The sequence below is a fragment of the Chenopodium album genome, chromosome 11 (genome assembly GCF_948465745.1).
Source record: "Chenopodium album chromosome 11, dcCheAlbu1.1, whole genome shotgun sequence".
Taxonomy (NCBI): Eukaryota; Viridiplantae; Streptophyta; class Magnoliopsida; order Caryophyllales; family Amaranthaceae; genus Chenopodium; species Chenopodium album.
Window position 1 is genome coordinate 47,160,408 of NC_137844.1, and position 127,131 is coordinate 47,287,538.

Sequence of the window (127,131 nt, forward strand, 5' to 3'; positions counted from 1 at the left end):
AAATTTTCTAAAAAGTATATCAATATTCAAAAGGAAAATTTGTCAAAAATAACACCACCTTAGGTCAGTCTTCCTATAATAGCACGACCTTTTGATTATTCCAAAATAACACCACCTTTCACATGCATTTGCCAAAAATAAAACAAAAAACTGATAACCTGTTTTTCAGGTAATCCTGGAACACGTGTCCCAATCTGACTGGTCGGTTTATATTTTTATATTTTTTATTTAAAAAAAAACCTAAAAAACCTAAACATTTAAAAAAAAAACTTAAATTAAAAAATAAACCACCCTCTTCCACATTCCCATCCTCCCTGCCCACCCCTTTCACCGGCATCCACCAGACCACCCACCTTGAAACCACCTTCTCCCCGGCCCTCTTCCCAATTTCCGGCACCCCTCCCCTTCTTGACCCCCTTTTTGGCACCCCCCTCCCTTTCCCGACCCCCTTTTTGGCACCCCCTTCCCTTCTTGACCCCTTTCCGGCACCCCCTTCATACCGGCGACAACCCTTACTCCCACCCCCACCCCTCTCCCTTTTCCCGATTTCCACAACCCCGACCACCACCCAACCACCCCTCTCACTTAACAGCAACCCCATCCCCACCCCGTCGAATTGGCCATACAATCCCTCCATTGCCGGCCAACCCATCCTTTACCTTTAATCATTACCTCGACCCTCTCCCTTCCCGCGTCGTGCCACCAACCAAAGCCAAACCCTAACCCACGAAATCTCCCTCCTTAGCTCCGATGAAACAACCCAATTTTTCTCTACTTCTCTCTCTTCCAACCCAGTTGATTCTTCTTGTGGGTTTGTTTTGGAGTGGCTGAAAAGGTTTCGAGGGCGGTAGGTGGATTTTCAGGAGTGGTGGTTGGTTTTTAGAGGTTGTGGGTGGTTTTTAATTAGTGTCGTGGTGGGGGTTGTGGATGGATTTTCGGAAGTGATAGTGGTTTTCTAGGGTCGTGGCGAGTGGCTAGGGTGAGGGGTGGTGCCGACGCAAGGGAAGGGGAGTCTGGTCGCCGGCGGCTGGGTGGAGGGCAAGCTGGGGGCGGGGAGGGTGGCTGGGATTGGGGTGGTGGGATTTTTTTTTTGTAGTTTTTTAAAATACTTTTAAAATTATTTTTTATGTTTTTCTTTTATTTTTTAAATCAAAATTAAAAATAAAAAGAATCAACCAATGAGATTGTGACACGTGTTATAGGTAACCTGTAAACCAGGTTACCAACCGGTTTTGTACCATTTTTGGCAAATGCATGTGAAAGGTGGTGTTATTCTGGAAAAATCAAAAGGTGGTGCTATTATTGGAAGACTGGCCAAAGGTGGTGTTATTTTTGACAAATTTCCCTATTCAAAACCTATACTCTTGTGTTTATTTCCGTGAAGCATTAAGAAATTTAAAAGTAATTGTGTGGTATTGTATGCATGTTCTTTTTAGCTTCTAAATTGATTCAAATATTATACACATTCTTCAATAATTGTCCTTCAATGTTCACATTTATTGTATTCTAGTTCATTTCTAATATATCTTTTTTTTCATGGATGTTCATTTCTAATATAGTACATGGTTAAAGGTTTTCTTTCACATTCAATTTCGTTCAAAATACTTATGTTCATAAATTAACTTTCATGTTCAGATATATTATACTCCTATTCATTTCCAATACAATATATGGCCAAAAGTTTATTTTCATGATCTCGCTTCTAAATTGATTGAAATATACCCATTGTTCATTAAAAGTCCTTTGATGCTCACATTCATTATCTACATGTTCAAATTTAATATACTATAGAGTACAAGGTCAAAGGTTTTGTTTCTTCTTGAATTTTTGTTCAAAATACTTACGTTCATAAATTATAGCCGGATGTTCAGATAAATTTGTACTCATGTTCATTTTCAATATAATAAATGGCCAAAAGTTTATTTTCATGATTTTTCTTGTTCATTTTTTTATACTTAATGTTCATTAAGTTAGTATTTTATGTTCATTTACCACTTGTTTATAAGCTAATTCCAACATTATTACTTTGTAATTTTAGTGTTAGTCGTCCAAAAAATGACGGGAATAAACCAAAGGATCGAAGTGTTCTAGGGGAGAGTGATTAGTCATCATTGTCCCTCCATTGTTACATTATTCATTCATTATCAACAAAAAGAGATCAAGATTGCACACATCACAAATCAATGGTCCATTATGAAGAAATATGATGGGATATATAGGTAAGGACTAAAGAAGATTTCGGGATATTTGTATCTACTATATTTGAAAAAAAGAATACGAGTTTATAACATGGTATATTTATGAAGATTAGTTCGTACTTTTTTTATTATTTTTTTTTTTTGTTATTGAAAATGGGTTAAATAATAGTTCTTTTTTAGATAAGTATATTTAGTTTGTTAGTGTTTCCTAATTCATTTATTGAATGCTCATGTTCATTTTTACTATTAATCATCACTATAAGAAAATTGTCTTTTCGTAGCGATTATTTTGTAGTAATTGTACACTCGCTACAATATGCAAGTATGTTTGTGAAATAGTTAAGGAAATCGTATCATTTTACAATCGCCATGGTTTTCCCATATAAAATCGATATGGAAAACATAATAATACATATCCACACTATTTTTGCACATTTATAAAATTATGTGAAACCATATCATTTACAATCACCACTAAATCGCTAAAATCGATACGAAAAACCTTTTCTACACTAGATATATACATATTGTTTGACAAAGATTACATAAAATATGTTATAGCTTATTGGTAAAACATGTAATATAAGAGTTTGAGATTGCATGTTCAAATCTTGTAAAGATCATATGTATGATTTTTTTTTTTTGAAGAAAATGAGTTCAACATTTGTAGCAATTATAATCGCTACAATATGTAGTTTTTCGTATCGATTATTGAGGGCAACCCCAGCGATATTGAAAACCACTACTAAAGACTAAGGCAATGGAAGATGTTGTATCGAATGACCATTTATTGGGAAAGGTTTTTGTAGCAATTACAATCAATTCTAAAGGTTAAAATAGTCGCTATGAAAAGGTAATTTTCTTGTAGTGCATGTTCATTTTTATTATTACTCATGTTAATATATATATATATATCCTATATAATGTATGGGTAAAGATTTATTTTCATTGTCTTTCATGTTTTAACATTATGTTCATTTCAAATAACAAAATGTTCATATTTAAATTATAATTATTACATAAATATAATATATGCTACATTATTCATCAGCCAAAGCATTATATACATCTTTTTAATAAATAATGTATTATGGTTCATAAAAGTAAACTATCATGTTCAATAACAAATATTCTAAGCAACCTAATATATATGACTATAGTGTTCAAGTGTCAAACTCAAATGTTCATAAGAAACATATAACATTCTTAGATATCTAATTTGGTATATATGTTAGAGTTAAAATATTTAAAATATTAATGGTATATAAATCAGAAACAAAATAAATGTTCAAAAGCAAAATATCAAATGTTTAGATATATAACAAAATTGTTCAGATATATAACACAACGACAACAACAATCGTAGGCAATGTATCACAATTGTTCAAAATTTAAATCAAAAATATGTGTCAATAATATATACTCAACTTATAAAAAATGCACAATATATAGTCATAAGGAATAATGTAACATATATATATGTTCATATTATTACCAATAATATACATAATTACTTATGTTTATAACTTAGGTTCATATGACTAACAACAATGTTCATAATAAATAGTATCTCCGATTTTTTTTAGTTGCAACTTAGGGTATTATTTGTGAGATATAAAATATTCCAAAATTGTAACTAAAAAAAATCGGAGGTAGTATAAAAGATGTTTAGATATTCAACTTAAAATAATCATAATACTTAAAAAATATTAAATTTGAATTACACAATAAGTAATCATCACAAACATATTCAAATATTACGGACAAAAGGAATCAAAATCATAATAAAACTAAATTATGATTCTATTTTTTTTTATGGGACAATATTTCATAATATTAAACTTACCTTCATTATATTGAATAATTATAGGTTCATTTAACATATACAAAGTTGAATAATTATGGATATTCAAAATCATAATAAAACGTGAAAATGACCATACAGACCCCCCCCCCCCCCCAAAAAAAAAAAAAAAAAAAAAAAAAAAAAAAAAAAAAAAAACGTACAAACTAAATTAAAAGATATTTCAACTATTAAATTATATAAAAAAAATGTGTAATTGAATTCTTTTCTTTTTTTTTTTTTTTTTTTTTTTTTTTTTTTTTTTTTTTTTGAAAGAGTGTAATTGATTTTTCTCAAACCAAGCTACGACAAATTAGAGATATGGAAGTATACTTTTTACTCTCTCTCTCTCCAGGTGAGACAACATGAAACAAGTCAGAGACATACTTTCCTTGCATTGTCTAAGTTTTTTTCTCTTGAACCAAGCTCATATATGCCACTCTATTAGTCTAATTCAACATCTCAAGTCCCACATATTCCATTTCCAATCATCACTATCTTCTTCAAACAAAACCAGTAAATAATTAAGCAATTGCAATTTTTAATTTGCCGCTCGATTCTATTCCATCCATCAAATTTTCTGTTACGACGGAGGTATATTCCGGTGGGATTCTGTTGAGTAATTAGGTTTTGATAATTATAAACTAATGATAATTATCTGTCTAATGTGTTTGTTAAGTTGTGCATAGAAAGAACAAGTTATGTTTGGAACAGGGTACAAGGAACTTGAGTAATGACAAGTATATATACAAGGAACCTGAGTAATGACAAGTATATATATAAGGAACCTGAACAACATATGATAAGCAATAGAAGGAACAAGAGCAATGATGAGTGTTATGGTTGATAAGCATGATGATGGCAAAGGAACCATAAAGGTAACTATGTAAATAGGTATACATATGTTAGCTTCATGAGGTAAGTATCCTATGCATACATGGATCATGTATGTGTAGGAGTCTTTTAATTTATTTTAGTTTTCTAGTTTGCTTTTATGTTAGCTCTAGCTTAGTTTGGTCTTGTTTTAGTTTTCTTTATTGTTTTTATAAATATAAATAACTTTCTATTTTATTTTGTTATCCTCAGAAGTTTGCTCAGTTTGTGTGATAAGTATGATGATGTTAATGATTGAGCAAACTTCTATCTAATAAGAGTCTTCTAATGTTTTGATGTTTGCAAGGATAAGTAAACTCCGGGAGTTGAAGTGAGGACTGAAACAGAGGAACCTTAGAAGACTAGGGATGGAAAGTAAAGCAGAAGAAGAGTTCGAGAAAGAAGTTCTACGAACAAGACTGGATGGAACTACAAAGTGTTCCCTGATAGGAACACATCAAGAGCTTCTTAACAGGAGCAAGCTTTGGTGTAATGCTGGAGACACCAGGTTGTAATGACTTGGTCTGCGAATTCTAGTGTAATGCTGGAACTTGGCCTGCGGTTCCAGAAGTGGAACATTGCCCCGAGATCTAGAATACGTTAAGACTACAAGATTCCAGAATAAGAGTTTCAAAGAAACAACATGAAGACGGAGAAGTAGAAGTATATTGCTCTAGGATTCATGTAAGTATGTTGGACATAAAAGTCGGTCTGGAACAAGTTTATATAGAACCAAGGCGAACTCCAGACAGTCAATGAAATTAGAGTTACTGACTTGTCAGGAACTCAGAGACTGTCAGAGTTCCGAACCTAATAGGAACTTAAGTATGCACATCTATCTTTAAAAGTCGATTTTAATAATATATATTTATCTAATACGTGCATATCTTTTAGGGATTTGGTTTTACTGAATAAAGATATTTATTTTCTAATAAATCCCTTTCGGAAAAAGATAAGTTTGTTTAAAAAGTAGTTTTAAACAAAAAGATAAGTTTTGAATAAAATATGATTTTATGTTAATTATATCTTATTATTAATGACAGATTTTATTCTTAACAAAAAGATTTATTTTCGGAAAACTTATTTTTAGAAAATATCTTTTAAACTTATCTTTTGATAAAACCTATCTTTTTCAAGATGAAATGAATAATTTGAGTGTACTATAAATATGCTCATATGTATTCATTCAAAGTTGAGGCTGACGAAGTGTAGTGGTCGTATTTAATGGTTTTATCCTTCACCAGGAAGCTAAGTTAGTCCTCCTGGTCAAAGTTCTTATCAGGTTTTGGTTATAATACGTCCAGTGAGTTCCAGACAGATCTCGAGTGTCCAACATATTAGTTTTATCTCTTTATTCATATATGTGTATTTAGAGTTATTCAATGAGATCTTGTAATGGGAAAAAGGGTTTGAGTATTTTGGGTATTGGGGTGTGATAAGTTTGAAAGTCTCTAAAATTCGTGTAGGAGTTTGAAAGTCTCTTGAAGGAGTTTGAAAGTCTCTAAAATTCGTGTGGTAGCGGTGAGTGCATAGTGAGTGAGCTTCTGCTGAGGAGCCGAGTGTAGGCACTCCGGGAGTGCTGAGTGAACCTAAGTGGGACTTAGGTTGGGTAGGATAGGGTCCTATCAGGTAGCAAGTGTCCGCGGAGGAAATTGTGAGAAAGGTCTGTGTGTAGTAGGTTGTAACTAGGAGTTGCCCTAATATAGTGAAATATTTGTGTTGAAAATCCTTTTGAGGGTCGAGGTTTTACTTCCTGTTGGGCCCTGGAAGGTTTCCTTGTAAAATCCGCTTTGCACTCTTTAATTTCCTAACTTTAACTGTTTTATATTCTGCGAAAATTAGGTACTAAGAACTTACTACAATTCACCCCCCTCTTGTAGTATACCATCCAAATAACAGATTCCGATCAAAAAACTAATTGAAGTCAAGAAGCAGTTGCAATCGGCAATGTAGAGGCGGTAAGTTTTGGTTGATGGTGGTCCTTCACTCCATGAGGTCTCAGTACGATTATCGTAAGTTCTGGAAGTGGAAAACTAAATTTAGAAATATGAAGTAGTGAAAAGGAGTAGTAAGACCCTGTTCTCATCAGATTATTTTCAGTTCAGTTCAAAGGCCCTATTCTCATAAGATTATTTTTAGTTCAGTTCAGTTTAGTTCAAAGGCCCTGTTCTCATCAGATTATTTCACTTCAGCTCTAATCAGTTCAGTTCAGTTCAGTTCAGTTCAGTTCTACTCTAATAAGTTCAGTTCAAGTCAGCTCAGTTCAACTCTAATAAGTTCAGTACACAGTTCAGCTCAGTTCAGTTAATAAGAACAGGCCCTAAAACGGTGTAGTTTAATGCTGGACCACACAGAATTAGATGCAGCAGGGTGCATCTAAAAAATTGCGAGTGCGGTTTGGTACAATTTGAAAAAAATACAAACCACACCGTGAACACCACTAATTATGAAAGGTCAAATGGGGTAAAAAAAAAAAAAGGACAAAGGGAGTCCATGCTAATGGGACTTTTTTTTTAAAAAAAAAAAAATAACTTAGGACCCCAAATTAAAGCAAGACCACTAGCAAAATAACAAATAATGTAAACATGGGGAGTAGGTTCATGCATTGATGTCTAAAGATTGAGGGAAAAATAAAAATATTACGTAGTGAAGTAAGATTCGAACTTTAGTTTCACAGAAGAAATCCCTTTCATCTTCACATGTAAAACCAATTTAGCTGTGAAAAATGGGTTGCTAACAATTGTAAAATTAATTCTTAAAGAGAATCATGGGGTGGCCATGGCCTATCCAAGCCCCCTTAATTCCGCCCCTGCAGAACAGTCTGATTCTCTGATAAAAAGGAGCATTAAAACTAAAACGAACATCCTGATAATGGCACAACCAGACAATGAAATAAATCAAGAAATACCACAAGTTGATTGAAGATATACAAGTTTCCGTAAACCAAAAAACTGAAATTCAGTTCAGCAATGACTAAACTGAGCTACATTAGTACCAACTACGCAATCAAGTTCATACTTGAATTTTTCCATATCCGTTAGTTTCACATCTGTTTTACAAAAAAAGGCGTCTGATTTGGCTCCCCACCTCAAAATATGAATTTAATTTGAGGAGTAAAAATGTCATGTTATGTTCCCATCTACACGACTACATCGTAATTGATCAATTACCCTCTTGACAAGTCTGCATTCTCAGAAATAGTGCCAGCAATCTGGACAAATATAAGACAAAAATAACACATTATTACAACAGAGCATCACAAAAATATAAACAGCAAATGATCTCCAAGTAATACAGGTCTAACAACAAATGTAATGATGGTCTAAATAGTCTAAAATTACAATTAAAAGAAAAGGTAAACAATATGTGAGTATAAAAGATGGTATAAATATCCTAACACTACAATTACATAAAAAGACAAACAATATTCGAGCTTTAGTAGAAAGCTTTTCCATTCTACATATAAGCTAGTAAATTCCAATTTATAGACCATTCGATAGAAAAACTAATCAGTAATCCCAAGGAACACTTATCTACCACAGAACTTGCACTGCAAGAGTGAAAGGCTGTTGATCAATGAGCAGCAATTTGAATATAAACATCGCCAAAAGCAAAGTAAGAAAAATTTAAATTAAGCTCTTATTATACACAAGTCGATGGCAGTACACAGAAAATCAAACAATCAATCTGGATATAGCAGAAAGGGAGCCAGATTAACAATTAACAGAGAATTTTCCAATAAAAAAGTTCGCTCAGAATACATCGTTCATGAAGACTTACACTAACATATACAAGTGTTCAGTTACTCACTATTTTGGGTAAAACAACTATCTTAGGTCGTATTGGCATTCAAGTGTTCAAAGTTCAATTATGGCTACAACTTATGTTCAATTGACTGGTATAAATAATAAAGGTCCAACACACAAGCTTAGTCTTCCATATAATTACAATATTCATAGCATAAATAAGAACGAGTATGATGAATGTGTCATTTGCACATTGTATAACAAAGTAAATCCAATGGTTTCCTACACTAACACCTAGCTGTACAGTATAATAAAAAGATTAACCTATAGCATCAGTATAATCCATGCACCTCTTGAATTACTTTCCCCGCCATAATCCATATAGTATGACAATCACTCAATCTCACAATAATATTTACATTGAATCTAGGATCATAGACAAAAGACAATCTTCGGTCATTGTGTTTTAGTTCTCTTTTTCTCCAATAACCTAGACAATAAAAAAGCATTATGAAAATGCAAATCAGAAATCTAACCAACATACACCATAATATATATTTATCCTTAAACTACAAACACAAAAGAAGAAGAATGGTCCTTTAAATTTAAATTTCACAATCTTCATTAGTTAGTGAATGGTCGTCTCTCCTTACCATAGAACTTGCCCTGCAAGAGTGAAAGGGTGATCGAATAACATCATACAATGTAAACGTTGCCACAACTAGAGAAAGAAAAAAAAAATGAAGAAGGCTCTTTACCAAGTTATAATAAAGGCATTATTTCACAACAAATCTAAGAATATGCATATTGTAAAAAGGGGACTAATTAAAAACACTAACGAAATAATTTCCTGTTTGCCATGACGAAAAAAAAGCTCATTTAATAAACTTGTTCAATGATGAAATGGAAATTGCAAAAAAACATGACTCACGTAGGTCAGGTTGTTAGAGATATGAGATATCGGAAATATATGTGTGATATATTTTCCAATAATATCATTAAAAGAATAGTAATAATTATCTTTATTTTCTAATATCTCATATCTCTAACAGAGGTTTACATTCATACAAGTGCTGCAGGACATTATCTTAGAATTAACTGATTAAGACATCATTAAATTCCTAAGTCGATTCAGATATACGGAGTATTTTGTGAAGAAATGACCAGTGAGGCATCAAGGAATTAGGTGAAAAATATTCTATCTTGTGCACTCAATATGAAAACTTATTAAATAGCCCATGAATTCTGAAAAGCACGTATCACAAGCACACATATACTCCATTAATAAGCACAAGTAAACTATTATCATTATCAAGTAAAATTAGAGAAGGTTTAAAAGAAAAGTAAATTAAAATTAAAGAACCCATATCCAAAAGACACGAATAATTATCAAGGCAAAAAGAGAATTCAAAACCTCAAAAAAAAAATGATAGATACTCAAATTGAAAAGCTAAACGTCGCCCTCGAATATCTAACTAACGCCTGCAAAATAAATTAAAATTACAAATTTACCCTTTTTTATTCAAAAAAAATTACCCCCTTAATTTACCCCCCTCTTCATACTACCCACCACTACCACCTCTTTATACTAACCATCACTACCACCACCACCACCTCCTCCTCCTCTTTTAACCACCAACTCCTTACCTCCGATTTCACGATACAGCCGCAATAATGACGAGTAAGGACAAAGGGAAGTCGGTCGCCGACGGAGAAAATGTTTGTTTGTTTTTTTTTTATTTTCTGAATTCGCGGCAAACGTCTAGATTTTTCGCACGTCCTAGGCTCAAACGCCTAGTTCGTGCGAACAACCGTATGGTTATATGAAAAAGCTGGGCGTTTGAGGTGAAACGCCTAGTTTTTTAGAATACCCTAGGCTGAAACGCCTAGTTTTTTCAAATAGCCTAGGATGTTTCGAAAAAATTAGGCGTTTCAGCCTAGGGTATTCGAAAAGTCTAGGCGTTTCTTGGGTTTCGAATTCTGTTAAAAAAAATTATCGCGATGTACCGATTCCGTACGGTTCGAGGAGCCTTTGGCGAGCGTCTAAGGTTGTTTTGGTATTTCGTCGTTGTCCATAAGATCTAACGAATTTGATTTTGCAAAATTTAAAAAATTTGTTTGATTTTAAAACTCACGGTGGTTGGGGTGGTTGTTCGATGAGCGTTAGTGGCCGTTGACCACTAGAGAGAACGGTAAAAAGTTTTGTGTACAGTAAAAGTGTGAAATTGAGGTAAAATTAATTATTTTTATAATCGTTATTATAAGGATAAATTCGTAATTTTATTTTATTTTGCGGGTGTTAGTTAGATATTCGAGGGCGATATTTAACAATCCCCTATTCAGAGAAAACAATTTCACAAATAAAAAAATAAATAAATAAAATAAATAAAACAAACGAAGACCTTCCAATTAGTTCCATCTGACCATAAATTATTAAACAATAATTTACAGTCTTGTGGACTTGAATTAAAAAAAAAACATAAAAAATGAAAAAATCAGTACAATAATTAATTCTTTAATCATTTAACCACTAATCTAACGTATCCAGGCTACGAGACAGTGACACTTGACATTTTAATTTTTCGCCAAGTGTCACGCCACGTAGAAGATAAATATGCATTATTGTAACACATATGAGGCTAACTAAGTGATTTTTGGATAGTTTTTTAAAATAAAATAGTTCTATAGAATTTTATTATCGATAGAATTCTAATATTTCAAATATACAAAATTAATCATAACTTTTAATAAATATCCTATAACTCAATTCTATTTTCATCATCAAATTCGTTTTAACATATTTTTTTTTAAAAAAGATCCATTTATAATATATTTAGTTACAAACTTTTATATGTAGTTGGCCAAGTTGTGTCACCAACTATTACAAGAGTTACTTCATTGGTGCTATAGGGGTTACTTGGTTTGTATTATATTATTTACTCAATCAGTGATATAGATAAGAGTTACTTAGGGCATGTTCACATTTACTGAACTGAGCTGAACTGAACTAAACTGATTAGGAGCTGAACTGAACTGAACTGAACTAAACTGAATTGAACTGAAATTAAGTAAATGTGAACAGGCCCTTAGTGAGTATTACAGGTTACTCAGTTATTATTACAGTGGTTACTCGGTCAGTCTCATAGGGATTACTTTGTGCTGCCAGATTGTGTGGCTAGCCGCATAAAAAATGCATGGATACTTAATTTATTTTTTAAAGAATACTAGAAAATCAGTAAAAATAAGTTTTAATCAGTAAAATTAATTTTATTTTGGTAAAAATATTTTCAGTTTAATAATAATTTAAGTTCAACAAAACAAAATTTCAAGTCAATAATAACATAGATATCTATTTACATACAAAACTACAAAAAATAAACTATTAAATAAATAAGGGACATGATATTGTATGTCTAAATATTTTACATTATCAAAAACGATTATATAATTGTATTTAATATTCAAGCTAAAACGTTTAGGACAATCCGGGCATCATGCGGGCTCAAAACTATATCATATCACATCATCAATAATCAATAAAGCCGGTCTCGCACCCAGGCAAAGAGACAGTGACACTTGGCATTCTAGTTTTTCACCAAGTGTCGCGCCATATAAGCTAGAAATAGATATTGTTGTGATTAGATTAATTAGATGCCACGTTAGATTAGATTGAACAGATTTGTGTAAAATAAAAAAAAGTATACATAGAATAATTTATTATTCTTTTGAAAAAAAAAAAATTTATATTGACAATAGAATTTTATTTATATCGACAAACCACATATTCTAATTAATATGAATATCCAATTAACAATAGAATCAATAACTATATACTAAAAACACACTAAAAATGATACGTTTCATTTTCTGGTGTGTCTTTCAATTATTATTATTTTTTTTTAAAATCTATTTGAGAAACAAATCATATACATAAATAAAAGTTACAAAAGATCTATAATATATATATTGATACCATAAATTTAAGTAAAATAAAAAAAAAATTCAAATTCTTAACACAATTTGTAACATACATATTAAAGTATTTTTTTTTTTTTTGAGTAGTATGTTGTGTCTCTACCTTTATTACAACAACAATTTTTCGTAAAGGTATTTGAATTTAATTATGAGCTTGCCAAGAAAGATATAAAAAATATTTTAAGTCGGTTGATTATTGAGGAAAAAAATACTATGTAAGAGAGATGAATAATAGTGTGTAAAACGAAATCTATATACAGTGTTTTTTTTTTTTTTTTGACACACTATGTACAAGTTGATTACATATTGTTAAGATATTCATTTGGTTAACAAAAATAAAATGCAATACATTTGTTGGTGAATAAATATAAATACACATACACATGCGTATTTTAAAATATATATTTTGCTAATAATAGACTCCTTCATAATAAATTCATTAATTTGACATTTTTTTTTTTTTTTTTTTTGCCAGAAAACCAAAATGGGTAGTGCTAGTCAAAATTTTTAAATTTAGTGGGTAGTTTTTTTTGATAAAAATTTTAAGCGTATAGTTGTTGACAAAATGACCTATTAAGTGGGTAGTTTCTAATAATTTTTCCTAATTTCTAAAACCTTATGTTTAAATTTATATTTGTAATTACATTATATTTATTAGGGATGTTTAACGATTATCTGTTTATGTATATTTATTATATAGATGGAGCAGCTTTGGTTATTATTGGAGTTGATGAAAAAATTCAAATGCATAGATTTGATTTTATATCGCAATAATTTTTCATTTATTGGTAATATATTGATTTATTTTAATATAAATGTAAGATTTAATTAATATCAATTTAAGTTTTGCTAACATTTCACGGTTCAATTTATCCATAGATGAATGTAGTAGGTTGGTTTTGAACGAAGTTGGTGATTCTAACGAAATAAAAGATATGGAAAAACAATGAATAATGATTTAGGGTTTAAATCATTTAAAATATTAAAAAAAAAATTATCTTTTCACATTAAAGTATTTATATAACAGATTAAATATCATATTTACAATTTATTTATATTTAATTAATTCATCATAAATTACAGTAAAAAAATAAAAATTAAACTTTTGTAATTTTGTCTGAAATTATTAAATACAATAAATCAAATAATTAAAAATGTTAGATAAAAAAACCGTGTATCGCACGGGCTTCCATTAAGTTATAAATCAAGTAGGCATTTTTTATTTTTCAAGAGCATTCGAAGTGCCACATAATCAAGATATTATTTCGACCAATTAAAAATTAGTTTTATTTTTATTTGAGAATTAGAAAATTCACTCACAACCTAGGCACAAGTGATGAATGAGATTTTTTTGCGGTAAAAATGACAAATAATAATTTATTAGAATTTTTATTAGGATTTTAATAAAATAAAAAGCTAAATTTTTATTTTTAGCAACTTAAAATTATCTTTAGATATACATTAAAATTTAAATATCAGAATTTACAAAACAAAATAAAATAAAAAAATTTACATGATATGATAATGTACCCAAAAAAAATAAATAAATTTATATCATAATTTACAATTAAAAACGTATATAATTATTTTTTTTTTAAAAAAAACGGATGATTATACGAGAAAGATTTTTATCGCCTTATTTGTTTACGTTCGCAGTGGCAAATCTAACAACTTTTATAAGTGGTTAAAATATCCTAAATTAGTTTTAATCAAATATAAATAAATTTATTCCTAATGCTTTACAAAACAAAAATAATATATCTTATATTTTTATATAATTTGTAGATAAATTAAGCTTGTGTAATGCATCATATTATAGTTGAAATTAATTAGTTATTAAGATATGAAAAATTTATGATATGAAATTATTTATAAATTAACAAATTTAGTAAATACATACACATTATTTTGCACATAGTTAATTCATAGAATTATATGTATTGATATATTACTTACAATTTTTTTTTATTATTATTCTCATGTTAAATATTACAATATTAATTAAATCATCATTTCTTCATATTATAAATATTATTAATAATTTTTTATTAAAAATAAATGGAGTCGTCAATTATCATTCGTCATTAGCACATCATTGGAGATGATTGCATCACTGAATTATCTCTAATTGAACGCCGCACCATTGAACGCCGGACGATTGAACACTGCAATAATCTTTGTGTAATATAGTTCTCTTATTTACATGATACCGCTCTTAATTTCCCCATGAATAAGTTGATTTAGTTGATTTGTTGAAATTCTACGTCAATTTCATAATCATTGATTACTCGTTATAATTGTATACAAGTATCAAATTGAGTTCCATTATTAATAAGAACTGAGAAGAAAAAATTTCGATAAATTTTAAAACTAGAACTAAAAACATAAATTAGGGTAATTTTTTTACATCCGGACATTTAGTCATTTAATATAATCATAAGATTTTTAGGTAGCGACTTACTCCATCTTAAGTTGTACTTCTCCTAACAGTCTTAATTATGGGTGAGCAAAAATTTCGGGTAAATGAAATTTGAACCGAAATAAGTTAGGAATCGGTGGGTTTGGAACAAAATTAGGCATGTGGTTCTAATTCCATGTAATAAATTAAAAAACCAGTTGAAACTAATTTTAATTCAAATTTTTAATTTTTTGGAATTGAAACTGATTGAGTACTCGATTGCCCAACATATGTTAAACTAAATAAATTTTTAAAAATTAAAATATGTTGAATGTATATAGTTAGTAAAGTAAAAAAAAAAAAAAAAAATAGAAGGTATTGGGTGCAAACTACCGCACACAAATTATGTGTGCGACATTGCGGCAGGCTTGGTTGATATGTTTCACTTGTTGGCTGGTATGTTTTTTGGGTTGGCCGACTCAAGTTGACTAATATGTTTCTTTAGCTGGTTGATATGTATATTTTAATTGTTGGCTTATATGTTTAACTTTATTAGCTGATGTGTTTACTTTATTAACTTACCTGTTACTTTTGTTTGATGATTTCATCTTTTTGTTGGCTGACATATTTCATTTATTGGCTGATATGTTTCTTCTGTTGGCTTATATGCATCTTTTGTTGGATGATATGTTTCATATGTTGGCTGATATGTTCCTTGTGTTGACTGATACGTTTTTATTAATGTCTGATATGTCCCTAATGTTGACTGATATCAGACATCAATAGGCTGATATGTTCTTTTAATCAGCTACTATCGGTATTTTGTTGGCTTATACACATAATTAACCATTTCATCCAACAAGAACCAATTTCATGCAAGTTTGTTAAAAGTTAATGAACTTACCACCATCATAAAACAAACACTAACATGGAACAACATCATTGCTTTCTCCACCATCACCAGCAGCCTCAATTCAACCACAACCACCACCATCACCACCAGTTTTTTTTTTTTTTTTTTTTTTTTTTTTTTTTTTGAAAAATTAGGGAAATCGTAGACTCACATCCAGCCACCACAACAGCCTGCCACTGTTATAGCCAGGCCAAAGCCCAGCCACTACAGCGTCGACTGGCTGGCACAGCTAGGACGCAAGCTCCGCCACGCAACCAACAAGGCATCAGCTAGGACGTGCAACGTTTGCACCATCCAACCACCACCCTCCCCTAAACACCAGACCTTCTACCTCTGTGCACCCTGCCCAGCCACACCGCATCTTTTACCATAGCCACACCGGAGCCTAGCCGTAGCCAGGCGAAGTGCCCAACCACGCACACCGTACCAGCAGCAAACCACGTAAACCAAGCATCAAATGCAATGAAGGAGATTGCAAATGCAATTTCAATTCAATAGCAATTTCGATTCAACAACAATTTCGATTCAATCATCAATTTCGATTCAATATATAGCAATTTCGAAACAATACCCCTTTGAATTAATTATGATTGGATTAATTCAGATCATCATCGTCATCGTCGTCATCCGCCATTGCTCTCTTCATCCACCATTGTTATCGTCATCGTCATCGTCGTCTTCATTGTCTCCACCGACACCATACGAAACATACTGGGTGCGGACTGCACCTTATAGTTAGTGAATAAAAAAATATATTATTAATGTCTAACATAAATAAAATAGCGTAATTAATAACATATTACTAAAATAGACACCAAGAATGACACGTATCACTTCTTGGTGCTATTTTTTCACTATAACTTTTTATCGACTAGTTCTTTGCTCAAGCAAGGCTGGAATATTCACAAGTAAAAAATTATTAGTATAAATTACTATAAGATTGTATATAAATTTTAATATCAATTATGCTATCAAATTATTATAGATGAGATACCTTAATATAGAGTATCTCTATTTTGGAGTTTGCTTACAAATTATGAATTTAAAATTGAGTTAAAAAAATTTTTTAGTAGGAAATGAACAATAAATTTTATAAATTCACGACTACCTCATCACACAAGAGGAAAGCAAATCCATCTTACCACAAGCCATTTCCAATATAGGATTTATGCCATTTAACATATTAATCAATCCAATGTCAATTAGCTTATGAAAAAAAACAAAGAAAAATATTTTCATTTAAAATCAATTATTTCAAAAATTAACCTGGAAATTCAAATAGGATAAGGACGGCTAGCTAACACACGAATAACCCCTGACCAGGTTACCCCTGACTAGGTTATACCTAATTGACCGAGTAACCGCTGATCAAGTATCCCCACACCCACCGAGTAACCCCTGACCAACCGAGTAATCCATGACAATCCGAGTAACCTTTAACCAAGTAACCCCTGATCGAGTGAGTAACCCCTGACTGACCGAGTAACCCCTAACCAAGTAACCTCGACCATTCTTTCAAAAATGTGACTGGCTATACGATGTGGCCACATATGAAAGTTTGTGTGAAAAGATTGATCAAAGAGAGAAAAAAGTCCTTTTTTTAACTTCTAAGGACAATCTGTGAACATTTACTTATCCGTAACTTTAAAAATTTGAGATAACTCTAATTAATAGTATTTAGACAATCATACCCTCTAAATTTTTTTTACTTACTCCCTTTGGTCCTTAAGATTTGACACGTGTGACCTTTTTTACTATTCATATACTTCGTACTAACATTGACCATCAATTTGTAGTAACGTATAATAATATTAAAAATTTTATTTTTGTTAATTAATATTTAATCATGTTTATCGAAGGTCAAACTTAGTGCGACAATTGGCATGTGTGTCAAGTTTGAATGTGTCAATTATTTAGGAATGGAGGGAGTATTTGTCTTCATTAATTGCCTTTTTTTTTTAAATCTTAATAATAATTTACGAACATTTATATTAATTTTTTTCCTTATTAATATTGTGAACAACTAAAGTAATGACATAAGGTCAAACCAAATAGTTCAACGAAAATGACTAGCTATAGCATGCGCACTTCAACCATCCTAGTTTCTTATTTCCTGCAACATTTGCCATTTTGGGGTGGTTCACATTTCTTAGCTTGCAACAAACTTATTTTTTTTCCTTATTTGGAAACTTTAGTGTGTCAAAATGACCAATACATGTAGGCGTCGTTTGAAGTGCGCCTACCTTAAGCATGTTGTGAATATGCTTGGCACTCATAGGAAGGGGGAATTGACGTATACGATTAAGGACAAATAAAGTAGGAAGCCGCCAAAAAGTTTTTAAGGAACTTGTAAACCGTTCACGAATCATAAAAGGCAACCACGAATAAATGGACAACGATAGGCAACAACGATTGACCCGTGAAGGTTACACCCCATTCATAATCCATGAGATTACTAACTCCATATGGTTCGGAACCACGAAAGGGGGATCGGGGATGATGGTACGAAGTGAGTCATGGAGTCACATTCGCCCGTATTGGCCTCTACTCGATTCCTATAGTGAAAAGTATTCCCTGCGATCTCAAAGGAATGCAAACAAAGATTCAATTCGCTCCAAACTATAACTATGCTAAATTGGTTGAATATTAATGCAACATATAATTCTAAAATATTTGTGATCACTTAATTAAACAACAAGATTAAAAAGGAACCTAAGCCGGTCGTCCAAATTATCTTATTAGGCGTGATTTTCAATTACATATTCCCTTTAAACATGCAATATGGTGATCAATAAATATATAATAGAATAAAAATTAATATTGGAAGCAATTTAACAATAAATTGTTAGTCAAATCAAATATAATTAACCTAATCATGATACTAGCAATATAAAAATAAAATAAGTAATTAAAATAATTAATTACTCATATTAAGCGCTTTCCTTAAAATTGCTACATCATGAATAAATTTTTAGTAACTTCAATAAAAATATAAATCAAAAGTAGAGTTGATTTGATCCAAACCCTCAGTTAATTATACCTTTCACGCCTTGGTTTAAGGACGGAACCTCAGGTTAAGTATGGACTCTTTGGAGTGCTTAAGGAAGAAATGATGTAGATAGGAATATAAGTTTAAGGCTTAGAGTATGAGAGAGAGAAAAGAGAATGATTTTTTTGGTATAGAAGAGAGGAAGAGAGAATGATTTGGTGCCCCGAACTGTAGAAAGGAGGGGGTATTTATAGAGGAAATGAGTAGGGGATCACACGGAACCCTAGAAAAGATAAAAACCATAATTTGGGACACCGTGACACGGTCAGTGTCTGCCGCGACACGACAATGGGTGCCGTGACACGGTATAGATTACCGTGTCGCGGTGCGCAGTTTTGCCCTAAATTGATAAAACCCGTGAAAATTTTACGCGAAGAGTACGCATAAAAATCCCGTGTCATGGTACGTACCGTAACACGGCAACGGACACCGCGACGCGACATTGTCCACCGTGGCGCGGCACGTGGCGCTGTGTCATGTGTACAACCTACACAAAATTACGTCTAGATTCATAAATGCGTGAGAAAGCTCGGAAAATACACAGAAAAAGCACCGTGACACGGTGAAGAACACCGTGACATGGCAATAGGCACCGTGCCATGTCAGCTTTTGCCGTGACGCGGCATTTTAGCTACTACACGGTAATTCCAGTTTTTTTACGCGTTTTTAAAACTATGATAACTTTTGATCCGTAACTCGAAATGAGGAATATAATATATCATTGGAAAGATTATCAAGTCTACTTTCCAACCCAATTAAAATCAAGTCAAAGTTATTTTTACATTTTAATATATGGCCGTTTTAGTGAAAGGGTGTCGGTTTTGGGCCAAGTTTAGTATTTTGCTCATATCTTCTTCGTTTTAAATCAGAATTGGGCTTATGATATATTATTGGAAAGCTTATTGAAAGTCCTATCCAAAAAAATAATAATTGGATCAAAATTATAGGGCCAAAAAATCAGTTTCTCTCGGTTTTGTGATGTGGATACGAAAAGTGGAAAATAAGTTATGGTTTAGGAAAATGAGCTAGGAATTGGATTGGTTTATAAAATGTATTGGGAATGAATATGGATTTAAGCACTGCAAAGGTTAAATACTCAACCTGACCAATAATGGCGGTGAAAGGCTGTTCATCACCGGGTTTGGTTTTGGGGAGACATTTTTAGGTGTCTACAATACCCTTACTTAAAATTTCTTAACACATAATACTACACATAATTACAACCCATTATGACCCTAATCTAACTTAATTATCTGTGAAATCACACCCAAATAATCATATCTATTATCTTTCTCTCTCCTCCTCCATCTCTCATTTCATCTTCTTCATCTCTCATAATCAAGTTAATGGTTCGTCGGATTTTCTTCAGATCTGGTTGTTAGTGGCTATAGTGGGTCATCAGGGGTGTCATGTTTGCATTGGTAGTTCATCGGATTTGGTGGTTCATTATTCTTAGTGGATTTGGTGGTTTGTTGGGATTGGTGGTTTTTTGCTTTTTGGTTGGTCGTTGGTGGTTTATGTTGGGTGGGTTCGGTGATTTCGTTGGTGGGTTTGGTGGTTTCTTTGGGGGGATTTGGTGGTTTTGGTACGGTGGTGTCGATGGTTTCATTGGGTGGGTTTGTGGGTCTAGATATGGTGGTTGTGGTGGTGTTGGTCATAGGGATGGTAGTAGATCTGGACCCAACCCAGATTCGTGGATCCATATCTGTTTTTCACGGATCCGGGTCTTCAAATTTTGGACTTATAGGATCCGGGCTAGATCTGGGTCGTGCTGAAAAAGCGAATCTAGATTCGGGTCTGGCCCCTAGACCCAAACCCAGATCCATTTACCCGTTTTTTAATTTTCCTATTAAAAAAACTAAAACTGTTTGTTTCTTTATTAAAAATGTTAATGATGTTAGTAGTGATAAAGATTAGGCCTTTCAAGAGATGAATTTTGGATACTCATATCGGATACATCGTCGTTGTTTTCTCACTTGCTCATTTGTAATATCGTACTTTTTTCGTTATTTATAATTTTTATTTCAAAGTATAAGTGTACAAGTTGGTTACTTTGTGTTTTTAGATTAGTTGTAAAAGTTTAATTTAGGTTGAACTTAATAATCCCCGACGGAAGATTGAAATGCTTTTTTTTTTTTACCTAAACATTAATTTATTACAAAAAATTAGGCAAACTATATTGGACCTGGATCCGTTAAACTCGTTGGATCTGAATCCGGGTCGGATTTGGATCCTAAATACAAAAACGGATCTGGATCCAGGTCCATCCGAACCCGGTCTAGATCCGACTTGTTGCCATCCCTATTCGTGTCAATGGTTTCGTAGGGATGGAGGAGGGTGTTGGTGGTTTCGTGGGTTTGGTGGCGTGGAGCTGGGTGGTTTTGGTGGTTTCGGGGGTATTAGATCTAGTGGTTTAGTTGGTGTTGGTGGTGTCTGTGGGTTTAGCTCTGGCGGTGTCAGTGGTTTCGCAAGGGTGGGGCGGTGGTTTTGATGGTTTCGTGGGTTTGGTGGCATGAGTCTGGGTGGTGGATTGGTGGTTTTGGGTGGCGTGCGTTCGTCGGTGGTGGTTCTGGACTTTGGTTGTTTAATTGCTTTTTTAGTTGGATTAATTATTCACCCTCTCGATCTCCTCCTTAATTACATCATTTACCTGTCACTATTTTTTTTCATTAAGTATGCTTAAAAAGTTTTGACTTGGGAATCGTGCTACCCCCTTTGTTGCAAGAAATAAGAAACTGATGAGTATGAATCTTTCCCATAAGCATACAATGAAGTTAGATATTTTAATAAAGTCGCATACTTAACACATTAAAGAACCATAAGGTTGATAAAAAGGGAAGGCCTTGCCAAGAAAAATTTTGGCCCTGTTCTTTAGATCTGCTCTGCTCTGTCTTGCTCTGCTGAAATCTGCCCTACTCTACTCTGCTCTGCCCTACTTTGCTCTGTTCTTTTCTGCAGTGTGTGAAAGTCTAGCCTTGCTCTGCTCTGCTGAAATCTACTCTGCTATGTCCAAAAGCTCAAAAGAACAGGGCCTTCTAATCTTGCCCAATATTTGGAAGTAAGCATAAAATTAGCTGATTAAAGAAATCAAGATTTTGGGCTGAAATAATCGAAATCCACTGGGCTTAAACTAACATATTAAAAAATCTAAGATTTTGTACTAAAAGAAGCCTACTGGGCTTGGCGTAGTTTGTTGTATTTTCTCAAGGATGGTTTCTCAAAACGTCCTACCAATTGATGCGAGAATCGGAGATAGGAAAACTCACCGTCACCATAGGCGCTATTCGTTAATAACGGTGTGTTTGGACCAAGTCAAAACATTAGCTAAAAAATATTAGGATGTTTGGTAAAGTAGTGGTATAAGTAGATATTAGTGGTGACCTAAAAAGCTACCGAGCTAACAATTACAACTAATTTTGCGAACATGGCTATAATATGACCTCATATTTATGATGGTTTGTATACAAAATCTATCCAAGAAGCCTGTGATGGTAACTGAGTTTAAATTGCCTGATGTTCGTAGGATGCATCACTAAAGTCACTCTTTGTGTTGAACACAAGGCTGTCTGGATCGGATTGAGATCCCACATTAGATCGGTAAGTAGTGTATGATCGAATTGGTAATATCAAATTGTAAAATCTTATCAAAATTGTAAAATAGAAGTAATAAAAATGTTACTAATAGATAATTAGATACTCATATTTCAAGCAGTATGTAAATGCAAAAATCATACTTTATGACTTTATGTAGTTGGGTTGTTAACTTTAAGTTTTGACGAAAATTGTTGTTGTTACAAAATATATTCAATGTGGATGTTCATTATCATTTGTAACTCCCTAATATTATGCCATCAATTGTAACCCCTATGTAATCCCCATATGTAATTACCTCTATTGTAACCCTTACTTAAATGGAATCTTAATTTTCCATGAAGGTTACATACTTACATTATATATAATATATATCTATAGTATGGGCTAATCAAAGGATAGACAACACAATTACCATCTATATCTCTCTCTCTCTCTTATATTCTCCCTTTCCCCTTATTTTATAACACATTATCAGCACCATACTCTAAGCAAAGCTATTGCATTAGTCAGACCGATCTTACTCCGTAAATATACTAGCCAAGTAAAAAAAAAGTCCAAAGGTACTCATTTTATAACAAATCTGTTACTTATAGTTACGACTTACGAGCCCCTTTTATATATACAAAACTATAGTGTAATGTTAATTTGATATTGTGGTTCGCTTCTGACATGTATCATATGATGCTAGGAATTGTTTATATCATGATGTCATTGTCTTTGATAAAGTTTATGATTATTAGCTTCATACTTCGTATATGTCAGTAGTATATAGTGTTTACTCTTGTTATACCGCATAGGAATTGACGACTATTTTTCATGACTTTAGGTGTTTAAGCATTTAATTTTCGTTTCATAATTACTTTTCTTTTCTAATAATTCGGATTATATGATTTTAGTTTGATGACTATTTTGCTTAGACTACTAAAATGTCTTGTAAATTTGTTAAGAATTGTATAACTCATGATAGCCCCATCATATGTGATTATATCATTAACAGTAGTATTATTGTTTTCATATAGTATATGTTTATTGAATGCTATTTAATCTTGTCTTGTTATTTTGTGTAGTGAAAATGTCGAACCTTGCCAAGCTTGAATTTGTGGCCTTTGATATTACCGAAAAGAATTATTTATCATGGGTGTTAGATGCTGAAATACACATAGATGCTAAAGGGCTTGGTGAAACAATTAAGAAGGGTAATAAAGCAACACCCCAAGATAAGGCAAAGGCCATGATGTTCCTTCGCCATCACCTCCATGAAAGACTTAAAAATGAATATTTAATTGTGAAAGACCCACAAATCCTTTGGAGTAATCTAAAGGAAAGGTTTGATCACCAAAAAACAGTAATACTCCCTAGAGCTCGTTATGATTGGTTGAATATGAGATTGCAAGATTTTAAATCTGTTAGTGAATATAACTCAGCTATGTTTAAAATAACTTTTCAATTGAAATTATGTGGAGAAAATATTACTGATGCAGAATGCTTGAAAAGACATACTCCACTTTCCATGCTAATAATATTGTCCTGCAGACACAATATAGAGAAAAAGGTTTTCAAAAATATTCTGAATTAATATCTTGTCTTCTTGTGGTTGAGCAAAATAACGAGTTGTTAATGAAAAATCATGAATCACATCCTACTGGCTCTACTCCATTCCCTGAAGCGAATGTGACAACCCATAATGGGAAAGAAACTAAAAACAGAGACCATTCAAGCAGTAGTGGTCGAGGTAGAGGTCGCGGTCGCGGTCGTGGCCAATGGCGCGATCGCGGTCGTGGGCGTGGATTTAGTGGATATGGTAGAGGTCGTGGAGGTCATTTCACAAATTCATATTTCCACCAAAAGTGGGAACGTAAGGATGATAAATAGAAAAGTGAGACCAATATATGTTACTGTTGTGGAGGAAAAGGCCATTGATCTCGGGTTTGTAGAACTCCAAAGCAACTTGTTGAACTTTACTAAGAATCATTGAAGAAAGGAAAGAAAGTTGAGGCAAACCTTGTTCTTGAAGATGGTGAAGGTGATTTTGACTTTGACAATGAAAATCATTTAGAAGTTGTTGATTTTCTTATTTCCCCGGAAGGGAATAATTTTGATTTTGGCAATACAACTCATTTAGAAGTTGCTGATTTCTTCAATGCCCCGAAAGGGAATAATTAAATTATATTATTTTGTGTCAACTTTAAGTATTAGACTTTATCTAGTTATTTACTTATGTTAATTTCTATGGTTGTAATAAGGACTTTTGCTTTATAAATTTATGAACTATTTGGGTGTTTTTTTATTGATTATTTATTTATCATCTTTATTTTTATGCTTAATATTTTGACATGTATTTTATTTCGTGAAGAATATGGATACCACTCAAGTTCAGTTTGCTATGAATGGTGAAGAATTATGTCTTGCTGACAGTGTAACTACTCATACAATACTTAAAAATAAAAAATATTTCTCTCATTTGATGATGAAAAGGATTAATGTGAGTACCATATCGGGTAGTACAAATATCATTGAAGGCTCCGAAAGAGCCAACATAAAATTGCCTTGGGGAACTGAAATTAAAATAATTGATGCTTTATAATCCCCATTGTCTCAAAGAAATTTATTAAGTTTTAAGGATATTCGCAACAATGGTTATCATATTGAGACAATCATTAAAGAAAATAACGAATTCCTTCAAGTCACGAATATAACTCAAGGCACAAAACATGTTTTGGAGAAACTCCCCACATTCTCCACTGGTTTGTACTACACAAAAATCAATACTATTGAAACTCATGCTATGGTAAATCAGAAGTTTACTGATAATTTTGTTGTTTAGCATGACCGGTTAGGCCATCCCGGTTCAATAATGATGTGAAAAATAATTACGATTTCATGTGGACATTCTTTAAAGAGCCAGCAGATTCTTCATAATAATTTTTCATGTGCTGCTTGCTTAGAAGGCAAGTTGATAATTCGCCCATCACCAGCTAAAATTAATTTTGAATCAATTAGTTTTCTGGGACGTATACAAGGAGATATTTGTGGGCCCATACATACCCCATGTGGACCATTTAGATATTTTATGGTTTTAATCGATGCATCGACTAGATGGTCATATGTGTCCTTGTTATCAACTCGTAACCTGGCGTTTGCGAGATTACTTGCCCAATTGATTAAGTTACGGGCACATTTTCCAGATACTTCTATTAAGACTATTCGTTTTGATAATGCTGGTGAATTTACATCTCAAGCTTTCAATGATTATTGCATGTCCATTGGGATAAATGTTGAACATTCTGTAGCACATGTTCATACACAAAACGGTCTGGCAGAGTCATTAATTAAACGTCTTTAATTAATTGCTAGACCGTTGCTTATGAAATCTAATCTCCCAATTTCTGCATGGGGACATGCTATATTACATGCAGCAGCACTAATTCGCGTCAAGCCAACAAGTTATCACAAGTTCTCCCCATTACAATTGGTTTATGGTCAAGAACCAAATATTTCCCATCTAAGAATTTTTGGATGTGCGGTTTATGTTCCAATAGCTCCACCACAACGCTCTAAGATGGGTCCTCAAAAGAGGTTGAGAATATATGTTGGGTTTGAATCCCCGCCAATAATTAAATATCTTGAGCCTACAACAGGGGATTTATTTATAGCTCGTTTTGGAGATTGTCATTTTAATGAGTCACTTTTCCCAACATTAGGGGGAGAAAAGAGAGAGCTGGAAAAGAAAATTAAATGAAATGAATTATCATTATCCTATCTTGATCCTCGAACTAAACAATGTGAACTGGAAGTTCAAAAGGTAATTCATTTACAAAGTTTAGCAAATCAATTGCTTGACTCGTTTGCTGACCCAAAAAGAGTGACCAAGTCACATATTCCAGCTGTAAATGCTCCATTTAAAATAAATGTTCCGAAAGGACAAAATAAATTTGCTAATGAGTCTAAACCACGTCAGAAATGTGGAAAACCAATAGGTTCCAAATATAAGAATCCTCGGAAAAGAAAATGAGCAATGATTGATGATGGTCAAGTTGAGGAAACAATTTTCGACGGAACTCCAGAAGAGACTCTAGACATGATACAAGAAGAAATTCAGGTACCTGATAATGAAGAAATTTCAACAAATTATATCATGTTTGGAATTACATGGAACCGAAATCAAATCGACGTCGATGATGTTTTTGCATGCAATGTAGCATTAGATGTTATGGATAATAATGAGGATCAAGAACCAAAATCCATTAAAGAATGTAGACAAAGAAATGATTGGCCAAAATGAAAAGAAGCAATTGCAGCAGAATTAAAATCTCTTGGAAAAAGAGAAGTATTCGAATCTGTAGTCCTACACCTGTAGGTGTAAAGCCAGGGGATATAAATGGGTCTTTGTGCGAAAGAGAAAGAAAAAGGTGAAGTTGTAAGATATAAGGCACGATTAGTTCCCCAAGGATTCTCACAAAGACCCAGTATTGATTATGAGGAGACATATTCTCCTTTGGTGGATGCAACTACTTTTATATTTTTTTATTAGTCTGGAAATAAGAGAAGCACTTGACTTACACTTGATGGATGTAGTCACAGCTTATTAATATGGTCCACTGGATAATGATATTTATATGAAACTCCCAAAAGGTTTTAAGCTGCTAGAAGCAACATTTCTGTATTAAATTGAACAAATCTCTATATGGATTGAAACAATCTGGGCGTATGTGGTATAACCGTCTAAGTGAGTATCTGTTAAAAGAAGGTTATAAGAATGATCCTATTAGCCCATGTATTTTTATATAGAAATTTGGATCAGGATTTGTTATAATTGCGGTGTATGTTGATGATTTAAATATCATTGGAACTCTTGAAGAGATTTCAGTGACTGTCAATTATTTAAAGAAAGAGTTCGAAATGAAAGATTTTGGAAAAACAAAATTTTGCTTGGGGTTACAAAATAGAGCACCTAAAGAATGGAATCCTTGTGCATCAATCAACATACATAGGAAAAGTTCTTATTAAAAGATTTTCTATGGAAACAACACATCCATTGAGCAACCTATGGTTGTAAGATCACTTGATGTAGAGAAAGATCCTTTCCGACCTCGGGAAAATGATGAAGAGATTCTTGGTCTTGAAGTGCCATACCTAAGTGCAATTGGAGCACTAATGTAACTTGCAAGTCATACGCGACCCGGCATATCATTTTCAGTTAATTTATTAGCAAGGTTTAGCTCATGTCCAACCCGAAGGCATTGGAATGGGATTAAACATATACTTCGTTATCTTCAAGGTACGAAGGATATGGGTTTATTTTTCCCAAAGTTGTCAAAAGAAAATTTGATTGGTTTTGCAGATGCAGGTTATTTATCTGATCCTCATAATGGTCGATCACAAACTGGATATGTGTTCACATATGGTGGTACTGCCATTTCTTGACGTTCCATGAAACAAACCATTGCAGCTACTTCTTCCAATCATTTTGAGATTTTAGCAATTCACGAGACTAGTCGTGAATGTGTATGGTTAAGGTCGGTAATTCAACATATAAAAGAAGTTTGTGGTTTATCATCTGGGAAAGAGGCACCGACAACTCTTTATGAGGATAATGCAGCTTGTATTGCTCAACTTAAGGAAGGATACATTAAAGGTGACAGAACAAAGCACATCTTAACCAAATTTTTCTTCACTCATGATCTTCAGAAGAATGGAGATATAAAAGTTTTGCAGATTCGTTCAAGTGAGAATTTAGCAGACCTATTCACAAAGGCTCTTCCAACCGCAACATTTAAAAAGTAAGTTTATCGTATAGGATTGCGTCGTCTCAAAGATCTTTAGTGATATAATAATGAGGGGGAGTAATTGCGCGCTGCACTCTTTTTCCCTTATCCATGTTTTTTTTCCCACAAGGGTTTTCCTGATAAGGTTTTTAATGAGGCAGCATATATGCGCATTAAATCTATTTTAGATAATGCCCATCCAAGGGGGAGTGTTACAATATATATTCAATGTGGATGTTCATTATCATTTGTAACTCCCTAGTATTATGCCACCAATTGTAACCCCCATATGTAATTACCTCTATTGTAACCCCCACTTAAATCGAATCTTAATTTTCCGTAAAGGTACATACTTACACTATATATATATATATATATATATATATATATATATATATATATATATATATATATATATATATATATATATATATATATATATATATATATATATATATATATATATATATATAGTATGGGCTAATCAAAGGATCGATAGACAACACAATTACCATCTACATCTCTCTCTTTTATATTCTCCCTTTTCCCTTATTTCATAACAGTTGTTTACTTTTGGGCTCATTTTAACAAGTAAATGTTGGATCATTGACCCCTACTAATCTTACAAAATCGTGTACGATAAGATTGATCTAGCTTCTTTTTTTTCTTTTTTTTTTTGGTGTTTTGAGAGTCAGAAAAGCGGGTGATGAGAATCAATCCCAAAATCTCTTGAAACCGGGAGAAAACTCTAACCACTTGACTACTTGAGCTATCTTTCACACTCTCATAAGATTGATCTAGCTTAGCAATGCTCCAAGTGAAAACAAGATCATTGATACGATCCTAATCGATCTGGTAAAATCTTACACAATCTTGCCTGATCTTTCAACAATTCTATCTCATCTACAATTTTGCTTTCCATACTGATCATTTGTCTAAATATAGATCGGTAAGATCCTGTTCCTTCTACGACGCATGTAAAACGGAACACTGAAAAATATGACAATAGTCTTAATATACTCGAATCAAGTTCGAAATATTGTCTATTAGAACAAAGATGATTAAGTTACATATTATTGTTTCAGAATGTACTAATTCTGACAATTTATCTTCACACATGTATGTTCAATTATTGATGTTACGTACATACACATATTAGACTAACATTATCCAAACATCCACATATAGCAATTAGCCTCATCTATAAGAGATCGACATGACACATAAGCATTTTGACCAATTAGAGTTACCTAAACTCTTAAAACTCTAACACGGAGTACTAAATAATCCATATATATATACTTTATGTTATATGCTTCCAAACATAGAATCACGTTACTCTCAAGCCCTAGAGTTTTACTGAAATCACAAACCTTTTGCTTAGATTATTAGCAAATTTCCTAAAAAAAAAAAATTAAAAAAATGGATTATTAGCTAGCAAATCAAATCATTTGTCTCTCTTATTTATAATAATATTCCAAAAACAACCGTATCACAAAATCGCATTAAATCTTTCACTAGAGTTAGATTTTCTTAAAAGTAACACCTTGATGTGTCCTTAGTTGATATCAATAAACTGTTCATTGTATTGAATATAATTCTCCATCGATCGAATTCGAGGTAATTGGTAAGTCAAGGGACATATTGTGGCTTGGAGTGGATCTAAAAAACAACCACAACTTAAAGGAAAGGACATGATTCAATCAAAGATAAATGTACAAAAACAAAAATAAAAATGGGATATCAACATCCACAAAGAATAATTGAAATAAAAAAGACAAAATCAACATTAAGAGCCTAATTTTGAGGTGTCGGATGCTGGAGTTCCATGCCCTATCGTTGGAACATGACCCCATTAGCTAATCCACTTAACCAATTAGATTGCATACATTTGGATTGAGGTGCAATCCATCAACCAATCAGATCAACAGGAGACTAACTAGTGGGTCCCAAAAAGCGTAAATCGTTGTCTTTTGAAAACTAACAAATTTAGTTTGGACATACATTTATCAAATTATCATGTAATACAGGTAATTGGGATAAAGTTTAAATTTATAAGTTGTTAGTTGCGTTTTATACATGCTAAATTATAAATTTATAAGTGTATATGGGATATTATTGGGACGTAATTAAATAGTTTATCCGTTGATCTTTAAATTGTACATAATTGGATTGTTTGAATGTTATGTTTATCCATATACAACATATTGTTCGGTGATAGGATTTGAGTAGTATTTAGGTAACTTTTAGTGGTTTGACTTATTCAAATCATTACTTAGTAAAAAATATAAGTGTTTGGCAAGATAGTGATAGAAATAGTGTTTAGTGATTGGAGTACTTAGCTTTTGTGAAATGTTGAATCTTAATTTTTACCAATAGTAGACCTTTTGATCCAATGTTGCAAAATTAAGAAGATAAGAGTAAATTTTCTTAAACTCCAAATTAAATACTAATTCCTCCTTGCTATTAAGAAAGGGTGTAATCTTAAACTCAATAACTTGATGAGCATATTATCATACGCTATGGAGAAGATGCGACTCATGTGAGAGTTCATTTTTTATTTATGTTTTGCTCAATTATAACATTTCAAAATAAAATTTGATTTTTAGATTTCGAGTCTAATCCAATTCGAATTTCCATCAACTTTATACCAATCTAATCTATTTTAAAATTTAGATAATTCCAATATGATCAAATCCATAATATTAAAATTGAAATGTTTCCTCTAAAAAAAAAAAAAAAAAAAAACAAAAACAAAATTTTTCAGCATATGTTACCTCTAAAAACAAAATTGAAATGTTTCCTCTAAAAAAAAAAAAAAAAAAACAAAAACAATATTAAAATTGAAATGTTTCCTCTAAGAACAGGATGTACATCATTCACCAATGCATATGTTACATAATCAGCAACTTTTTGGTGCAGCGGGCCACACCATGCAGTAGGAGTTACTCGAGTTTTTTTGTTAGAGGTAACCTGAGTTTTTCAGTCAGGGGTTACCTGAGTTTTTCAGTCAGGGGTTACCTGAGTTTTTCAGTCAGGGGTTACTTGAGTTTTTCAATCAGGGGTGGGGTTCGGACAGGGATTACTTGAGGGGTTCGGACATGGGTTACTCGAGGAGTTCACTCGGTTATGGGTTACTCATTCAGGGGTTACTCGAGTTTCTCGGTCAGGTCGCATACAAAAAATTGTGACTCGAGTAACCCATGACTGAGAAACTCGAGTAACCCCTGATCGAAAAAATCGAGTAACCCCTGATCGAGAAAGTCAAGTAACCCCAAAAACTCGAGTAACCCCTAACCAAGAAACTCAAATAACCCCTGATCGAGAAAGTCAAGTAACCCCAAAAACTCGAGTAACCCCTAACCGAGAAACTCAAATAACCCCGGAAACTCGAGTAACCCCTGACTGAGAAACTCAAGTAATCCAGGAAAACTTGAGTAACTCTTGACCGAAAAACTCAAGTAACCCCTGACGCACGGTACAACAAGCCGCATATAAAAATTTGTGCTACATAATAGCTTTTTTTTTTTTTTTTTTTTTTTGAAAGAACTCATTATAGTTCGAAAAACTTTTGTATACACCCGATTTACACTAATATTAGTGTACATCGAGTAGTATAAAGGTAACTTTTAGCTAATTTTAGGGTAAATTTTTGCCTTTTTTGGATAACTTTAAACATAATACAACTTTTTTATATAAATAGACAACAAGAAAAGTTCTATGAAAGGTAATTTAATTACATTCAATCACTAATAATTGATTTTTAGTCCTTTAAAATGTGATTCTTTATTAATAAAGCGTAAATAATTTTTATTTGTATTGGGTTATTTTTATGCATATTGGGGCAACTTTTATTCATTTTAGGATAACTTTTGATCATTTTAGGCCATCTTTATAATGGATGTACAATAATTATTGTATCCTCGATTTATTTAAAATTTTGTGTTATAGTTTTTACTAAGGGCTTGTTCACATTTACTAAACTAAGCTGAACTGAACTAAACTGATTAGAGCTGAGCTGAACTGAACTGAACTGAATTGAAATAAATATTTTATGAAAGAGGGAAATTATGAGCTGAACTGAACTGATTGGAGCTGAATTGAACTAAACTGATTGGAGCTGGATTGAAGTGAAATGGACTGAAATTAAGCTGAAGTGAACAGACCCTAAGATACTTAAAATACCCTAAATTCCAAAAAAAATTTCATTGATGTGCCATCGCAATTCACAAAGTTTTAAACCTTACCTTGTCCACAGAGTTAAAAGATTACGACTTTTCATTCCAAACAATTTATATTTGATATATAAACGACGACACTGATTTTTGTAAAAGAAAAAAAATCAATAATTTCTCCATCACTTGTCCTTCCTTCAATATATACCAATCATAGCACACTCATTTATCGGTTGCTCCAACTCTGCTAGAAGAGGTACTACTACTGTTAGTCTGTTGTTCCAACAGACTGACTGAGTACATTCCTCTCTGTAACACTACAAGAATCCGCGCTTCTTATTCAAAACTCGAAAGCCTACTAACCATGAGTACCCATTGTAAGAAAACAGCAAATGCTGTTGGAGGAAAGACGGCACGGGCGTGCGAAAGCTGCCTTAAGAGGCGCGCTAGATGGTTCTGCGCCGCCGATGATGCTTTCCTTTGTCAGGCCTGCGACTCATCAGTCCATTCGGCTAATGAGCTCGCAAGCCGACATAATCGAGTCCGCCTTGAGTCTAAGCTAAACGCACAACCATCCCCTTCATGGCACCAGGGTTTCACGAAGAAGGCGCGAACCCCTCGAGGTAACAACAATGCTAAAACCAACAAACCTTCTTATAATAACTACGAGATGCGTGTTGTGCCGGAGGTATGTAATGAAGATGATGATGAAGGGTCTATTGAAGAAGATCGAAACGAGGCGGTGTGTAGTGTTCCGAACTTGGAGGTTAATGATCCCTTTGAAATTAAGCAGTTCAAAAATAGTAACAACAACAACAAAAGTAATGTTGTAGAAGGTGGTTTCGAAGATGATTTCAACATCTCGTTGATTGGTTTCGAAGGAGATAATAACAATGAGTGGGAAAACTATATACCGGCGGGGTTTTTACCCTCCGATAACGAGTTAGCGGAGTTTGCTGCGGATGTTGAGAGTTTGCTGGAGTACGAGGCGGCCGAGGAGGGCGTAAAAGGCGGCGACGAGGAGGCGGATGATGAGCTACAACTTTTATTCCCGGGTGTTAAAATTGAAGAAGAAGGGGATATTAGTGCTACTACTGATCATTGTTACTTTGATTGGTCAATTGATGTTGAAAGTGAAATGTTTAATTTTGACTTAAATCAAACTTATGGAAATAATAGTAATCATGATCAGTCTCAAGTTAGTGGTGTTGAAGAAGATGAGGAAGAGGATGGTAAGAAAGTGGTGGTGCCAAAGCACGAGGCGGCCGAGGTGGAGGAGGAGCTAGAGGGAAGTAAAGATGTGGAAGCTAATAATAAAAGGAGGAAAATACTATTGAGATTAAATTATGACGAGATCATCAATGCATGGGCTAGCCAAGGTTGTTTATCACCGTGGACCACCGGGCGGCGGCCGGAGTTTGAATTTGACCATCATGGTTGGCCCTATTGCATGGTAAGAATGCTTTTAATCACTTCTTGCTCTTTAGCATCATTAGGTTTAACTATTTAAGATCTATTTTTGGAAGTTTACATATATTACCCTTTTGCCTATTTTTGGAAGTCTGTCTTTTGCCCTTTTGTTTGCCCTTTTATCTACATTTGTCAGGCTTATCAATTTTCTAGTTTATATGTCTAGTGCCAATACATTTGAATTTGATTATTACCTCATTTCCTTTTAAATGAAACCATTTCGAAAGCTATCTCTAAGAGGCATTATAATTCAATTTTGAATATGTATGAAAAAATAACAATCATTAGTCCTTTTTTTTTGTTTCGTTTTGTTTTTAACAAGTCTTCATTGGATTCAAATTTTTTAATCTACATATTACATTTTTTACAATGTAAAGATACAATAAGAGTGGTTTTTACAAGACTAATACTACATATTTTGGGACAATTGTCTTGCTTTGACATTAATTTCATGATCAGATTATATTGAATTAAAAATTTATAAATCTATCCGAAATATAAAGCTAGAAATTTTTTTCTAAAAAAATAAAAAATTCAACATCGGTTTAATTTAGTTGATAGTATTTTGCAAAATCAATGGTTGAATGTTGAGCTAAATTACTTAGACTATTCATTGAGTAATCCAAATATCAAAATTCCTAACCCATGAGGTGAAATTTCACCCCTAAACTTCTACTTAACGAAAATATATATTTTTTTAATAAGCAATTTGATTTAATCAATATTCTACAAACTTGAATCTGCAATTTGATTTTGTCCGATTTTGTCAATTTAAACTTTAATTAGCAATTTGATTTTGTCATTTTAATCAAACTTTTTCTTTCTCTTTTCATGTTGATTTTTATTAGACATATGTGAACTTCTTAAAAAGTTAAACACACTTATGATTCGGTTTTGAATTCATTAAAGCCTTTTGTTTGTAGATTTGATAGCCCTAATAAACTATTGGTATCTGTTTGAACTTTATTAAGGAACTAGTTCAATTATTTATACAGAACATATAATGTACTACTTATATAAGTATATTTTTAAATATTGTTATTTAACTGTATTAAGTAATTAATTATCTTTAGAGCTAACTATTTTTTCAGCCTATTTATTACAGGTATAATATACAATTGAAAGAGACTGTAGTAGTGTAGTGATAAGTACGAGTATTTAAATTTATTCTATGTGTATTTATGTTTTATGTTTTATGTTTTAAGTATGGAGTATATGTTTAATGTTTAGTAGTTTTTTTTTTTTTTTTTTTTTGCAATATAAACTTTTTTCATGCCATATTTTAGGGTGACTCAATTCCATTTTTTGCAATATAAACTTTATCATGCCACATTTTAGGGTGACTCAATTCCACATCATTGCATTGAATACCTTGTTGAAAATATACCAATAATACCATGACTCCATGAGCATGGACCATTCAATATCTTTAGTGATTTGTACATGTGGATATTGATGTGACCAAATAGCTTATGATAATCATACATAAGACCTTAGCTTTGTTCTAGGAAGTAAGATACCCCGTATAGCTTATGCAAAAATAATATAAGAACGTACAACCTTAATTATGTTCATCCAAATTTCGTTGTTACATTACTAATATTTTAATATTCACGGGATTACTTTTGGCAGGGAGGTATGTTCCCTACCGGAGTTCCACACCTTCAAGGAGAGGGATGGATGGGAATGAGAGGAAGCGCGAATGGTGGGGACGAAGGGAGAGAAGCAAGAGTATCAAGATACAGAGAAAAGAGAAGGACAAGATTGTTTTCAAAGAAGATAAGATATGAAGTTAGGAAATTGAACGCTGAAAAGAGGCCTCGATTGAAGGGACGGTTTGTCAAGAGAACATCTCTTTCACAATCACAAGTAGTAGGAGTTGGTGTTGAACCCACTTTCCCTAATTATCACAATAAATAAAAATAGCATGTAAATTAGTCTTTGTTTAATCACTACTCCTATATATTATTGTCAAATAATCCTAAATTAATACGAAGTACTTAACAAGTTTATGAAATCTCGTGGGCATGTATGCGGTGATGCTAATGTAACGGCTCAATACTTTGCTTAGTTGTAATATAACCAATTACCAGTATGGCATGAGTGTATAATTTTTTTGCTTTTAATGAACTTTATGGACATGAGTGTCCAACTACTGTCCAAGGTCTTGTTTCAAAATATGGATTATTAGCTATACTCCGTAATATACGAAGTATACCACGGGTATACTATGTACATACTCTTTCTATCCCTTATTCTTTGTCTCAATTTCCTTTTTAGTCCGTTCTTTTAATTTGTCTCATTTTATTTTTAGATATAGAACCACACATTTACTCTCACAACCACTCTATTAACCCTACCACTTTTTTTTTTTTTTTTTTTAAACCAACCCTACCACTTTTCTCTTCATCATTTTTTTCCAACCAAAAATTAATAAAGCAACTTATCTCTATGGAGCGAAAAATAAGGGACGAAGGGCATGAAGCGAGTAGTTTTTTAATGGATTGACAATGTTAGTTTTTGTATGCAGTGAACTTTAAGCATGGTGTTGATGTTAAAGATAGTCGAATTTATTATATGCTAGTTGTTGGCTTTTGATGCTAAAAGTATCTATAATGCATTTTTCTATTTTTTTTCCCCCTTGAATTTTGAACATCTTCAAGGTTAATTGGTTTTTATTTTGTTGGATAGTTAGTATTCAAGCTTCATTTGATTGTAATAGTTCAACCATAGTTGCCAAGAGGTTGGGAGATTGAGAATCATTCGAAGGCTACCTTATCTAATTTTGTTGTAACATTGTGTGCATGAGACATGTGACATCTTATGTGGAAGACGGGTCACTATAAGTGGAGGGAACCACATGGTGGGTACTTGAGAGTGACACAATTATCTTCTAATAATATGATAGTAAAATATCCTTATATTGTGACTATAAACTAGAAATTAAATACGGAGTATTTTTGGACTATGAAGATTGATCGTTTGACACTGGACACTAGACACTTGCACTAACAATTTGCCCACTAAAACAAACTCAAACATTTGCTAAAAAGAATTGATGATCAAAACTAGGACATTTCTTATTCCTAATTGTATTGATGATATATACTTGGTGAGTAAAACGTATCAACCCTTCTTGACCAAAAAGACTATGAATATGCTAACTAAAAAAAATATATATATTGTTTAGCTAGCAAATTAATAATGCTGAATGGCATTTTGTAGTGGTCCTAGTGTCATTGAAAATATAGAACCAATATCTCTAATACAGTTGTAAAAGACACATCCAACTAACCATTTGGTAGATTTAGAAATGCATCAATTGCAACGTAGAGGCCTTCAATAATGAGCATCGATTGTGGAAAGTCAAAACATGTCAACTTTATGAGAATGCTTGTAAAATTCAATAATGTTGAGTAACTTGAAATCATGGTATTCAGTGCTTATATGATGTGATATCTGGCTAAGGACAACTAGAGTTCCATGTAGAAAAAGTTCAATATTCATCGATCTTTTTGTGTGTCCTTCGATAAAAAAAGAATTGTGTGAAAGTCTTTTCAAAAACCACTCGCTCACATAATTATAAGTGTTAAATATGTTTCAATATAATATATATACTCAAATATTATATGTATATAAAAGACGCATCTCTTAATTATCTAATGGTTTCCAATCTTGTACTAATGTACTATGTAACTTATTCCCTTAAATTTATGGGATTTTTTATGCATCACAAAAGCATGTGATTTATTGTCTTTTAATCGTTTTTTTTATATTATCTTATGCCTTTTCATCAATAAGTGTCTGACCGTCCGAATGAGACTATATTTTTTGCATGTATTTTTTTAAATATATTTTCTCGCGTTTTTTAATTTTTAATTTGGATATTTGTATGTCCACTTCCATTGGGCAATTTAGATTACTTTTAACATAGTACTTATTTAAATTTGGAAAAATTTAGTTTAAATAATTTCAATTGTAAGCGATTTTCTTTTAATAATCTAAATTCTGAATATTCCTAAATAATCCAAACTTTCAACCGCATTTTCGTTTTTACTATTACTATTACTATTACTATTATTATTATTATTAAGCAAAATCTTTGTCTTTGTACAAGATTTGATCTCATAAGAGTCATAACCTCCAATTTATACTTAAAGATTTAACCTCTAAACCATTCAAACATTAATGTCATTTTCTTAATGTAAAATATACTAACAATACATTCATCACCCGAGTCTAAAAACTAATTACTTCATATAACTTAAAATTTGATAACATTAATCGGAGGTTATTCAGACAAACAGCTCCAAAGAACTGTCACATAATTATATCAATTCCAGGATAAACAATGGAAACTGTAGAGTTATTACAACAATTGACTAAATACTAGCACTTTTTGCCCTACGCTCTAAAATTTTAGTGAAAGCTCAGGAAGGTCTCTTCAAGCTCCATTACTCTGAAAGGTCATGTAGAACATTGTCAACTCCCTGACTCCTGAGTTAGCGAAGAAATGAATCAAAAGGCAAAAGCATGTTACAACATAAAACAGGAGATTGCCGTATTAATCTACTTATGAAGTTTCACTGAATAGAATATACACTGATATACATAACTTAATTGGCAATAAATCGACTTGGAAGTCTGTTGGAAGGTTTTCATATAAGGCCACAGAGGCGAGGTCTAGAGCAGAATTGCCTTCCATTAGCTTTGACCAATGCCATGACGCCAGCAGTCACACCAGCCCAGAGAACAGAGGACATAAACTGCAGAGCATTCCGGCCAACTACCAGGAAAAAAAATAAATAATAAAAAAAATAAAAATCAGAGCTTTAATTGAGGCAAACAGGCTGAACAAAGCTCATTTGATTTCAACTGAGTGCATGCATAACTTTATGGAAGAAACAAGAGTGCATTGTCAATTTGTCATACCTTGGTTTAGCGAAAATGACGTCATTGTCAAGCCCCCAATCAACAACGCTGAAGCCACTGGAAGATACTGTAGCAACATATAATGACATGAGTTATTAAAAAGACCTCTGCTGTACATAATGCATCATATATATAACTTAAGCAAATGACAGAAAACTTGAGAAGCTCTAGATGATAAGAATTGGTAGATAAGGTTAGATAACCTGCATAAATGCAGATGAATCATGGCTATGAAAATCTGTGAAGAAAAGAAGGGGGAGGCAAGAATAGACTTTGTAGAAACAAATGGATTCAAATGGCTCTTATCACTATAATAGTAAAATACACGTGCAAGAGTGATTAATTTCTTAAAGAAAGTTTGGTTTCCAGCATAGCATCTGATACTGCAGTCATAAATTACTTGGATCACGATACATTGTTAAGATTACTTGAAAGAAGTCATCTATATTCTCAAAAGCAAACTTTTAAACAGTAATTAACTCACTGAAAGTGATTCGAAAGCATTAAGTTGAAAGGGTGATGGATTATTCCGGCCAACTGAGTAGCGGCCACTGATAAGATCGATTGCATCCTGGAGAAAACACAAAACCAAACTAAGATAAATATCCTCCCTTTATCCATATATAAGAAAATTAAAATCATGTAAAACACCATGGTTGCTTGCCTGTCTAACACCGTCTTGAAAATTATTCAAATAATATCTTGAAAGTGCACTCATACCATCTGTAATAAGTCCTCCAAAAGTCTGCTTTCCGTATCTGCAGAACCATGCATCTTAGTTGTTACAAGGTAAGCATCTACAGATAACAGATCAATTTCATACAGATTCAGAAGATGATTTCAAAATTTCTATACCTTACAAGGTCTCTCTTAAGCGCATGGGTACCAGTATATTCTAAGCTTAACTCATCCCCTTGCTCAACCCACACTATCAGTATCAACAGCATAAGTAATACATATTGAAAAAGGTTAGCACTCAATACAATTCCATAATTAAGTAAGCTAAATATCATACATAAATAACTCACAGATTTTAAACTTGTCATATTCTTCATGACAGATTGAAATGGTATCTTCAAGAGTAAATATGCCAACCCTCTGCAACTGTAAATCCAATGATTTCCGAGCTAGGTAACTCTACATATAGAAAAACCATGAGGTATACATGTCAGAAAGACTCCAATTAAGTTACGAGTGACATTTAGCACACATTTACAGCAGATACATTAATACAAGTAATCCAAACCTGGGTAACATTTGTTCGATCGAGGCAATCTATGCAGTTAGATCTGATAACTCCCTTTTGTTCTTCCAGAACATGCCCTTCTGAGTCTACCAGGAAGTATCTGGTGAGGTGGAAAAAAAATGATTAAAATAACTATGCAAAAAGTCTAAATCACCCTTTTTTTTTTGGGGGGGGGGGGGGGGGTTGTGAGGAGATGATCCAAAAAGATTACATAAGCCATATGAAAATTAAATTACCCTTGCTTTCCAATTTCGTCAGAAATTTCATCATACAGCAAGTGCAGGTTATCAAAATTTGATTTGCCACAAATGCTGTGGAAGCGAAAGGGAATGTATCTGTAAATCCAACCATGTACAATAATTAGTTAGAGAGATGGTCTAAAGACAGAATATGTCAGGAAAATTTCATAACATTTAGAAAACTGATAACCAGACAAAGGTGCTTCTTTCATCTCTGTTTCCCTTAGGGCAAGAGGGAGGATTAGATGCGTTCACTAGCAATTTTACAAAATCACCTAAATCTCAAGAGCTAATAGAAACTACCCAGACTTGGAAATTGAACTTTGCAGATGATAATGTACAGAACTTAAACTAAAACCTGTATTAACTACATTGGACTCATGGGTAAAATTCCACTTGTGGTAATATGACAGAGCTAAGACATCACAAGACTCTGAAGTGGTTAGTAACTAACTTTATGCTCAATTATACTCAATTTTCCCTACCATTCAAATGTACACCACAAAAATCAAGGCCAACTCATTAATAAAACATTAAGACAATAAATTTGAAATCAATAAAATCTATATGCAGCTTCAAAATTCACCTCACACTAGGTAGCTTTTCCATCTCAGCAGCATATGCGTTGCTGAGTTTTCCTTCATCACCATACTGAAAATGCAAGAAAAAGTCAAAAGACAATCACATTCACCATCACCAATGATATTTGATGATATGATATAAGTACAGTGAAAAAGAAAGCTTAATGTTTGAACCCTAACAAGGTCTAGCGACCACAATTACAACTTTTTGAGTTTTGAACAATATTTATAGCCACAAGTCACACAACTCTTTATTTTCATTCAGTGCATTTAAGTAAGAAATTATTTGGGGAAAATAACAATAGATAGCTTTCTTCAACCATCATTCTAAAAACTTGCTGTTGACTTGGATATCTCATAAAGTGAAAAGGTATTACAGCAACAAAGACAAATTCTGAACTTTAATACTGGAAACCTTTATTCTGTGATGACTCAGCAACCATGGGCTGTGTACACTAGGAAGAGGCGTAAACCAGCAGCAGCAGACCAATGCAAGGCAAAGGAGACAGACAGTCAGCCAAGCAAACAGAAAGACACCAATTGGGAGATAGAAGACAAAGCTACTTAAGGAAGTCTCAGGGGTCAAGAGAAAGAGTCAACTTTGACATTTTGGAGAAAGAAAAGAAAAGCAGAAAAGCAAAAGAACTAGAAGACAAACATCATTAAGAGATTACTTCTAACTTGTTTTGTGTATATAGAGAATAGGAGAGGGAAGGAAGGGTATGTCTTTTGAATATTGAAATTGTGAAAGTGAGATTGACAGCCTCAAGTTGTTAGGGAGAGTGATAACCTCAAGTTATTTTGGCTACAGAGTGATAGGCTAAAGCTATCAGCTATTTGTGTTGTAATTTCCCTTGTTAATGAAAAGTAATCTCTTGCTTGCTGCTCTCTCGAGTGTGTGTTGTGAGCTTGAGTAAGTCAGTTCATAACATATTCGTAACAAGTGATATAAAGGAGCAGGACCAATGCATCATCCACACTTCAAGCCTAATGAGCATTACCATAAGGAATGTATATGTAATAAAACCAATGTTTTGGGCCTTTAGGCATCCACCTCAATGTATTAAAAAAAAAAAAAAAAAAAAATCAACACTAAGGTAAAAGGGGTCCTGCTGTGACTAGGTGTGCCTCATTGAAGCGAGACACACTTGAAAAATATATATAAAAAAAATATATAAAAAAATGCTGAAAAAACTTAAGCTATGTGCCTTAGGTGAGCCTTGGGCACACCTTGTGTGCTTTAGGTGTGTCTCTTTAGATCCAACTTAATTAACTGTAAAAAAAGCTTAATCCCATGCACTTAGCGCCTTGGTGCACCTTAAGCTCGCCTTCCCATACATAGCTCCAACTATCATTTTATTCCAATGGTGATAAAACCTCATGCAACCTTATACTGTACAATATAATAAATGCCTATTGCCATCACCAATGATATGCAAAATCAAAATAAAAAAGTTACAAGTCTTGTAACATTAATAAAGCACCAATAATAGTGTATTTAATAGCACCAATATTTAAAATATGGAGTTAATCTTACTTCATCAGTTAGGTCAAGTGCCAATATCTCCCCATATCTTTGTGATAGATCATGGAAATGATGCTCCACTACGTGTGACTGGAAAAAAAAAATTGAAGTTATGGAAAATATAGAAACCCCATCAAGCATATCAGAAAAGCTGAAAGCTTAAATATATACCGTATCTTGATGGTTGATGATGTTCAATCGAGGTTTATAGCTCAAATCAACAATTTGTTCCCATAAAAGCGGAATCGAACCCCGAACCTGAAATTCAACACAAGTACAAGTCTAGCCGAACAAATTTTAAGGAGTATCATGCTTTCCTAGAGAATATTCTAGCCAATAACAGATGATAAAGATATGATGCCTCAGTTTTGCAGCTTCTTTGGGCATGCTCATGATGGATGTGAATATCAGAGACTGCTAAATACTAACAACTCAACAGCCCGAAAGAAATCACCCAAATGTGAGGCACATTAAGTTATATCAACAGAGTATTTGCAATTTTAGCATTCATGATCTTGATATAAAAATAATACTACATCCGGCCTTGCCCCATTTTCCTTTGTGGACTGTTTTCTCTCTATTTCTTCTCTTGAGTTAGGTCTCACACTCGCCTACCTTTTTACTATACTTTTGCGTCCTCTTGAGCAAGTAAAAAGGGACAAATTATGTCAAAAAGGGACAAATTATGTCAGAGTATCTTTGTCATATTAGAGTTTATTTGTAGGATTGTACGATTTTGTGATCTCAACCTAAGTACCCTTACCTAGGCAAGGTAGGACCGCAATCCTAGTAATATTGCTCTACACAATACTCATCGCGTCATCAACATGAATCACAAAACTGGATGCCGCTATGCCAGAAATAAACAGCAAAATTGTGTTGAAGAGCAGAAAATGAGGTTGATATCGTGAAATTACATAAGAGAGACTCCCACACAGGTTGTTGAGCATGCTAAATATTTACACAAGCAGTGAAAGCCTAGATTTGTAAATCCAGTAAACCAAATAGCTCTTACAGCTACCGAATGTAATTTACAGACGTGAGTAATTATACTTGTCTCTGTGTAGCACCCAATGACAATAAAATATACTATTTGTACCTTCAAGGATCTTATTTTGCGTGTCACAAGTCTTAGTGGTTTAAATATTTTAGGATAGGTTTGTTGGGAGATACTTGCAGAAGTGAGTGGGCTATAGTTGAAAATAGGAGAGGATTAAATTTGATGATGAGCAATTTTTTTTTTTAATTGTTGACTTTTTATTAAGTGAATTGGTTTCTTACATGCTTCATCATACTTCCTCCGTTTTTTTTATTGCACCATTTTCTTTTTTAGGAAGTTGCATATTAATTGCATCATTTCCTTACTTAGTAACTTTTTTTTCACTTTTTGGTTGTGTTCACTCACAAAATCCCTTATTTACCCTGTTCACATGTGGTATCTACCCCTTTTACCTAACTTTTACTATCTTTCTTTTGTTTGTAGTCACATGGGCATTTTTGTGATTTAATTTCTTCCTTAATCTTTGTGTCCACCCCAAATGGTACAATAATAAAAAATAAAAAAAAACCTGGAAGAGTACATATTTAGTTATGGCATGTTGGTTATTTTGCTACAACGAACTTATGATTATTATAAGAGTTCAAATTAGGTTTATCAATCGAGTCTAAATATTCCTATGATATTTTGATTACACCATACAAGATTTTTCTAGATTAATATTTTTAATTGAAAAAATATTAATCTAGAAAAATTCTTGTATAGTGTTATCAAAATATTGTAGAAAAATCTAGGAAATAATTATTTAAGAAAATCTAATGTATTCTAGAATTACCTAAGGCCATGTTAAGATAGTTGTAAAGATAGATAATTGAGCGCTTGGTAAAGTAGTTGTTGCCTTTAAATGTAATTTTCTTTTTCTAAAATTATAGAATAAATATCAACGGTACTTTAATTTTCAAAAGCTGATAATTTTAGCTGTTGATAAAATCTACCTCCACCAATAAACACTACCCCCACCGCTTAATTGTCAAATGTTTTTTTTATTTTTTTATTATTATTTTTTATTTTTTTATTATAAAGGCATGTTTGGCACTAGTTTTTGAGTAATTTTTAGTGATTTGACTAAGTCAACACTCAAACCACTACTTAATTTTTTTTTAAAAAAAAAATGTTTGGCAATGTAATGGTTGGGGTAGCTTTTAGTGGTGAAGGTAACTTTTATCAAAAGCTAAAATTATTAACTTTTGAAGATTAATAGTAGCTTATAGTAATTTAATCGATGCTTTTAAGGGAAAAAAATATATCCAATTTTACATACAAACGGCTAATCAACAGCTACTTACCAAGCACTCATACTTTAATTATCCATCTTCACTGCACTACCACAGCTAAGAATTACCTCCATCTATATTGTGCCGAACATACTCTAAGTGGTGGTTTGATTTGGTCAAACCAGTAACGCTATTGCCAAACACGCCCTAAGACAATTCTTGGAGAAAATATCTTAGAAAAATCTAAACTTTAATGACCAAACCTAATCTACCTACATAACTACATTGTTCTAGAGCAATAATCCTAAATTAGTCGTAAAAAACTACCCAACATAAATATGCATTAAATGTTATATGATGAAGAATGTAAGAAACCAATCACTTAATAAAAAGTCTACCATTTTAAAAAAAGCAAAAAAAAAAAAAAAAAAAAAAAAAAAAAAAAAAAAAAAAAAAAAAAAAAAAAAAACACATTTCTTCTTTATTCAATTGATCATCAAATTTCATTCCTCTCCTAATTACAACAATAGCCCACTTACTTTAGCAACTCCAACAAGGTTTGGAAGGATGTAAGGCTTTGTTGTTGTTGTTGCTGTTTGGAAGGATATAAGGCTTAAGAGAGGACATCAAATCAATCAATCAAAACCTTAATCCCATAAGTGGGGTTGGCTACATGTACCAAAAGTGATTATTCCTTATAGTCGTCCACAACAATCTTCCTCCTCCAACCCTTACGATCCAATACGTCCATAAGAGAGGATATGAGTGAAACAAAATAGTTTAAGGCGAGAAAGAGATTATCAATTGATGAAGAGGTGAATAAGATATACATAGCATTTTAAGAAGGAAATAATACTAGGGAAATAATATTATGATTTAGATGCTACATTGGTCCTTCTCTCGTTTAGGGGTCAAACTTATGTTGTATCCCATAAACCTATGTGCATACATTAAACCATATTTATTAAACTAATAGCATGGCTAATAGAATTACAATGGAAAGCTACAAGATTTTTATAACCAATGATGTTAGCCCAAAAGAAAGCATAATTGAAATTATGATCATAATAGTAAAGTTGGTTAGATTAGGGCCCAACTTTAGAAAAAATGAATCATATCTCCTTCACATTAATTCAAATGTACACTTATAAGATATCGACAAAAAGGAAAGGGCATTCATCTATGCAAGGTCCGTTCATTTGTCTGATAATCTAAAGGCTTATGGCTTGCTTTTTTCTAAACTTAACTAACCTATGAATGACATCCTCTAAAAATGAATGATAAGAAACAAGCACGATCCACCTCATAAAAGGACCAGTGCTTGTTCCATACACCATTTAATTACAACTATTTAAAAATCTAAATTGTTTCATAGGAGATGGTGTAGACAACAAAAGATTAACTTCCGTAAAGTACGATTTACTTCAAAAGGTATACTGCATATATTTTAATTATTAAGAGATTAACTAAGTGAGCCTTAGGCATGACATATAAAAAAATCGTTTTAGCCAAATATTGATGCAACTAACGTCATTCAAAGGCCAAAGTGATAACTTTAGTAGACACATATATCTATCTCTCCCCTTACCCCTAAATTGCGGCCTATGGCAATAATAACTTACCAGATGTCACAAGGAAAAATCAAGCTCATAATGACCATAACGTTTAGATTAGCCAACGAACCATGTACGGGTGAATATCCCTTCAAGCAATCATTTCAATAATGTCTTATAAGCCCAATTACAATTTAAAATGAAGGATGTATGTTTCAATTATTAAAGTCAGACCCAAATCAGATCAACTTTGTTACTTTGTTCATAACTTTAGCCTTTGTAATCTTATTCGTAGGATTGAAACCTAAGTCATAACTTTCTGTTATTAACGTCGAACCCAAATAAATGATTGATCATATTTGCATTGAGTAGAACAAAGAAGGGAGAAAAATAACTATTAATCTTTGCTGCATAAAAAGAAAGGTATGGATCCTAATGAATGCATAATTGTATACTTCCATAGCTCAACTAAAACAGAAGTCAAATTCCAACACTCAACAGGGATTATACTATAATTTGTACTTCAAAACAATACAAGTACTCCCTCCGTTCTTATGTATTCTATTTAGTTACACAATTTAAGATAATACTTCCTCCGTTTTTTTTATTGCACCATTTGTGATTTCACGTTTTCCAATGCATTAATTTGACGATTAATATCTTTAATTACTTTTGTAAAAAATATAATAAGTTGATATTTGAAAAGTAGATATCGAGACAAATCTAACTAGATTACTTATGGATAAATCACAAACTATGGTCAAAGACTATTGTGTGAATAGTGTAAAAGTCCACATGATGTAATTTACAAAAAAAAAAAAAAAAAAAAAAAAAAACAAAGGGGGGTGGGGGGGGAATATTGAAAATGTGAATAGGTGTAAGATGAAGTAAGAGAGAAAATGTTTCAAAAAAAAAAAAAAAAAGTAAGAGAGAAAATGTAAAAGGTGGGTTTGTGGGATTGAAGGGGTAAGATAAAGTAAGAGAGAAATGGAAAGTAAGTAGAACAAAAAAGAAAGGAGTAATTTGCAAGCTAAAGCTCTAAAGCTAAAAACGAACAAGATTCCCAAAGCATTACTAAATATATTAGGCACAATTACCTGCAAAAAAGAGGACTTGAAATTCTTTGATTCCAGCAACTGCTCGGTTTCAATAAAGTTAGCAACATCTCCCTGCAGGTTAGCTCCCCTTCTCCACATTCTGGTTCCTTCAGTAAAGTTACATAATAAATTTAAGCAATTATGTAGCAATATTAACTTACTTCAGAATTCACAATACCTAGCCGTCTTGTGCATCTTCTTGATATCAACGTAATGGTAACAGGTGCATTTTTTAATGTAACCTCTGCAGTCTGAAAGCTTAACTTTATGTTAAGAAAAGTGATGATAGATTATTGTCAGAAGCTAGGTTGTTATACCATTTATGCACAAAAGATACAAAAAAATATGCAATCTTGCAAAATGCAAGGTGAGAAGAATAATATCTACTTTCGTAATCATAAAAAAACATCAAAGGATATTTCCTTGCACCAGTGGCATAATGAACTCATCAAGCTGCAACCCAAAAAGAAAAGGTAAAAAATAAAAATCAGCTACAGATGTAAATTTTCTCCCATGATCATAGGATCAAAGATCAAGTAATTTCAAAAAAGGATCATAAACTGTCACCTTACACTCAATAAGCTCATCCAAAAGAGCTCTGTTCCAAACAAATCGCGGGTCAGCCTAATGCAAGCAAGGAATAAGAGATATGAGACTTATGGCTTCTTAAACAGCGTCACGAACACATAATACCAAACAAACAAATTTACCAATATCCAAAATTACAAAGAGAAGTATATTGATTGTGTGGCCCAAAATCATAAAATTTAAATATCAATTATCCGTGTCAATAAGAGCACTAGCGTTATCCTACCATCCGTGTCAAAAAAAAATTAATTTAAAAAAAATAGATAGATGCAACTGTCACCAGCCCCTAAAACCCACTAAGAGAATAGTGTGTTTTCTTTTCTCTGTTTTATGCAGTCCTGGCACTTTATTCTGAACTAACATCTTGTATCATATTATCAGGTAAAAAGGCAAAGTCATTGTTTAATTGCTACTTTAAATCTTCAACTAAATATGCATCACTTTTTGCCAACCTATCTACAAAGAACCACAGAAAGGAACGTGGAAATAGTCTTCAAATTATAGAAGTTACTAATGGAAAATCTTCATTGAACCAATTAACCCTCTTAAGGCTATTTAGCAGAGAAATATGCTAACATAAACAATAAGAAAAGTTTCATATACTGCTCCTAGCATGGTCTTGGATAGTTGGATGTTCTACATAGATGGCCCTTAACTCTCAGCCGAACTATGACACAAGATCAATAAATAAACTTTTAAGAGACAAAGCAAATTAGAAAGTCTAATTATAGAAGCTATTTGCAAGAAGCATAATGTAGAAAATCATCATAATTTCTTCAAAACACAGTTGTTAAAGCAATATAGCAATACAAGTAACCTGCTTCCAAATTGGACTGCTCATCCACCCTTCTGACAGCTGTAGCCTTCTCTGCAAGCTGTTAGTCAGCCTAATGTGAGAATCGTAGAAGTATACTCATTGATATCCCCAAAAAAAAAAAAAAAAAAAAAAACCCTGTTCTATTACAGTAATTGAAAATTATGGAGGTATAAAAGAATGGCATACTTCACAGTTATATCTGTTTCATAGGAATAATATAATCCAGGAGTAGATTCCACAACTCTCAACAAATTCCTGAAGTATGCTTCATCTTTTTTCTGCTCACACAAAATTATTTGAATATTCTCATTAATCAAAATGAACACAATCCATGCAAAGAAGCATATATCGAGGGGATAGAGAAAGCAAGACCTTACTTCCTGAACACCTAATTTCTCTAAGGCTTGATTACAGGGCAAATATTTCATAGATTCTACTCGCAAAATAGGGAAACCATGATACTTCCCCACTTCCTTGGAGGATGTTATTACTAGTATGTACATCCCTGCCAAAAATATGAACAAGAAATTTACATATAATGAACAGAATATAACAAAAGTATTCTGAAAGTTGCTAAATATAAATTACTTACATATAGAGCCAAATGTGCATAAATGTTTATATCATTTGCTCTCAAATTAGTGCCTTGCTTAGATAATTCTCACTTATGATGACTATTAAGAAGCCACAAATATTACATTTATAAAAATTATAGTTCACACACAAGCTTTACTGCTTTAGCAATCCTTGTTATTAAGACATCAATGCAAAGATAACAAACACAAGTTTCCATTTCTCACATTGTCAAGCGCTAATTTAATAAAACAGTACGACTATTATGGCAGAAACACAAATACCTGAAACCAGTTGAATAGTCCCAACTACACCACATATTTTAGTGGTTTTGCCTGGACTTCCCAAAACATCATTACCTGCAACAACAGAACCCATAATCAATTTCCCTTCACCGTCACATAGAAAAGTACCAAATACTTACTATCTCAGGTTAATGTACATGACTCAATATAACATTATATATTATGTACATCCCAATTTAATAGGCTACATATTATTAGATGTCATATCTAAGAAAATTGCTCGAAATACCAAAACTATCCTTAGTTATTCATACAACTGACAAGGGCAAGCATCTTATTATGATATACTTCGTAATAAATGAAATCCTCAAAGAAAAGTAATAGTAATCTGGAAAAGCTCATAATTAAACTTGATATTAAACTTGGTAAAGAAAGTGATTCAAGCATAGAAATGAAACCTATAATAGTATGACGAAGGGAGTGTGATACTAAAACTTTCTGAGCACAAAAAAAAGCAATCCGGAAAAGAAGCTCCAACATTTTAAAAAAAAAAAGGTAGTAACATCGTATAAGGGTTCTCAAACAGAAGTACTAGCAATAAGAAAATTCAATTCTTATGTTTCAGAATACTAGAATAGTTTGTACACTCCTCATTTTCATCCATTCATAAACAGTGTAAAAAGTTTTTCTTAGTTCAACCATTGATTCATCATTTCTTATTTTTCATGGGTCTAGTATCTCTTTTTTCCAATTACTTTTTCATTAAATTACTCCCTCTTTTTTCCTTCTTTTTTTAAAAGTGCCACAATTTGACTAGGAACATATGTCAAACGCGGAACTTTGATCAACAATATCTTTAATTATCAATAGATGGAGCATATATTAAATAAATAAATAAATAATAAATAAAGTGATGTACATAAACTATACATTGAGACAATCCTAACAATTACCCGATTACCCGCTATCAATCAATCAAAGCCTTAATCCCATAAGTGGGGTCGGCTACATGAACCAAATTTGATTATTCCGTGTAATCATCGACAAAGATCCTCCTCCTCCATCCCTTACGATCCAATGCCTCCTCCTCATACAAATCCATATACTCCATATCCTCCCTAACTCCTTCCAACCAAGTCATTTTCGGTCTCCCTCTCCCAAGTTTAACCCCTCCACGATCCCACTCCTCCACTCTTCGTACCGGTGCACCCTCTGGTCTCCGTCTTACATGCCCAAACCAACGCAGATGATTCTCCCTTAGTTTGTTACCAGAGCTACTTTTTGTGAATAACCTCGTTTCTGATTCTATCTCTTATTGTGTTCCCGCACATCTACCTTAACATTCTCATTTACATAACCTCCATCTTTTTAATGTGCTCCTTCTTAGAAGCCCAGCATTCTGTACCATAGAGCAACATTGGTCTTATGCAGTCGTGAGAATTTTCCCTTTAACAATAAGGGAATGTTTCGGTCACATAACACTCCCGTGGCTGCTCTCCACTTAAGCCACCCCGACTTAATCCCGTGGGCCACATCTTGATCAATGTCAACATTTTTTTGGATGATCGACTCAAGGTATTTAAAACATTCGCTAACATTGTTCAAAGCAGAGTATATGAATAAGGTAAAAATGTGCACTTACAAAAACGGAAAATGCTGCACTAACTCTCGTTATGTCTACTTTTCTACTAAATTAACAATTCATAATTTATATGAAAAATGTTGGAACTAATGTTAGAAGGAGAGTGTAATAAAATGGCAATTTACAAATATAACAACATACTGCAGTGAGTGATTCAAATTAAGCAATACAAATACTTAAAACAATTAGAGATTAGATACAAAGTCAGAAAATCTTAATAATGTAAGATAATGATCTTAACTGGTAAGTGGTTGAATATCACCATCAAGTCGACTAGCAGAAAACCCTTGATTTGGAGAATTGACGGCTCTGATCACATACTTGTCTTTGAATTCCAGAAGCTCCATTTCATCAATTAGTCGGAAATTAGGACTTGCAGAAGAAGTGGGAGATTCCTCTTTGACTCCAATTTCTTTCTCTTCCATTATTTTGCGTAATCTGGAAAATGGGGGGAAGTTTTCTGGGATTAATTTGAAGAAACTAGGTGATTGAGAACATGAATTTGATCTGAAGAAACCCTAGAAACTACGATACTAATAATGGTGATGGCAATAATGAGCTCAGGATTGATGAAATTATTGGATGCGAAAATTAATAGAGTTTTAAAAGAGAAGGGTCGACAGGATGAATGACAGTTGAATTTACTGTTTTAACTGTTCTCTTTTGTTTTTATCAAAATAAAGTTTTTCCGTTATTCTTTAAAAGGAATAATAAAAAGCGCTGTTGTTTACTAAAGCCTACCGTCCTAGTGTCCTACCGACATAGGATTCAACTATCGTTCCCATTTTACACAAGAGTACAAGACAATCATAGACAGCATAATCAAATTATTGGTGGGAAACTCACCTTGTCACTTTAAGGTCATGAGTACGAACCTCACCAAGTACCTTTGCTTAGGAGTAGAAGTGTCGGTCAATAGAGTCCTTTATCTTACCTTAAAAAATATATATCTAATTATCTTAATACATGTTGGATATGGAGTATACAAATAGCAATGACCCTTGAACCTTCCCTCCTTTTTCTTTTGATGACAAGTGAGGATAGAAGTTAGGGGCCGATTTGAGGAAGATGATAGGTAAACAATGGAAGAAGAGGGATAAGGTTTAGGCCTCTAAAGTATCCATTCCAATATTTGGATCATCTCAAGTAATTCTCAACAGCGTTACCGGTGAGGAGCTCTAAGCTCGCTGGAAAGGTGAACAGTGATAAAGAGTGCAATGAGAAGGTTTGTATGATGGTTATTATTGTTCTCTTCTCTTTTAACCCTAATCCCAATTCCAGTATAGTAAACAAAATTGGAAAAACAATGAGTTACAGAATGCTAACTTCAGCATTATTCAACAAGCCAGTGCTAAAAAACAAAGCACGGGATTACAGCCTATACAGCATGGCAAGCTCACCTCATTCTTAACACTGTACAGCTACATACTCATTCAACAATTAATCAGCGACATAAGCTCTAAAATTGTTTAGCATATCAGTTTACACGAAAATTTTATGAATAATTTAGCATATCAGTTTACACGAAAAATTTATGAATAACTACTTGAGCAAATTGGCAAGTTCACCCTGTTCATACATGGAAGTCAAGATGTCACATCCTCCAACCAGTTCTCCGTTGACAAAGACCTGAGGGAATGTCGGCCAGTTGCTGTAGCTTTTAAGTTTCTCTCTTAATCCACTGTTATACTCCTCGTCAAGCACATCCACACTCTCATAATCCACCCCTTGACTTTCAAGGATCCCAACCACCCTTTGTGAGAACCCACATGCAGGAGCACTTCGAGATCCCTTGATAAAAGCGACTACTTTGTTTTCCTTAACCAGCCTATCAATGAGCTGTTCTAGCGGAACTGTTAACTGCACATGACGTCCTGGCGTTAGACGAAGATCAGGCTTCTTCTGAGGTGGTGGCCGAAACCATGTAGTGTTTCCAGTTTCATTCCCCGGTGGAACCTTTCCTGTGGCAGCTATGTGTTCTTCCATCCATGATTTCCAAGCTTGTGTCAAGGATTCTTTGCTAGGTTCATCAACAACTCCAACCTACATAGAGTTAGGGTTTTTAATTAGAAAATTCAGGAACAGACTATCTCCATCTATTATGAACAGAGAAACTACAAATGGCATGATTTTCAACATTAGTGCAATCCCACAATCATCTTCTTGCACAAGAACACACACAAACACACACACACGTCCATGGCATGTACACACCCACGAGTGATACAGACCAGGCAAAAATAGAGATTACACGTCTCCTTTGATTGGAGTTCTTACTCTGACAGTCTGACTAGTGACTACTCACTACTTTTGTGCTCAAGTTAGCCTATACTTAAATTAATCGTTCCAGTAAGATGGCTTTAGACTTTGCTTTCATTGGCGAAACAAAATTTAACAGTATGTCAAATGAAGGATAAGCATGCCAGATCCTATAAATCAAGGTTTTTTTTTTTTTTTTTTTTTGGACAAGGCTCTTATTCCTACTTCATACAGAGGATATGAACCTAATCATGTTGACTGAAAAATCGTCTGCCTTAGGCTCCAACACATGACAGAGATTAAGTAAAAGAGCTTCAGAAGACTGAAAAATCAAGATTTAAGCGTTGCTAAGGGTGAAGAACAAAACCAAGAGGAAAAGACCAAAAATCCTTGTAGCTTGTAGTTTCGCTAAAGCCTATGTATAAGCTGTCTTATTATCTCATATAACTTAAATCCAGCCATCAGCACAGATATATTCAGCCACGTGTTCAAGGTGGAATTCAGAATTTAAATTCTTTAAAAGGCTTACTTATCCAATTAACGAAGCCATATATGGTAGTTTTAACGTTGTAGGGCACTGATACCGATTCTGCCATTTCTCTACTTCTCTTTGTTTCTGTATCTTACAAATTACACATTCCCCCATGTCCAAAATTTCTCTTCTATGTTCAATGTCTCCTGCACACAAGCTAACCCTTCTAGGCAACCACCTTGGTTTTACTCACATAGCATGACATTTTTTCGTTAATAATATGATTAGTATCCATTATCCATAAATGGCCAGCTTTCATGTTATACAGTAACCAACATTAAAAATTATCATTTCCATCAATTGTATCCTTTTTGTCACCAGATGACTCCTCTTCCCTAATCATCACCCATGCTCCAAATCACAATAAAACCTCTCTCAATGCCTGTTTGGATAAAATAGATGCCTTCCCTATCAAAATTATCCTAATTTAATACTTCCTCCGTCTTTTTTTATTGCACCATAAGAGATTTCACGCTTGCTAATGCATTACTTTAGCTATCAATATCTTCAATTATACTTTTGTAAAAATTATAAAAATTTGATATTTGAAAAGTAGAGTTCGATACGAATCTAACTAGATCCCATATGACTATATTTTTCCTAATGTATAAATCACAAATGATGGTCAAAGAAGATTAAGTGAATAGTGTAAAAGTCCTAATGGTGCAATAAAATAAAAACGGAGGAAGTATACAAGTACAAATTCATTCTTAATGTCTCCCATATACCTTGTCGCAAAGGCTTTTCAACATGTACTAGTAGAAGTCAGTTAAACCTAGGTCTCAATTCACAGGGTACAACCAGTCTTACTACTTTACTAGGTTTATCCTAATTTAATTTACGGTACAGATCATTCTTAATGTCTCCCATAAAACTTGTCGCAAAGGCCTTTCAACAAGTACTAGTATAAGTCAGTTAAACTGAGATCCCAATTGACAGGGTGGAGGGTACAACTAGTCTTACTACTTTACTAGGTTTATCCTAAATTAATTTACAAGTACAGATTCATTCTTAATGTTTCCCATATAACTTGTCGCAAAGGCTTTTCAACATGTACGGGTAGAAGTCAGTTAAACTGAGATCTCAATTGACAGGCTAGAGGGTACAACCAATCTTACTACTATACTCGGTTGTCTATTTTCTTGTCGGTAAATATAACTGACATGTTTAACGCAAAAGCATTTTCAAAATGGCATTCATAATTTTGCATAAACTCAATGTTTCTTAAAATCGTCAAACCATGAAGGCAAGAGTTTGACATTAGAACTAGTAGCTTTAAGCTCCGTTTGTTTGAATGGAAAACATTTTCCAGCAAAATACGGGAAATGATTTATCCATATTCTGTTGCTTGATTTGTAAACATTGGAATACTATTTTTCCAACGGTGGAAACAATTTTCCTTTCGAAAGGAAGGACTGTTACATTTCCCTCCCAACTCTAACATCCCATTCCTATCCTCCCATCCTTCTCCACCTTTATGCACTCTTTTTCTTCTTCCTCCATAATATTTCTTCAAGCAAACAAACAAAGGAAAACTGTTCTTAAAATTATATTTCCAATTATCAAAGAGAAATGTTATCAGTTAAAACAAACTAAGCCTCAATCTCTCCACAATTTGTACTACGTCAAATCTCCTCATCACTATTCCTTCCAATTGTCTCAAAAACCATAGAGTACACAATTATAGCCATGAATTTCATTTTCTACATCAATCATATTACAACCTAACATCCATCACAAATATACAGCAGAAATGTAATTCATAAATTTCATAACACCTTCAAACAAATTAATCTCTTCAATTTTCCAATTATTCAACCAATTAGTCGAAGATAAGCTAGAATTGGAGAAATTTTCAACACATTTAACTCTAATTTTCCGGAAATAAAATCTGTTTCCAAATTAAAGATTCAACAAAACTGCAATTTCCTCACAAAATTTCTTCAAAATTCCAATTAAGCAATCCGATGAACTGAACTGAACTTCGCCATCAGAATCATAATTCCAAAGATAAAAATAAATACCTTAACAGAGGAACAAAGCTCCGGAACCTTCTTGCGGTGTAAATCAACGCTAGCACCAACATTCTTCGACAATCCGATGAACTGAACTTCGCCATTAGAATCATACACAGCGTAAACGCCACACTCTGACGTCAAACTTCCGTCATTTTCCGGCGACAAAGAGATAGAATCAGCCTCTGAGATTTTCTTGAGAGCAGAAACAATGGAGAGAGAACGAGGCTTAACGTTTGTGATGGGAGTAATACTACTGATGTTGCTGGGTTTTAGAGAGAGAAAGTTGTGGGTTGTGAAGGAGGAAGGGTTGGGAGGAAAGAGAGTTGGGTGATGTTGACGAGAGGTTGAAGGTGTTAATCGAAGAGATGGAGTGATTTTTGATGTGATGATGTTTATCGCCGCCATTTTTGGAGGATTGAAGGAGCTCGAGGAGTTGGAGATAAAAGGTTCGGTACGGGTAGGGACTTGGGTTTACTAAATTAGTAAATTAGGACCTCTACTTTAATACTTTCGGCATAGTGTCCGTGCAATGCATGGCGGGGGTTGTTAAATATCGCCCTCGAATATCAAACTAACATCTGTAAAATAAAATAAAATTACGTACTTATTCTTAAATCGCAATTATAAAAATAATTAAATTTACCTCAATTTCACACTTTTACCGTACACAAAAATTTTAACCGTTCTCTCTAGTGGTTAACGGCCACCAACGCTCATCGATCAACCATTCCAACCACCGTAATTTTCAAAATCAAACAAATTTTTTAAATTTGAAAACGTATGGACTCGGTACATTGCGATAATTTTTTTATAAAAAGTCGAAACCCAGGAAAACGCTTAGGATTTTCGAAAACCCCAGGCTGAAACGCCTAGTTTTTTCGAATATGCTAGGATGTTTCGAAAAAACTAGGCGTTTCAGCCTAGGATTTTCGAAAATCCTAGGCGTTTTCCTGGGTTTCGATTTTCAACCCAAAAAAAAAAAGTACAAATCTAAACTATAAACAAACTAACGAAGTTGTGATTTTTTTTTTAAAAAAAAAAACAATAATAATAAACAACAATAGCGAAAAATAAAAAAAACGAATTTTAAAAAAAAATTAAAACCCAGGCAAACGCCTAGTTTTTTCGAACGTCCTAGGCTCAAACGCCTAGTTCGTGCGAACAACCGTGCGATTATTCTAAAAAACTGGGCGTTTGAGCCTAGGACGTTCAAAAAAACCAGGCGTTTGCCTGCGATTTCAGATAATTAAAAAAAAACAAACAAACCTTTTCTCCGGCGACCGACTTTCCTTTGTCCTTCCTCATCATTATCGCGGTTGTGTAGATTGTGAAACTGGAGGTAAAAAGAGTTGGTGGTTAAAAGAGGAGGAGGTGGTGGTGATGGTGGTGGGTAGTATGAAGAGGTGGTGGTGATGGTGGTTGTTGTTTACGGAGAGAATTATGTTTAAGAGAGTGAACAAGGAGTGAGAGTACGGGGGGTAATTTTTTTGATAAATTAAGGGTAAATTTGTAATTTTATTTTATTTTGCGGGCGTTAATTAAATATTCGAGGGCGACGTTTAGCTTCCCAGTTTATAAATAATATTACTAATTTGAATAGTATTTTAAGTTATTTGTATTTTTTTTATAAATTCATTTTATTAATTGAAAATTAAATGAATATTGCTCTACATAACTATGTAAGAAAAGTTGAATCATTCATTTCCTATCTCTCGTAGAGAAAAACTAAAATTTTCTTCTTATATCTTTCGCTTCAGTAGCTACAATTTAATACGAAATATATGTTTTACCTGTCGTATTCACAAAAATCATTAATTATTATTATTATTATAATAAATTAAGCATAAATTTTCCTTGGAAAATATTTTTTAACTTTTAGATGTATATGTTTTGATCTAAGTTAATTTAATTTTACTAGTAAAAATTTGAAAACTCTATATTTATTTAATATTAACATTAGATATGTAGTCTAAAATTACATAGAATAAAAAATATTAATTATGGAAACAGAAAGTATATGAATCAATATAATTGCAAATGTATTATATGATTTGGTGAATATTTTGTGCATACTTATAGTAGGTAATTAATGTCGTTGGCTAAAAAAATAAAAAAAAAACAAGGGAGGGAATTTTGGAGGGAAAAAACAACACCAGGAAATGACACGTGTCATTCCTAGTGTCTGTTTTAGTATTATACTAGTATAGTACCCGTGCAATGCACGACTCACAAATCTTGATACTCATATTCATTTCACAAAATTTTAAAATAAAATGATTTAATGAGTAATAATGAATTTACTTATAAATATGTCTTAATCATATATTCTAAACCCTCAAAATAATGATATACGAAGTACTACTTAAAAACAACCTTTTTTATTCTTAAATTGTATGGCCTAAAAATAATTCAACTCAAATGAACTAACAATCAATACGCACATTAAGTCAGATTTTTTTTTCCTTCATTTCTACTTGCGCCACTGGCCACCTCATTTTTAAATGGGGGGATTTTCCTGTGTGGCTAGTCATACCATGTGGCCGGGGTTACTCGAATTACTCGGTCAAGGGTTACTCGAGTTACTCGATCAGGGGTTACTAGAGTTACTTCTAACCGAGTAACCCTTTAAATAACCCCTGACCGAGTAACTCGTAACCCTTGGCCGAGTAACTCGAGTAACCCCTGATCGAGTAACCCCTTGCCGAGTAACCTCTCAAGTAACCCATGACCGAGTAATTCCTAATCGAACCCCTCAAGTAACCTATGACCAAGTAACCCTTAACCGAACCCCTTAAGTAACCCCCAAATTAAATCCTAACAGAGTAACTCGAGTAACCCTAGACCGAGTAACCCCTCGAGTAAAACCTGACCGAGTAACCTATTAAGTAACCCATGACCGAGTAACTAACCCCTGATCGAACCCCTCAAGTAACCCCTGACCGAACCCCTCAAGTAAACCCTGACCGAGTAACTCGAGTAACTCATGACCGAGTAACCCCTCGAGTAACCCTGACCGAGTAACCTCTTAAGTAACCCATGATCGAGTATTTAACTAACCTATGACCGACCTCTCTAGTAACTTCTGACCGAACCCCTCAAGTAACCCTGGACCAAGTAACTCAAGTAACCCCTGTCACACGATGTGACCAGCCACATATAAAAATTTGCCTTTTATTTATGTTTATTATGCAAATTTATATACGATAGATAAGTAAAATCATTCTTATGCACACTTAGTACTAATATAATTTATAAAATTTTCTAGCTTCATAAAATAGTCAAGAATGCTTATAATTTGTAGTTATTCATAATCTATTATCAACTATCATGGTAGGAAAAAATATCACTTATCAATCTTTTACCAAACTGTAAGAGATTTTTAATACATAGATTTTATATATAGAGTGGTAAAATATAGGACAAATATATCTTTTCTATAAATTATATGTATCACTCCACATCTTTTAATAATATATTACTGTAGACACCAAAATGTGCCTCCCCAAAACCAAACCCAGTGATGAGTACCTTTCATGTCATTTGATTATCTATAATACCCTGTATTTTCATACGTATTTTCCTAATTAATTAATTAATTTTTTTTTTAAATTAATTAATTAATTAATTATTATTTTATAAAAAGGGTATTTTAGTAAATTAACTTACTATTTGAATTTTGGAGCCAAAATGATATTTGAATTTTGGCGCCAAAAATATTTTGAAATCTAATTATTATTTTTAGATTTTGGATAAGATTTATTATCCATTTATTTTATCCTAAAAACCGGATTATTTATATATTTCGGATATATTAATTAAAGCAAAAACTATATTTTATTAATTAATTAAAAAAAGTCCAAAAAATCCCAAATAGTAGCTAGGAATTTCGGATTTTCTATGTATAGAAAATCTTATTTTCTTAGTTATTTTATTGGTGATAATTGGTATTTATTTATTTAATTATTTAATTAATTATTTTATACAATAATTTTTACTATTTTTAATTCCTAAACACTAGCAAAATATTTCCCTAAATACAATTAGGTGGTCCGAAAATTTGAGCTATGGAAGCTCAAAATTTTCGGACATGATCCTAGTTGGATTTATGGGGATTTATTTTGGAAAATTATATTTTTATTATCTCCTTAAAATCTAGTATTTTCCTTAATTCTATTTTTCCATCTTTTAAATATTTTATCATCATATTTACCTACCTTTTATTTCCCTTGATTATTCCCCAAGTAAACTTCCTTGCCATATTATTTTTCATGACAACACACCTTCCATATTTCTATTATGCACAATCACCTTAATATCAAAACTTTCCATAATTACTTATTCACTTCTCCAAGTATTTCCATAACTCTTCTTGCCATAATTCTTCCTACATTTTCCTACCATACTTCATGCCCATACTAGCCTATAAATACCCCTCCATTTTATGACAAAACACTTACACCAATTCTCATAATTCTCTCTTATTCTCTTCTCTATTTTTCTCTCTCTTCCTTGCGTACCACCACCTCCACCGTACACCACCACCACCTCCGGCGCCCCAGCCACCTCCGGCACCCCCTGCCACCGCCCAACCGCAGCCGGTAGCCCTCTCTTGCCGCCACTCTCCTCTTCTTTCTCCTTGGTTTTCTATCTTTTCTTCTTCTATTTTCTTATTTAATTAATTATAATTATTATGGGGATTCATAAAAAATTATTATAACTAGTTTTAATTAAATAAAATCGGATTTTTAATGATGTTTATGAGAAAATAATTTAAAAAGTTCATGTACATATAGTTGGGGGTTTTTAATTTAATTATTGTGATTATTTATTAACCTTATATTAATTAAGGTTATATTTAATTGTAGAGTGTGTTCAACCAAGGTTCTTGAGTTCTTTTGTGTGGTTTTTCTAAGCAAGGATCGAGGTACATTTAGGTGGCTAGATACCTGTGAAAGTGTTTGAATTAAATAACATGTTTTATGTGATTTTATTTGTGATTGATTTTAATTAAATTATGGTTTATGAAATAAAGATTGTTTAATTAATTGGTTTTAATAAATAAATTGGAGTATCGATTTTTATATGATGTTTTGAAGGAATTGAATTATTTATCATCTTTTAAAGATTTGATTTTAAAAGTATGTTGAATTTCATTAAAAAGGAGTTTGAGCTATTTATTGGAATTTATGAGTTAAAGAGATTATTGATTATTTAAAAAGCTTTACAAGAATGCTTATTATATTAATCCCACTATGCGGATTCATTGAAGACTATGGTCTTTGTATGACCTAGTCTTTCTCCAAAAATAGCCTTGAAATAGTAGGAGACTAGCTTGGGGGGTGTGCACACTTAGAGAGGAGTTTGAGTTAAATTGATTTTTATAAATCATTTTTATTATTGAGTTTTGAATTAATGGATTTTTAATAATCATTCTTATTGAATTATTGAGTTATTGAAATTATATTTGAGTATTGAGAATTGGTTTTAAATCATGAGTATTGAAATTTATTGGAAATTGGTTTGGAAAGCATGTTTGCAAATAAATTGAGTTTACATTATCTTGCACTTATCGTACTTAGCATATTTTGTTAATTCGTATTTTCTATTTGTTTTGGTTCGCCCTGTTTAGCTTAATGGTAAGCAGTGTTGACTAATTTCAGGTGAAGTCAATATGTGAGCATTGGAATCCCGGGAATGTCATCATCTAGATTAGGAATGTCGGTTCTTGTCTTTAATTATGAGTACTCATGACAATGGTTATTATTATTATGGTTTTATTAATAAAAGAGTATTGAAGTTTCCGCTGCAAAGTATTGGTTTTATTTAGTAAGTTTGGTAGCCTTGCGTAATCACGTGGCGGTAATACGCCTAAGTCTATCTTTAAGGTATAATTATACGTATTTTTCTAGTATTTCTGTAGAGGGAAATTTGGGGGTGTTACATTATCGAACGAGGTGAAATGTGAAAGAGTCTCGTGATCACTCTATTTTTAATAAAAATATTCCTTTTTTATCTTATTTATGAAAATGTCCAATCCAATTTAATTTGGTCCGTAATCTGGGTCCAATAATAGTGTAGTTGGATGGGGCTCGAAAACAGCTTTCCAACGATATATTATAAGCCCAATTCCGATGAATAGTGAGGAAGTTATGCCCAAATATTAAATTGGATATTAAATAAGTTTTATGGGTGACCCAATGATCAAGTGGAGGGTCCATTTAATTATCATTCCTAAAGTCATTAGGAATTATTTTAATTTTCTAGAATAATCTAGAAGGTTATTTTAACTTCTAAAGAGATCAGGATTAATAATTATATTTTTAGAAAAAGTAAAGAATTTTAGTTGGAATAAAACAAGTGTTTTAAAGGATTTAATCTGATCTTGAAAGATAAAATACGGACTCTAGTTATCGAATTATATTCAAAAAAGGATTCCGTACGGGTAAAGATTATCCAGTAGCACTATCGCGTCGCGATGGTCCTGTCGCACCGCGATGATCTTGTCACGCCACGATGGGTGTAGTTTTACTCCGATTTGAATTCTAGCTCTTTTCTGTCGTTCCGGATGTTTATCTCTATAAATAGAGTCGTATTTCCCCGTTTCAATCAACAACAATCCTCTATTCTCTTCTCTCTCAAAGCTAGAAGCTTATTCTTTTTCTCTTGATTTCTAAGTCTCCCCTTTTTCAAACACCATTCGTCCATCACGAGACTTAGACGCACCTAACCAAACTCGAAGTTGCCTTCGCCCTAGGCATGAAAGGTTGATAATTTCTGAGGGTTTGGTCCCAAATCCCTATTTCAATTATTTAAATTAATCATTTGATTTAATACTTTTATTGAAGTTACTAATGTAATACCTCATATTTTTATACGTATTTTAATTAAAATAAGTATTTTGAGAAGTATTTAATTAAATTGAAATGTTTTATTTAAAGTTTTTTAATTATTTATTTTAATAAGTTTGGAAATATTTATAAAAGGAAAGTTTATTTAATTAATTAATTTAATTAAGTTGGGGTTTAATTTAAGGAAAGTTTTATTTTAGTAAAGTTTTATTAGGGATGGGATTAGGAAAATTAAAAGAGGAAAGTTTAGGGAGAAGGGTCTTAGAGAAGGGGTATAAATGTCCCACATATGAGGCAAATTAAACTTTGCCCAGAGTGGAGAAAACCCAAGGTAAACTTCTCTCTCCTTTCTCCTTATTTCTTTCTTTTTCTTTCTCTTTTTCCCTTCCCCTCTTTTCTTTTTCGGCCCCCCCTTCACCACCACCGGCCGACCATCAGCAGCGGTGGCCTCCAGCCGCCAACAGCCAGCAGCGCCAGCCGCCAGTCGCCGGCAGCAAGCAGCCACCGGCGCCGGCAGAAGCCAGGTGGCTGTTGGCTGCCATGGTTTTCGGAAGAAAAAAAAAATTAAATTAAAACTTTATTTTTTTAAAAAAAAAACCAATTTATTCCTAAATCTAATTGTTAATTATGAGTTTTGGGATTTGATTTTTGATGTTTGATTATAAGTATTATGTTAATTAATTTTCAGATTATGTTTTTAATTAAAAAGCCCCAATTTTTGAAACCCTAGGTTCTTGATTTATAAATTATTGAAGGATTATGATATATAATGGTGTAAACCTTTGATTAAAGTATTTTAAGGCTAAATTACAGCAAGTTTTCATAAAAAAATAGTGCTGGAATTTTTGGTAGAGCATTAAAAATCAAGTTTCTTTAAGGAATTTTAATTACCCATTAATTGGGATTAACGTATGATGTTTTAAATATAATTTCAGCTTATTTTAATTAAATTATGAGGGGTTTTATAACAGTATATATTGCTGGAAATTTGTGTAGAGAGGATTTTAATACTCTTCTATGATTTTAATTTGTAGGAGACTTTGAAGTGAGCAATTTCTTTTAGTTGTGGCGATATTAAGATCGTATTCAAGGTACGTTCGCGTACTTAGCATAATTTTTATTGATGTAGTAGCATGCTAAATGTGTTTAATTGATTACAAGTAGTATCATGCTAGATTTGGAATGGAAATTATGAATTGGATGTTATTGGTGATTAGATTATGAAGCATGATTTAATTGTGATGGATTATTGGATGGAAAATTATAGTTTGGAATATTGTTTATGAACCATACATTTATTTGTGGCATGTTAGAGAGCATGTTTAATTAAACTAAATGTTTAATTTAGTTTGGAATATTGAAAAGGAATTTTATTATGGTTCATATGATTTTTATTGATGCTATAAGCATGAGGAAAGAGTTATATATGTGTCTATGTACACGAGGAATAAATTGTATGTTGGTGCCTTAGTGCACTTAAGGTGTTTTTAACACCGAGGGATAGGATTTGTGGCGCTTTACGCGTTTAAGGTATCATTGGCACCGAGGTAGAATTAAAAAGGATTCAACATTAAATATTATGTGGTCACTAATAATTCAAGAATTAAATTGGTATATTTGGTTGATTGAATAATTATTGCTGATTGAATGATTATGGTTTGAGAGTCATCACCAAGTTTAATAATCCGTAAATAACGTAAAGTGGAAGATATTACGCACCAAAACTCTTGGAACGTATATACCTTGAGTATGAACATATGGGGGGAGTTATGGGGTTTTATATTTAACCATAACTTCTACTGGAGTACAAGACGCTGTACATTCCTTTTTTATTATTATGCGCAGGAATTCCGCCACTTACGAGTGGTTTTTGATGCTGGCACGGTTAGCTCCCGTGTCAGTAACCTCAATTTATTGGGGGAGGTTAGTGGGAAACCCGTTCGATGCGTAGTCAACGCTAAATAAATTATGTAGTGTCTAGTGAGAACTTTTATTGATTGTTGTATGCTTGAAAAACAGGTGCAACGAGATAAGTTGTGTATTGATAGGGAATGGTATGCTAGTGTGTTATTACGCTTATGTACTCAACTTTGCTGATTGTGTGTTTTGTGTGTTTGTTGCATAATTGGCCTTGTCTTTATCTTGGCCCTATGATGACCCATTTTTAATGGAGAGTACTGGAAACAAGTAGAGAGAAGCTTTTTAGGTGATGAAGCATATTCATGAATGGGCATGAGTGAAGAGCGAATCATGCTAGTTTCTATAAGTATATGATGTTTTATTGCTTTAATTATTTATGACATTATTATTATGCATGACTAACGCAAAGGTTTTAAGTTCGGTTTGGTTTTAATAAGGGCCTATGATGATTCCAAGTTGTAGGTTGATTTTATTTTATTTCGTTTGACTTGGTTTGACTTTACTTTCGTTGATTGACTTTTCAAGTTGACTTGTTTTGATTGGTTTTGAAATTAGTCTTCCGTTGTGTGTCTTTGATAGTTGCCTTAGCCGTTTTCACGGTGGCGGTAATGTCTTAGATATTCCTATTTAAAGTTTTAAATAGGGCAAAACAAGTACTTAAAAAGAAAGGAATTTCTAGGGTGTTACAAAGTGGTATCTGGGAGCTCTAGTTGAGATTTTATTACCACTAAAGCCAAAAACGTGTTTTAAAGTGTTTTAATTGTAAACTTGGCCAAGTACTTATTTATTAGTAAAACTTTTAGAGAACTAATTTTTATTCTATTTTATTTTATTCTAATTATTTTATTTTGGGAAGATTAAATATTTATTGATTAAATTTAAAACCGAATTTTTTTTTTTTTATTATTATTTGGTTTGATTTTTTTTTTTTTTTTTTTAAAAAAAAGGGGGCCGAATTTTTTTTTTATTTTATTTAAATGGTCCGAAATTTTTTTTAAGAGGGAAGGTCCGAAATTTTTTTTTTAAGGGAGATCCGAAATTTTGCCTTCTTTCTTATTTAATTTCGAAAATTTAATTTAAAAGGAGTCAAAAATATTTTTAGTTTGTTCATTTTGCAGGAAAGCAAGGATTAAAGTAAGTATTATGTGTTAACGGCTTTTAAAAAGCATGTTGGTGAGAATGGGTAGGTTAGAAATTGGGCATATAAGTTAGAAATAATCATGTTCTTGTATGCATTAAATATTTAGGTTGTGAATGTTTAATCATGTGAATAAATTGCTTGAGGATATGTATTTATGTGTTTAGAAATAAGAAAAATGTTTGATTGAACATTGAACCTATTTCATACAAGAACTGTATTATTTTGTTTTCTTTGGGAAAGGGAATTTTTTCTAAGCCTTTTCTTTACAGGATGCCGAATCTTCCTAGCAGATACACCGAAGTAGGCACTCTCACTAAGAAACCTAATGAACACCCCTATGATTATGTTCAAAAGATTCGCTTTTACTGTTCCTACATGAGCAATGTTTTAAGGGACAGAGTTTTTGATAGCCCTGATCGTATTTCAGCTATGATTGTCCGTTGCTTGCTTGATGAGCCCCCTTATTATGCTGTCAAATCCAAATTTTCTAATTTCTATTTACCAGGGGACATCCCAAACTACTAAAAATATAGGGACTATTATGGACAATGGTACCCGGATTACAGATTTTTAATTTCCTATCTTGTTAGGGTCAAGAAAGCCCATTGTCGACAACTTCACCTTCCATACCATGACTATTATTTCGAAAATCCAGTAGGGTAAAATCCCCCTTCTCCTAATTATCAGTCAGGGAGTTCCTCTTCTGCTTTTGCTTCTTCTTCTTCACAGCGTGGTCAACCATGGAATGGAGAGCAAGGGGAGGAAGATAGTTCACTCATAGATATTTCTAATCCAAATCCACCTCCAACTCCAGTTATTATAGAAATTTCTTTTAATGAGGAGAAAGAGGGAGAGTTCATGCAGGTAGAACCTAAACCAAATAAGAGGTTAATATGAAAAGTTTTTCAATTAAATTAAACACTACTTGTATTATATAGCATTAAAGTTAGACCAATGTAGAGTTTTTATTAAAGAGACTAAACATCTATACGTGGCACCATCCTCAATCAATCAAGTATTTCATTTTATGTGCTTAAAATATGGATTAGACAAGGTTTGAACTCAAGATCTCAAGTTTCAAAACTATATTACTAGCCACTAAGCTATACAATATTATATGTCATTTAATTAAACTTAAATATAATTAAGGATTTTAATCATGAAATTAATATGGTAATTCGGGGCATCGCCCAAGGCCTAAAAACTAGTTAATACAATTAAATATGGTGAGAGCAGAGGGATGACACATAAGATGACATGCAGTACACATGTGACATATAGGTGACACATAAGACGACATGTAGTGCACATGTGGCATATAAGTGACATATATCGTTACCATGTTGTCCCATGAGTTTTAATAATATTATAGATAGATTGACAAATGTCGTATTATTAATACAAATTCCATTTACCGGTTTGATAGAAATCAACGCCATACAAGTGGGCACTTGGAAAGTGGGGTAGCGACTTAGTGAGAAAAGACTATAAAACCAATCACACCAGTTCATCTACTCCTTAATTTAAGGTAACGTCCATCACACTTTGAAAAACTTTAGTTAAAATCTAGACAGTTTCGCTCTCAAGTAGTCATTCTATAATACCAGTGTCCAGTGGTAATAGTACTAATCCACAGTACTAGAGCAGAAATATGTGGTTTGCTAGCTAGCTCATTAGACATTAGTCATTATTGTTTTGGCTTTTATTGCCAATTCATATGCTTTGGTTCCAAGCAAAAACGACTCTACAACTGTGCTTTAGTATTATTTAACCTCCAACCCTGGACCATGCTGACGTACAAGAATTAAGTGTCATTTCATGAGAAATCTTTTACTGTATCATTTTGTGAACTTGAAAAAAAAAAAAAAAAAAATGAGTATGGGCTGCACCCATAAACCAAGAGAAAGTTCACTTCACAATATCAAATGAAGTTTCATCCCTAAACCATATGATAATAAGAGTAGTAGTCCCTAAGCCATATAAAGTGTTTAACTCTCTCTTTTTCAACTAATGTGAGACACTTATATGTGGTGATACTTGAGAGGTACTGTATATTTTTCAACAGATAAAATGAGCAAACTATATAGTACTCATTCTGTTTCTAAACATTCTTCATAATTTTACTCTTTTTATGAGATAATCACTGTCTAAACAACTTTAAGGGTGGAAAGAATACCAAATGATCTAATTCTTCAATACTTACATCATCTATTTCTTTCTCATAATAAATGGAAACATAAATAGTCATGTAAGATTGTTAAATACACCTTAATACTTATTTGTATTTTTTTCCAGCCTACTATATCTACAATATAACTTGTGCATCACTTGGTTACAATGGAGGTGGGTCAACGACTCAACGGTAGAATATAACTTATGCAGTAAGTAATATTAAGACTAGTGCCGAAATTGATGAATAGCAAAAAATACCAACATTGACATTTGATGTTTTTTTGTATGTTGATGATCTAATTATTGTTGGTTCGTCTCATGATGCAATAATTCGTTTTAAAAAATATTTGAGTACTTGCTTTCATATGAAAGACCTTGGTGTGTTGAAGTATTTTTTGGATATTGAAGTTGTCCGTGGTCTGGAAGGTATATTTTTATCTCAACGTAAATATGCTTTGAATGTGTTATTTGAAGCAGGAAAGTTAGGTTGTAAGCCTATTGATACTCTTATGGAGCAGAACCATCGTTTGGCATATGCTGAGGGGGAGCCATTCTCCCAACCTGATCAGTATCGTCGCTTAGTTGGGCGACTTGTTTATTTATCTGTAACTCGTCCAGAGTTGAGTTACTCTGTTCATATTCTTGCACAGTTTTTATTACTAGACAGATGATGTGGCACCATGTCATACGATTATTATTGTTCATTAAACAAAAATTAAAAATTGTTAGCATTAATGTTTGAATGTCACCTTAAATCTATTTCTATTGTTAGCATGAATATTTGCTCATACATAAAATCAGAGGGGGACCTTCCACCAGGGCCATTCGGGGCCAGGTCCCCGTAAATTATTGTAATTAATTAGTTAATGAACTTAAATAACCTATATTTACTTATAAAATATTGGGGTACAAAGATTAGTTTTGAGCAAGAAGTAAACTTTTTAAATCCTGGCCCCTCTAATATTTTTGGCCATGATCCGCCACTGCATAAAACCTATTTCTATTGCTATATTTAAAATGTGTAATCCAAAATATGTAATGAACTTTATATGATAATTTTTTTTCCAACACTTGAAGATTTGAAGAATGAAGTAAACTAAAGATTTTAAGATACTTGATAATAGATAATATATTTTGATTTTCAATAATTATATAATGATTGGAAAAATATATTTTAAATAGTATGAATAATATTGAAATAAATGTAATTAATTTAATACTCCGTATATATTTATATTCCATCGCATAATTTTATTATAAACACTCATTTTCAATATACATATAATATGACCAAAAACTAGTTACTTCATTTTATAATTTTAAAAAATGTTCCATTAACATTTGGTCACTACTTCAATCATATTTGTTTATTATGCAACTTAATGATCGAAATTAGCATTGATTAATATTATATTGTCTCACTCGTTAATTCGTTATATGACTCATATAACATGTATGTCAATGATATTTTGGATTCATTTTCGAGCTTTCAGATAAGACATATCTATTGAGAAGGAAATCGGGCAGCAGACTATGTAACTATGTTGTCTCTCTTGGTTATTCTACTCCGACTCATTAAGATATAGATCTGTTTTTAGATAGTAAATTTGCTTATTTTTTATTCCTTGATAGTTGAGTAACTTTTGTATACATCCAATGTACAGTAATTTACTGTACATCGGGGGGTCACTTTTATCAAATTTACGGTCACTTACAATTTATTAGGTAACTTTTATCAATAAAGCATAAATATTTCGTAATTTTTACTTTTGTCAGGGTAACTTTTATTCATATTAGGATTTGCTCATTTTAGAGTAACTTTATAACATATGTACAATATTTATTGTACATCTGATTTATTTAAAAGTTTGTCTTGATAGTATAGATCACAATCTTGTAAGAATACGTACCTAATCTCCTCCATGTATCTTACTTAAGGAAAATGTAAGAAGTTGACTAAGCATACTATTATCTACTTTGAACAATCATATATGAATGCACCTTAGCTTTGTTTTTGGATACCTTATGAGTTTATGGTCAATAGTTTAAGTATACAATAGTAATATGATAAATTGATAACAATATGATAAAAGGCATAACATTAAAATATAAATGGTGAAAAAGATATGAATACCTCATATTATTAACTTCATTCTAAGAGAGAGACCTCTTGGTGCAGTGGCCAGCCCAGAGGTCGCCTCATATTCTCGAGGTGCATGATTCTGATTCTAATAAGTGATAAATCCCCAACCTTTCGGCATAATCGTGTAAAAAAAATTAACTTCATCCTGAAAAAAAAAAAAAAAAAAGTAATGTTTCATTGCCACACTTATTAATAAATGGCATTCAAATAACATTAATAGAATGGTTATGAAATAAAAATCTATAGCTTGTGTACGGATTGTAGGGTATTTTTCAAATATAAATCCAGTCGTCTGTATTTAATAATATTGTATTGTACTCCGTAATTCGTATATAATAATAAATAGGGAAATTATCAATAGTACACCCGTAGTTTTGACTTTTATCAATGATACACTCGTGTTTTTAATAATTATCAGAGATGCACCTATGGTTTCGACTTTGTCTCACTCATACACCTCTTCCGTTAATTCCGTTAAAAAAGTGTTAAATTTTTTTTTTAAGGGAAAAGCTTTTATAATAATTTAAGATTAATAAAAAATTATTATAAAAACTTAAAAAAAAAAAAAAAAAAACCCAGCCACCCTCTCCCCACCCTACTGCCACCCGTCCCCCACCCCTGCTCCCCGTCGCCACCAGTCCCTCCTCCCCCACCCAGCCGGCGGCCAGCGCCCAGAGCCGACGACCCCACCCACACCCCCCTTTCCATCACCAAGGCAACCCACCACCCTCTTTTTCCCCCTTTTTGTTTCCCGAACCCCATCCCAAAACCACCCCTAAACGCCGTCCTCCCCTCGAAACCGCCCCCCTCCTCTTCACCTCCCCCCGGAAACCGCCCCTCCCCCGGAAACCCCCCCTTAATCGAACCCCTTAAGGACTCTAACGCCCTAACCCTCCCTTAATTCGCCGGCGGTTTTAGGGTTTCAATAAGGTGGTGGTTTAGGGTTAGGACCCATAGGGGGTCAATTAAGGGAGGGGGAAAGGTGAGGGGAGGTTTCCGGGGGAGGGGGGAGAGGAAGGGGGCGTTTTCGACGGGAGAACGGTGGTTAGGGGTGGTTTTGGGATTGGGGTCGGGAAACGAAAAGGGGGAAATGGAGGGTGGTAGGCTGCCTTAATGGGGGAAAGGGGGGCGTAGGTGGGGTGGCCGGCGCCGGGCGACCCTCTAGGCGTCGGCCGCTGGCGGGGGGGAGGGGGACCGATGGTGACGGGGAGGAGGGGGTGGCAATGGGGTGGGGAGGGAGGCTGGGTTATTTTTTTTTTTTAAAGATTTTAGAATAATTTAGATTTAAAAAAAAAATTAAAATTTTTAACGATTTTTTAACTTTTCAAACGGAATAGGTGTATTAGTGAGAAAAGTCCAAACGACAGGTGTACCGTTGATAAATAATAAAAACACAGGTGTATCATTGATAAAAGTCAATACCACGGGTGTACCATTGATAATATCCCTAATAAATATGTTTATTGCTTATAAGAAGCTAAAACTTCCACCAAATTCATTAGCATGTACCCCAAGATTCTTTCCAAATTATATATGGACGTGACAATGAAGCTGGGATTTCCACCAAATTCATTAATAAGTAATTCAAACATTATTTTCATATATTAAATACGTACATATATAAACACGTACGACAATAGTAGGAATTTTGGTAGGTTTTATCTTACATGTCCAACAAATTAAAATAACAACAAAAATAAAGAATATCTTATACATGCTTCTTCTACATGGAAAAAATGTGAGATACCCAACTTTTAATTATCAAATTAAAGGATTTTTTTTATAAGAAAAGGGGTCAATTAGCTCCCTCAACTATCAGTTCCTTTAGCTTTACATTTACTCAAACAACCTAAAAAATAATGCAACAAACAATTGTCTTCCATCATTTAGTTTAATTCTTTTTTAACTTCAACAGCTACCAATTTAAATTAAAAGTAAATCAAAGTTAACCCCTTAAATTCTTCACAATGCTTTTCTTTTTTCTCTTATCGATCGATCTTTCCCTTCAAATCGTTATTTAGAATTGATACTATTCTAAGTAAGTATTACTAGGAGTAATTAGTATGATGATCACATTGATGAAATCATATAGAGGGAAACTACATCTTCCTATGCTTGGAGGAGTTGTTTGTGCTCTTGCATTTTTGGTTTTATTGAACAATGAAAGAATTAGCTTCCTTTCTTCAACTTCCTTCATGAGGTTCAACACTTGCGCGGCTAGGAGAGCCACCCGTGATGCAACAGGTAAGAAATGTCAGTCGTAAACTATTTCATGCACCAGCATGGCACAACCTTGTAAGGTGTGTGCACACACGTGACAAACACGAATGTGCACCCCTTCATGTATGTACTTGTACATACGTGTGTGTATATATGGTTGCATTGTTCAATTATATGTTTGTGTTTTTAATTGTTGGGTAGATGGTAGAAGGGCGAAAATAGATGCTATGGAAGAGGAAGATAAATTGGAGTATGACGCGGATATATGTGATATAACTGAAGGAAGATGGGTGTATAATCGATCGATAAAACCTCTTTACTCGGATAGAAGTTGCCCATATCTAGACAGACAAGTTTCGTGTGTGAAGAATGGACGACCTGATTCTGATTATCGCTACTGGCAATGGCAACCTGATGAATGTTCTTTGCCTAGGTACGTATGTACAACTTAACAAAATAACATATCATATACTTTTCATCATTCAACTTTGATTCAAGTGGTTTTAGTTTCAATTCTAAGTTAAGGGTCATATTTGAAATATAAACATCATTGGGCAAACTAATATAGAGGACTCTATTTTAATTTCATCTATAAATGTAGTGTACAGTTTCATGCAAGGTTTCTTTTTTATTGTATTACGGTGTACTTCCTCAACTCCTTTTTTTTCACTATATTTCAAATGCAAAGGGAAAAAAAAAGAATCCAAGCTAAGGGAGTATTATCTATGGTTAATGATTATAAACTTTTAACTATAGTTTATTGAAACTTAAATGGTTGGGTCAATCCATTGATATGTATCGAAAAAATATCAAAATAAATATAGGTGTTTTCATCATTGTATTTCATTACATCCTTTAAACCAATTGAAATGGATGGTGGAGTAGCTCGCTAAACTTATATGAAGGTAGAAGTATAAGCTAATAAACTAGTTACAAATTGATTTTACTCTTCAGATTTGATCCAAATAGAGCATTGAGAAAGCTAAAAGGGAAGAGGATGTTGTTTGTTGGTGATTCATTACAAAGAGGACAATGGCAATCTTTTGTTTGCCTAGTGGAGTCAATCATACCAAAAGATCAAAAGTCAATGAAACGTGGACGTGTTCATTCAGTCTTTAGAGCCAAGGCAAGTTACTTTAATAGTTACTATATCATTTTCTTAATGCACAAATTCAAGTATAATGTTTATTAATCAAATAAAATACATAATTAGTTCTACAAAAATTTAAACCATGATCAATCAGACTATATGATGTTACATTATAGCTAGTTAGCTAGATTTCTTTAGTGCACTATGTGAATGCTTCATTTTAACTATTTTCAAATACTTATGCTTGAGCTTTACTTTATACAAGTATATGAGGAAATAAAGCTTTAACCTTTTAGGCTTTGCTTACTTCATCTTTGAAAAAATAATATTAATAAAAATAATTTTAGTTTAATAAATTTTAGTAACTATTGAGACGCCAAATATATATAATAGAGAATCAGTATAAATGATTTCGATTTAGTTTAATTAATTTCTATTTACTTCATAGTAAATATAATTTTAATTCAACAAAAATAAGGTGAATAGAACAAGACCTTAATTAACTACCTTATTTAAACTACGTTCTCTTCAACTTATTGAATATAGCACTATATGCGATAAATTGAAAAATTATTTCCTACGTATTTTAATATCTAATACCATATTCTACTTTTTTTTTTTTTTAGTATGGAGTATAATATTATTATTTAGCTATTTAATACGACATTTTTGGCTCTATGAGTTCCTTTTGACTCTTTCATTGCTACACAAAAAGTAATACGAGCAGTTTTTTTTTTTTTTTTTTTTTTTTTGAGAGAGTAGATGTTATTTAGACACAACAAGATGAAGGGAATATATTATAGTTTTTAAGTCTCTTAATAATCCGTTGATCACGTTTATAAGTCTATCAACTAGAGTCACAATTCGTGCTAAACACTTTAGTTACTGAAAGTAATCAATCCTAATCCTACTAATTAAAAATCTTGAACTATAATGAATTAATGTTGCATGTGTTAACAGGAATACAATGCTACAATTGAATTTTACTGGGCCCCATTTCTGGTGGAATCAAATTCTGATATCCACATAGTAGGAGATCCTAGGAAGAGGATATTGAAGGTGGATTCAATTGCAAAGCATGCCAAACATTGGTTAGGTGTTGATTTCCTTCTCTTTAACTCCTATGTTTGGTGGATGAGTGGCTTGAAGATTAATTCACTGTAAGTTTTCATTATTATCTATATATATTTTCTTCGAATTTAGTTGTCACATTATTAATTTAATTTAATGTGAGTTAGGTTCTCTATATCTTTTATTATAATATTTTGATGATTACATCTATCAAGAGTACATCAACCCATAAGTTCAACCATAACTCCATGAGTATCTTCATAATATTTTGAAATTATACATTTAGATAAGTCAAAGAAGACCCCACATAACGGTTTTAACAATTGCTAATAATCAGAAGTAGTTAAAGTTGAGTATATAAACAATGCGTGTTAGAACGTTACAGTTTAAAAAATAAAAACAGGAAAGGTATTGAAAGAGTGTAGTGTACTAGGTGTCTTTAATCATTTAGTCATAATATTAAACAAGAAACTTAAGAAATGTTTGGTACTCCGTATAAATCTAGTAAATAAAACGGAAAGGATTCAAAAAAGTACGGGAGAGAGTAATGATAAACATTACCTTTACTATAATTTGGTATCGTAGTGGAATGTAAACCATTTAAGTAGATTGTGATTGAGTAAAGAAATGTATTTTGTTTCCACTAGTTTGTCAAGGGTAATAGATTGGGGGTTTTTGTTACCCTCCGGAAACGGTATTTATTACTTTTAACCCATACCAAACAATTAAAAATGAAAACACTTAATTGAATCCGTTTCTTACATAAAAAAATTACTATACCAAACGTCCCTTTAAAAGGTTTGTGATTGAATAATTTAACAGATGGGGCTCATTTGCAAATGGAGAAGAAGGGTATGAAGAGCTTGATGCTCCAGTTGCTTACAGACTTGGTTTAAAGACATGGGCCAATTGGGTTGATTCAACCATTGATCCTAACAAAACAAGGGTGTTTTTCACTACAATGTCTCCTACTCACATGAGGTATGGCCTTCTTTCTTTCCCTCCTTAAGTAGCTATGTTTCAGCCTTGCAAAAGCTCTCATTAACGGATCTACAATTATTAAGTTGGTAGGGCAGTAGTTGCCAATAAGTTTAAATTTAACAGTTTTTGAAAAATGGTGGAGCGTGTGCTATCCAGATTCCTAAATAGATCCTCTATCAAATATACTTGAGATTTTGCAATTTTAGTCAAAAGTGAGTATGGGCAGATTGGATACTCATTTGAAATTTCATGATCCATTTCCAAACTAGATTAGGAAAAACAATTACTGATCATTACGGTTTTGTTTGGTATTGATGTGGTTGTTTGTTTATTGGTTTCTTGTTTTTTAAAATCATATTGTATATGTCATATCATGAACTAAAAATTAGTCAAACTTGTTAAAATTAAAATTATATAGTAATAATTTTGAAAACTAACAAGTAACAACAAAAAAGTGGAAAAACCTTTTTTCTTGTTTTCTATTTCTGGTATTTTGTTTAAAAAAAAAAGGAAAATTTGTAAAATACCACGTACCCATTTTTTACAATACCACCAACAATTTTTTTTTATTTTATTTTACTACCATTTTTTTTTTCAAATCCTTAAAAATTACCACCAACTATTTTTGAAAACCGTTATAACTACCACCATGACATCACTATGGTCCCCACCAACTACCTTATTCTTATTGAACATACGTTCTTGATAACATGATTACACACTCGGTTTTGCATTTTCGATTGACTTGAAAAGCAAATTACATAATTAAACCCTAATTATTGCCTATGAAATTTGCATAAGAAAAAAAAAAGAGGAGATAAGGGAGTAATGGGGGGAACATGGGAGAGAATCATGAAATTAGAGAGGGAGAAGGAGGGAAAATAAGAAGAAGGTAGTTATATGGGTCCACAGCGACGTCATGGTGGTAATTTTTAAGGATTTGAAAAAAAGATGGTAAAATAAAATAAAATAAAATGTTGGCGGTATTGTAAAAAATGGGTACAATACTTGGTGGTATTTTACAAATTTTCCAAAAAAACAGACAAAAAACAATGTCAAACAATATCGTAACTAGTACAGGTTGATTTTGGTTCCACTATAGTAGCTACCACCACCTAACTCTACACAAAAGTAGTGGCTTAAATTGACTAGACAATAAAGTTTTTCACATCCTTAACTTCATTGATTTTCCCTTTTACAGGCCTGTTGAGTGGAACAATAAGGATGGTATCAAGTGCTCCAATGAAACAAGACCGGTGAAGAAGAGAGGGCATTGGGGATCCGGGTCCGATAAACGGATAATGAAGGTGGTGGGAGATGTAATAGGGAAGATGAAGGTCCCTATAACAGTCCTTAATGTTACACAATTATCAGAATATAGAGTTGATGCACACACCAAAGTATACACAGAGACAGGAGGTAAATTGCTGACTGATGAGCAAAAGGCTGACCCTTTGCATCATGCTGATTGTATACATTGGTGCTTGCCTGGTGTTCCTGATACTTGGAATCAAATTTTCCTAGCTCACTTGTGAAAGGGTGTGTAACCTATTAAAACTAAAAATGGTTCCATGTAATATAATTTTTTACTCGATCAATAGTATTTTTCATTCTCTATTACTTTGCTTCTCAATATTCCTTATGTTTACAGCTTTGCACAAATTTTTCAAGATGATCATTTTTGTCTTGGGGATAGTACGTACCAACGATTAAATGGATAACGATTACGTGTCTCAAAGAAATACAAGTATAAGATAAGAAATTAAAGATCGGTGTTGATGAAAGGATTGAAAGACAAGTTGATACTAGCAATCAATCAATAGCAATTTTAAATGCAATTAAAACTTTAAAAGAGATTGAAAGAAATCAAATTTGAGAAGAAATAATACATATTCAAGTAGTAATTATGTGATAAGAGAATAAGAGCTTGTTCTCTTCGTGTGAAATAAGGAGATATGTGGTTTGATTTTAATAAGGTCTGATTTGGTCAAATCTGAATTTCGAGGGTATTGTTTTTGGGGGATGGAGAGGACTAGTTTCCAGGGTTTTGCGGGGGAGGGGAGGGCTTTTCAAGGAGAGAAAAGGGGTGGCGAGCCGATTAAGTGGTGGGGAAGGGGTGAGCGGGGAAGGGGTGGGCGGGGAAGGTGGAAATCAAGGAATTAGGTGGTTGGGTTGGTGGCTTTGATTCCCTTTCTTAGTTAAAACAAATAACATAGCAAATTTCAACGAATTTCATTCCATTCTTTTTCTTTTCTCTTGTTCACTCCATTCCATTTACCCCGTGCAAACCAAACGACCCTTTAATTAGAGCTGATCAAAGATGGCCCGATCCGAATTTGGACGGGTTTTGGGCAACTTTTTCTGACCCAAAATTGGGTTGGGCCTACGCCTGGACCGATTTTTTATTTTTTTTGGACAAGTTTGGGAATGCATTTTAAAGCTATTTTAGTTCATTTTTTGGCCCAACTTGAAAATGGCCCGAAAAGCCCGCATGGTCCGGTCATTTTGGGCGGATTTGGGAATTGCAATGTCATCCGAAGCTAGGCCCGAATCGCAACGGCTCAAGGGGTGGGCTGATTTTTTAGGCCTCGAGCCGGCCCAACCTGCCCATTGATCAGTTTACCTTTAACATACTACGTTGTGATTTACTTTGTAGTTCATTTAAGATCTATAAATGGGTTAATAGCCCAAATACAACGGGGTGTACAAAAACTGGCTCGGACCTGAAAACCGACCTGAAACAGACCTGTTTGGACCGGACCAGTGAATTTAGGTCTGATCCCGGTCCTTAAAAATTCATGATTCCAGGTTTCAGGTTTGGTCCGGGTGAACATCAGAATTTTCAGGTCCGAACCTGAAATCGATAAAGCTACCTTTTTTTATTTAATAAGTCTAATCAGGTCCATAACAGGCCTAAACATGTCCAATCAGGTCTAAACAGATCCGTAAAATAGGTCTAGACAACAAGTATATAAACAGGTCTAAACAACAGATATATAAACTGGTTCAGTAGTTTTTTAATATTTTTTTTTAAAGAAGAAAAAAAAAATCAATAAACAGATCTATTCAGGTCTAAACCCGGATCGGACCTGTTTTTTTAGGCCTGGATCGAAACCAGACCTGTTGATTCAGGTCCGATCTCTAGTTTTTGAAAATTAATGTTTCAGGTCCCGGTCCATTCAGATTCGGGTCAAGTCTGGTCCGATCCGATTTTGGACCGGTGTATAGCCCTAGCACTTTCATACAACTATATTCGAAGATGAGGGTCTGACCCGTTTATACCCAAAATACAACCATATTCCATATATAAATGACGACTCACTGCCTTTAGCCATCTTCCTCTTGCAATTATAGTACATTCTGGTGTGTTCTAGAACTTAGGGTTTCTGAATCTTGACTTTATACCTCTTCACAGGTGAAATTTCTCTCTCAATCCTTTCTTCTCTCTCCTCTTAATCGATCTTATTCATCGTTGATTATTGATTCTTCTCTCTTCTGCTCTGATAATCAAATCGATTATTCCTAATTTGTTCGTTTTCGAAAACCCTAATTGTTTCCATTCGTCGATTTTTTCTCTGTAATTTGCAGTTTAGCAATGGCGGGTTTTAGTGTTGGAAGATTGATTTCTTATGTCGCCAATCAACTCATTGTTGATGGTCTCGCTAATAGGTATCGAATCTCTCCCCTTTTCTTTGTGCGATTTCCCTAATCCGATGAATGTCGCATTAAATTTATGGTTGTTTTTGAATGATTATGATGTTGTTGTATTCGAGATTGTATTTGTTATGATTGATGATTGATTAAGATGAATGGCGTGGATTCAGATTGTTTTAGTTGTTGATTTATGGCTTTCGTAGATTACCCAAGATAATTCAATCTGTGCATTACTCTCTGAACATTATATGAGAATTGGTTTGCTGATGTTGTGTTTGTTTTCGAATGTCTTTCGATCGTTTCCTGAATCGGATTAAGCTTCAACTGGTTGGCTCAATAGAATTTTTCAATTTCCTTATGGGCTTTCGTTGAAGCGAAATATGTCTCAAGGCTTTCATATTTTTGCTATTCTGTGGTACATTGTAGCTTGAATTGTTTTGAGTAAATTGTTGTACTTTAGAAGTAGTATTTTAAGATTATAAGATGAATTGAATTTAGGCTTCTACCTTGAGATCATGATTCCTCAGAAGTTGGGAACGGCTCGCTGAATCATTATTTGTTTTGGAATGTGAATTCATTCTCTTTCTGTTAGAATCTAATTAGGCTTTTAACTGGTTGGCTCAATAGAATTTTTCAGTTTCCTTATGAGCTTTCGTTGAAGCAAAAGATTTTCGAGACATTCTTTTTTGTTAGGCTGCAGTAAAATATGACTGGTTTGCTGTAGCTTGAATTGTTTTGAGTATATTTTACCTAAAAAGCGACCATTTAAGGTGAATGGGAGATTTCATTTGTAGTGGTTTTAGTTTACTCACTGCTTTGCTGATTTATTGGGATTGTTTCTTTATTTTCCCCTGTTTTAATCTTGCCAAGCTTCGGCTCAATGGAATATTTTGGTTTCTTTATGGGCTTTCGTTTAAGCAAAAGATGTCTCAAGACTTTTGTCTTTGTTATTTGTAGTACACACTATTGGTGTTCTGCATCTTGAATTGTTTTGAGTATATTATACCTCGAAAAAGGCATTTGAGTGATTAAGTAGTGTTGAGTTTCTTGTGCATTTTTGTTAAAGCAAATTTTCTCTCCTAAGTCATCAGTAGTTTTGTTAATTTTTCTTGGGAATGTCATTTCATTGTTTGCTTATTAGAATCTACCTAAGCTTCAACTGGTTGGCTCAATAGAATTTTCTGTTTTCTTTATGGGCTTTCGTTGAAGCAACATTTTTATCAAGGCTTTTATTTTTGCTTATCACGCAGTTTTAGCTGTTGTGCTGGAGCTTGAATTGTTTTGATTATATTGTTTACTGAAGCTTTGTATTGAATGTAATGGATGAATTTGCTTAGAATAATATTCTGCTCATTTAGACTGTACAAAGTATGTTGCAGTAAGAAGTTATTATTGCTTCATGTTTATCTTTCATCCATGTCACTGAAACTTTTAACTAACTTGTTCAAGCACTTTTCACCGCTTTTGTTACTCAATACGTGTGCTGGATCTTTGAATTTTGTATGCCACTCTCTCTTTCTCTGTCTTCTGTGTGCTTGCTCACTTGCTGTCCTTTTCTTCTCTTGCTATCTATTTTATTATTTGAGATCTACTAAATCTGCAAGTGAAGGATAGTGTTTTGACTTTTGCCAATTTTAAAGATTTTACGGTTTGGAACTATGTGATCGATTTTAGTATCGATGCTTCTTTCTCTGGTCATCAGGATCTTCCATTTCCTGAGTGGCTCGTTCATTTGAAGCTATAGTAAAAGAAGAAGCATCTTTTAGTATCCAGCTGCAGGCTTATAATTAATACAATGCTGTTGCAGCTCATTAAACTTCTCCAAAATAATTTGCATCTGCAATTTTTTTTTTTTTTTTTTTTTTTTTTCTCTAGAAAGCTAGGTGATGCTTTTAATCTCATTGTGTATAGTGTGTATCACTAGCAACAGCATTGCATTTCTTGATTGGTTGAACTACTTTGTCATCTTCATTCTTTACGTATGAGTGACGTTTACTGTTTAGGGGTTAGTCTAACTCTAATGGTGTGAATTTGTATTTTCCAGTCATGCATTCCAACGATTTGCTGTCAGGACCAACAACAAGCTGAAAAATATCTCTAAACTTGGTAAGGCAACTTTGCGTCTATAATATTCGCTTTGCAGTTTCTTTTATTTTGTTCTCAGAAATTGGTGATTAATTGGTGTGATTTATTTACAGCTGAAGAGAAGAAAATAGACATTACTCAGCAATTCAAAGAAATTTCAAATGAAATGAAGGAGGTTGGTGAATAATTCTATGGTTTGCCATTTTGCCAGTTTAACAATATTTAGTACTATACTAATGTTCTCTTCAAAAATCATTTGCAGACATTGAAGAAATGAACATGGTATTGGAGCTAATTCGTCTTGTTTCGTACCCAGGCTCTCTACACAGCTTGAGTAGTGATTTCTGATCCGAACTATAGTTGATATTGTATTATAATGTTGGCATCTGTTCGATTTGACGGGATCATGAATGTGTTTGACATCTTGTTTCAAATAAATACAAAGTGAACAGTAGTGAAAGGTTGCGTATTTTGGTGTATATATATATATTTTACGACATATTTTGGTATATATTTTAACGCCAAATGTTTGGAGGCAATTTCTAAAGTGGATCAAATAAAGAAAGTAGTATACTGTCCATAATTTGTATACTGTCTATAATTTGTACTCGTATGTCTATACTTTGTAGGTACTTGACAGACCTGTTATATTCCTACTAAACTTGTATTTACTTTCTATAATTTGTATTTCCTTTATATTAATACCCTGTTGAGCTTTGGTACTATGCATGCCCAACACATTGTAGACTTTTTAAAATAGGAAAAATTGGTATTAATAATTTCAACGTTGAGTAATTTGTTTTTAATAATCCTAATTTTGGATTATTATTTTATAATTTAAAAATTAAAATATTTGCTTTTATTGGTTCTAATTGGTTAATGGACATGTTTGTGATTGGTAAAAAAAGGAAATTTTTTTTAAAAAAAATCTAGTCTCACACTAACAACATCCCATCCAATCCTCAGGCACCTCTCCACCCTCTGGTAGCCCAACCTAGTCTTTGTCGACCCACCCCCCATGTTGTCACCCTTCGGCCCTTCCCTTTCCCCCAGAAGGCCAGAACTACCATTCTCAAAACCATCCTCCCTCTCCAAGAAACTGCTAGAAACCCCTCCCACCACCCTCGAAAACCCTTAGCCACTTGAGGGTTTTCAAGGGTGGATGAGGGGCAGTTGGGTGGATGAGGGGGAGGGGGGTTTCAGGGTTTTTTTTGTAGGGGAAGGGGAAGTTGAGGTGGGAGAATGGAATGTCCGCGCAAGGGAGGGCAGTTGGTGTGCCAACAAGGGGGGTTTTGGTTGTGAGGGTGTGGAGGGGGGTTGTCGGAGGAGGAGTGGGAAAGGTGGGGCTGCCGAAGGGTGGAGAAGGTGGCATGGGCAGGCTGGGTTTTTTTTTAAAAAAAATAATTACACATCGAATTGTATTTAATTAATTCGAATTATTATTTGGATATGCAAAAATAATAAATGAGTTCTTAACATAATTTTAACCCAAATTATTTTCGTGCCTACACTATTTGATCTAATTTTTTTTTTTTTTTTTTTTTTTTTTTTGTACGGTAGTTACTAATTTTGATTTCTTTATACACAAAAAAATTAAAAAACAAAAAAGTATTTTATACAAAATGCTTTGTAGGAAGGAAAAATTGGTTTTAATAATTCCAACGTTAGGCGATGTTTTTTAAATAATCCCATATGGAATAATTCCAATTTTTGGGTGCGTTTTATTTTAATAATCCTAATTATCGACGTCCTGTTGAAACACTTGAAAAGGTTATTAACTTTAATTTTTTAAATTTCTACGTCTCGCAAATTAAATGGTAAAAACACTTTTTTAATTAAAACCCCAAACCATCCCCCACCTCCTCTCCCGACCTCGTCCCCTAACCTCACAGTCCGACCGTCTCACTCAAACCCCTAAAGTTTCCATTCGCCACACCTCATCCCTCGAAACCACTCTTGAAACCTCCTTTCCTCCCCTTCCCCCACCCCAAAAATCTCCCCTTTCCCTTACTTACCCTGTTAAAACGACCCTCCTCCCTTCCCCTACCACTGAATCTGCCCCCTCCCTTCTCCCACCTCCGAAGGGAATCCAAGCTGCCTTACCAAGTTGCCACCACTTGGAGGTGGTTTTGGGGTGGGGGAAGGAAGGGGGTAGGTTTCAGTTGTTAGGGAAGGGAGGGGGGGGGGGGTGTTATTTTTCAAGGTGGGGAAGGGAATGAGGGTAGTTTTGTGGGTTGGGGAAAGGGGGGTGCTTTCTAGGGTGAGGAAGGATTTCTCCAGTGGGGAAGGGTTTTTTATTTTTTGTACTAATCATGACTTGACACGTGTCAAGTAACTTGATATAATAGGTTGTTTACTGATTTGAAATTATTAGAAGAAAATGCAACTCAAACTTGGTATTATTCCAGAATAATATGATTACTGTATTACGAACCAATTTTTACTATACGAATGGTGAAATGTATACGGATTAGTGTACTATGGAGTATTTGTTACTATATACAAGTATTATTATTCGATCCAATATATTTTGTTTTTGATTGATTTTACTTCCACAAAAGAAAAAAGTATTTCTTACAAAATGTCTTGTACTGTATAGTTGTATGAATGGTGAAATACAAACAGTATTACGGTGTACAATCTAAAACCCTCATATACAGTATTAGAAGCAGAAGAGTGGTGAAGGGGTTTAACACATCGCTCTAATGGCTGCTCTTTCCAGAAACTCTTCTCGAACTCTCCTTCGCTTCAGTCTTCATCAATGGCGGTCTTTCACTTCTACTTCTCCTGCACATCCATCTCATCTTCTTCCTTCTCTCTCCCACCGCTCTCTTCCATTCCTCAACACGGTTCTCTCTCTTCTTATCATTCCATCATTTCTAATTTTTTTTTTTCGATTTCCAATTTCAATTTTTCGTATTGATTTTGATTGTATTTGTGTAGGTTCGAGATCAGAAATTCAATACTTTCGGATTCTATGAAAGATTTTTCTGCACTGCTTCTTCATCACCTTCACCAAGTGGTGGCTCTTCCTCTTCTGCTGCTGCTGCTGCGAAGAACTCCGAAGCGAAGAATTCTTCGGGTGATAAAGCGAGTGATGGAGGTAACTCTCAAGGTTCACAACAATCTGGCGATGCTGGAAAATCTGTTCGGGGATCGGTAATTTCGATTCGTTATTTCATTTGATTGTGTTTTTAGTGATCTGGAAATTCTTCGTGAAATTCAATTGCTTGTATTGCGATTAATCTATTCTTTATATGTTAATTTGAGATGATTATTTTCGTTAAGAATGTTGGCGAATGTTCATGAATTTTGAGGGTATTGATGCTTGACAATTCTTGCCAGTCAAGTAGATGTGTTAGTTTTTGCTTTGATTTTAGAATGAGAGTAAATATGAATTTCGATTCATTCTAGACATTCGATAATGATTTTGAGTTTTAAAAACTCATCAAATCAGAAATTATCTTTACATATCATTGCTCAAGATTTGAGTTCATGAAGGAGGTTATCAGATTTATTTTAATGTCAACGAGTGTTTTTTAAGTATGTTATTAAAGATTATATTAGTGAATGATTGATCTTAGAGACGGTGATAAGGAAGTGTGAAGTTATATTTGGATGGAGCGATTAGTAATTAACACGAAATACTTAACGAGTTTTCCATTTTTATGCTTGAAAACTGATTTCAATTTTTAGCTTTGTTGTATTTGTATCACCGTACCAGGACATGTAAGCATGTTCTATGGGCTGTATTTTGTTTTGGAATTCCATGTAGAGTAACCGTTGCTTAATTATCTGGTCATTGCTGATTACTGATGGATGGATGTTATGTTGGTTATGTGCAGCCTGTTTCATGGATGAGCTTGTTTTTGTTACTTATTACGGGAGCTGGGATCATTTACTACTATGACAATGAAAAGAAGCGGCATATTGAAGGTAGACTACTATGGTGAGTTTTTATTTGAGTGTTTGGGCTAGCTAATAGAAGTGGAATATGACTATAATACTCTTAGGATGAATGTTCCAGATACAAATGACTAATTTGGCATGATTAAATTAGTGAAATGACTAATTTGGCATGATTAAATTAGTGAAATGCGGAGCTTTCAGATTGAGACAGAGAATTCTAAAGTCAGTAAAGTGTAGGTCAAATGGAATATCTTATTTTCGGAGTTCATATCAATGATATCAAATGGTCTAGATTTGTTTATAGTTTTACTTGTTATCTATATAATCATTTGTGAAAGGATAGGTCTACCAGGAATATATTAAGAGTGTCTTATCATGCATTTTTGGAGTTATTTCAGTGACATTTGCTAGATTGAAGGCCTCTGCTTATCATAATAAAACTGCTCATTTTACATTACAATGAAATGGGTGTTCCCTTTTGACCTTGACTTGTAAGGCCTCCAATTCAAGTTGTAGAAACTAGGAATATTATTTTTTTAAATGTAGGTTTAAGGCTGTGTACAGTTGACATGTTCATTTAGACTGGCAGAGCCCTTCTGCTTTGAGGATTGTGCTGCCCAGTCATTCTAGATACTAATTCAAATTCATACTAAATGCGAAATACTACCTCCGATTTTTTTTAGTTGCAACTTTGGGGTATTATTTGAGAGATATAAAATATTCCAAAGTTGCAACTAAAAAAATCAGAGGTAGTATTATTGATATCTTTTAAGTGTATTTTAAGTTTATCAAGTTTTCTCAAGACTGTTTTAAACAACCCATCAGTAAGTGTGGTTTGAGTTGCTGTACTGATGGTGTACTCCTTGCTTTTCTAACGTAAACAGATTTGTTTTGATTTTTTTGCCTAGTTGTGTAAAAGACTGAAATTATCTCTTTCCTTCCATTGAAAATTGGCCAATGTCTTCAGCCTATCTTTCTCTTCTTTAACAATATTCAAATCAATGAAATTCCTATTTTGACCTGCCTGCAGAAATAAGCAATGCGTCAAATGCGGTGAGACAGGGACCATCTGTTGGACAGGCAGCTATTGGGGGCCCATTCAACCTTGTCAATCATGAAGGGAAAAAGGTGACTGAAAGAGATTTTCTTGGTAAATGGACAGTGTTGTACTTTGGCTTTACTCATTGCCCAGATATTTGCCCCGATGAGCTCCAAAAACTAGCTTCTGCTGTTGATAAGATAAGTAAGTTGCTGCAGTTTTGTTGAACTAGTTTAATTAAATTGTGCATGCTAGCCTTTTTGATAAAAATTGCAACTGATATTAATGCAATGGAAGTGCTGCTGCCTTTTACCTTGATCTACTGTTTGGTAATATTGCTATTAGTTGCTATCAATACATGTTAGGTAAAAGAATGCTTGGAATTGTTAGAATTTATCATGCTTAGCAGTTATGCTTAAATGGAAGAATTACATGGTATGTATGCAGTGCTTATTGTTTCAATCTTTATATTTACAAATTGAAAAAAAAACTGGTTTTCCCCATGCCTGGACCCTTCTTCCTCTGTTTTGTTTTGTATTTGTGGGGTGTAGGGCAAAGGGGATGATTTTCGTGGTTCTGTGCAAGTATTGTAACTCTCGGTGTTTCTGCTTAAGTGGCTATCCAGAAATGGGGGAATCTCATAATGGGAATCTTCAATAGAATATGATACTTTATTCAAGATATGCTCCCTCCGCCTCTAATTACTCATCCCAACTTCTTGTTTAAATGCCTCTATATATATTTTATTATTATCTCCATTTTTTTTATGGTGAGTTTTTCTCTCTACATTTAAATTTTGGTTCCTCAAACTCACTCATTGACTTATTTTCTCCTGACTTTTTAACTGTTCTTAAAAATGCCCATTTTCTCATGGAGCAAATAATTTGAGACCAAGGGAGCCATGGTGTATTCCTGTATATGCTTAGACCACGAATTGAGTTTGTTTTTGGATTTGTGCCAACATATCTTGTTCTTGTGCAGAAGAAAAATCAGGAATTGAGATTGTGCCAGTTTTCATCTCTGTTGATCCTGAAAGAGACACTGTTGAACAAGTCAGTGAGTATGTGAAAGGTACAGATCAGAATTTTCTATCATTTTCCGGGCATATGTTTTTTTTAAGAGAAAGAAAAATAAATCTCTGGGTCTTCTTGATTTCATAGATAATATTATGCATTTGCAATAGCATGAGGTGTAAATTTTACTGTTGTTGTCGATGGCCCTGATTTCTGTGTTGCTCACACCACTTTCTCATCGTTCTAAATATGGCAATCGTTATTGCTTATTTAAACATACACGCATGGTAGTACCTTGTCTCATTTCTTACTTTTTTGTTTCACCTGTATTAATTGCAGAGTTCCACCCAAAATTGATTGGATTAACTGGTGATCCAGAAGAGATTCGGAAAGTTGCTCGTGCATACAGAGTGTATTACATGAAGACAACAGAGGAAGGCTCAGATTATCTTGTTGACCACTCTATAGTCATGTATGTATTACTTCCTTGCTTTAATGCATCTCTCTAGAGTCTAGGCTCACTTTTCTTCTTTTTGATTGATTCATCATAGGATAAGGGGGCATTTCCCAGTTTTATACTCATGTTTAAATTTAGGGATGTCAAGGATCCTAGCCGAGGCGAGTATTAGCCTATGCAAGCTAAGCTTGATAAAAAAAATGCACAAGCTTTAGATTGAGCCGAGCTCAATTGAGCTTTCAAATTGTTTATTCAAGCTTGGCTGGTTTAGATATTTGTTGTTTAAGCTCGTCTCACGAATAGCTTCTATAAATTTGAGCTGGAGCTGTTGGGCTCGAGCCAAGATATATCACAATTAAACTGAATTAGCTAGTCTGAATGGTAGTTGCCTTGGTAGCAACATGTCTCGGTGACGAAATATTACAGTATTAAGCATATCACAAAGTAAATTTCAGTTACCATTATGCCTAATTCTACTTCAAGTGCTTGTTCATCAATTGCATTCTAATTGAATGAAAATGGTAGGAATGCTGTTATATGATTTACATCAATCTTGATTTTCGTTGTTGCTATTAGCTATTAAGGCATTGTTGTATCTTGCAGGTACTTGATGAGCCCAGAAATGGAGTTTGTGAAATTCTTTGGAAAGAATAATGATGTTGATGGACTTACAAATGGTTTGATCAAAGAGATAAAGCAGTACAAGAAATAGGCAACTGAGGGAATTTATTCATTCGGCATATTAAAATTTACAAAATTTGAGGCATTTGTTCATCTCGGATAATATTCACTCTGCGGTCTGGAAAAAATTTACTGAATTTTTTGACGTGGAATCGGCATTATGCAACTTACCTTCAAAATCATAAAGTAGTTGTATGGCTTTTTAGCTTTGCACAAACTTTGACATGAAATGTAACTCCTTTCCGGCTTCCTGCCTCCAAATAAATCTTCCTTGTGGAGTTGTGGTACATAATAACAAATGTTGAGCAGGATAATTTCTGTTGGGTATGAATCTTGGTTACAAATTCAAATGTGATCCTAGGCAGTATGTTTCGTACAAGAATTGGGAATATCTTTGTTCCTAAAGAATCAAGTGTTTGTTTGATTCCTAGGAATTGATAGGATCCTAGGAAGTTGGTGTTTTTTTTTTTTTTTTTTTTTTAAAAAAAAAAAAAAAAAATTCGTATATTTACATTTCCTACAAAAACATGTTACAACAAGTTATCAGTCAATAATTTTCTAGGTATTTTGTGAGGAAAGTCTCTTTCCTTGTCTTTCATATAATACCTTCGGTTCTTATTACTTGCAACTTTTGCCATTTTGGATGGTTCACATTACTTGCAACCTTTTTTTTTCCTTTCCTTTATTAGTAAGTTTTTAGGGGTAATATTACCATTTTACCCTTACTTTTTTTTTTAATCAACTTACTTAAACTACTAACCTTAACTAATTAAACTAACCTATTGATTAATTAAAATAACCATTCCCACCAAAATTACCCCATCTCTTTAAATTCCCCATCACCTCAACCAACAGAATTGAATGCTTTCATTCAATTCATCAGATCAATATGGTTGAGCTCATTTATTCTGGAGATTTCTCCAGAATAAATCCCTCCCCCCAAACCCTAGTTCATCATTTCTCACTCCTCCCTCTCTGCCGAACCCCCCTCCTCTATCTCTCTCTCTCTCTTCAATTTCAGGGTTCTCACCTTTCTCCCTTCTTCATTTCTCTGTTTTCTCTAGTAAGAGTACCACCATGACAACCCCAAATGACAAAGATGCAGACCTTTTTTGCTATGAATCACTTGGTTCTAGTAGATCTAAGAGGAGATCTGAAACCACAACCTGTAAGCCACAACGTGAAACAGGAAACATGAAACTTGTTCGTCGGGCTTCTCTCATTGCTCAGAGGAGGATTCTTGGTGCTAAGCTTGCTGAATACATTAGCGACAAGGAAGAGAAGCCTAAGGAAGTGGTCCCTGAGGCTAAGGCTGATGATGAACCACCAAAAGAACAGGCTGTGGTGGTTTCTGGTGCGACTAATTATGGGGGTCCTGACGCTGTCGTTGCAGTTTCCGGTGGTGGATCTGAAACTGGGGACTCTAACCTAGTAGATCTAGAGGTTGGGGAAGTGGGTCAACCTTCTGAGTCCCCCAATAGCGGCGACGACCCTTCTTCTGGTGTGAAACGCATCTGATCTGGCCTCCCAGATGGAATGTCGCGTCGTGAGGTGATTGATGCTTATCTGTAAATCTACTACCCCCAGTTTAACGCTCCTCCTAACTGAATGTGCAGCGTAAATTCTAAAACCCTAATTTTTTTTAGTATTTTCGTATTGCGTATTTTGTGTTTTAGTTGTTGGAATGTGAGTTGGTTGCTGTGTATATTGAGTCCCTACACTTACAGAATTTGTCGCGGTATTTTACTGTTGGTTGATGTTTGTTGATTCCCGGTTGATTTCTGGTTTGTTGGAATTTGAGTTGTGTTTTGTGTGTTGTTGGTAAAATACAGAGCATCCCTGTTCGATTGTTATTTGTGTCTATGTTTGAACATCATAGGTTGTTGTTGTTTCTGTGGAAATGGAATACCTTGTGAATTGAGTCCCTGTTTTCATCAAAGGCATCACCTTGTGATTTTGTTTTTTATGTCTGAGATGCATTGAGTTCCTATTTCCATAAATGCATCACCTTGTTTGATTTCCATATGATGATGGGACTCAACTGATAGCTACTTGGGTGGTCTGGATGCTCCAGAAACCTCTGTTACAAGTTTCCGTTGAGGTACCAACACTCACTAAAGTTTTGACTGGAAAAAAAAACCCCAATTTGATGGAAATAGAGTTTAACAGTATTTTGCATTCTATTGCTTTCAAATGTGTTTGACTACTTAAAACAAGTAAGCTGGATTTAGTTAATGAGTGCCTAACAGTATAGACTTAATATTTACCAAAAGTACACATAACCAAGACATAATCACATTTAAAAAGTTAGTACAATATTAAATGGTTATGTGTGGCAATCTATGTTTCCCAAAAAACTTCTTGAATATGTTGATTTGCATCAGTCTGCATCTACTTCCATGTTGCCTTCCCCTTCAACTAGAATTGAAACAGAAATTGTGTCCAAATAGTGAACAACTTGTGCTATGAGTCCTCTGTCCACTTCTAACAAGTCTGGTAGAAGTCCTTGTCTGTCCAGGCTTCTCTTCTTCATGTGTGGGGGAGTGAAGTTGTTTCCACCTTGCTTCTCTAGAATTTTAATCATGCATGATTGTAGTGTGATCCATGTGTACTTGTTCAAAAGGGGATCAAACTCTTTAAAAGCTCTGTCAACTTAGATCATCTAGATTCTTTGGAAATGATTGGTATTGAAGTAACTGAATCACACTAAACAATCCTAAGTCTAACACATTGGTGTTTGGTGATTGTGCTGGTTGAAAAATGAATTGAATGTTGAAACCATTTGCTTGACATGTTGCTTGAAAAATCTGCATCCTTTGGAACTCGATGTTGCCTAGCATTATCCCATTGAATAATGATGTCTTTTGGTAGTTGTTGAGGCCACTTCTCATGAATTGTTGGGATTACATGTGTGAGTAACATGTCTCTAATTGCTTCTTTTGTCACAATCTGGACAGCTTTTGTCTCAAGAGTCCCTTTATCTCTGTTTTTGCTTTTCTTTTTGGCCATTTCATACTTAACAAAAGGAAATAGACCATATTTGCTATCATGCAACATGTACTTGTTTTCAATAAAAGGAAAAAGACCATATTTGGCCACTTCCCTATCATTCCCATGAAAATTGCTTTGATCTTGAACCTCCTTGACTGCTGTGCCCTATAGGGGTCTTCTTCTTTAGGGAGAAGGTAGAATGTTCTTGTTTATGGGTTTATGTAAAACCATTTCTCATCTATGTGTATCCATTGTTGCATATCAGTGAATGTTGGGTCCCCTTGTGCTGGTATTGGATTGATGTGACTAAAAACCCACTTAAGTCTTGACACTTTGTGGTTGTCAGTTAAAGCTGGGTGATTTGTGCTTGTATGTGTTCTAAGTCTGTCTTTTTTCCTTAGCCTATGTAAGTTGGATTTAGAAATGTGGAGTGCAGCAGCATATCCCCTCTCTGTAGTTCTCTTGTACAATGGAACAGATGTAAGAAACTCATCAGTGTATTCCCTAGGTTTTGGTCCTGTCCCGCCTAGTTTTTGGTTCTTACATCTATTGCAGTACCATCAGCTAGGGATCGTTTAATTACCTAGAACCACCTTGTTGTTGTAGATTTGTGCACTGAATATTTTCTTGCCAAGTTGGCTAAGAAGCCTCTTGACAGTGAGTCCCCCTCCATGTGCAACAAAATATCATCAACTATTGCTCTTTTCTCTTCAACATTCATCTCTCTGGTTGCTCTCCCATTATGTTGTGGTTGCTCATTTTGTGCATCATCATCTGCATCATAACTAGCATCTTCTTCGTGGTTTACTTGCTGTTGTTCCTCATCTGATTCATATCCACCAAGGAACTTCTTGTTGGATGAATTCTTCATCCATTGCTTGCTCTACATCATAAAGCTCACCCAAAAGTTCAGCTATGAACTCTGCCGTGAGTCCCTTGCCTTTTTTTTTAAGGTTGGCTTTTGGTGATGAAGTGGCGGCTGGTTTTTTTTAGACGGTCTTCAATGGAGCCTAATTTCAGTAATTAAAGATGCTGCATCTACTAACACAACTCTTAGGAATTAGGATTATGCTAATTTAGAATGATGTAATATGTAGGGCTGCCTTTTTTGAATTTAGTAACTTGTGATGTAACTAAACTTGAACTGTTGTTTTCCTCCCCCCTCCCCAATCCCCATTTAAACTGAATTCTGAAATTGGGGTTTAGGATGGGTGTCCTGCTTTTATAGAGGACCTTTTGTGTGAATGAAATGAACAGTACTTTGTTGGGGGAATTTGGTTTCGGATTTTAATTTTGGTGAAAAAAAGGGAGGGAAACAAAGTGGGTGAAAATTTTCCCACTTGTTTCAAAAGTCAGAAAAAAAAAGTGGGAACTTCCCACTTGAAAACAAAAGGCACATGTAATTTCTTAAAGTGAATAGGGGACCACAACAATTCCCTCCAATTTATCTCTCCTATTTACATACCCATACAATTCATTAACAACCCTTAAAAGTTTTGCCTAGGAGTCCGCAATACCCCCCAAAGTTGCAAGTAACAAGAACCGGAGGTAGCAGCTTTCATGTCAACCTAACAAGTGCATATTATTGTCGAGTGATCGAGTCACTGCCTCAACAAATTTTTCACATTTTTGCTTTTATTATACAATAGGAAAAATTACTTAGAGTAATTCAATCTTTGCTCGGTTCTCCCAAAATATTACCCCATCTTTTTATTATTCCATATTAATCCAACCTTTTGCCTCATCTTCCCAAATCAACCCTAGCAGGTCACCAAACCAGTATAATCGATTGACTATTAATGAAGATGGACAAAGAGCTTATTCACCTGATTTTCATTGATATGAACTTATCTGTACTTATTTGAACTTATTAGACCTTATTAAAAAATATTTTAGTTGTAATTTGTACTTGGATACCCCTTATCAGAACTTATTAAAACTGAACTGAACTTATCCGAACTTAACTGAATTTATTACACCTGAAATAAGTAAAAATAAAGTGAACAGAATAGACCCTAATAAAAATCCCATCTAATATGCAAGTCACAAACTCATAACATCTAACACTACATTTTGACAATGAAAACATGCAAGATCATTAAATACAATTTAATTCTCAATATGCTTAATTCTGCATGGATAGTGCCAAAAAAAAAAAAAAAATCAAGGGAGATTGTCTATCATAGAATTTTCATGTCTAACACCTCCTTGAATTCGCTTCGCAACCAACTTCGCTTGTGTTCTGCAAAGTCTAATCCATCAACATTATCTTTGTCACACAATATGTGTCTAAATCCTCCTATTAGTGGGGAACATCGAGGATCGAAAATAATCTTTTTAAGCATGGGAGCATGCTGGGTGATGCAAATGGCTAGCTCAACCATGGATGCATTTCCATCAAATCCAACAAACTCTACAACCTTAAGGTGCTCATGTGCACACATTTTATGATTATAATTCTGAGCATCATCATCACCTGACATTGCCACTCCTTCCTTTTTAGGAATAACCTGCAGCCCACTTGAAAATGTTAGCGGCTTCTTTAAATATTATATAGGTACTATACAAATAGGCGATACAATTTGATCGATACTCCCTCTGTTCCTATTTATGTGCCCCTTATTAATAGGAACCAAGGAACGAGTCAACTAGAGAAACAAAAGTCGTGGAAAGAAAAAACATTCTACACTTCATAAAAGGTAAACAAAACTAGCATGGGTTCAAGATCAACCCCAACCAACTTGATCCAGGCCTCCAACCCGATTTGGACCCAAATCAAGGAATTGAGATCGAACCATGGGCCAATCACCTCTACTTATACAAATAAAAAAATCACAACACTCCACCTTGAAAAGTATGAAAGATAATTATATTTAAACTCAAGTTTTGGTAAATAGAGAGAATTCACTACCTCGAACTTGAAGATGTGGATCAAAGGACATGCCTCAATTAATGAGGTCAAAACGAGAAAGTTGTCCTCCTCCAAATGCGAAAGTTTCCGGAATTTTACCTGCATACATAAGCCAAAAGAATACAAACATAATTAGGCAATTCAATGAATTTTTATTTTTTTTTGAAGAAAGGCAATTCAATGAACTTAGCAGCTTAGCTTGCATACAAAAATGAGTAAATTTAAATCTAAGTCATGCCTTTTTGTGTACAAGTAAGTATTAAGCAATGAACTCACCACCAAATCCCAATAAATTGAGAGTTTATGGAGTCGACATGAGAAATTTGAAAAGACATTCAAATTATGAAAGCAATATGAAGCATTAAAAGTCACATCCACAAGTGCTGGAACATTTGCATAATCCGCCTTGTATACCCCAAGCAATGCAAAAGAAGTCCGTTGCGAAGCAAAAACTTATATTGACTCAAAGGTGCATCGACTAAATTCCAAGCAATCTATATCTACTCCCTCCATTTTTAAATACTTGCTCCACTTTTTTTTATTTACGGCCATTTTTAAATACTTATTTATTTTTTTATTTGGAAATCTTTTACAATATTTAATTAATTTCTCTCACCTAGCAGATTCAACATAAATCAAATTTTATTAATTTTTATTCTTTCTCCTCCAATCCTCTCCACTACTTTTGTTTTTTTTTTACAATTTTTAATTCTTCCACCAATCTCAATACCTCCATATTTTATTACTTTCTATTAATATTTAATTTATCCGAAAATTCTCTCTAGAAATGAGCGCACACCAGCATCCCTCGAACTCCCCTGAAATGCTCGATCAGTTAACCCGATCAAACAAAAAGCCAAAAAGAAAGATTACGCAATACATGTTTAATCATGGAACTGATTCAATTCCTCAATATGCTGCTATGGAAATTGAAAATGAAAATGGGCTGCAAAATCAACCAATTTTTCAGCCAAACCCTAACCCTAATGCAGGGGTGATGCATCCCCCACCACCTATCAATGGAGCAACACCCAAATCTTTTAGGGACCTCCTGAGAGATACCCAATTGGCGGCTCAAGCAGACATAGATAATCATATAGACATTGAAGAGGATGATGTCTCGGATGATGATGAAGCCCCTGAAGGTATTGAGGTAATGACAGGTGCCCTGTTATTTTACTCACAAAGGAAGAGAAGCGTGCTATGCGCAAACCGTGGAAAAACACTCTAATTATTAGAATGTTTGATGGTAGTCTTGGCTATATGGGACTGATGAAGCGTCTCAAGCGCAAATGGCAGCTCAAAGGAGAATTGATATTAACGGATATTGGATGCAAATACTTTATAGCTAGGTTTAATAATGTGGATGATTATAATTATGTTCTTACTCAGGGTCCATGGCTTATTGATGATAAGTATCTCACGATAAGAAAATGGACTCCAAATTTTTTCCCTGAGGAAGCTTCAATTAGTGTGTTAACTGTGTGGGTGAGAATTTCGAATTTATCGGTTGAATATTTTGATAAGGAATTTTTCAAGAAAATTGGAGCTAAAATTGGTAAAGTTATAAGAGTTGATAAGTCCACTGCTTATGCTGAGAGAGGTCAGTTTACCAGATTGAGTGTTGAGATTGACCTTTCGAAGCCTTTGTTATCAAAATTCTGGCTTAAAGGGAAAATCTGGAGAGTACAGTATGAAGGGATCAAGATGTTATGCTATAAGTGTGGGAAGCTTGGTCATATTGAAGATCAATGTGCATCAAAAGTTCCTACTGATAATATGATGATTGATAATGTTAATAGTCAATTAGAGTGTGTTCAAGTTCAACGCAAGGAAGCTCTGCCTAAGCCTGTGGAAACTGACGATTATGGTGATTGGATGTTGGTTAAAAAACCAGGTCGACGAAGAAATTCGAGAACAGAGAAAGGTGGACAGAATCAAGCAAAAGATGCGCAAGGAGTAACTAAGGAAATAAATCAATCTCTCCCAAGGAACCAAACTAAACCAAGCACTAATATTGAGGGAAGAAATAATAGTTTTGATATTCTTGCGGATCAAGGTGATAATGATAATATTTCCTCAAAAGATTCTCAAGAAAATAATATTTTATCGAATGCTATTAATTTGGGAACAGGGGATACTCGAAAAGATTTGAATATATCAAATGTTGCCTATGTTAGCTCGAATATTCCTACGGTTAGCCTTGGTGAACAATCCCAGGGCATATTTGGCAAGTCACCAAACGCTGCTCCCTTTAATTATGGGAAGTCTAGTCAAGAAGTTCGAATTGGAGGGAAGCAGCATTATAAGAAGAAGGATATGTCAAAGGTTAATAAATCAGTTACCAAAAATAATGAGCCACTTGCCTCAATAACAAACGTGATTGAACCAAAAGATTTATCTCAATCTTCTTTTGGAAAAGATAAGCCTGGGAAAGAAAACGCTAATATTGAGCAGCCAGAAAAATTGACACAGAAGCACAAAGAAGCTAACAACGAGGCCTCAAACATTGAATCACACAATGCAATCTCACAGGAACTCACACACGTTTCCTCCTCCCTCGGATGTCATCCAATTAATGATCCCGATGGAGAAAATACTTTGTGTAGGACAACCAATGGAGATTCCATATATGGGCATAGCCGACCCCCTGACAAATGTGTTGGAAGTGAGGATGGAATCTTGGATGGAGCCAATCCCAGAACCGATGGAGTTGGTGGTCACACTGAGGATTCCCAATGAAATAAGCCGTTTGATGAGAATCATCTCTGAAGCATATGTAAGTTCTTTACCTCATATCCCTGTTTTAATGGAAGATACAATTCCGAACTTAGCTCCAAACTCTCTACCTATTTCTTGTATGGTCTGGAATGTACAAGGGGCGGGTAGTCGTGCTTTTATTAGTGCTTTAAAAGAAGTAGTTAGGAAATATAAGCCTAATGTGTTAGCTCTCGTTGAAACTCACATGGGAGGGCAACAAGCAGAACGAATTTCTGGTATTCTAGGATACTTGGGTCACACTAGAGTGGATGCACAAGGGTTTAGTGGAGGGATTTGGATTTATTGGAAACCCGATCTTGTCACGGTTGAACCTATTATGCAACATAATCAACATATCACTATGAATATTAGGCGAATTGGAGGGGACCCTTGGTATTTTACAGCAGTGTATGCAAGCCCGGATTCTGTGAAACGTAGTGATTTATGGAAGGAACTCAAAGACTTTGCCGCAACTCACAACCAGCCTTGGTTAGTAGCCGGTGATTTTAATGATACTAGATTCACTCATGAGCTTAGTTCTAGTTGCCCTGAAACTTCTAGACGTACAACTCGGTTTAATGAATGGGTGGAGGAAATGGATTTTTTGGAGGTGGAGTTTAGTGGGCCGAAACATACTTGGTCTCGAGGGAATTCAGTGGATACATGGACTAGTGCAAGATTGGACAGGGCGCTGTGTAACAGCGAGTGGAGTCTCAGATTTCCGAATGCAGGGGCAAAGAACTTACCAGCTATAGCGTCTGACCATTGCCCCATATTAATCTCACCGAATGGCTTTGCACCAATCTCATCGATTAATAAACCGTTTAAATTCCAAGCAGCTTGGCTAACACATGATGAATTCCGTGGATTTATTGAGAAAAAATGGGAGAAAAATAGTCCTTTGGTTCCCTTGTTAAAAAAAGTGGGTGAGGATTTACAAGAGTGGAATAAGGAGATTTTTCATAATATTTTTAAGAAGAAAAGGACTTTACTTGCTCGAATTGGTGGTGTTCTGAAATGTTTGGCACAACAAAAATCCCGGGACCTTATTAAACTCGAAGCAAAGCTCAGGAAAGAATTGGATGAGGTTCTTGAACAGGAAGAGTTGTTATGGTATCAAAAATCAAGAGTTGAATGGATTCGTGATGGAGACCGAAATACTTCGTATTTTCATCTTAGTACTATTGCTAGGAGATGGAGAAATAATATTCATGCAATTAAGGATAGTGTGGATGGTGTTTGGTTATACGAAAAGGAGCAAATTCAACAGCATATTATGGCTTATTTTCAGAATTTATTTGCTGAAGAAAATGATACTATTCTCGGCCCTCTTCCAATGGATATTTTCCCAGAGTTTACCGCAAGAGATTGGGATTTGTTATCTCGACCATTCGCTAGATGTGAAATAGAGAAAGCCGTTTTTGAGATGGGAGCAATGAAGGCTCCCGGGCCAGATGGATTCCAAGCTTTGTTCTTTCAAAAACATTGGGATTTGGTAGCGGAGAATGTTTACAAAGTGGCTCTTGATGCGTTAAACGGTAAAGGGCTTTCGGAAAATTTAAATGAGACCTTTATTGTGCTTATTCCAAAAATTGATCATCCAGAACTTGCGACTCAATTTCGACCAATTAGCCTTTGTAATGTGGCCTATAAAATTATTACAAAGGCTATAGTAAATAGGATTAAACCTATGATGCCACATTTAACCTCTTGCACTCAAACAAGCTTTGTTCCGGGGAGACAGATTACGGATAATATAGTCATCGTTCAGGAAGTCATCCATACCATGAGGAATAAAAGGGGAGGAAAGGGTCTAATGGCAATTAAAATAGACTTTGAGAAAGCCTATGATAGGCTTAGGTGGGATTTTATCCGTGATACTCTGTATGAGATTCGATTCCCACCCCTTCTGATTGATCTTATTATGGAATGTATCACTACTTCTTCTCTGCGGGTGCTTTGGAATGGTGAACCATCACAAGCATTTAGACCGGGCCGTGGAATTCGACAAGGGGATCCTCTGTCTCCGTATATTTTTGTGTTATGCATGGAGAGATTAAACCAGCTTATTGAAGAATCAATCATTCAGAATCTATGGAAACCCATCTATGCTAGTAGAAATGGGCCGAAGCTCTCGAATTTGTGTTTTGCTGATGACATCATTTTATTTGCGGAAGCAACAGTTGAGCAAGCAATGGTGGTTCAAGAATGCTTGGCTCGTTTTTGTAGTGCCTCCGGGCAAAAGGTAAGCTACCCCAAATCACGTACATATTTTTCTCAAAATATGCGCACGGAAGATATCATTCCAATCTGTCATGCCTTGGGTATTGATGAAACTGAAGACTTGGGTACCTATCTTGGAATGCCTACTTTAACAAGTAGGGTGACCCGGGATACCTTTGCATATTTGTGTGAGAAAATTGATCGGAGACTTGCAGGATGGAAATCTAAATATGTGTCTCTAGCGGGTAGAATCACCTTGGCTAAATCTACTCTAACCACTATGAGTTCATATGCAATGCAAACGACAAAAATTCCCAGGTCAATCTGTGATAAAATTGATAAGAAGACTAGGAGATTTATATGGGGAGGGGATGAAGAGCATCGTAAAATTCATCTTATTTCTTGGGATTGTCTCCAAAAACCCAAAGAACAAGGGGGTTTAGGACTTAGATCCGCAAGACAACTAAATGCGGCTTTCCTCACCAAGCTAGGATGGAGGGTATTAACTGAGCCGAATGCACTTTGGGCTCGTGTCCTAAGAGCAAAATATTGTAAAGGTCGATGTGATATTGACATGTTTGAGGCTAAGGCGAATATGTCTAATGTGTGGAAGGGCATTTCGGATAATGCTAAATACATTAGTGAGGGGTCGAGGGTGGCTGTGAATAATGGTGCTACTACACTCTTTTGGGATCACAATTGGGCAATGCCGAGTCCCCTAAGAGCTGCTGCAATTGTAGATATCCCTGAGCAACTTGATGGTGCTACGGTGGAAGAAATGTGGGATGTTGAGATTGGGTGGAAGTGGGAGTCTTTTGCAGATTTGTTACCAGCAAATGTACTGAGACTAATTGAAGCACATGCTCTCAGGAATGATCCAACAGTGGGTGACTTACTGTATTGGGGAAGTGGTGTTAAAGGCAAGTTCACGATCAAATCAACAATGAAAATTATCAAGAAGGATGATGACATAGGTGATGATGGATCGTGGAAACTCATATGGAAATTGAGAGTGCAACAACGAGCAAAAGTGTTCCTTTGGTTAGCTATGCACGACAGAATAATGACACAGGCTAATCGAGTTAAACGCAATTTAACCAACAGCCCCTGGTGCTTGAATTGCCACAATTATGAGGAGACCACACTTCATGCCTTGCGTGATTGCAGAGCTGCTCGTGAAGTGTGGAGGCAGGTTAGTGGTCCTGCTGCAGCCCCGAGTTTTTTCAATGGGAATTTACAGCAATGGATAGCAAGGAATATTAAAATTCAGAGCCATAGTGATCTCTCCCCTGAAATTTGGCCAACTTACTTCACCATTACTATATGGTGGATATGGAAGTGGCGAAACAATGTGGTGTTTAATCAAACCCAGGAGACTCCAATTGATATTAATCAATTCTTGATTGCTAGATTTGAAGAGGTATGGCGCATTCTTGGGGATGATATGCATAGCAATGCGAGGGAGAATAATGCACGTACAGAGTCTTATATTAAATGGATAGCACCACCTGTGGGTTGGCTAGCATTAAATACAGATGGAGCTGCCAGAGGAGCGCCAGGACCAGCAGGTGGGGGTGGGCTAATTCGTGATTCGACTAGAAAAATGTTGTTTGCATTCTCGATGAAGTTAGGAGATTGCAATGCTTTCATGGCTGAACTGAGAGCAATCGAACATGGATTGGAGCTAGCTAAGCGCATGAGGGCAGCCAGAATCCAAGTTCAATTGGATAGTCAGGTGGTAGTTGATGCTCTGAATAATGAAGATAATCACCGAGGCCAAGGGGTACACATAATAAGAAGATGCAAGCAGCTCATTGAGGATTCAAATTGGCAGGTGCAAGTGAGGCATATTTATCGTGAAGCGAATAGAGCAGCGGATTGGCTAGCCAACCAGGGTGTCGTCCAGAACAACAATACAGAGTTGATTCAATTCCCGCCTACTGAGTTAGGCCGTATTCTGCATGATGACATCGTTGGGGTGGCTTTGCCACGTTTAATTATTGTTTAGTTTGTTTTAGTTTCTTTTTTTTCCCGGGGCTTAGCCCCTCTTTTGCATCAAAAAAAAAAAAAAAAAAAATTATTACTTTCTCCACTTTATCCTAAAACTCCACATATGAAAAAATAGAACAAGTATTTAAAAACGGAGAGGGTAATAATGATTATTGAATTTTTGTATTAAATAATACTTACAGTAAGATTGGCACTATCAATCTATCCAAGTTTATCACCAGTGGCCAAGAAAATTAAGCACAGCCCATGACCTTTGATAGAAAACTTAATGAATATATTGTTTGTGATTTTTTTCTTGCATTTTTTTTTCATTTTTAAAAAGGCAGTAACTTGCATTGTGAGGTTGTAGATTTTTTTTTTTTTTTTCGATAAGGAGGTTGTAAATTAACTCGATGTAGTTTGAAAATAATGATGCGGTAATCCAAAACTACAAGGGATGTACTTATCCATTGAGAATGATCTTAATAGTTAATACAAACTATTTTGGTAGGTTAGTAATTGACTAATTGCATAATTAAAGATAGGTTAGTCATAAAATCATTAAATGATGGCACTTAAGATCTGTTCTCTTCAGCTTAATTTCAGTTTAGTTCAGCTCTAATCAGTTCAGTTTAGTTTAGCTCCAATTAGTTCAGTTTAGTTCCTAATTTCCTTCTCTCATAAACAATTCATTTCAACTTCATTCAGTTCAGTTAAGTTCACTTCAGCTCCAATCAGTTGTTTTCAGTAAATCAAGACAAGCTTTTAGTGTAATAAAAAAAAATAACAATACAAAAGCACTTGATAAACATATGCAATTTAACTTTATAAATCCAAGGTATTTTTGTTTTTACCATGTAGAAAACCTAAAAACCATGCATAATTTCCCTATATTTTATTCATTTAAATTAGCCCAACGAATGTTTTACATGCTGTCCTCAAGGACAACTTTTAATTTATTGTTGATTTAAATTTTATTTTAATGTATAATTTCTTATAGATACATGATTAGTTGCTTACATAGTATAATGACTAATATGATTAATCTAATCCATTTTAAATTTTTGCAGTACAAAGGACGACTTTCATAACTTTTATGTTTTAACATAACTTAACCCATTTTACAATAAATCAACGTACCCATTGTACAGAAGACTTTATTGACCTTACGACAACGTTTCCATACACAGATTACAATGAATAAATGCTCTAATCAAGACCATAACCCCCCATCATACATACATCTAGCAGCATTAGAAAGGCCAAAATTTGTGGATGATCTTCCACTTTTCTCCTCTAAATAACAGATATTTATAAATAACAAGCTCCCTCATTATAACTCATCCCTAATAAGTATACTTCACTACGATTCTATCCTTTTTTATATGGAAATTTACTGCATCCTTCCAAATGACGATAGATGCAATACTGCATCTCTCAATAGAGTTGTTTTGTGTACACAACATAGATGAATACAAACATCCTGTAACTTCTGCAACGAGTCTGTAAAAGGCTAGTGTAGTCATAGTAGATGTATGACTCTTGCATCTGCAGCAAATTTTGAGTGGATGCTTGAGAAACTGAATATTTCCATTAGGAGAAAGAACAAAAACGGAATTATTCAGTGCCTAAGTTGAAGCGTTATACAGTTTTGTTGACTATTAAAGATTATATGGCTCACATATCACTTATCCACTTCCTGAGGAATATTTGCTTTTCCCAGAAATACTTGTTGCATCTCCTCTCTCCATATCTGCACAACGTCAATGTTCTCAGGTGCAACCATGTAAATTATTTATGGGAAATTCTCATTGATAGCCATCAACTTTTGCTTATTTTCATTGGTAGCCACTTTGTATATGAATTATCTTTAGTAGCCTTTAACTTTTAAAATGTTACTTCCATAACCTTGTATGGTTAAAAACCGTTAATTGGTTGTTAAGTTTAACCGAGGTTAGTTTTATAAAAATTAAAAAAAAATTAACTAAGGTTAATTATATTATAATTTGATTAATTAAAAAAAAAACACCCTCCCCCAACCATGCCACCCCCTCTCCTCTCCCCCTCCGCTGCCGACAACAGCCCACCCTTTCCCGTCGGCGCCTAATGCCCAACACCCCAGCCCCAGCCGTCCCTCCACACTACTACTCATGCTGCCTCCCCTGCTCCCTCACGCACCAAACCCGCAACACCAGCCAGCAACCGGGCAACTCCCCACAACCGTCACATAGTAGCTGCCGAACAACCAACCACCGTCGCACCAACCCGCAGCCAGCAGCGCCAAACCGCCACACTACTGAGCAGCGCCGCAAGCTCCAATTTTAGCCCAACCAATTCCACCCAGCAATCGAATCAAATATCACCACCATGCCCTCACTACAATCGAACCACCATGGAGAACATGGATTACGCTTCAAAGGGAAATTGTTATTTGATGATTAAAAAACTATCTTACCTCACAAACTATTTCAATGGAAGACAGAAAGCTCAAAAGCCATGTCGATGGAGAACTCAGAGAGTCAAAGTAAGTTATAAGGAGGCTCAGATTTACCTTTCATCAAACAATTTGGGGGAGAATTCTAAGAGAGAGAAATAATTAATTAGCAAAGGGAGGAGAGAAAGAGGAACAGTACGAGGGTGGAGGAGGGGGAAAGAAGAAAAGATTTTTTTTTTTTAATTATTGATTTTAAAGATTAATTAACAATTAAAATGACTCTAATTAAAGTTAACTTTTATTTTAACGTTTTTAACCATATAAGGTTACGGAAGTAACATTTTAAAAGTTGAAGGCTACCAAAGATAATTCATATACAAAGTGGCTACCAATGGAAATAAGCAAAAGTTGATGGCTACCAATGAGAATTTCCCATTATTTATTAATGCTATATTCAACCAAGTGTGATATGTGCATTCAATAATCAACACACTTACCATGTGGCGGAACTCAACTCGTATATGAGGTACATTTGTCTTGTGGATATCATTTCCATCTGGACCTCGTTTGAAGTAACGTTCACCAATCCAATGCCTCTGTGGGAAGCAATAACAGTAGCAAAGTTACAGCAACCAACTACTATAATACTAACGTCACTTAATTGATATTATCAAGTTGAAGCATGAAGATTTTAAACACAATTAGTCTTAAACCCGTGTGATGCACGGCTGTTTAATGTGTTATAATAATTGTTTTTGTATTTATATTTTTGATAGTATTTCAATTTCATATAAGAATTGTACTCCGTAAGTACTAAAAAAAGTATTTTAAAAGTAAAACATAGTAAAAGTCTATCAAAAAAAATTTTTTTAAAAAAAAAAAAAAAAAAAATTTAAACGTATGTCATATTGTGAAATACCTTTTTAATACACTTTTTTAAAATAACGGTTAAACGTAAATCTACAATTAGTTTGAAAAAAATTAGGTTTTAAAGGCATGATCAATTTTCATGCATAAAGTTAGTTTAAAAATTAAAGTATCTGTAAAGGCATGAGTTTTTTTTTTTTTTTTTGTTATATGTAATTTTTAATCAAAAAAAAAGGAAGAGGACACGTGTCCTTCCAACTTCCTGTTTTAAAATAATAGTATAGATTTCAATTGTCCTTCCAGTATTGAGTACTCATCAGAATCTTCAAAACAGATTAAATATCTCAAGACCTGACCTAATCATTACTCTTAACTAACATTAAGAGAGATAGACATACCTTCAAAGCATGAGAGAATCCAGACTGGAGAACTGAATTGCGGGCAATCTCACATAAGTCACAAGAGCTCAATTTCCACACCTGTTGCAAGTAATATACTTCAGATCACAACAGCAAAATTCTACAGCAAGTACACAAAAGAGATTGGACACTCACCGAAGCAGCTATACTGTATTCTTCCACTAAAGGCTCCTTGGTTAAATGGATTTGTAATGGGTCATCCGTAGAAAGGGAAACATTAAGACCACGCAAGAAGAACATAGGGAAAGGGTTGCGATGATAGTCTAGAAATAAAGAATTGTTGCTAAGAGGAGACATTGCCAGGCCAATCTGCAGGAATACAAACAGAGAATATTTCACTTGACTTGATAAGAAAAAAAACTTGAGGCAAATGGTAACCATTGTCAATCAGACAAGCCACATTCAGTGTACCTGTGCTAAATAATAGAGATACTGAAGTACAGGAGATTTCCTCAAATTGATTCCATGCGCAATATTATGAGCAGTGAGAAATGTTGCAGCCAGATGGTCAATGTCACCAGCCTGGAACAGCAAATAAAAGAGTTAAATCATATATGCAAATAGATTGTATATTGAAAAAAGCATCATTGCTCCTAGAATAGACTACTTTTTCCAACCATGAGGGCATAAATGATCATATAAAAACAATCAGAAGTCTATAAATAGATGAATTTCAATTAAATGCATAAGATGCATTCGCTACAGTATTTGGGACACGAGCTGTGAAGAGGAGATGTACAGCCTTAAAAAGTAAAATAAAACTAGGTATACCTCTCCAGCATGAGGACGGAATTTTATCGTCGTCATACCCTTCGACTCCCGCAGCTACAAGGAAAAAAAAAAACAAGGGTTACCATTACATACACCACAGACAAGAAGAGTGTAACACAGAATGGAAAAAGTGATTTGTTCCAGAAACTAGATAACTCAATTGAAAACTAGTTAAACCAGCTGAATCAGGGAAAGAAAAAAAAAAGATGATCCATTAGGTGCAACTGATGACCATCACAGTGCTGACTTTAAAGCTGCAGAGTACAGATCAGCAGGTATGAAGATAAAAATGAATGGAACTGATGACTGACTGAAGTAATTTCATCTTGATCCCCCAATCATCATAAAATGTATATCCTTCAAGCTTTTCACATAACCATTTTTATAAAACCCATAATCTTCATTCCCCCAAAAGACTTGTTGTCAAGCAGACCCAAGTGACTGATGTGGTCAAACACATAACTGGAGACCTTGGGGTGGGGTGGGGTGGGGTGGGTGGGTCGATGGGAGATTGATGCAGATAATGCACTGAGTTAATTATAGTGAACAATGTTTCAGAGCTATACCTTGTTCAAAGTGTAGAGGTTAGCATAACAGTAATATGCATAGTATGAAAACGCAGGATTGAAGATGTTGGTCCACTGATCTGGTGCAGGCATATGTTTTGTGGGACGTCGTTCAGGCTTGCTTTCGTCATCCACTATATCTAGCCCAACCACCTGAATCAAAATCGACAACATAAGAAACAAATTTAAGATAAGGTCACAGATAGCAAGACAAAAATTTCAGGACTTGATCAATGTGGGATACAAACATGAAATATCTGGCCTGGCCCTTCCATGTGATTAGTAGCATTAATAAATAAGACTTACAACTATTCCCGTTCATTTCATAAGAATCAAGCACACACATCAAAGACTACTGTAACATTAATAACAATAGCATATTATACTGCAGTCATACAATAATTGCAAAGTATTTAGGACTCGGGCCCCCAATATGAACATTCCAATATAGAAAACATTACGATGAGATGGAATAGGATTTAACACAATAATTTCAATTTTCAGTAAGTGGATGGGTTAAAATACAAATGAAACTTTTCCTCTCTTCTCAAAAGCACTACAATATCCAAGAAACCCATAAAATTTAAGGAGAAAAGTTGTATCATACTATGCTTAGTTCACTATAATTTGGCACCTTATTACTTATTTCAGATTAGGTCAGAAAAAATAAATTCTAAACACACCTTATCATTTTATTTGCAATTTTTATTGCTAATTACTTGAATTGCGTAAGGAAAAAAATTATGAAAATTACACATTTGAAAAAATAGACATTCATACAAAATTACAGATCTATAAACATCTCACTTGATAAATTAGCGTACATAAAAGGTCAAAGTTTAGTCAAATTAGGCAATTATCAGATCAGAAATTATGAGTTCAGAACAAAGATAGGTGAGTAAAGACAACCTAAATCATGTGGTGTATCATTAAGCTTAAGCAAGTCTTGGATACAGAAAGACTGGTCCGGCAAAATAAAACCACAAAATGCAAAATGGAAATCAAGTGAGCAACAATGTGATTATCAGCCAATAACCAGAGGTATCAGCTCATGCATACCAATTTTCCAACACTAAGCTGACAATCAATAGAACTGATACAAGGTAAAACTAAAAAGAGATAGATAAGAAATACATGACCACAGCAGAATTCACCCAAGATACAAATGATGTCAGCGTGTCACAAACAATTGAAGTTACTGCAATTACAACACAGCCCTATGTACTATGTAGTACCCAATGTGGAAGGTCTCCATAATAATTTTGTATTTTATTCCTTATTTTTTGGGGAAAAGGAGGAGGAGAAGGAGAACATCCACAGATCCACCTCAGCCTTGGTACACCTAAAACTAGATGCTCCAAAGGAATATTTTTCCTCAATTCACTATTTAATGCTCATTTAGAGAATTTAAATGAACAACATCGATCTAATGTACAAAAAAGCACCCTTGAGTACACCGAGAGCTAGGTGTACTGGGGACCTGTGTACAACATAGACTATAGAACATATTTAGTCTTTAAAGTTGTATAAAAAAAAATAATTTCCAAAATCTATAGAACATATATAGTCTTTAACTCCACTTCCATCGTCCCATTCATGATTGTTATGATCAAACTGACACTAACTTGTATAATAAACAATTTCCAAAATCTATTCAAGATTTCAAGGAACTTTCAATGATATATTCTATAGAACATATATGTCTTTAAAGTTTAAATCTGAGTCAGCAACTTAAAAGTTACAATATTGTAATGCTTCCTGATAACACAGGCAAAAGTAAAAGCAAAGCAATTCAATATTCACTTATTACATAGGTTGACTGATTCAATGATGATGATTGAATTACTTACCTGCTTCAAGAATAGGTGCAAATGAGGATGTGAATTTGGATCAACTGTAACCTCAAACAAAGGAAGGAAGATGTTGTCAAGCATGTTCTGAAATGATGTTACAATCCCCATATCCTTGTACACATTGTACAGTCTTGGAATCTGCAAATAAATGAACGATATACATTGAGAATACTGCCAAAGAATAAAGTTGATAGCAAGACAAACCGGTAGACAAGAATCCTTCCACAGGAATTTAAAATTTTCATACCTGAATCAACCAAACAACATTCTCACTGTACAAATCATTATTAACGACCCAACTGGCCAATTGGTCCCACTCACTTTGTTTTCTGCCATAAATGGATACTCTGTATTCAGCCATCTGTAGAAACAAATGCGATTTATCATGCATCATAAGTGAACACAAGAACACAAAAAAAAAATATTAATTGACGATTTTATCTAAGTCAATAATAGTACCACGATACCACCCAATTGGCCAATTCACATCATCAAGAAAATGGTTACGGTAATAGTTATGCACAAAGAGTTGCTTATAAGTGGAGGCATATATAGCCTTCATATTAAGGGTGCATTCTATGCACCCGATTTCACTAATCTTAACATTTGAAATAATTTTAGACTTTTAGTTGTAAATTGGACATTGCTAGCCTTTACTTTCCTAACTTCTTATATAAAACGGTGCGAACTTGATTTTCCCGAACTTATCTTATACAAAATATGAGCTTATGCGAATTTATCTTATAAGAAGACCTATTAAAATTTCTATTTAGGAATAAATTATTGTTTCAACTTTCAAGGCTCCATTTTAGGCTTGCTATCCGCTAATAAACGTAACAGATAACAAGCATCATCACAAAATCAGTGCTAGTCTACACTTGTAGTGTTGCTAATCAAAGGCAGATTATACATGGTGTCACTATCCCAGGCTCCTTCTAACTAAACAATTACAATAGCCCTTGAGACTGCAACTTGGGCCCCTTTCAAGAGAAAACTTCATGTCAGGCACCAAGATATGGAAGGGTAAACAATAATAAATAAAAACAAACAAAAAAAGTCAATCACAAGTGTACAGCATATTACTAGTTACATGGAAAAACAAGGTGCAAGCATTTCATGACATTTAAAAGCAATCAAATCATTGCATTTTTCTAGACCACCTACATGAAACAGAATCAACATTGAGTCAATTGGCTCTAATACAGCATAGTTTTTCAGCACATTAATGACGAAATATGAAGCAAAATGAGAGGAATTATAGAAGCTTTGGCAGTTGCAAGCTATTTTTACATTAATTTTAAACACAGCCTATTTGGGTAATAATTTACTACCAAAGCGAACTCCAAATCTGTGCATATTTGGAAGAATTTTGACAACTTGTGGGTGCAAAAAAGGATCCTATTATTTCTCTCCCTTCCATTCTCAATCTAACATCCAAAAAGAGGATAATTGATCCTAAACTCCACCTTCACCTCCTCTCCAAAATCCCTTATCCAAACACATTCCAAATCATGAACGCTCCCCCCTCCCCTCCCTACATAATGAAATAACCATGCAGTGTACAGTGTACAAGATGAAGATATTAACTCCTCAATAACATAATCTTAAAGCTAAACAGTGCTGCAACTCCACCACAAGCCACTTCACAATTTATAATATCAATCTTCTATAACCAGTTTGTTCAAAAGCTTTAAAAAGTATAATGAAATAATTGCTTCCTACAGCCATACTTGGCTATACAGAGAAACAGACTTGCACAACACGACAATATTGAAGGAGAATTAGGACCTGGTATTTACTGGCAACAAGATCAGAGAAAACTTGCTTGGTCAGCTCCCCAAGAAAACGTCCTGTTTCAAGAAGATATTGACAACATAGATATGTAAGAGTGAGGATAGCCTTATTCCCACCCCTTCTCCCAACACACACACACACACACAATAGAGAGAGGAGGTTAAAGAGGGTACAGTCAGTACAGATCATCACAAAAAACATTAAGATGAAAATGTGTGTGTGGGTTTATATAATGATTAACTATGGTCAATCTGCAAATTCTAGAAATTTATCACTTTATGCAAGAAAATGAGAATTGTGGACCCTTACTCTTCTGAAGATGATAGTGACGCAAGAACAATGAATCTGCAGGAGGAATTACTAAAGCAAAAGCAAAAAATCAAACTTTTCACATCATAATTGGTCCTTAGATTCTTCGGTTGACATAGATTCTGTCATAGACCCGTTATCTACCTCCACAGATCCACCATTGAGGGTGTACACAAGGAAGAAAGTAGAAGGGGGGACAAGAATCAACCACAGCAATTGGCAGAGACACAAGGATGAAAGTAGAAGGGGGGACAAGAATCAACCACAGCAGTTGGCAAAGGACACTTCAGCACATGAAGTAAGGTCATTAAGGAAACACTAAGGCCTTGTTTGGTTCACCTTATTTGTGCTTATCTGAACTTATCTCGTCTGATCTAATCTGATCTGGTCTGAATATCAAATTTGACCAAACTTTAACCTTAAATATACGATAATCTATACAGAAAAAATATATCAAGTGGGGTCTTGTTAGAATCGTAATAATGGGTATTTTATTAATACGTAATTTTCATAATTTATTTCATTACGAAATTAAAGATATTTAGCGAGAAAAAACTGCACATAAAACGATGATCTAATCTGAACTTATTTTTTCTGAAATAAGTAAAAATAAGGTGAACTAAACAAGGCCTAAGGGAGTCGCAAAATGGGTCTGATTTCTGATTTGTTAAAGTGCAGAAGAAGACAAACACCAATTAATGCTAGGTTACCTTTTGTTGTATGGCTTGATTATATAAAGAGCAGTAGAATAGTTTTAAAGATTATGCGATGATTTGGGAGTGACATTTTGTATTGAGAGTAATAGCCTAAGCGTTTATGTTTTTTACTCTAAACGTTATAACCACCTCTTTAAAACTTTCTTGAATTTTATATTTGTACTCTATTAAAACTCCCTTTATTTTTCTTGGATGCTCTTTTTTTCTCATTTTACTCAGCTTTTTAAAAACTCTTTCAACTGAATTTTTGTTATGTCCCTTTATATATTGTACAGTTCCTTATGACGATTCATGTCAACTGACCCCAAATCATTTTGAAACTAGGCTTTGTCATTGTTGTTGTTGTTGTTGTTGTAGCCTAAAGTTACCCTTTTAAGTGATTGCCTCAAGTTATCAACTTATTCCTGTAAACCTTCTGCAATCAATCATCAAGCTTTCAATCTATTTTCTGTTCAATTAATTACAGTTACTTAGTACAAAACTCAGTCTATAACAGATTCGCTCATTTTTCATATATTCACACATGCTAGCAATCTAGCATATTGCTGATGATAAAATATACCCCACAATGACCACTGTACAGTCAAAAACTAAAGCACAGACACACAGCAATTCATACCCTTTGACTTGCTCAGAACTATAAATCTTAACCAACCTTGGATGAGATTATCCTGTTTGAGGAAAATCTCCCTTAGTCTACTTTGACCACAAGGATTGTACTTGAGATTAAACTTGTCAAAACGATGGAAGGTGCTCTTGTCAGCATGAACATCCAAAAGATCAACGTTCAGGTCATATCTGTGCACCCAAATGAATTAAACAGTACTGCTGAATGCTAGTAAATTAAATGTTTTAACATCACGTTACAAAATATATAAAGCATGATATAAAAGTCAATTTTAAAAGGTAGCATAAAATCACTTCCTTACCCAGTCAAATCCAAGCTCTGAAAAACCTCTTTCAAAGTCAAATAGGTCCCATCACGAAATATAACAACCTAAAATAGGCACAGACACATAAGCAAAACAGTGAGAAAATGAATGAAGGCATGAATACATAAGATGGGTGAGCCGATATAAAAAATACAACAAGTACAATCCAGCTGAAAGACAATTTAATAGTAAAAAATTGATATTAATAAAGTTACACATATTGAAGCATTACCTCATCAGGCTCTTTCCTCAGCTTTGACTTTATAAACCTCAAAAGATGCTTCTGATTCATGCATGCAGAATGATGAACATGTGTATCAACTTTCCTAACATTATAGAAGTCACGATGTGGTGCACTCTTCTGGGCTAGAAACTCCCTATCCGCATTAAGCATCAAATGAAGATTGAATTTCTGGATGGAAGCCCAATATGAAACATATCAAATACCACAAATTTTAGGGACAATGTAAATCATATATATGTAGACAATGATAGAACAGCTACTTGTTCCAATAGATTCAGTCGATGGTGACACAAGGTTCGAATATTTCCAGCTGCTATAACTCGAAGAATGTGATGCAGATCAGTGAAAAATGTTGTTGCATCAGCAACAGGAAACAGCTTCTCTTTGGCTATGCAGCAGAAAAATCAAATAGAAGAGCTATGGTAAGAAAACATATATCGGCCAAACTTGATAAGACGTGGTTCCCTAAGAGCAAAAAAATACATTGTATGACGCCAATAAAACGATACTTACAATCTTTACTTGCGTAAACTTGGACAACGCCATCCTCCATTTGGAAAAAGTGCTATAAGAACAAATGTTATATGTTAATGGAGCAACAACGAAGAAAGAGAAACTCTATAGAATTTTGGGATGTGAATCAGTAAATGAGAACTCACGTCACTTTTTCTCTCAGGAGAAAAATAAAAAGGATTTGGATTCGGCTTTGGTGTACTGGGATCAGTAATGATTTCCTTCTTCCATGGAGCAACTGTTTCTCTGAACACATAACTATCTCGTAGCTCAAGGCATTCTTGGAGAACCAAGTAAGATTCTATTTCATCCGGTGTTGGTGTCTCTGACAGAAATAAGAGTAACCGTGGGCAAAAAAATCTTTAAGAATTAATGCTACAGAGATAAAGTTAAGGTCAGTGACGGTAGGCCAGTGAAAGCCAGAGTAAAACTTTGTCACATCACATGACATGAGCCACATTGATTGAGATTTGAGAGTAGTACTAGGATGGGTGACCACCTGAGAAGTCCTCGTCATGCAGCGGACCCCACTAATGGTATTAAGGCGTTCAAGCAAACAAGATAAAGTTAAGGGAAAAAGGAACACAGATTTAAGCTCTAAATCCCAACTAGATTTGCCAGCCAAAGCAATGTGGAGTTTTGTCAGGTGCTTATTCTGGTTTAAGGATATTATAAATACAGAAGGCTTTGCCCAACATGCAGAGCCTGGCATTAGTATTACTATGTTGTAATTGCTCATGGACTATTGATCTATTGGTGTTTCTCAAACTTAAGAGACTGAGATTTCTAGTAGCAGCAACATTTGTACTTGCCTGGAGTGAAATGGAAATAATTATGCACTTATATCAGCTCTGGTTCTAGTCCTACAGTAAAATATTAATTACCACTAAGAATTATGCTTTGGTTTAGACTTAGTACTGATAAGGATAGCTGTATATAGCAGGTAAACCGATGTTCACTTCACCTTAAATAAATCAAATTCAGTTTATATATATATATATATATATATATAAAATAAAAAATAAAAAAAAATTTAAAAAAATGAAGTTTTACATGAATAGGTTAGATTTAGCCAAATAAAAAATTAAAATAATATAAAGAAAAGAAAAGAAGTCAAGTTTAGCAAAGACCAGTAACATCAAAGAACCTATATAAAAGTGAACCAGTAAAAATAAGTTTAAATTAGTAAGACCCTATTCCCTTCATCTTAAGAAAATACTATTCAAGTATTCAGTCAAATTTCAGTTAGGCCTCATTTGGTTGCAATTGGAATTAACTTCCCATGGTAATTTACAATTCATGGGAAATTATTTCCCTTATTTAATTCCTAGGAAATTACTTTAATTTGTTTAGTTGGTATTAGGGAAATTACAATTGATAGGAATTTTGAAGTACCTAGGGGGTGGGTAATTAATTTCTACATTATGTGAAAATTTCAGATTCCCTAGGAATTTCAATTTTCTCCATTTTGCATGGTCAACCAAACAACATAGCCCTAGTGTAGGAAATTAGAGCAGTCAAACAAGCACTTAGTAAAAATAAGTTTTAATCAATAAATATATTGTAAGTAAATCAAAGAACAAATATAACAGTGAGTTGATTAAGAAATTTGACGTGTTAAAAAATTTAAGTTCAGCAAAAATGATTTAAGTTTGATATAAATGACCATCAGCAGCAAAAATAAATTAATTTGAGTTCAGCTTCAGCAAAAATAACAGTTCAGTGAAAACAGGTGCTAAATGAAGAGTTCCCTCCTGAACCTTTCCTACAAGGCTACAACCCCAAGTAATTCCAAAAAAAGAGAATAAATAAGAAGTTGCAACAACCGTCAATTCTTCTCTTATGTCCCCCAAAGAGGGGCAAAAAAAAAAAAAAAAAGGGGAAATCTATTGGAACATGAACATCTGAAATAAGGAGCACAAGCACACAAAATAAAGTTCCAATCAAGGTCAATGGTGAGTAGGAATGTACCGCTAGGAGATATTTTAAGCCTGACAAATGTTTCTTGCTCTGGTTCCTTCCTCAGAATGTCAGCGGCTATGGGATCAGGCGGAACACCATGCAGGTCACCAGATATGCTGTGAGAGCGAATCATGTTCGGGGAAGTTAAAGGAACTTGATCTCCGTTATTATTATTCCCTGGGTCTTGATATTGACTTCTCATATCTGGGCCCTGCTCAAGAAGTTTAAATTTAGATACAACAGCCACCTTTTCTTCATGAACTCCCATTTTTTTTTCCTGTTCTTTCATATTTTGGAGTTTATAAGGCCCAGATAACGAAAGGAAAAAAGAGAGCAGCCAAGCGAGAAAGCACAAGTAAAAGAAACTAAAACAATTCAATGCTCTCTCCAGTTTCCATAGCACATACAATTGCAAAGTGATAAACCAACAAGAAACAAATAGGGAAGACTTAACCAATACAATACATGATATTAACTCACCAGATTTCCATTAGTATGCAGATAGGTAGGATCTAATTTAGAACTATCTGTGAAGGTATCTTCATCATCAGATCCTTCTACACTTTCAAAGGCACTGGCAACAGGGGACTTTGGAGATGTAGGTCTCATCATATAAGATCTACTAGCTGAACTAGCAAGGCTGGTAGCTTTCCCTAAAAAAATAATAATAAAAAAAAGTGGTCAAATAAATCACCGCACATATATATTTCTCTTATAAAGTGCAGATCATAAATAACGAGTAGACCAAAAAGAAATAAAGCACATACAACAAGTGAATAGAACCAGCACAAATAAGTTCGACCCAGGATCCTAGGAAGATGGACTGGGAAATCTATTAAATTACAGACATATAGGATGAATAAGAGTTAAGGAAGCCCCCGAATACTCTCCTCTCATTATGCCATGTCAAATGCAGACATCCCATACAAAAGACAACCATTAGTCACACACTAACAAGCAAGAAAAATGGGAAAATAACCTTCAAAGATCAAACAATAAAAATTGTAACTATTTATAAAAATAAGGAAAACACAATAGATTTCAAACATCATGAAAAACAATTAATATCATTGTAAATTAAACTTAGCAAAAGTAACTCACTCAATATATAAGCATCAGTTTTTGTTATTTAAATGTCAAGTTTAATTAGAGCTTTTCAAAATCCCTAATCTCAATTCATGTTCAATCACACCAAAACATTTTGAATTTTCCTAGATCCTATCACATAGTACTATATCTTTAAAATGACAAAAAAAAAAAAAAAAAAAAAGAAATTCTTACCTCACAATTACAAAGATAAAATAGGAAACACAGGTGGTGTTGTCTTTACCTGAATTTCACATATCTTATTAGTCCTGAACTTATCGTACTCCCTCCGTGTTTTATTAAGTGTTACACTTAATAAATGTTACACTTCCTTTTTTGGCAAAAAGCTACATTTTAATATTATATTTTTCTCCTCTTATGGTCACCACCTATACTCACTAATATTTTTTTAACTATATCTTCTCTCTCACATTAATTACTGTTCAATAAATTATTAACCCCACTATCTTTCTTTACAATTTTTTAATATTCCAACTACTCTACTTACCTCTTATAAATCAATAAATTGCCTAAAACTATGTGTCGGTCAAAGTGTAATATTTATTAAAACACGGAGGGAGTATATGAACTTGTATGCCCTTATCAGAACTTATCTAACTCTTATCTAATATTATCTGAACTTATTGACTAGCCCTTTTTTTAATCTCTATGAACTTATGAGATATAAAATAAGATGAACAAAATAGACCCCTAAATGGCAATTAATTGAAAAAAAAAAAAAAAAAAAGCAAACAACTTGAAAATGGGAACCACCAATTACATCCTAAAATCATATCAATTAGATCTAATACGCATGAAAATAAAAATCACAATTAACAATATTACACATAAGATTAGTACACCTTAACTAATTAAGGGTTACAACAACATCAAGGGGACCATTCATGTGTGTACTTTTACTTTAAAGAGAGACAAATAATAAGGGCTTGATCAAGTACAATTGAGTCCCCGGATGTAGTAAAATATATCTACTAAAAAATGAATTGTATACTTTTAGTGCCAAAGTCTAACATAATACATTACAATGCATGAAACACCTTTCCCGATAAATGTCACTTCCAAATTTTATCAATTGTAATATCCTCTTCTTGTAAAACAAAGGGCATAATCCTGCTGCACCATTTCATATACAGCTTCCTGAAAAGAAAGACTCTAGACAATCCTACTGCATATTCAATCCTTCACCCATCCCTTACAGAAAATGTTCGCATTTTCACTTTCTGACTATTATAAGCATCCTAACATCAATATGGAAGTACATAAAACATAATAGAATATAGTAGGTGCTTGACAACAAAATGGCAGCTAAACTTTACACTTTACAGCACCAGAAAGCAATAAAAATGCAATTATCAGCTAAAAATACTATCCCATATTTGTTCAAGAAACCCTGGAAACCAAAGAAGCAAAAAATTGAAGCATGCAGAGTATCTATGTGAGGTAATGTAGGCTTTAGCTATAAAGATTAGCATGTTGCTAATCACTAAACAAAAGTAGATGCATCAACTCTCAACATAGTCAAAGTAAAAGTGAAACTTCTTTCTTCTTAATCAAAGGCCAAAGCATAACAGCTTTAACCCTTCAATACAGCAAGATGATTGGACAACGGTAATCACAGTCGCATCCTTTACTATAAAAAGATATCAATAGTTTTTTTTTTAAAAAAAAAAAAAAAAAAAAAAAAAAAAAAAAAAAAAAAAAAAAAAAAAAAAAAAAAAAAAACATGTCCCAAAAATAAGTTGTCCTACTTTCCTAAAACAACAATGACCTATAATTAAAAATTCACAAACCAGACATTAAAACGGTCTGACTGAAGCTAAACACAGCCCATCTTTACTTGACCCTGCAGAAACCCCAAGCTACGCATTTTCCCTTCCCCTTCACTTTTCTCTCTTTCATTGATACCATAAATTATAATTCATTAGACAACTTTAACATCAAATTAAATCAACACCATTGAATACTATCATACACTCATACTTGTCCAAAAGATTCACATACTAAAATCCTTTCTCAATTTAGTTGTAAGGTTTTCACTTAAGCAAAATAAGTACATAATTTCATTCAATTTGTACGAAACAGCACTCACTCAAATGGCATGAAAACTACTCTTTATGCATTGCATGAACTTAATTTTTAAAAAATTGATCAAATTCATCATCCATTTCGCTTAGATACTACTTCCCCTTCAAATTAACCTTATAATTTAGACTTTTTTTTATACATAAAATTAAACAATTAGCAATCCCTATTTATATCCATTAAAAATAAATTTGCATGTAATCAAGCACATATAAAGCTAATTCCAGCAAAACTCCATTAAATTCACACCATACTACTACACCATTACTGATAATCACCAACATTTCAACCAAACAAAAGAAGAGGAGAGAGAAAATATACCTTCGGAGAGGCTACGAAGCCGAGGCAAACCAGCAGGAATACCTTCAACAGGAAGAACACTATTACGCTTATCGGAACCATCAATCTCACCACCAGAAATCGCAGTAACATCCGGCAAAGACGCCGAAGCACGGCGATAAGCTCCGATTCTCCGACGACGGTAGTGGCGAGGCGAAAGGTGGCGCGCAATCTCCTCTTCCTCCTCTCCTTCTTCTCCCTCCTTATCTCTCTCCATAGTCTTGGCAAACTCCAGCAACTGCGAAAGCGTTTTCCGGTGCATGTAGTACGCAGAAACCGCCACAAACGACGCTCCAACCAACGCCGCCATCGCCAAGTGAAGCGTATAATTATCCATTTCTAGAGTGATTACAGCTTTTTGATTGTGAATTTGATGAAGAAAAAGCTTCGTGAAACCCTACTTAGTTCAACAATGGCGGAAGTGAGGGTTGGAGGAGAGAGAAAGTGCAGGAAATGTGTCGTTTATTGGTTAATCAGATGGAAATGACGCAGTATTTGGGGTATATATAGGAGTGGGTACAAAAGAGAGGGACAATTCTTAATGCTTTTGCCTCTCTCCCTTTCTCTCTCTATCCACTTTCTCTCTCTAACGTTTAAAAGTATGTTTTTCGCATCTTTTTTGTGTTTGAAAAGGGACAAATTACTTTGTGTGTGGCACTTGTTCAGTTGTTTGTGTGTTTATCAAATGTGTAGGATATTTTAGGACTTGGGAAAGCATAGAGTGTCAATAATCAATAATTATAATTGTATACGTAAAATGGGGCCACTGCTTGCCGGGAGTAGGATTGTTTTTAATATTGAATGATTTAGTCGTAATTTGATATGAAATTGTTTCAATATGAACTTAATTGATCTCATTTTACTCTTTAAAGATAAAATATATAACTCAACCTGTTTAAGCTCAAACTGAAAATGAATTAATGATTAACAAAATATCACTTAAAACAAATTGATTCAGTTAACTTGACATCATATTGATCATGTAATATTCCATATTATGATTTAATAACATATTTGAAGGTTTTAAAATATGAGAGTAGATTTACCAAGCATTCTTATGAGGCTATATGTGAAGGAATTTTGATTTAGAATGTAGTAAAGTATATAGTAAGTTTTTGCAAAATAATGTGGCAACATTGATCACAAAGGAAATAAGTACACTTCAAAGATAAAAAATTTTAAATAACCAACCCAAAATACACCCTTTATTGAAGTTATCACCCGTGTTTTACGAAATTAAAAAATATCACCTCAAAACGCAAAAGTATTATGTATCACTATCCTTCTCCTTTTCCGGTTAGTTTTTCGATTTAGAGTTTTAAAATCAAAATTAATTTGTGGGTGCTTTAGGAGAAGGGTGGTTTCAAGGTTGGGGCTAGGGGGAAGGGGTTTTGCGGCATTGGTGGGGCCTGGCAAGGTTGTCCCAATAATTTTTGAAGCCCTGTGCAATAGAAAAAAAATTTGGCCTTCTATTCAATTAGCGCAAATATTAGAAAATTTATTATTGTTAGACATGTGAAATTCTTTGCTTACTCTTTTTGAAAAATAACTATACAAAGTGCTGGTAAATAATCAAATATTATGAGGAAAAATTGATTGAGGAAAACAAATCCAGTAAAAAACTGTATGCATTAAATTAATAAGAAAACATCAAAATAGGAGTAATTTTGTACAAAGTACAATTATAATATTGTAATAAGAAAGAAGTAAAGTCATTATGCATATATGCATATAAGTGTATTGGGAAATGGAAAGTTAATACACAAAGTGACAGAGCTAAAATATTACCAACATTTACTAGTTTTTATACTTACATTAAAAATAAAATAATAAAAAATATATATATTTTTTTTTTAAAAAAAAAACATGCATTTAGTGTAATACCCCATATTGTTTGTGATTTAGGTATTTTAAAAATGTATATTTATACTAATAATTTCTTTAGATTAATACAAATTTTATTTTCTTATTTAAGTAATAAAAATAATATATTATTTTGAGTATTGATCGTCGTAGTGCTAGTTCGTCGTAGCAGTAATTTTAAGTTAAGCGTGCGAATTAGTATAATAGACTGTTGGACCGACCAAACTATATTACTCACTAATGTTGACCCGTTGTACTATGTCACGTAAAAGGGAGAGATTCAAGGGTTTGCTAGCTGCTAATGCTTCTTGTGTAACCCCCATTCTAATTACCTCTCTATTGATGATTGTAACCCCCAATCCCTTTAATTTTGCCTAACCCTCAAACTTCTCCCCTTCCCCTCTATTTTACCTCACGATGCCCAGCCATATTACATTATTCTTGCTGCATTCTAGTTTCTAAACTCACAAAATTTCTCACAAAAAAATTCACAAAGTAACGGGTTTCCATTGGAGGGCGTTTGGAGTTTCGATCCTTGTTCGTTGGGGCTCGTTTGTACTCGTTCTTGCACTCTATTTTCAAGGTAACTAGTACTATCCCTTAGACTAAATTTCACCTAGTTTAGAATGCATGATTTAGGCCTAGAACAATTGAGAAAGTCGTATGACGAAAACTACTACGATCGTTATAGAAACTGATTTTTAATTAGATGAATTGTGAACTGTTTTCCAATTGATTTTTGTGTGACATGCGTGTTTAATGGGACTGCTATATTCCCAGCTTTGTATGTCGAAATATCAAGGATTAAAACTTATGTAATATCTCATGATCATGTTAGTTAATTACCAAGTTTTCTGTTCACTTGTTGCTTCGTAATTCTCGTTGGTGTCATATGCTTTTTGGACCTTCAAGTTTCATTGGGATATGTTTAGTGTGGAGTTGACTTTCATGGTTAATGGTGACCAAATTAATTGCTTGAATTTCTAGTTTTGTTGGGTGATAATTGTAGCTAATATAATTGTTGTTCTGAGAGGTTGTATCTTCGGTTTCGTGGAGTGAGGTGGAGCGAACTACTGTATGCTATTCTTATAAAAATAGTGTGAGTATAGTACTCTAATTATCACTTTATAAATCATGCTAGGAGTTCATGTAATCATATTATGTAATGTATTTTCAAGTTATTAATTGGTACAATGACTAGTAATCTAAGTAGGTGAACTTTGGCTTGATAATATTGGGGTGTCTGAACTTTTATGGAAGCTGTTGGTTGGGACTAGTTTAGGGTATATACAGTGCCGTCTTGGACATTTTAGGGGCCCGGAGCGAAATCTTAAAAAAGGCCCCTAAATTATGAGAATGTATTTCATAATTTTTTATATTATAAAGTTCACCAAAATTATTATTGATTATAATCGATCCTCCGAGCATTTTTTTAAAGCAAATTCATCAATCAAACCCTCACAAGCTATATTTCCAATACCTCATTTTATTTATTTAAAAAAATGTCAAGAATTTAAAACCAATAAATAAAAAAAAATTAATAAAGAAGAGAAGTTCAGTAATTAAAGCTAACATAATACGAAGTAGAATTTAGGTAATTAAAGCAAAGAAATAAACTAAAAGAGAAAGTAGAAAAGAAAAAAGGAAAATGAAAGCTCATATAAAGAGAAAATGAAAATCTAAAATTACAAAACAAAAAGAAAATTAAGCAAATAAACTAAACCTCTGCTTTAGTGCTTCTTCATTTCCTCCATTTGAACCCAAAAAAATCACTTAAGCTAACTAAATTAATCTTTTGATTCATTTTTAGATTAAAAAGAAGCAGTTATACTTGTCATTAGTACTACATTTCATTAATTTATCAAAGAATAGTTTTTTTTTTTAAAAAAAGAATTTATAAAAAAAAAACAAAGGGGGCCTACAAAAGGGGGGCCCTGAGCGATCGTTCAATGAGCTCCCCCTAGTAGCCGGCCCTGGGTATATAATCATGATTAAACCTTGTTATGTCTCTTATTATACTTTATAGTACTTGTATCAATGTGAGGGTCAATGTGTGCAAGTTTGATAATTTTTAGAGCAATAATCTAATTATTCTGATTTTTTTATAAAAGTATGTATTTGCAATTTGTAAAAATTGGACAGCATGTATATGTGTGTTTATAATGTGCATATTTCTAATTAAAAGTCTTCTCATGGTGTTGGTAACACACTATTTAACCTATGCATGTTGCGGTGTTTGATTTGTTAATTCTTGAGTATAAGGGCATGTTCTCATACGCTGAACTCAACTGAAAATAAACTGAACTGAACTGAACTGAACTGAAAATAAACTGAACTGAACTAAACTGAACTGAACTGAACTGAAAATAAACTGAACTGAACTGAAATGAACTGAAAATAAATTGAACTGAACTGAACTTAAGTGAACTGAACTGAAATTCAACGTATGAGAACAGGCCCTAAGACCATATGTGGCATCTCTGCTGATCATTGATAATTTTTTATTTAAAATTATATTATTTTATCGATTTTTATATTGACTGTGAGTTAGGAGCCATTGGACTGCGGGATTCCAATGGTTAGAACATGCCAACTACTTGGCTACGGGATTCAAGTAGTATAACCTGGGTTAATTGTTGTCGTCCGGGAGGTTCGGAGGTGTAAGACTATATTTGGCTTCTATTCGGCACCGAGAGTTTGGCCATTCTTAGACACAGTCTCTTGTGAGTTGACTGGAGGTTCGCCTGACAAACCTTAGGGAGTGGACTGCGGGCTTCCACTAGCGTTCGATCCTACTTTAGTCAAATTGTTTTTCTATGATATAAATATTATTACTAAATTGTTTAACCTGTCATGCTTGTTTGAATTATTATATGAACTTTAACAATTATTTTATTCCGTTTTCAAGTTTTAATTTACTAAATAACCCTATTTTCCATTGAATAGTTTCTTCCTAATATCTTTATTTTTCTTCCAGTTCATGTCTTGTGACTTTGTTTTCATATGCCTTTTTCTTTGTTCTTACCTTGTCTTGATTCTTGCTATGTGATCTCTTTGTCTTTGGGAGAACTGCTAGTTACTCCCCACTGATTGTGGAACCTAAATGTTATTTGCAGGTGAAGAGTAGCTTCTGTTGAGTCTGGCCTGAGAGCAAAGTGTTTAGTTTGTTTCTTAACAGTTTTATAGACTTCCCTATGTTATCTTTAGACCATATCTTTTGGGACAATTGGATTTGAGGTTGTTCTGCCTCGCTTGAAGTTTTCTATGTTTATTAAGGTTTCTTTCACTTAAATATTTTTATGTCAGTTATTTATTTCTTCCCTTTATTTTTTTTTTAGTAACCTTTAGAGTGACATTACCGTCTTGACGTTATTTCCGCTAACGTCTCGCCTTCTGTTTTAGACGGGGTGTTACATTTAGGGCGTCGAAGTCGAGACCTTTTCCAAAGATAATTACCACCAAACCACGTACACCGCAATATACAATTATTATTTTTTTATTATTATTTGACAAGAAGAACAAAGATTTCATTAATGAAAGATAGCCAAACGGCACTTACAAACAAATCCTAAGAATCCTAAAATTCCAATACAAGTACAAATCACCTTAGAACTAGTTACATCGCAGATTTGATCAACGATCGCCTTAATAAAAGTCTTCATCCGAAGCAATACAATCTGTGAGTTAGCTCTAATTCGGCTTGAGATCCACGGATGAATGGTTGTTTGGGTGAAAAAACTCATATGGTCTTCTAGATACTCCTGAAGGTTGTGAAACCCTAAATCTTCAAATTTTGACAGACGAATAAACGAAGAAATTAAACCCAATAGGATAAACACCATTATAGAGATGGGATCCATTTATTGAAAGCAATAAAAAAGTTTTTGGGGCTTACCACCGATAAAAAATACCGGTGAAAACCCCTACAAAAATTTACAATTGAGACCAGAAGAAAAGAGATGAAAGAGAAAGAGAGAATAGGAGAAGAGCGAAAGAAAACCTTCAAAAAAGCAAAAAAAAATCTAGCAATGGAGACTAGAAAAACCCTCCCAAGGGAGAAACCCTAAAGGGAACCAAAAAAACCCTCTCAATGAGAAAACCTAGAGGGACAATTTTCATATGTGTAATTTTATCCGCAATATACAATATTAAATTGCCGCACAAGTTAAGGGTTAGGCTTGGGGCCTGGGTAAGGTTTTGCGAGCAAAGGCTTGGTGGGTTTCGCAAGCAGGGGTGGGGTTTGCCGTCAGAGGATAATGGTTGGCTGGGGCGGGGGGTAGTCAGACAGGTGGTTGGTTTAGGTGGGGGTTGGTTGTTTTCGGTGGCAGGAGAAAAGGGGATGGGGTAGCTACCTTTTATTTTTGTAAAAAAATGATTTTTTTTAAGAAGTGTTATCTTTTACTAATAAAGTGGTGACACGCAGGCCCTCAAGACAGAAACACGAGTCAGAATAAAGGAGGGGGTAAGATACTTACTAATTTTGCGTTTTGGGGTTGTGTTTTTTTAATTTTATATAAGACAGATAGTAAATTCAACAAGTGGTGTATTTGGGGTGGCTTTTTTTACAAATTTCCTATAAATAATTGAATTAATTATAGGTGACGAAAAAAAGTTAAGACATAAACCAAATACATTAAGAAAGACTTCATGATTCATAATAAGTACTTGAAACATCCTTAGGAAAACAAGTAACTTATTCATCATACCACCAATATTATTTAAAAAAATTTGTTAGAAATATTCTTCTAAATAGACAATGTTGTGAGAAAGGTTCTAATATATATATATATATATATATATATATATATATATATATATATATATATATATATATATATATATATATAAAATAAATAAATAAATAAATAAAAAAAGTGGCAAAAGAGGTCCATATATCTCATTTAGGTTGTTATGAGGGACCTTTGATCGGATATTTACAATTAATATTTATTTTCTGGCCTTTGTTGTCTTTTTCTCCTTTTCCCTCCAATTCCCACTGTTTTTTTTTATTGAATTAAAATTATTTTGTTGAAGTGAAATTAATTTTACTTATTCTCTATTATATTTCTTCTTTGAAGTTATTGATTTTTTTTTTTTTAAACTAAAATTCTATTTACCGAAAAGAACTTATTTTTGCTAAATTGAAATTTTGTTTATTACATATTATTTTTTTAAGATGAAGTGACCCTTTTTATGTAAGGCTATTAGCAAAATATGGTCAAATTGCATCTTGTTATATTTCAATTAATTATATTTTTAACTAACTACTTTTTTTAGAGAACCTATTATGTACATCTGGGTGTGCCATACACCCGAGGTCATTTGCTCATTCAATACAAATGAGTAAAAATATTATTTGCTCATTTGTTGATTAAATGAGCAAATGACCTCGGGTGTACCGTACACCCGGGTATAGATAATAAATTCTAACTTTTTATATTTATTTTTCATTAAAATTAAAGATATCAAAGGTTGAAGTTGGTCATCGGCAAAAACACAAAAATCAAGTCATTGCAAGTAAAATAATAATAATAATAATGATATATTAAAATTACAATGTCCAATATTTTTGGGGTTATTGTAACATTTTATTTTAGGGCAAGCAATTAATAATGAAATCCCTTAAACTAGATCCAATATAATTGATCTATGCCCGATTACCTTATCTGAAAAAAAAAAAGACTTAAAATCCGAAATTACTCGACTTGATTATACTTCTTTTTTTTTTTTTTTTTTTTTGGGAAAGGTGACTTGACTTTTTTGTTTTTTTTTTTAGAAAACCTGCGAGTATTAATCATTAGGGCATGTCAATTTTCGCCAAGTCCGATCCAAAACTAATAAGTTCGTTACAACCTCTTGAGTCCCACCTTGCAACTAGATGAGCTAAGGTGTTCCCCGCCCGCTTTACATGAGAAATACAAAAAGAATTAAAAGAACTAACTAAAGCTATAACATCATTAATAATTAAAAGCCATAGAGATAAGCCAACAACGCCATCTTGTACTCCCTTAGCAACATTACAGGCATCAACTTCCACATGCATATTGGAGTAGCCCATCCTTGTAGCGAGTTGGACCCCAAAGCGACATGCGGCATTTTCAGCAAGGTTAGGCTTCCATCCCGCTTGCTCCTTGCACACACCAGCCACCAAAACCCTTCCACGCATGCTCATCCGTATCACTACCCCTAGTCTTGTTGATCCACCAATATGTGCATCGCAGTTCACTTTTATGAACCCAAAACTAGGACATACCTAGCTACAAGCAGATGGGAAGCCACTGGTTCGCACAGCAGGAAATACCTTTGTGGCATGAACACCATAGTTAATTAGTTATACACATTCTTTGATAGACCAATAGCTATATCCATAAGGCTAATAGTAGCATTATCACAAATCAATTTAAAACTACATCACCATGCAGCTCAGGATAAAGCAGCACGTACAATCCAATATCTCATCTCTTGTTACCTTTGCATCAAACCAAAGGAAAACATCAAAAAATTTGGTCATAGGAGCCAAAGGCAGTAAGCCCGCAAATTTGCTACTAGCCAAATCTCTTTTGCAGCATTAGAATGGAGAGTAGCGTGAATGATGGTTTCATCCTCTAACCCACAAATAGCACAGATTTTGTTTTCTAGAAAATGACAATAAAATAATCTCTCACGAACACCAAGAAAATCCTTGCACGCTCTCCATAAAAATTGGCAGAGGGCAGGGGGTCCTCATTGTTGGAATTTTAATACTTGTAATGCAAATCGGAGTGTTGCTAAGTGAGTGTTGTTACCCGTTAGCAACGTTGTGTGCATGGAGCTAGCGAGAGAGCTATAGATGGCATGGCAAGTAGACTACGCAAGGTCGAGCTAGCGTTAGAGCTATAGCTCACATGGCATATGAGCTACTGCAAGTTCGAGCTATAGCTCGGATGGTAGCTCGTATGGTCGCTC

General features: G+C 33.9%; 6 protein-coding genes and 1 long non-coding RNA gene across 10 annotated transcripts; 4 read left to right on the top strand and 3 right to left on the bottom strand.

The window, feature by feature from the left end:
* Positions 1-32,715: 32,715 nt before the first annotated feature.
* On the top strand, positions 32,716-36,162 carry LOC145567635 (zinc finger protein CONSTANS-LIKE 16-like). The gene is made up of 2 exons (XM_081626962.1): positions 32,716-33,982; positions 35,632-36,162. The coding sequence occupies exons 1-2, from the start codon at positions 32,894-32,896 to the stop codon at positions 35,917-35,919; spliced, it is 1,377 nt and encodes a 458-aa protein (XP_081483088.1). The 5' UTR covers positions 32,716-32,893; the 3' UTR covers positions 35,920-36,162.
* Positions 36,163-38,307: 2,145 nt separating this feature from the next.
* On the bottom strand, positions 38,308-51,948 carry LOC145567636 (phosphoinositide phosphatase SAC8-like). The gene is made up of 20 exons (XM_081626963.1): positions 51,550-51,948; positions 49,706-49,780; positions 49,226-49,353; positions 49,035-49,126; positions 48,849-48,906; positions 48,011-48,067; positions 47,863-47,896; positions 47,622-47,702; positions 47,444-47,550; positions 42,694-42,780; positions 42,535-42,612; positions 41,003-41,067; positions 40,414-40,512; positions 40,178-40,277; positions 39,960-40,068; positions 39,787-39,859; positions 39,596-39,689; positions 39,416-39,502; positions 38,932-38,998; positions 38,308-38,785 (listed from the first exon to the last, which is right to left on the bottom strand). The coding sequence occupies exons 1-20, from the start codon at positions 51,731-51,733 to the stop codon at positions 38,658-38,660; spliced, it is 1,803 nt and encodes a 600-aa protein (XP_081483089.1). The 5' UTR covers positions 51,734-51,948; the 3' UTR covers positions 38,308-38,657.
* Positions 51,949-52,594: 646 nt separating this feature from the next.
* On the bottom strand, positions 52,595-56,574 carry LOC145568988 (bifunctional monothiol glutaredoxin-S16, chloroplastic-like). The gene is made up of 2 exons (XM_081628364.1): positions 56,124-56,574; positions 52,595-53,351 (listed from the first exon to the last, which is right to left on the bottom strand). Exons 1-2 carry the CDS (start codon positions 56,520-56,522, stop codon positions 52,851-52,853), a joined length of 900 nt encoding a protein of 299 aa, XP_081484490.1. The 5' UTR covers positions 56,523-56,574; the 3' UTR covers positions 52,595-52,850.
* Positions 56,575-72,275: 15,701 nt separating this feature from the next.
* Positions 72,276-77,292, top strand: LOC145568989 (protein trichome birefringence-like 3). The gene is made up of 6 exons (XM_081628365.1): positions 72,276-72,585; positions 72,763-72,994; positions 73,516-73,687; positions 74,612-74,811; positions 75,545-75,703; positions 76,905-77,292. Exons 1-6 carry the CDS (start codon positions 72,405-72,407, stop codon positions 77,236-77,238), a joined length of 1,278 nt encoding a protein of 425 aa, XP_081484491.1. The 5' UTR covers positions 72,276-72,404; the 3' UTR covers positions 77,239-77,292.
* A 1,721-nt stretch (positions 77,293-79,013) lies between these two features.
* LOC145568990 (uncharacterized) lies at positions 79,014-82,144 on the top strand. The gene is made up of 5 exons (XR_014096037.1): positions 79,014-79,118; positions 79,292-79,372; positions 81,402-81,463; positions 81,556-81,617; positions 81,705-82,144. It is a non-coding gene; the product is annotated as an uncharacterized LOC145568990 (long non-coding RNA).
* A 1,988-nt stretch (positions 82,145-84,132) lies between these two features.
* Positions 84,133-88,750, top strand: LOC145568991 (cytochrome c oxidase assembly factor HCC1-like). The gene is made up of 7 exons (XM_081628366.1): positions 84,133-84,291; positions 84,386-84,601; positions 85,288-85,378; positions 86,382-86,594; positions 87,372-87,461; positions 87,743-87,875; positions 88,464-88,750. The coding sequence occupies exons 1-7, from the start codon at positions 84,148-84,150 to the stop codon at positions 88,570-88,572; spliced, it is 996 nt and encodes a 331-aa protein (XP_081484492.1). The 5' UTR covers positions 84,133-84,147; the 3' UTR covers positions 88,573-88,750.
* Positions 88,751-102,542: 13,792 nt separating this feature from the next.
* LOC145567637 (AMP deaminase-like) lies at positions 102,543-118,879 on the bottom strand. 4 transcript variants are annotated; one of them, XM_081626967.1, is made up of 20 exons: positions 118,306-118,879; positions 115,276-115,448; positions 114,805-115,006; positions 112,980-113,158; positions 112,834-112,885; positions 112,581-112,708; positions 112,309-112,488; positions 112,074-112,141; positions 111,800-111,942; positions 110,114-110,175; positions 108,573-108,686; positions 108,323-108,463; positions 106,473-106,625; positions 105,907-105,960; positions 105,547-105,657; positions 105,271-105,444; positions 105,115-105,195; positions 104,347-104,445; positions 103,097-103,168; positions 102,543-102,963 (listed from the first exon to the last, which is right to left on the bottom strand). In XM_081626967.1, exons 1-19 carry the CDS (start codon positions 118,658-118,660, stop codon positions 103,100-103,102), a joined length of 2,538 nt encoding a protein of 845 aa, XP_081483093.1. In that variant the 5' UTR covers positions 118,661-118,879; the 3' UTR covers positions 102,543-102,963; positions 103,097-103,099. The 4 variants fall into 4 exon arrangements, with proteins under 4 accessions (XP_081483093.1, XP_081483092.1, XP_081483091.1 ...); XM_081626966.1 differs by having other exon boundaries at positions 102,543-102,995; XM_081626965.1 differs by having other exon boundaries at positions 103,063-103,168.
* Between the last annotated feature and the right edge of the window lie 8,252 nt (positions 118,880-127,131).

Bases quoted from the DNA above. Each gene is read 5' to 3' on its own strand.
- LOC145567636 (XM_081626963.1), bottom strand. From the start codon at position 51,733: ATGGAAGAGAAAGAAATTGGAGTCAAAGAGGAATCTCCCACTTCTTCT. The intron at 47,703-47,862 runs ATATCCTTTGAT...ACATAAAGTTAA, and splicing joins TATGCCACTGGTGCAAGGAA to GCTTTCAGACTGCAGAGGTT. The intron at 42,781-47,443 runs GTAATTGTGCCT...GTTGAATTTCAG, and splicing joins TCAAGTCCTCTTTTTTGCAG to GTTCGGGGTTCGATTCCGCT.
- LOC145567635 (XM_081626962.1), top strand. From the start codon at position 32,894: ATGAGTACCCATTGTAAGAAAACAGCAAATGCTGTTGGAGGAAAGACG. The intron at 33,983-35,631 runs GTAAGAATGCTT...TACTTTTGGCAG, and splicing joins ATGGTTGGCCCTATTGCATG to GGAGGTATGTTCCCTACCGG.
- LOC145568991 (XM_081628366.1), top strand. From the start codon at position 84,148: ATGGCTGCTCTTTCCAGAAACTCTTCTCGAACTCTCCTTCGCTTCAGT. The intron at 85,379-86,381 runs GTAGACTACTAT...ACCTGCCTGCAG, and splicing joins AAAGAAGCGGCATATTGAAG to AAATAAGCAATGCGTCAAAT. The intron at 86,595-87,371 runs GTAAGTTGCTGC...GTTCTTGTGCAG, and splicing joins TTCTGCTGTTGATAAGATAA to AAGAAAAATCAGGAATTGAG.
- LOC145567637 (XM_081626967.1), bottom strand. From the start codon at position 118,660: ATGGATAATTATACGCTTCACTTGGCGATGGCGGCGTTGGTTGGAGCG. The intron at 112,709-112,833 runs GTAAGTATCGTT...TCTGCTGCATAG, and splicing joins AGTTTACGCAAGTAAAGATT to CCAAAGAGAAGCTGTTTCCT. The intron at 112,489-112,580 runs GTAGCTGTTCTA...GCTTCCATCCAG, and splicing joins GACTGAATCTATTGGAACAA to AAATTCAATCTTCATTTGAT.
- LOC145568989 (XM_081628365.1), top strand. From the start codon at position 72,405: ATGATGATCACATTGATGAAATCATATAGAGGGAAACTACATCTTCCT. The intron at 72,995-73,515 runs GTACGTATGTAC...TTTACTCTTCAG, and splicing joins GATGAATGTTCTTTGCCTAG to ATTTGATCCAAATAGAGCAT. The intron at 74,812-75,544 runs GTAAGTTTTCAT...ATAATTTAACAG, and splicing joins GGCTTGAAGATTAATTCACT to ATGGGGCTCATTTGCAAATG.
- LOC145568988 (XM_081628364.1), bottom strand. From the start codon at position 56,522: ATGGCGGCGATAAACATCATCACATCAAAAATCACTCCATCTCTTCGA. The intron at 53,352-56,123 runs GTATTTATTTTT...AACTCTATGTAG, and splicing joins AGCTTTGTTCCTCTGTTAAG to GTTGGAGTTGTTGATGAACC.